General features: G+C 42.5%; 4 protein-coding genes and 1 non-coding gene across 6 annotated transcripts; 1 reads left to right on the top strand and 4 right to left on the bottom strand.

Annotated features, from left to right (window-relative positions):
- The first annotated feature begins 13,836 nt into the window (after positions 1-13,836).
- mtif3 (mitochondrial translational initiation factor 3) lies at positions 13,837-23,596 on the top strand. Its single transcript, XM_042334248.1, has 4 exons — positions 13,837-14,063; positions 20,208-20,716; positions 21,796-21,950; positions 23,330-23,596. Exons 2-4 carry the CDS (start codon positions 20,209-20,211, stop codon positions 23,561-23,563), a joined length of 897 nt encoding a protein of 298 aa, XP_042190182.1. The 5' UTR covers positions 13,837-14,063; position 20,208; the 3' UTR covers positions 23,564-23,596.
- LOC103183255 (transcription factor IIIA) lies at positions 23,553-64,637 on the bottom strand. Its single transcript, XM_042334423.1, has 10 exons — positions 64,576-64,637; positions 33,764-33,773; positions 30,737-30,837; positions 29,292-29,388; positions 27,578-27,666; positions 26,976-27,049; positions 26,123-26,206; positions 25,452-25,681; positions 24,843-24,896; positions 23,553-23,904 (listed from the first exon to the last, which is right to left on the bottom strand). Exons 1-10 carry the CDS (start codon positions 64,635-64,637, stop codon positions 23,731-23,733), a joined length of 975 nt encoding a protein of 324 aa, XP_042190357.1. The 3' UTR covers positions 23,553-23,730.
- Positions 64,638-86,725: 22,088 nt separating this feature from the next.
- On the bottom strand, positions 86,726-92,701 carry LOC103183257 (ras-like protein family member 11A). Its single transcript, XM_007900616.2, has 4 exons — positions 92,321-92,701; positions 89,629-89,685; positions 89,438-89,514; positions 86,726-88,435 (listed from the first exon to the last, which is right to left on the bottom strand). The coding sequence occupies exons 1-4, from the start codon at positions 92,439-92,441 to the stop codon at positions 87,968-87,970; spliced, it is 723 nt and encodes a 240-aa protein (XP_007898807.1). The 5' UTR covers positions 92,442-92,701; the 3' UTR covers positions 86,726-87,967.
- A 20,300-nt stretch (positions 92,702-113,001) lies between these two features.
- Positions 113,002-118,814, bottom strand: rpl21 (ribosomal protein L21). 2 transcript variants are annotated; one of them, NM_001292655.1, is made up of 6 exons: positions 118,786-118,814; positions 117,830-117,908; positions 116,513-116,574; positions 115,696-115,808; positions 113,624-113,774; positions 113,003-113,136 (listed from the first exon to the last, which is right to left on the bottom strand). In NM_001292655.1, the coding sequence occupies exons 2-6, from the start codon at positions 117,894-117,896 to the stop codon at positions 113,047-113,049; spliced, it is 483 nt and encodes a 160-aa protein (NP_001279584.1). In that variant the 5' UTR covers positions 117,897-117,908; positions 118,786-118,814; the 3' UTR covers positions 113,003-113,046. The 2 variants fall into 2 exon arrangements, with proteins under 2 accessions (XP_042189749.1, NP_001279584.1); XM_042333815.1 differs by lacking the exon at positions 118,786-118,814 and having other exon boundaries at positions 113,002-113,136; positions 117,830-117,957.
- Positions 115,525-115,659, bottom strand: LOC121848930. Its single transcript, XR_006085075.1, has one exon. It is a non-coding gene; the product is annotated as a small nucleolar RNA SNORA27 (small nucleolar RNA).
- Positions 118,815-121,896: the final 3,082 nt, after the last annotated feature.

The following is a 121,896-nucleotide window of genomic DNA, read 5'->3' as shown; positions in this document are numbered from 1 at the left end:
CTTTCTCAGTATATAATGAAATTCAATATGTAGCATTACAAGATTACAAGCTAGGGTTGTTTGAAAAAGGCCCTTTGCCCTGTTTCATCTAATCTTTCAATAATACCAATCCTATTGACTTTCCATTACAACATTAACCTTCTGTGTAAATAAATATGGTGTCTGCCTGATCTGCACAGCCCTGAACATGTGCCCTTGTGTCCTGCAACCTTCGATTATCTGAGAGTATTGTTTCAGCTTTGCTTTCTTTATCGCAGGAAGTATCTTAATCATACCTCAGAGTTTATCCCTTTAACAATAGCGACAGTTTCATTGCTTGAGATACGGCTTTCAGCATCAAATGTTAAAAAAGCAGAGGAACAATGCACTGAAGATTGACAAAGTAATGCACTAGAAATTGACATTGAAAAAGAGTCAAGTCTGCTGCCTCCGTATGAAAGAATCTTATACATCTAAACGATGACAGGCAATGTTTCACATATTATTTGCTACACATGTACACCACCATTATCCCTCTGCTTGCCAGGTATAATTAGCTAACCTTACCCACTCACCTCAGCTACTGACTCCCACAGAGTGAAATATTTACCCCGGCAATTGCAATCTTTTCCATTTTAGTTACTTCCATCAGGAAATGTGTTCACTTGTGGATGTGAGACATTTAATATAATCTTCCGTTAAGAATTATATGCTTGTATGGTGTACAGTTTTTTGCAATATTGAAATAAACATTTAAATATATGATACTCTATTTATGTAACCATTGCAATCTAGATGGAAACAGCAGTAAAGTTGTGACCCACAAAATAATAAAATGCAGATATTTGCCACCATCTACATTGTTTCCTATCACAAAAGCAACCAGTAATCCTCATTGTAGGATACTGGCTAGTACTCATACTATGTGTTCACAAGGTACAGAATGTTAATAGCTAGCTGTGGATGAATAGGCTTTGTGGTGTACTTGAAACATATAAAAATGGCCCCAACATTAAAAAAGATAAAAGGGAAAAGGGCAGTAATGAATTTTGCGGAAAATGAACATTAATGGTACTAGCATTACTCATGTTCCACATAACAAATTATTGGAAATTTGACAAGCACACCAAATTATCTACTCATCTGCTGCTGTAAGCCCTTTGGAGCCATCCAAAGCCAGCCGAAGCAAGACAATTTAAGCTAATTTTACTATTTATAACAATAGAGTAGACCATTAAGACACATTAATGTCATTATCAAGTTTCTATGAAAATGACAAATACCACCATTTCAAGCAGCTTTAGAGGCTGTTGACTATAATGAAATTGGCTGTACAGGTACTGAAAAGAAACACTCCAAGTAATTATTTTCTAGTAGCTTGTTTGTCTCCTATCCATTCATTTCCCTACTATACAATTAGTTCTATACACAATATGTGGACACTAACAGTCAACATTATGCAGCATTAGCCCTAATTGGGCAATTACAGTGCAGTTTTCCTCCTTTATAGCCACTGAAGAGAGATCCATGTAAACATTCTGAAGCCCGTGGATGGGGCTAGCTCTGGTAACTCTGAAACAATCAATTTCTGTCATGCTATTTTATTTATATGCACCCGTATATGTAAAAGAAAGCCTATTGTGACAATCTATATGCAGTAATTCATTCATGATTAATAATATTCAGGCTTGATTTTTTTTTCTAATTTTTGTGATATTTGTGTTATATATTGATTCTGCGAATATTCAACGAATATCAAATAGTGGATCACAATGTAAGACTCTGCAAATTTAATAGACTGGACCATCAGCGATTGCCTCTGAAATTGCTTCTTGAATAATAATAATAACAATAATAATAATCCTTGTATTTGATATCACACCTTATCACATATTGAGACGTCTCAAAGTGTTTCACAGAATATATTGTAAATTGAATTGACTGTGTATTGTGTGGGTAAAATGTGGCAGCTAATTGCGCACAGCAGTGTCCCACAAACAGTCCAGGATTGAATGAACAATTTTTTTTTTCCTTTTGTGGAGGGTGAGGGGTGGGGATTGTTACAACCGGGTTCCTACTTGCTGGAAGGTAAACAGAGGAGTGCGGAGTAAGCAAATTTGCCTAACGTTTCGCCCTGCCTAGGAAATGAACCCTAAATGTAATTTTGTTGTTTTTGTTGTGTTGGTCCTCTTGCTTGCGAGGCGACTGCTCTAACCTATTCTGACATTCAAACAAGGTCACCCAAAACCTCACCCAAACATTTGGTCCATATTTCCATATTTCAATGATTTCGTCCATAAAATATACAGTCAATTCACTTTACAGTATATTGTGTGAAGCGTTTGAGACATCTTGAAGGCGCAATAAAGCTCTATATCACATGCAAGGGTTTTAAATTTAAATAACTTATTTTACTAACCTACGTTTGTAAAAGCTTCTGAATCCCTATCAATGGCAGATATGTTTCTACCTCAGTTTACGTAAAGGCAAGTTACGGTGGTCTCTTGAGGGCGTCTGTCACTAAAAGAACATTGGAACAACTGAAGAATCCTTGTATTTGACATAGCACCTTATCACGTATTTGAAAAGTCATAGAAACATGACCACCATTACAAACCAACGAGTAAAGTTTACAAGACCTTTTTTATGCAGATTAAAATTGTATTAAGTGTGGAGATCAGCTTCCACTTTGAATATCTGAAGATAATAATAATACTAATCCTTGCACTTGATATACGTCTCCGAGATGTCCCAAAGCGCTTCACAGAATATACTGTAAAGTATAAAGTGGAGTCCTGCAGCTCAGTGGTTAGAGCACTCGCCTTGCAAGCGAGACACCTGAGTACAATTCCAGGCAGGGCGAAACCTTGGGCAAGTTTCCTTACTCCACACGCCTAATAATAATCCCTCCAAAACAAAAAACAATAATAAATTGGTCATTTTCAATCCACGACTGTTTGTGGGACACTGCTGTGCGCAATTGGCTGCCGAGTTTCGCCCACAAATATACGGTCAATTCACTTTATAGTCTCTTCTGTGAAGTGCTCTGAGATGTCGAGAAGACGTGAAAAGCGCTATATCAAATACAAGGATTAGTTATATTATAACTATTATATTATAAATTGACTGTTGTGGGCAAAACGTGGCAGCCAATTGTGCACAGCGGTGTCTCACAAACAGATGTGGATTGAGTTACCAATTCATTATTTTTTTTTTGAAGGGATTATTACTCCGGAAAAGCGATCCTCCAATCGACTAACAATCGGGTTGCTACTTACTGCTGGATAAACAGAGGTGTGTGGAGTAAGGAAACTTGCCTCATGTTTCGTCCTGCCCGAGAATCGAACCCAGGTTCTCTCGCTTGCAAGGCGAGTGCTCTAACCAATATGCTACAATTGCTAACATTTAGTGTAATATTGGTGAAGACAGGCTCTAAAGCTTCAATAAAGCTGATGCCGATTTATTTGCTTACAAAATACGTCACTACATATTACAATAAAATCCTGTGAAACACTATCAAGACATCTTCCCTATGTGTAAAGGTACTATATCAAATGCAAGGAATATTATTATTTACTTAATTAATAAGCAGCAGATTGCTGATTTAACTCGGATGTGTAACCACAGCCCAGAAATGGAGAAAGAATTAGCTTACTTGAAAACTAGCGTTACTTCTTAAAACAACTTAGCGAAAGCATTACATGAAGGAGCAAACCATTGAAAGTCACAGAGTAGGGGATAGAAAACTGCGATGCAGTGTTTGCAGCCCATCACTGTCAGCTTTATTTATTTTCAAGGAAAAAAACAGCATTAGCTAATCTCTGACAATTAGCATCATTGTGCATGGACTAATTAAACTCTCTTTCACAGCATTTATTTGATCAAGTGCCTCTGAGTGTATCAGGCATTAAGGTAAACCATGGTATCTGCATTTATGATAATGGACATACTTTTATTAAAGTGAAATTTGAGCCATTAATCACTGCTGTCAATAATCTTCCTGAACAGCCTTATTAGCACATAGAACAATCTGTAGGCAGCACTCCATGTCACTCTTGCCATATATTGCTTTAGCTGAATGGAAGCCTCATTACTTCAATGATATGGGTTTTTATACAGTGTATCATAATTATTTCAAGGCACAAAATTATATTCAAAATGACATTTTAAAAAAGATTATCATGCTTTTTTAGATGCAATTGTACACGTTCTGTAAAGTTGCAACGTATTATACAAGTATCATTCTGTCAGAAAAAAGAACAGTAAAAAAATCCCAAAGCACCTATTTTTGCAGCTGTGTATCCAACACGACATCATGAATCAAGAAGCTTGTTCGTTTGTTTGTTCTTACATTGAGCCGGAATAATAAAACTGTGCAAGTGAATTCAATTGTTCAACAATAGTGAGAGCAATTTTAAAAGAAGAAACTGAGAAATTTAAAAACATTATCATCTGCCTAATTGGCATTCGGTGTTTATTTTAAAAAAATCTCAATCTGAAGTGAATTAAATGGCGTTTAAAATTAGATTTCAATAATCAATACTTACTTGTGCAGAGGTTTAACTTTGAATTTGTTACAAGCCGGAGCATGAAGAGCTTACAATGTAAACCTTAACTAAATGTTGAAAATAATGGGCTCAATTTTGCTATAGTTCCTACAGTATTATCCCTTGCCCCCCACTTCCCCATCTTCAGGTCACGCCTCTTCAACCATGTCTCCTGTCGTGCTCCGCAACTGTAAAGGGCTCTGGGACGCTACCCTCCGTGAGGGGCGCTATATACATGCAAGTTGTTGTTGCTATTTCTTGGTTAAGAAATCTATTTGTACATGACACTGACTTTGAGAAACTGCTCCACATCAATCTATTTTAAGGGTGGGTTCCTTTGAGTTGGATTAACGTATTTGATGAAAATTCATTTCTGAATTAAAGAAAATCTGTTACAAAACAGAGCAAAATTGACCTCAAAAATCTGTGTTGATCATTGGCAGTAAGTATAGCAAAGGAAACAGTACTGTAGCTTCTTTTCAGGTAGCTGGTAAAAGTTGTCAGAGGAGTGATATTCTAACCACAAACTCAAGCAAAATGGAAGAGGAATGATTTTTTTTATATGCCTGAAACATTCATCAGGCTGCATCAGGCATTTAATGCAAGATAGACTGAGAGCATCAACGGCAGATTGACAGAAGCAACTGGCTAAGTATGAGGAAGCATTCTTTCCTACCATGAATGGTCTTTCTTTCTGTGCCACAGTTGAACTTTTTAAATCCACTGAACCATGCCTGTGGTTCCACCTGTTTGAGAGGAACTCACTGTCTTAATGAAAGCTGTCTTTTCTAATTGGTTGTCTAAACATTCAGTGAATTAACAGCAACTTCCATCTTTTGTCAGTTTCTCCCTTGTTCATTCCACAGCCCTTTTGAAGGCACCTGTTTGCTTTTCACTCACATGAATTGCTCTGGCTTGCTTTGTGGAAAGAGCTACAGTGGAACCAAAGCCTATTTGCCTAAGATTTAGTTACAAATCAAAAACACAGCACATTGCAAAAGTTGCAGAGCATCTTTACATTAACTTAATTTTCCTCACTCAATTGATTTTTTATCGCCCACAAAATGTACAGTCAATTTACTTTACTGTGTATTCTGTGAAACGCTTTGAGACGTCTCGAAGATGTAATAAGACGCTATATCAAATGCAAGGATTATTATTATCAATTTTTCTTCCCCACTGTTCCCTTCCTGCTATTGGTAATTATTATGAAAGGCCCAATATAAATGTAAATTGTTGTTGTGTTTTTGGAGTGGGCGGTGGAGGTTCAGTCATGAATAAGTCTGTGATATCAGTTTTGGGGATACTACACTGATAGAGAAAAGATAATTCTCAGAGTTAATTCGGAGGATTGCACCATAAGCTATCATGGTTTGTAGAGGAGCTCGCAGGAAGTTCCTGATACCTGCCATCCACCTAGTGATGCCTCAAACCCACGCTTGTCGGATGTCGAATGACCAACTAGTGGCTATCCTCCTTGGGTAGGGAGGTAAGCAGGGTCTCCTTGAAGCTGAACTGGCTCCAAGGTGACATGCTTGTCAACGGAATTACAGAATCGAACCAGTTCTCTGTGGTGGTCTTGGTAGTCCAGTTCATGAGCCAGGTGGGTCTGCAGTATTCCAGGGAACTGCTGATGACAGCACAGCCTGCCTAGCACATCAGCAGGACCTGGAAGGGCAAACCAGTCACTGGGGTCAGAAACTTTTCCAATTCAGCTCCCGTTAACCTGCAAGCCACAATCCGAATCCGTAGGGTAGCCCTAGCTGGATAAGCAGCAGGAAAGTTTGCCAGATAATACTTCCAATGGCAAGCTGTATGGCTTTAGTTGGTTAGCTTCCATCAGTACCCCCACACACAAGTCTTGGCACTTTCCAACCTATGCCTAATATTTCTTGGAATTAGTTTAAGAAGGATGAGCCCTCCAGAGAGAAAGCGTGTATTCCATTTCAATAAACATCTCTGTAATTTCCATGTTGAGATGGGATACATGGAACTCTCAGCTTCATTTAGATACTCTTAAGCAGGGAGATCGAAAGCAGTTGAAAAGAAAGGTCTTGAGATGGATCTTGAAGGAGGCAAGGGAGGGGGTGAGGTGGAGGGACTGCGGGATGGAGTTCCAGAGGGTTGGGGCAAAATGGCTAAAGGCCTGCTGGCCAATAGTGGGGCGAGTGAGGCGGGGGACGTGAAGCAGGCCGGAGCCCGCTGAGCGGAGGGAGTGGGCAGGTTGGTAGGGGGTTAGGAGGTCGCAGAGGTTGGGGGGAAACGAGACCATGGAGGGCTATGAAAGTGAGGACTAGGATCTTGAGCTGTATCCACTGTATGATGGGAAGCCAGTGGAGTTGGGCAAAGATGGGGGTCATAGGATCATTGAGCCTGGTGCGAGAGGACATGGGCTGCAGAGTTCTGGAAGATCTACAGCCTATGGAGGGAGGAGTTGGGGAGGCTGACAAGCAAGCAGTTTGCATAGTCAAGACTGGATGTTATGAATGTGTGTATGAGGGTCTCGGCGCCCTGCGGTGTGAGACAGTGGCAGAGCTGGGCAATGTTGCAGAGGTGGGGGAAGGCAGAGCAGGTCATGGTATGGATGTGGGGTAGAAAGGATAGTTGAGGGTCAAACAAGACGCCAAGGTTCCGGACTGACTTAGTAAGGTGGAGTGTGCATTCATGGATGGTGATGCTGTCAGTGCCTGAGGTGTGGAGGCGCTGATGGGAGCCAATCAGGAGGTTTCCATCTTGTTGAAGTTCAACTGTAGAAAGTTTGCTCTCATCTAGGACTTGATGTCTGACAGACAGTGGTCCTGGAGTCTAGCGTAGAGGCAGAGAGGTACAGTTGGGTGTCTTCCGCATACATGTGGAAGTTGACCCCATGTCTGTGGATAATGTCACCAAGAAGGAGCATATATATATTGAAGTGGAGAGGACCAAGGACAGAGCCTAGAGGAACGCCGCACGAAAAGCTGCGGGGGCTAGAAGAGAAACCATTTGTGGAGATGAAGTGGAGATGGTGTGAGAGGTAGGATCGGAACCATTCAAGGACAGAACCACAAAGCTTGAGGTGAAAGGAGAGGTGATGGAAGAGGATAGAATGGTCAACGGTATCAAAGGCAGCAGATAGGTCAAGGAGAACAAGGAGGTAGAGGAAACCCTGGTCGCAGATGGACAGAATGTCATTTGTCATTTATTTTTTACACAACCAAAGCTTATGTAATAATAGCTTGTACTCATGTTTTTACAATTAAGTGAAGAAACACCAACACAAAGAAAGTAGACCTTAACCAATGCTCTGAAGTGGTGATAAAACATGACAATCACTCCTGACCTGTACCCTTCATGTTACCGCTGGCATGCACCCCTCCTTTCACTCCTAGCCTGTACGTTGTCATGGCTCTGACTGTATCTCTCAGTGTTTCTCCTAATCTGTACATTGTTATTCCTTGTTATTCCTGGCCTGTACTATCCATTGGCTCTGCTGTCTACATCTCTGATTATTTAGCACTGGTTTGAATTCTCACAATTTTCTTAGTATTGGCAAACAGTAAATGTTAGACATTATCCACATGCCTGTTTACCTAGCAGTAAGTAGGAACGCGGTAGTTAGTCGATTGGCGGATCGCATTTCTGGCGATAATAATTCCTTCAAAATATTTTTTTTAAATTGGGACACTCAATCCATGACTGTTTGTGGGACACTGCTGTGCGCAATTAGCTGCCGCATTTTGCCCACAAAATATTCAGTCAATTCACTCGTTATTCTGTGAAGCGCTTTGAGACGTCTCGAAGATGTGATAAGGCATCAAATATAAGGTATCAAATGCAAAGATTATTATATTATTATCAAGTCCCCAATGAGTTAGGGAGTAACTAAACTGCAACTACACTATGGAGGCAATATTGCTTCATCAAAATGGCACTGAATCTGCTGAAACTGAGGATAACTGCTTACAATTGTGTTGAAATCAGCAGGACATTGACAGACTTTATTTATGAGCAGAATTAGCACAGTGATGTGCCAAACATGTGTCTTGCTGAAAGATCATGATATTAGTTACTTTTAGCATCAGTATGCATTGCCTTTACATTTGTCAGTGTGCAAATACTCTCCCATTCATCTGCTCTTTTGCCGAGCAAACAGTCAATACAGTTCACAATAATTATGGTATAGCAATGGCGTAGTTAAAAATGGAAATTTGAGTGGGCACCAACTTATTGTGGACCGGCAATTGCACACACAGTAATACATGCGCACAGTTACACACACAGTTACACACATTGTTACAAACACATACAGTACAGTATTACACACACCCAGTGATAAACACATACCTCGCACTCCGGCTCTCTCCACACTGCAGCGGGAAGGAAGCCAGAACAGGAAGTATGAGACAGTATGGAGAGGGACGGGTGGGCTTGGGTGCTGTTTGCGTAGGCCATGGCTCTTCCAGGCCCACCTGTGGCTATGTCCCTGCTTTGAGATTTTTCAACATGGAAGTGCTATAAAAACACAAGCTCTGTTTAAGATTTTGAAATCTCTTTAAACTGCCCTGTGCTCCTCAGAACATCTGCTTCACAATATTACTCTAGATCGTATGATTGTCATTCCTTATCCCAGATGTGAACCAGGCTCATTTACCCCCAACTCAGTTGCACATCCTGCACTGTGAAGCGCTTTGAAATGTAAGATTGAGGACGATGATGATCTTAGTCAAGTGAAAGCCCAGTGGGAAAGCCAATAGAAAACCACAGTTTTGAAATGTCTCATCATCAACAACTTGTATTTATATAGTGCCCCTCATGCAGGGTAGCATCCCAGAGCATCCGTCTGTGTTCACACAAATGTAAGTCAGAAACACTATTACAAATAATACTGAACCAGAGAATGTATGCTTAAAGTTAAAAGTATTTTTATTCTCCATTTCAAGAAAGTATAGGCGATGCTGTTAGAGAAAAATATGGCATAGCGTCATGTTCATTTATGATATAACAAGCTAAAATGTAAAGAAGTAATATGAAATGGTTCCAAATACTATAATGATGCATGATGTAAACATGAATTGAGGGAATAAGAGCTCTTTGTACAGTGTCACTCAAGGTGTAATGTATATAATAATAATAATGCTCGCATTCGATATAGGATCTTATCACTTCTTTGACACGTCTCAAAGCACTTCACAGAAAATATTGTAAAGTGAATTGACTGTATATTTTGTGGTCGAAATGCAGCAGCCAATTGTGCACAGCAGTGGTGGATTGAGTGACCTACTTACTGTTAGGTAAACAGAGGCTTGTGGAGTAAGGAAACTTTCCTAAGGTTTCACCCTGCCTGGGAATCGAATCCAGGTCCTCTCGATTGTGAGGAGAGTGCTCTAAACAATACACTACATGACTCTACGTAAATTGTATGATATCCAACTTACCATTCGTTCTGACTTTATTAATGTGCGTGGGAATGTGACAGTGTGTTGCATATAATACCTGTTTAGATAGATCCATCTGCTACCCATTATTGCTTTTACTTAAGCAGCTTTTGTGCACATAAAAGAGGGAGAGGGAGTGATATAACAATATGATGAAAATCCTGAACAATAGGTCAGACAATGAAAAGAAGCAATTTTACTGAGACACAACAGGAGTAGCAAGAATTTGTCATACACTGCAGATATATTTTTGTAAATCAGAACAGTAATAAACAGCATTCACCTGCCAATAAGGGGTCAGATTCTTGGCTTCATGGAATTGTTTTAACCACAGTTACCAAAATAGTAAAACACAACAGTTTTCCCAGGACATTGGAAAATAAAGAATCTTTGTGCCCAGCAAAGATCAGAAAGCCCTGCTGATGACAGCACTCCAAGCCTGGCTCATCTGCAGGACTCAGAAGGGCAGACCAAACATTGGGGCCAGGAAATCATCCCACTCACCTCCTGTTAACCCTGCAAGCCAAAGCCCTAACTGCTGGTAGCTTGATCCAAGCTGGACAAGCCGCAGGAAAGCTTGCCAGACAGCAATATCAACAGCAAGCTATGTGGTTTTAACTGGTTAGACTCCAGATGGACCCCAGTGCACACTCTGGGATCCCCAAGCCTGGCTCTTACCAACCTGTACCTAAATACTTTCCGGAATTAGGTAAGCAGGATGCATCCCTCCAGGGAGAATACACATTCCATTCCAACAATTTGTCTCAGGGATTTCCATGTGTAGGTGGGATGCATGGAATTCTCAGTTTGGTTTGGATCCTCGTAAGCATGGTGATGGGTTTTTGCATGTGTCAGACACCCGGCTGACCCCAAAAAAGCGAAGTTCAGAATTCATATTCTCCCCAAGCGAGGCCTGAGAATAGAGAATGATGATTCTATCATCAAGGCGGATGTGGATGCACTACAGCCTCGTCTAGTGGACAGAACTGCAGCACAGGTCAAAAAGAAGTGACAGCATTTCTCAAGAGTTCTGTAGCTGTGGCGCAATAATAGAAACATGTGTTGTTCAGAGACAGCAGCCTGAATAATAATTGCCTGCAAGCGTGAATAACACAGCATTAGCAGGGCTCTCTCTGAGAGTTGGAGGCCACCATGTCATAGAATTTACACCCCTTTAAACAACAGCCTGAACACACTAATTATAAAATGTTTGGCACAGCGCAATTTTCTCCTGCCAAACTATTTCTAACGAAATGTGTGCTGGATAATAATTACTGGAGTTGGGTGAGATTCCTGAAGATGATGATGATGGGGAAAAGCAGGACTTAACGTATGCTTTAAACGTTTGCACAAACTCCCAGGCTGTTATTAAAAAGAGAAAAGCAATGATGTTTCTTGGCCTATTGCTGGTAAAATGTGTGGTGATTTTGCATTGGAGTGATCAGAATTGTCAGGTGCTTTGGGAGGACATTAACTTCCTGTGGAACCTTGCCAGTGGAGAGAACGACATTTAAATATAAATATATAGAGAAATTAGCAGCAAATGACGAAGTATTTGATATAAGTCTGCCAAACAAGAGCTGAGCTGGTATAGAATTATACAATCATATACCCCTACAGCACAGAAGGAGGCCATTCAGCTCATCGTGCCTGTGCCAGCTCTTTGAAAGAGCTTTCCAGTTAGTCCCGCTCACCCGCTCTTCTCCATTACTTTGCATTTTTTTTCTTTTCTGGTATCTATCCAATTCCCTTTTGAACGTTATTATTGAATCTGCTTCTACCACCCTTTCAGACAGTGCATTCCAGACCGTAATATTTCTCCTCATCTCCACTCTGGTTCTTTTGCCAATCATCTTAAATCTGTGTCCTCTTTTTACCGATCCACCCACCAGTGGAAAGTTTCTCCTTATTTAGTCTTATCAAAACCTCTCATAATTTTGAACACCTCTACTAAATCTCCCTTTAACCTTCTCTGCTATAAGGAAAACAATCCCAGCTTCTCTAGTCTCACCACATAACTGAAGTCCCTCATCCCTGGTATAATTCTGGTAAATTTCCTTTTTACCCTCCCCATAGCTTTGGTATCCTTCCTATTATGTGGCGCCCAGAATTGGACACAATACTCCAGCTGAGGGCTAACCAGTGACTTATTTTTTCAAGAGTTAATTGGTATATTAAAAATAGACACCAATTCCACTATATCCTCAATGGTCCATTGGTGTACCCTGGCCAGTTGCTTTCTATGGACAAAAACTGTGATCCCATGAAGCAGTTGTCTGACTTTGTCATATAACCTTGATTCCTAACCAGACATATAATAGAATGCTCTACAAACCAAGTAACTCATTGAAAATGTCATATTTTATATCTCCTCCAGTTTTGTGCTCACAGTTAAAATTAACCTTGCCTTGCATTTATATTACCCATACCTCACTGCCAATCTTTTCTCCAATGAAGATATTTCCACTAAAACAAAAAGGTTAGGTCATGGAATCACCACATGCTTTTCTCTTAACTCTATCCAATGCATCAATTGCTATTTTGAAGGCAGGATGTCTAAAACTGCACAATGGGGTAACTTTTGTGATGATTATCACATTGAATGAGCTTGAGATGAAACACATTCCCCTCCCCTCCAGATCATTCTCAATCGTGAAGTTGGAGTAGGTAGGTCAGTGGAATCACATTTGAAACCTTAGACTTTTCAGGATGTTCTTTGGGCAAAATGTCTAGGATGACATCAAGCTGGAAAACCACTTTATGACACAATATTAACTTGGTCAAGACATGAAATTACACAAGATCATAAGATTAGTTTGGATGAAGAAGGCCCTTTGGCCCATCCAATCTCATCCCTCCGGAATATCCACCCTACAATCCTTTCATCACAGCATCAAGCTACCATTTAAATCAGTGCAGTATCCTGACAGCCTGGTGCTGTCTCTGGTGTTGGTGTCTCTGGTGGTGCTGTCTCACCGATGTTCGGTCGGCTTGTCTGGCAGACATCAGGGCCTGGATAAGCACAAATTTCTTGTGACTAAATGTTAACAAGACGGATGGCGTACTCTTTGGGTCTCGTCAAAGTCTTCTGTCCTGTGGCACGGACCTCCTCAACCTCCCCGGCCCATCCCTCAGACTCACCAAACCATCCTTCCTTCCCCACATCCCCTCCCTGACCGGTCCGCCTTCCTCCACCTTCGTTACATTGCCCAACTATTATGGCCATACATTATCCCAACGCAGCCGAAGCACTCGTCCATCCGTTCGCCACCTCCCACCTCGGCTATTCGAACGTCCTCTTTGCCAGTCTCTCCAGCTCCAATATCCACAAAATCCAACTAATCCCAAACTCCGCCGTTTGCCCACTCGCCCATTAAACTCCGCGCCCCCGGGACGGCAGTCCTCGCCGGGCTCCACCGCCCCCCCCTCCCCCCGTCACTGAATGGATCAATTTCAAAATTCTCGCACTCGTCTTCAAATCCTTTCAAATGCCCCGACACCCGACCTACATCTCCGACTTACCCCACAACCGGGAACCCCGCAACCCCGCAACCCGCTGCCGCTGCCCACCCGGCCCCGGCCCCGGCCCCGGCCTCCCGCTTGTCCCTCGCGCCCTCTGCTCCACCATCGGTGGCCGCGCTTTCGGCCACTCCGCCCCGAAACCCAGGAGCTCCTTCCCTCGGCCCCTCGGACTTGCCCCTTCCTTCCCCGGCGTCAGGTGGTGCCCGAAGACCGTCCCCCTTCGACCGGTCGCCTCCCGGCGTCGCGCTCCGCCACCGGACAGCGCTCCGAGGCGCTGCCCCCACCCCCCCGCGTTGTGAGGAGCGCCGCCGACGGCAACAACTTGCCTTTGTACAGCGAGCGCCCCCTCCTGGCGGGTGGGGGGGGGGAGAGAGGAGCGCCCCGGAGCGCTCCACAGGGGCAGAGGATAAGGGCAAGTTGTCGTCGCTGTGGTAGCGGCTGATGGTGCAGTGGGGGCCGTCCCCGCTGTTGGGAGTCTCGGCTGTTGGGAGTCTCGGCTGTTGGGAGTCTCGGCTGCGGGACCTGTCTGGCGGAGGGGCCGCGGGGCTGTCGGCGGGAGGTCCCCGCGCGGCGGCTCTTGCGGTATCGGCCTCTTTGTCAGGTAAGAGCCGCGCTCTGTCCCCGCCTCCTCTCCCGGGGCCCGGCACAGGCCTCTCCGCCGCCGCCTGGGCCCTGGGCCCCTGTGCTCGGCCAGTGAGCGGCGACCTGCGGCTCAGCCAGAACCCCCCCCCCCCCCGCACCTCCCCTCCCCCCGGGGGGAGGCTCCCTGCCGCCGGGCCGCACAGCCCAGCACAGCCCGAGGCCCGAGACCCAAACCCCGTGGGGGGGGATGGGGGGAGGGGTGGGGGGAGGGGATGGGGGGTGGGGGGAGGGGGGGAGGGGATGGGGGAGTGGGGGGAGGGGATGGGGGGTGGGGGGGGGGGGAGGGGATGGGGGGGACAAGAGCGACCCCGGAACCGCAGGTCCAAACAACAACAACAACAACTTGCACTTATCTCGGGCCCTTCGCGAGGGGCCGCGGCCCCGGGAGCGCGTGACGGTGGAGGGGTCTGACCGCCGCCGTGGGTGGGGGGGGGCCCGGGGGGAGGGGCGAGTGGGGGGGAGTTCCAGAGTTTGGGGGCGCAGCGGCGGCTGAGGGTGGAGCCGGAGGGGACGCGGTGCGGGCGGGAGGGAGGGAGGCCGGAGCCGGCCGAGCGGAGGCAGCGGGCGGTTGGGGCGGAGGGATGGCCCTGTACGGGTGACCGGGGATCACGCAGCGGTCAGGGAGTTGGGCTACTGCCGGTTGTTCGGGTGTTTTGATCAGTTCGGGGGGTGGGGGTGGGGGTGGGGGTGGGGGGGCGTCTGATCCCTGGAGGGACGCGGTTTGCTGACCTAATTCTGGAGAGTCTTAGGCACAGGTTGGTGAGGGCCGTCATTTTGGGGGCACTGTTGAACTTCAACCAGAATAGCCCCCACTGAGAGCAGCAACAACAACAACAACAAGATTGCATTTATGGAGCGCCTTTCAGGTCGGGAGGACGTCCCGAGGCGCTGGACAGTTGGACCGGGACCCGAGCATTGGGGGGAAATGGTCAGGGGGAGGGAAGGGAAGGGAGGGAGGGAGCGAGGGAGGGAGGAGGGGGTAGAGAGTCGAGAGGGGAGCTGAAGGCACGGTCGATGAGAAATTGAAGAGAGCACTATCCGGCAAACTTCCTACTTACTTCTTGTCCAGCTTGGACCATCGACCCCGCAGGGCTTGTGGAGTTAAGAGGAGGCGAATGGCAAAAATTGCCGCCTCTCCAAGGAGCCAGACTGGCTTGACAGCAGCGTCCTGGAGTACCGCACACCTGCCGGACCCCTGAGACTACCACAGAGGGTTGATTCGAATCTGACGGTCCTGTTGCCGAGCAGGTCACCTTGGAGCAAGCTCAGGTCTCACCTCCAAGGGCGGACTTGCCTTCTGCTTTCTTTCCCCCTTTCTTTTTCCCCCTTCTCTTCTCTTCCTTTGATCTCAGTTATTTACAAACAAGGGCAGTATGGTATATTTTATGTGGTGTGAATAAAATTCTGTGGAATTTTGCTCGTATCACTTTGTGGACTGAGCAACACTTCCCTGGATTACAAGACGGATGTTTTAGAAGGACTTTTGGGTTAAACAAATAAATGCGCATTCATATAGGGTAGAAAGGTAAGACTAAAAAGAATAACCTACTCTCCTGTTGGCCACAGTTCAAGAATTGTCTCCTCTTCTGCTTCGGCAGCAATGTCAGAGGGAAAATGACTTGTCAGGATGAACATTTGTTGTATCATTTGAAAGCATCTTTTTAACCTAGTATTAATTATTCATGCGCTGTCCAGGCAACAGGTCAAGTTACAGGGGTCTGGAAATGCATAATTATAGGTTCTGTATTCTGTACACACGGGAAATCTGCTTACCTTAGTCAGAGCTGTGTCAATGCAGTATATTGAACCAGAAAACTTTAAGGTTTCTTTTTTGAAACGTTCCTGTGATTCATTGTAACTTTTTTTGAACTCAAAAGACATGTCATTTTAGGCACTTAAGAACTGGAACACTATTATAAGATGCATAGGCGGTGATAAGGTGCTATACCAATTGCATTTGATGTAGTGCTTTTCACGTCTTCCAGACATCTCAAAGCGCTTCACAGAATAGACGGTAAAGTGAATTGACTGTATATTTGTGGGCGAAACTCGGCAGCCAATTGCGCAAAGCAGTGTCCCACAAACAGTCGTGGTTTGAAATGACCAATTTATTATTGTTTTATTTTCTTGAGGGATTATTACTAGGCGTGTGGAGTAAGGAAACTTGCCCAAGGTTTCACCCTGCTGGGAATCGAACCCAGGTCTCTCGCTTGCAAAGTGAGTGCTCTAACCACTGAGATACAGGACTCCACAGATGATTATTATTATTGTTCATTTGTATATTAGGTGCTTTGTAATCCTTACTAAAATTGGAACTTTTGAAGTCAATGTGCATTGATAATCCATATGATGCATTCTACAAACTGCAAAAAAATAAAATTGGTCACTTCAATCCACGACTGTTTGTGGGACACTGCTCTTTGCACAAATGGCTGCCGTGTTTGGCCAACAAATGTACAGTCAATTTACTTTACAGTATATTCTGTGAAGCGCTTTGAGACGTCTAGAAGATGTGAAAAGCATATCACATGCAAGGATTATTATTATTGACCACATCAACTCTTATTATGGTTTAATAATAATAATAATAGTTGCATTTATCACGTCGTTGAGACGTCTGAAAGCACATCACAGAATATACTGTAAAGTGAATTGACTGTATTTTAAATGATCTAATATCATCAGAGTGGTTCAATGACTGCTCATTTGAGGTATTATTGCTGTAAATCTGTTCCATGGTGTGTCTGAAGAGCTTCCTCCCTCCATATTCTGTTTTAATGGAAAGACAGCAAATTAAATTTTCAATGATGTGTTGGCATAAGAACTCATCGTATCTAATGAAGGGGTAGAAATTGAAGTAAGGTTTGAACAAATGAGTCTAACTAATTTCAAAATTATAATCGAGTGAAATTTAATTGGCTGATTATCTTGTCACCATGGATTCGCCTGGTATAATACTACAGGTAGTTTGTACATTTATTGTTTGAAATTCTCTTCCATAGACAGAAAGACTGCTGACTGGTGGATTTACTACTGTATTTCATTTATTAGCTGACAAATTCAAAAATAATTCTTGCATTTGATTTTATGCCTTATTGCATTGTCAAGATTGTCTCAAAGTGTTTTACAGGGTTTACATTAAAGTGAGTGGTTGCGTATTTGTAGGCGACACAACATGGTCAGACCGATAGGAAAGTAGTGAATAGACCAATTTGAGGGGATTATTGGCCAGGACATAGTAGAAACTCCCTCCCCTTTTTAAATAGACCATGGGATCTTTAATGTTCACCTGAACCTCTATTTAATGTGTGGATTGCCTGGAAACAGTCATTTAAACCAAGGTGATTTCACCCAGCTCCTGAACCATTTCCAATGCTGGGCTGCCTGCCCGCTCCCTTTTGCAGATAGTTGGTGTACAAATACATGGTGTTCTACAGCATACTTTTAGTCAGGAAAACTGAATTGAGACAAGACATATGGCACGGAAACAGGCCCAACTAGTACTTACCAGTGTTTATACTCCACATAAGTTTCCACACTCTCTCCCCAATATCCTCTGCAGTAATGCTTAAACTAACCTCCATCTCACAGAATTGAGAAGACACAAATTTGAAATATGGATAAGATCCCCTGGTGGGATATGAGCAGAACAAAGTACTCAACACTGTACAACATACTTTATAATCCATCTGTTTTATTCTCATTGAATTTTGTAGTGATATTTGTGAACTGGATTTTTATTCCATGATTATGGTGCTAAATCTTCTGTTAACATTGCTATATTGGGCTTTGCCAGATAAATGTATTAACCTGTGTAAAGTCGAGTATGTCCAGTTCCATTTTAGTTCCCCGGGTAGCCCTTTAGAGTAGTAATTTACATAATACCTGTAGAAAATTCCATTTGGAGACCACTCCAATCTCAAATCTCTAACAAAGTATAATCCATTTTCTGTATGTTTTATGCTGTAGGACATATTAATACATCTTTGAATAGTACTGTAATAATCTAATTTGTTAGTTACTCTGAAATATTTTCCCTGCTGTGGTCAAATAGCTTGGGAAAATACATGCCAAAGCTCACAGCTGAATGGCAGCTATTTGAGTGAGATGCCCAAAAGCATCAATTGATCGTGCCCCAATTGATGGTAAAAAGAGTCCAAACTGTTTGGGAAGAACAGTGTGGGATTGGAGAGGAACTCCTTTTCTGGCACAATTGTTCAAATCCTATTCGTCGCAGGTACTGAACCCTACAGGTGAATGTTGTTCATTTTAATGAACAGGCCTTTCTGTTTGTGTTGTGTTGGCCTTTCTGTTTGTGTTGGCAAGAAACAGAAAGCCAAAACATTGATTTGGTATCTTTAACCTGGATCCTATAGGGAAACTGTTATAGTGAAGGGTGTTATTTGCATGCCTCTTGTCATCTGGAATTAGGATAGTTTAGTCCTTCCAAAGCTTGCCTGTATTTCTAACTAATCCAAGTGTGTATATTTTATGTATTAAGTTTCATGACTGGCTTAGAGCAGTCACTCCTCAAGTGAGAGGACCTGGGTTCAATTCCCGGAATTGGGCAAGTTTCCTAACTCCACTTTCCTAACTCCACACACCTCTGTTTTCCGAGCAGTAAGTAGGAACCCAGTTGTTAGTTGATTGGCGGATCACTTTTCCAGGGGTAGTGATTCCCTTCAATAAAAAATAATAATAATTTGGTCACTCAACCCACGACAATTTGTGGGACACTGCTGTGCGCCATTGGCTGCCGCGGTTCACCCACAAAATATACCATCAATTCAGTTTACAGTATATTCTGTGAAGCTTTGAGATGTCTTGAAGACATGATAAGGCACTATATCAAATGCAAGGATTATTATTATTTGTGTTCACCTGTCAATACAATGACTAACCTCAATTACTGTGAGGCACTTTGAGATGTTTTTACATAAAGTGCTATATCAAGTTACATATAATTTGAGCAGTAAAACTTGATGGTTTTTTTGAACAGTTTATAATGGTAAACCCATTATCTTTTACACCTTAATCCTCCATTTTGCCCACAAATATACAGTCAATTCACTTTGCAGCATATTCTGTGAAGTGCTTTAAGACATCTAGAAGATGTGAAGAGCGCTATATCAAATGCAAGGATTATTATTATTGTTATTCCAACAATCTATCTCTGGAACTTCCATTTGCAGGTGGGATGCATGGAATTCTAAGTTTGGTTTGGATACTCTTAAGCATGGTGATAGATTTCCACTTGGGTCAGACACCTGGCTGAACCAAAACAAATTATCCCTTACAAGGGTCTTTAGGGCCTCTGTTGAAAAAGTATATGGGCATTTTACTAACTGGTTTGGGATCAAATTTCCATAAAATCTTGATGTTTGTTAAACTTGGGGAAATGTGGCACACTTAATGCTTTATGCCATGTTTTGCCCACAAAATATACAGTCAATTCACTTTACAGTATATTTTGTAAAGCGCCTTGAGACGTCTCGAAGACGAGGATTATCAAATGCGAGGATTATTATTGTATTCTGTGAAGTGCTTTGAGACTTTCGAAGACATGATAAGGCGCATATCAAATGCATGGATTATTATGTTTAAAACGCACAAACTCAATTCAAAGATTTAATTTTATAAACCTATGGGCACAGCGGATGTATAGCTTCAGCACTTGTATTCATTCCTTTTCTATAGACAAAACCTAAGAATTGCTTGATGAAAGAAGAGCAAGGTCCATCCAGTTCGCTTTCCACCATTCTGGCAGTCGCATGTACATGTCATATCCCAAACTAAATACTGTATCCTGAGATATTCATATTAAAAACAAAATCAGCATATACAGTACTGTGGCGGATATGCAGCATTACAGATTTAAGCTCTGGTCATGTCTCATCTGGTAACAAGGTGCTTACAGCGCCGTTGAAAGAGACCCTTTGCAAAACTGAAGCCTGCCACCTTTAGGTTGAACCATGAAGCAGCAAAGCCACAAAGAAACAAAAAGCCACACAAAGCCTCCCAGTTCAAAGATGCCATTAATTCACAAGCCAGTTGGTAGCATTTGGCCACAATAACTTTTTTTTTGTGTGTCCGTGTCTTTCAGAATGGCTGCACACTGGTTAAGGAACATTGCTTTCCAGGCCCTGCGAAACGAAGCTGGTTCCACGGGTTGGTACCTTTGTACTGCAGCTGCAAGGCGTTTTAGTACTCTGTCGGTACAAGCCATGCTGAAAATCACAATACCCCAATCCAGGTGCAATGTTCCCTGTTGGAAAGCAGCCCCCTGGGTCATGCCCCAAAAAACGTTTGGAACAGCTGGTGGGACTGAGACCGAGGTCCCGAAGGAGAAAAAGAACCCGCGAGCGAGAAAAACAATAGGGAACATTGGCAGAAAAATCCATCATCGCATCATTCAGGTGATAGACGAAACTGGGATAAACCTGGGAAATCTGCACAGAGCGGATGCCATTCGCCTCCTTGATGAACGTGGAGTCAGGATAGTAACAATCAATGAGAATGCAGACCCCCCGCTATATAAACTCATGACAGGAAAACAGATCCACGAGGCACAAATGAAACTCCGAGAAAAGCAAAAGGAGAATCCTAAAAGTAGTAAGTACAGTTGGAAGAACTTTACTGGGAAGTTTTGTAAATCTCAGTTTTCAACAAAACTTTAAAAATAATGGAGTAATTTTAACTTTGGGGACTGATTCTTTAAAATGCATATACAGGGTGACGTGATACCAATTCGTGATACCATTACAATGTCTAATAAGTCTTAAAGAAACTGATAAAGTTTTTAGATAACAGGGTAGATATCACAACTTTTTGGTGCACCTGTAGTTGTGTCTTGGTGCTAAATCCTTAACTTCAATGAAAGAATACTTTGGCAGGATATGTATGTGCATTCTATTGATGGACATAGTGATGAAGGCTGTCTTAATGTGGGCTGATAAATTAACTGCAACATTTTTTGAATTGCAGTCATGCTCTCAGACTTGCAGGGTGCTTGATGGACCTTTATTTTCTAGTGCTCAAATGCAGCCAGCTTATAGATGCCTCCAATCTCAGGACTAGGGATAGAGATAGCCTCTTGCCTTAAAATGATGGGAGAGTTGTGTGGAATAAAATGGAACACTACGTTCTCATTTGTTTTAAGGTGTTGTCCTTACTGAGGAAGTCATGGTTAAATTTGAAATGGAGGGGAAAAGTCTACATGTACCAAAATAATGCCAGGGATGAAGGACTTCTCCATGGTGAGAGAATAAAAGGCTGTGATTGTTCTCCTTGGAATAGAAAAGGTTAAGTGGAGATTTAATAGATAGAGTAAGTAGGAAGAAACTGTTTCCTCTGGTAGGTGGATCGGTAACCAGAGGCCATAGATTTAAGCTAATTGACAAAAGAACCAGAGGGAAGACGAGAATTGTTTTTTACCCAGTTCGTACAATCTGGAATGCACTGGGGTGGAAGCAGATTTGATAGTAACTTTCAAAAGGGAATTGGATAGGTACTTGAAAAGGAAAAATTTAGAGAGCTATGGGAGTCGGACTACTTGGATAACTCTCAAAGAGCCGGCACAGGTACAATGGGCCAAATGGCCTCCTGTGCTGTAAGATTCTATGATTTTATATTTGTAAAGGATGATAGATTTAAAACATACCAAACACTGTTTTTGCTCTTTTGTAACGCAGCTGCTACCCAAATGAAGGAGCAGACCTTCTCCGCAGACATTGCAAAGCACGATCTGCAAACAAAGGTGAAGCAGATCCAGCAGTGGATTGAGAAAAAGCACCATGTTCGGATCACCGTGAAGAAAGGAAATGCTCTGCACACGATAGAGAAAATGGTACCATTTTATCATCTTGTTTAATAAAGTCCAGCCCATGTAAACAAATTACAATTTTAGGCTCTTTATCAAAAGGTCAGATTAGCTTTACATTGCCTGACCTGAAGTAGAATAGAAATTTACATTTATGTAGGGCATTTCACGGCAGAAGAACATCCCAAAGCACTCAATAGTACTGGCTAAATAGCCAAGTTGGTGCAGAACTTAAATATTTAGTGCAGAATCAGTGTCAGATAAGAATGAGAAGCCATGCAATGTTAGCAAAGAGTGTACAGCAATACCAGTATCATAGCTATTGGGTTCCATTTTGGCATTCTTGGCACAGAAATTAGTTAATAGCAGACAAATTATCATGTTGTGATTTGTAAAAATCTTAAATCCTTTTCTCCATATCCTTTACCTCCTAAGTACATACAGGCCACCGTTTTAAACACCCCAATTGACTGCATTTGTATCTGAGGTACTACATTTCCACATTCTCACAACCCTTTGAATATTTTTTGGCACATTTCTAAGCTATTTTGCCATTTAGTTCCAGACGATAGTAATTCTTGTATTTACCGTCTCATCCGAAGTACAGTTCATTCAATGCAACACACATCAGCACTGCATTGGAATATCATCTTAGATTATGAATTCCAAGTCCTGACATGGGGCTTGAACCTGCAACCTTTTGGCTCAGAAGCAAGATTGCTACCAACTGAGCCAGACTTACACCTGGCAGCTAAAGGGTTCTCTCTTACGTGTGACAAGTACAATGTATGCAAACTTCATCCTGAAATGCATTCATTTAGCATTTGATAAGGTGTCCCAAAGCAAAAGATACATATTTTTTTAAAATCCAAATGTGTATTAGTACGTTGCTTGAAAGAAGTTTTCTGCAACCTTTAAACTGGTGTACAATATTCCTTCAATATCTTGGTGCAATGTTGGGATTAAAAGATCTACCAAGATCTAAAACTGGCTGAACAGGCATGATGACCTCCTCCTATTCATGTGTTCTTATGACAAGAACAAAACACTAGGCCAAGCTTCAGTTACTTGTCTTTTCTGGACATAGCATCAGTGTAGATCTCAATCCATCAGCAACTGAAGAGCTCAATCATCTTCTCACAAATCATTAGTGAATTTTAGTTTTAATTATACTAAATTGTACTAAATATTTTAATTGTACTAAATATTCAGGTACCAAAATATTACATTAAGTGGATTGTGTTTATGTTAATTATTGAAATGTGACTAATTTAGGATAGTTTCTGGTATATGCATTTACTTATAAAATTATGCCTAACCATCAAAGTATTCATGTTTGAAATATTGACTTAATGCTTGGACTAGATGGTCAAGCTTTTTTCAAATGTATTAATCTTTTGTTGAAGGAGGAGCTGTTGGATTACATTATTAAGTCTATGCCTGACAAAGCTACCTATGTGTCAAGACCAAAGGCTGTGAGAGAAGGGAAAGCAGTTATGAGTGTTCTACGGCATCTGTCTGAAAAAGAACTGAACGAGTACAAGCAACAACAAAAAGCACACAATGAAGCAGAAAAGCTGCCTAAAGGAGCATCCCCTGAAACTGTAACAGAAGAGCCACAAACAGTGGTTGTAAAGTAAATGTTTTATTTCAAAAATAAATTGTCAAAGCTTTGTCTTTTTGAAATAATTTAACAAATAACTTCTGAATACCACTAGCAATGTGAAGCCCAACTATTGTTTTCAACAACATCAAATTACATTTGTATAGCGCCTTTCCCATCAGGAAACGTCCCAAGGCGCTGGTTTTAATCGGTCAATATTGTCTCAGTCACTGCAGTTTTCATGTTTGCTTCCGATAATATTTTGGATTTCTCGAGCATTTCAATCAGAGCCCTGGACTCAGTGGCCAACTGCTTCTTGGGAGGAAGATATCCAGAAAGACGAGAGGCAAGGCTTCGTTTAGGACGAGATCGTTTTTCCTGTAGGAAACAAAGTCACATTACTCCAGCTAAAGCTGCTGTGTTACTAACAACCTTAGTAATAATTACTCTGGTATATTTTTGGTACCAACTAAATGATGGTCTTGCAAAAAGTGGCAAGTGTATATAACTAAATATTAAGACTAGAGAAGAATTTTAAGAGTTTTTAAGCACACATGTTAATTATAATAGGAAAAGTAAAGTCCAATTACACAAAGTGTGGCCAATTGAGCTAGGTGCAAGTTATTTCTGGATCAGATGTTGTGGGTTAAGTCGGTTTGGGTTGATGCTCCAGTGGGATACTGGGACACCACCTCATTACCAGAAGTGCCATCTTTCAGACAAAACCAAGGTCTCCTGCCTGGGCAGGTGAATGTTAAACACCTATTGCAACTACTGCAAAAGAATTTATAATAATAATAATCCTTGCATTTGATATAGCGCTTTTCACGCCTTCTTGATATCTCAAAGCGCTCCACAGAATAGACTGTAAAGTGAATTGACCATATATATTTTATGGCATTTCTCCTAGGGCCCTGACTAACAATCCTCCAGATACAGATATGCTGGGTCTACAAACACATTCTTTCATTCAAATTGTAACTTGTCGTAATTGATCCCATAAGACACTTTCTGTGTTACCTAGATAAAAGTGAAGTTAGTCTATTGATCACCATTAGCTCTTCCACAACCACTTTGTGGCGTCAATCTATCTCTGGCACAATGAAGATTTTTATAAAAATAGTATTCTCCCCAACCTATTTAAGGTGATTGTAGGGATCTGAGGATTATCACTGCATTCCCAATCATGCTACACTTGTAATTGTATACCGTCACTTAAGATGGTCACTATAATAATTAATCATGATTAATACTTGTTAGATACTTCCACTAACACATTTTTATATAAAACTTCAATCCTGGTTTAAAAGAGGTACCTTCAATTTCGGTTTTTCAGGATCGTGAGTAACAGTATGGCGTTCCAGGCTTTGCTGAAACACAAACACACATTTAAACATTCTATAGCTCCGGTACAACTGAAGCACCCTTGCTAAATGGGCAGCATTTATTCCACTTGATATAATCATATTCAAAAGGGCAGTTTGTCTATAACAGCCTTAACATGTGAATTTGGTCAGCGTGATAGGCTATAAATTTACACCAAATACATGTCAAAATCTGTTCTACGTTCTGCAGTGAACCATATCTCTTAAATGTACTTAAGAGTTTGATCTATGCTTTTAAAATGTTATCAGGTTAAATGTACAATATTCATATTTAATTTTTTAGCAGGTTGGTATAGATGATTATTTTTGTGCTTTTAATTGTTTTGTTAGCAGATTAAAGGGATAGTATTTATATTTAAAATGGACAGAACAGAAACACAAATATCTCTAAAATATGAAATATCCCTAAAAAATCACTTAAACATGGAATCTGTCAAGTCAGTGAGTGATCAGAGGCAGGTAGATGTTTCCAATGTGCTCCCAATAAAAAGGCTTAAACTGGATCTAATCTTGTCAACTAAATAGAAAATCAATAATTACTTTCATTGCAAAGCTCTTTGAACAGCCAGGATGTTGACATGCAAAGGGTTTTCGTCTCTCATGGTGGGAGAGGATGTGGCTTTGCAGATTGAACGAAGTTGTGTAAGTTCTTGTGCAGCTGTCTCTTGGACATCGGAAGACCGTCCTTTCCAGACTGTGAGTTTTTAGATGCTCCTTAAGAAAGCTTCTCCGCTTAAAATTCTTATTGCATTGGTTACAAACAATGTCTTCTAAAGTAAAAAAAAGCATAAAACAGTAAATATGCACCCTTTATCACTCTGCTGCAATAACAATAATGAATCTTACACTTTAACTCTTCACTTGCTTTCGCCAGTCCCCTATTTGTCTTATAGAAACAGCTCAATGAGTCACTGTCACTAGTTAGTTAAAAGAAATGTACTCAAGCAGACTTGAAAGGTGATAGCCAACTGAGCTTTGCCAATTCCCAATTATCAGGAAAAAAATCTTTAATTTCCAACTGAATTATTGGTACTGGTTAACATGCAGTCTTGGAAAACAAATGCTTGTATTTAAATGGCGCCCTTGATGCAGGAGAGTGTCTCGGAGCGATGAAGTCTATAGACTATTGATGGGACCAAGGAATGAAATTTTGTGTTCTGCATTTTTGCGCACGAGAACTGTAGAATCACAATGCACATTGCTGAGGTTACCTTGATGTTGCTCCTGTTTATGCTTTCGTATATCTGTCCAGGTTTTGCCAACAAATGGACAATCTTCCACTTTACATCCATAACCTGTGAGACAAGGTGGTATTTGAATCATATTTTCACATCTGACCCATAATCATTTTACTATTCGGAACTCTGAGGTCCGTGCCCTCTCCCGTTCCAGGCTTTGTAAAGCCCCTTCCTCGCTTGGCTCCATAAGCTCCCCATCCCCCAGCTGATCGAGGTCAAGATCCTTATCCTAACCAAGTCCCTTCATGGTTTCACCCCACCCTACCTCTGTGACCACCTCAAACCCTAACAACCCAGCCTCTCGCTTTGCTCAGTGAGCACCGACCGGACTGCTTCATGTCCCTGCCCTGACCACTTACCATCAACCTTTCTGCCCCCAATCCTTCCGATTCCCTCCCTCACTTTGCTCAAAGTCCATCTCAAGACCGTGCTTTCGGTCATATTTCCCCTCCCCTCACTCTTGGCTCTCACCTCCTGCTTGGGGGCCCAGTACTGGAAGTGGGTTTGAAGGTCATATGTTTCAGTTTTATGATAACGTGGTGTGGTATTTTATGGACCCAAACATTGTGTTAGAACAGTCTTCATTTTTTTTTAAAAAACACGACTAAACTAATTTCTTCAGTCAGTTCACCCAGTGAGGAGTGCACTACTAGAGACCAGATAGTACTGCTTGTTCTGATTAGCCCGAGTGACAAAAATGACAGTAATGGAGAAAACATTTTATAATGATAGGTACAGAAACAAGCCATTTGGCCCAACCAGCAATTCTAACCGCTGATGCAGTTATCTTGGGAAGAAAGGTTGAAACAAACACGAGGACACTCACCCACATGAACCTTCTCGTGACGTTTCAGTTTGCTTGGGAGACAGAAGCGTTTATCGCAGCCCTCATAACTGCACCTGTGAGCAGGATAAAGAAGAACTTGAACTCTTTAACTCACTTGATCTCGTCCTCCCACAATACCTGCCCTATCTTCTTACACCATCAGTACTAAAAAGCTCAGTGTCCTGGGCCTCAAACATCCTTCCTTGTAACTCATTTTAGTTGTTAACCATCTTTCTGTGTAAATAAATACTTTTTGGTGTCAGCTCTAGTATGCCCTCTTGTCTTGCAGTCTTGATGTATCCGCAAGTATTATTCTTTTTCCATTTAGTATCTTATAGCTTTGAAGACTGAAGAGTTGCAGCTTTTTAGGCTTTTTTGGCATTTCTATTAAACAACACCTCCACCTACAAAATACAGTCACTACACTTTACAGTATATTTGGTGAAGCACTTTGAGATATCCTCCCAATGCGCTATATCAAATACAAACATTATTATTATTACAACTACCAAAAAACAAAAATAGAAGTCGCTGGGAACACTCAATAGGTCAGTTTGTACTTTATTGTAAAATAAATGTAGTTAAAAAAACTGGATACGTACTGGAATGGAGGAACATTTGTGTGCTCGTACTGATGTACCTTGAGGTGTTGATGTTTCTTAAATGATCTGCCACATTCTTCAAACTCACACTATAATGGCCAAACAAAAAGTCGTTAATCACTAATGACTCAAATCCAACACTGATGAGAGAAAATGCATGATTCAACTCGTGGAGTCACAACTCTTAATTACATTTAATACACTGAAACAGCTCAAGTTTGAGTTTGCATTCACACTAGCAGCAACTCCCCATAATTAGCATATTGTTCATATACCTAGATACATCCATCAAAATGCAGGAATATCGAATTTCAGAAGCATGGAAACTAACAGCATAAAAGGTCATTCAGCAATCAATCCTAAACTAATACCAGCCCATTCACTGGATCTCACTAGTAACAATAATTTAGCTTGCATTTATACAATACGATTTAAACAGCGCCTTTCACTTCAGAAGGATGTCCCAACGCAGTTTATTACAGCACTTTCACATCCTTTCACATAAAATTGCTCACTCATCCACGACTGTTTGTGGCACACTGCTGTGCAGAATTGGCTGCTGCGATTCACCCACAAAATATACAGTCAATTCACTTTATAGTGTAAAGTGATAAAGCACTATATCAAATGCAAGCATTATTATATTAATATAAAATAATATGAGCGTTTGAGATTGCATCTTATCGCAAGTTTCCTTACTCCACACTCCTAATAATAATCCCTCCAAAAAACCAAAAACAATAATTAAATTGGTCATTTTCAATCTACGACTGTTTGTGGGACATTGCTGTGCGCAATTGGCTGCCGCGTTCGCCCACAAATATACAGTCAATTCACTTTACAGTGTGTTCTGTGAAGCGCTTTGGGACGTCCTCCCGACGTGAAAAGCGCTATATCAAATGCAAGGATTATTATTATTATTGCTGTGCGCAATTGGCTGCCGCGTTCGCCCAAATATACAGTCAATTCACTTTACAGTGTGTTCTGTGAAGCGCTTTGGGACGTCCTCCCGACATGAAAAACGCTATATCAAATGCAAGGATTATTATTATGATTATTATTATTATTATTGGTAACAGGTCTCAAAGCATTTTATAGAATTTTTACTGGAAAGTGTAGTAACTGTCTATTTTATAGGCAAACACAATGGCCAATTTGCGCATAGCAATGTCCCAGGACACCAGGAGAAGCTACTCTTTTCAAATAGTGTCATGGGATTTTTATCATCAACCTGAACAGATTTTCAACATCCACCTGAACCTCAATTTAACATCTCATCCAAAACTGTTTCAACGTCTCTAAAACTATTTTAAAAATATTAAGTTAGAAACAAGAGAAAATAGTCAGATTTTTTTCTCCCCAAAATAGTCTAGTAATATACACTATTGATGCAGATAGCATAACTGGTAGAGAAAGTTTCTGAAGAGAAAACAGATTGAACAATACGATAAGAGGGAAGCTAAGTGACGACAATCAATAATAAAGGCACAGGCTTGCTAATGCACAGACCTAAAGTTCTTGTTCCTAAACTAACATTTTCTTATTCCCATTCCAAATACTAGTGATCAACAATTGATAATTGTCCCCTATGAAGCACAGAATATTCTCATTTGTATTTTGAGACAATAGAATATTTGTACCAAATACTAGACCCATTTGGGATTTTTGACCGAAACACACACGTTACTTCAACATAGAAAAGAGGATCACTTGCCAAGTAAATCCTTCCTCCATTTTCATGCTTTCGTCCAATATGTTTGTTCAAATTGACCTTTGAAACAAAAGTTTCAGTGCACCCTTCTTTTGTGCATCTGCATGAAATGATGAAAAATTAAAAGTGTAACCGACCCCATTTGCAGTGTTCCAACAATATCACAGCAAGCATAAGCAAATACCTCACAATTTAAAAACGCCCCACAATTATATATTTATATTTATTTTGGTGATATTCAGATTTAAGAGAATGGGATATTTCTCATTGAATACAAGAATCATCCCATCCTAGATACAGCACAGGATGAATCAAACTACAATTCCTTCTGTACTAAGCTAAAAGCGTTCTGTATTCAAACAACAAACACAAATTAATGCACGAACAAAAGCACACAAAAACACATGCAAATGTCCACAAAAAAGTTTATCACTCGCCACTACTGAACCCCTTACTTACTTTATGACTTACTTTAAAGGCTTCCCAAAAATGTATGGGATCCAAAATAAAAGCTCATATTTTTTATTTTTAAAAAAAGCATCTTTCAGGATAGATGAATTAAAAAATTTGATTGGGAAAAGAAGGGTGTTTACAAGAACAATAGCTGGCACGTATATAGCACCCTTCACTGTGTAGCATCCCGGAGCGTTTAACAGTGGTGGCGCTCAACACTGAGCCAGAAGAGCATGGAGGTGATTGTTATTACAATCAGAGGAAGATCTTCACATGTGATCTGAAAACAGAACAGGAAGGGGCAAGACAGAGGGATTGAGGCAGAGGAGGGCGGGGGGGGGGAGAAATGGGGAGATAGAAAGCACGGTCGAAGAGGAGGGTCTTGAGGTGAAGCTTGAAGGTGGCGAGGGAGGGGGCGAGACGGAGGGACTGCAGGATGGAGTTCCAGAGGGTGGGTGCAGAGTGTCGGAAGGCCCGCCCGCCGATAGTGGGGTGAGAAAGTGGGGGATGTGAAGTAGGCCGGAGCCCGCTGAGTGGAGGGAGCGAACAGGATGGTAGGGGGTTAGGAGGTCAAAGAGGTGGGGGGAGCAAGACCATGGAGGGCTTTAAAGGTGAGGATCATCTTGAACTGTATCCTCTGTGTGATGGGAAGCCAGTAGAGTTGCTGGGCAAGGATGGGGGTGATAGGGTCGCGGAGCCTTGTGCGGGAGAGGACATGGGCTGCAGAGTTCTGGATGACCTGCAGCCTGTGGAGGGAGGAGTTGGGGAGGCCGACAAGCAGTGTGTTTGCATAGTCGAGCCTCGATGTAATGAAAGCATGTATGATGGTTTCAGCGGCCTGCAGGTGTGAGACAGTATCAGAGCCGGCGTCGTTGTGGAGGTGGGGGAAGGCAGAACGGGTCATGGCGCAGATGTGGGGTAGAAAGAATAGTTGAGTGAAAAAATTTACAAGATGCTGTGAAAAATGACTAAGTGCTGCACTATAATGTACTTGCTTGAATCTTTTTTCTCCACTATGGCTTTGAAGATGTCTTGTAAGGTGATCTTTTCTGGAAAAGCCTTTACTGCAACCCTCATATTCACAAACAAATGGTTTCTGAAAAGAAGCAATATGTGATGTTAAAGTCAAACTTCCACTTAAATCCATCATCTCCAGCTCGTTTCATTTCCTGATAAAAACTTAAAAGTATTTTTTAAATTAGTCCATTCTGCATTGTAATGCTTCCCTACCACTCCCTGTATTAACCTCTCCAATCTTGTTTCCATATAGTCCATAGAACAGAGGCAGCCTTAGTCAAAGTTGCATTCTGTCCACTGACAGGAGCCAAGCAGGAAAGCCTTGGTCTTGTCGACATTCAACTGGAGAAAGTTGGCTCTCATCCAGGACTTGATGTCTGACAAGACAATCTGTCAGGACACCAGTGGTCCTGGAGTCAAAGGTAGAGGCAAAGATAGAGATGGGTGGCATCCTCATAAATGTGGAAGTTAACAATCACGACATTACTTTAAACAAAAACAATAGCAACTTGAATTTAGCTCACAGGCTTGCGTATCAGGCCTACAGTTGATATCACCGAGTGGGAACATGCAAATATTAAAGAGGAGAGAACCCAGGACAGAGCTCTGAGGATCACTGAAAAAATAATAATGCTTGCATTTGGTTTTGCACCCCTCATGTCAGAAGGATATCTCAAAGTGCTTCACAGGATATAGCATAGTGTAGTGACTGCGAATTTTTATAGGCAGACATGGGCAGTCAACTTGTCAATAGCAATGTCCGACAAGCAGTCATGAAGTGAATGACCAATTTTATCTGGGGGGTTGTGGGCTAGAGAACCCAGGACAGAGCTCTTGAGGATCACTGGAAAAATAATAATAATGCTTGCATTTGGTTTTGCAGCCCTGAGCTGGACACTTGCGAGGGCCACAGCTAGAGCAAAGCTGGGCAACACGCTTAGAGCGGTCAGACATAGCACCTCATCACGTTGTCAAGATGTCTCAAAGTGCGCATCATAGAATTTTACTGTTTGCTGCGGTGACTGTGCATTTGCTTCAAGGCATTTCACTGTGAAGCATAGTTACTGTGAATTTGCTTCACACGATTTTATTGTATGAAGCAAATACACGATTTTCAGCGCTCCAGGATCCTACCCTGCATGAAGGGCAGCACAGTATGTAAATACAAGTTGTTGTTTGTGTTTAGTGTAGTGACTGTGTATTTGCTCCGCCTATGGATCTCCATCCCACAGTCAGCTCGCCTCGCTCCCTCCCTCCCTTCTTTCAAGGCACGTCCTCTTCGCTTGTGCGCTCGGTCACCCTCCTACCCCCACGCTCCACTACTCGTGATCCCAACTCGAGTCCAAATCCGTGACTGTCCAGCGCCTCGGGATGTCCTCCGGACGTGAAAGACGCCATACGAATGTAATTCGCTGCTGTTGCGGTTACAGCACTCGCCTCGCGAACGAGAGACCCGGGTTCGATTCCCGGCAGAGTGAGTTTCCTCACTCCGCACTCCTGCGTTCTCCCAGCAGTAACTAGGAACACGGTTGTTTTTCCGGGGGGAGGGGAGGTGGGGGGGGAGAATAATCCCTTCAAAAATAAATTGGGTCGTTTCAATCCACGGCTGTTTGTGGGGACCTGCTGTGTGCAACCAACCGGCTGCCGCCTTCCGCCCACAAAATATACAGTCGCTGTACTTTACGGCGTAGTCTGTGAAGCGCTTTTGAGAGGTCTCGAAGACGGGATAAGGCGCTGTATCAAATGCGGGGATTATTATTGTTAATAATAATTATTATTAATAATAATTGTTATTAATTACTGTGATTATTGTGAGCGGTGCTGCCCCGGTGTGGGGGCCCTGTGGTGTGGGGCCCTGTGGTGTGGTGTGGGCCTGTGGTGTGTGGGGGGGGGGGCCCTGTGTGGGGGGGGGGGGGCTGTGGTGTGTGGGGGGGGCTGTGGTGTGGGGGGGCCCTGTGTGGGGGGGTGGGGGGCTGTGTGAGGAGGGGCCTACCTGGCCTGTGTGTGTGTGTGTGGGGGGAGGGGCCTACCTGGCCTGTGTGTGTGTGGGGGGGGGGGGGGGCCTACCTGGCCTGTGTGTGTGTGTGTGTGGGGGGGCCTACCTGGCCTGTGTGTGTGTGGGGGGGGGGGCTACCTGGCCTGTGTGTGTGTGTGTGGGGGGGGGCTACCTGGCCTGTGTGTGTGTGTGGGGGGGGGGCTACCTGGCCTGTGTGTGTGTGGGGGGGGGGGGCTACCTGGCCTGTGTGTGTGTGGGGGGGGGGGGCCTACCTGGCCTGTGTGTGTGTGGGGGGGGGGCCTACCTGGCCTGTGTGTGTGTGGGGGGGGGGCCTACCTGGCCTGTGTGTGTGTGTGTGTGGGGGGGGGCCTACCTGGCCTGTGTGTGTGTGTGGGGGGGGGGGCCTACCTGGCCTGTGTGTGTGTGGGGGGGGGGGCTACCTGGCCTGTGTGTGTGTGGGGGGGGGGGGCCTGCCTGGCCTGTGTGTGTGTGTGTGGGGCGGGGGGGGCCTACCTGGCCTGTGTGTGTGTGTGGGGGGGGGGGCTACCTGGCCTGTGTGTGTGTGGGGGCGGGGGGGCCTGCCTGGCCTGTGTGTGTGTGTGTGGGGGGGGGGGGGGGGGCTACCTGGCCTGTGTGTGTGTGGGGGGGGGGGGGCCTGCCTGGCCTGTGTGTGTGTGTGTGGGGGGGGGGGGGCCTACCTGGCCTGTGTGTGTGTGTGGGGGGGGGGCTACCTGGCCTGTGTGTGTGTGGGGCGGGGGGGGCTGCCTGGCCTGTGTGTGTGTGTGGGGGGGGGGCCTACCTGGCCTGTGTGTGTGTGGGGGGGGGGGGCTACCTGGCCTGTGTGTGTGTGTGGGGGGGGGGGGGGCCTACCTGGCCTGTGTGTGTGGGGGGGGGCCTACCTGGCCTGTGTGTGGTGTGTGTGGGGGGGGGGGGGCCTACCTGGCCTGTGTGTGTGGGTGGGGGGGGGGGGCTACCTGGCCTGTGTGTGTGTGTGTGGGGGGGGGGCTACCTGGCCTGTGTGTGGGGGGGGGGCTACCTGCCTGACCCCCTCCCCCCTCCCCCACCCCTCCCCCTCCCCCCCCCCCCCTCTCCCCCCCTCCCACCCCCACACCCCCTCTACTCTACACCCCCTCCCCCTCCCCTACACCCTCCCCCCACCCCTCCCCCTACACCCCCCTCCCTTCCCCCACACCCTCCTCTAACACCCCCTCCCTCTACACCTTCCCCACACCCCTCCTCTACACCCCTCTCCTCTACACCCTCTCCACAACCCCTCCCTCCTCTACACCCTCCCTCTTACACCCCCCCTCCCACACCCCCTCCTCTACACCCCCTCCCTCTCCCCTACACCCCCTTCCCACACCCCCTCCTCACACCCCTCCCTCTCCTCTACACCCCCTCCTCCACAACCCCTCCCCCTCTACACCCCCTCCCCCTCCTCTACACCCCCTCCCCCTCCTCTACACCCCCTCCCCCTCTACACCCCCTCCCCCTCACCCCCACACCCTCTCGCGCACACCCCCTCCCCACACTCCCTCCCTACACCTCCTCCCCCTCCCCCACACCCCTCCCCCTCCTCTACACCCCTTCCCCCTCCTCACCTCTCCCCCTCCTCTACACCCCCTCCCCCTCCTCTACACCCCCTCCCCCTCCTCTACACCCCCTCCCCCACACCCCTCCCCCTCCTCTACACCCCTTCCCCCTCCTCACCTCTCCCCCTCCTCTACACCCCCTCCCCCTCCTCTACACCCCCTCCCCCTCCTCTACAACCCTCCCCATCCTCTACACCCCCTCCCCCTCCTGTACACCCCCTTCCCTTCCTCTACACCCCCTCCCCCACTGCAACCTTCCCCCACTGCTCCCCCCTCCCCTCCCTCTACCCCCTCTACAGGATTTATTGTAAAGCGTTACGACTATATTTTGTGGGACGAGTGGGTTCTCCCAGATATCACGTGTCAGCTCCTCTCTGTGATCAGCTTAATAATTAATACTTTAGGATGTGCATCAAGACAGTAGAACGAGAGGACATAGTTTTAGGGTTGGCACACGGCCAACTTCAGGAAAGACACCAGGAAGTTTTTCTGTACATAACGCCAGGCAACATCAGCTAAGGACCGAGATGTGGAGAGACACGAGACATGCTGAACAGAACAACTTGCGATTTATATTGCGCTCCTCACGTGGGTCGCTTCTCAAAGCGCTTAGAAGAGAAACCTCTGCAGCAAACGGAAAGAATAACAGAAAAAATGCAAACTAAATGCTATTACTAAGCCGGTTTTCTTACTCTGCGTGCACTTGTTTACCTCGCAGTAAGTAAGTAAGAACCCGGTTGTTATTCAACTGGCGCATTGGTTTCCGGGGGTAATAATCTCTCACCCCAAAACAATTGGTCACTCACTCCACGAGTGTTTGTGGGACACTGCTGTGCACAATTGGCTGCCACGTTTCTGCCCCCAAATACACAGTCAGTCCATTTTACCATATATTCTGTGAAGCGCTTTGAGATGTCTGAACGACATGGTAAGGCAGTGTATCAAATGCAAGGATTATTATCATTCGAGATGTCTCAAAAGCGCTTCACAGGATATTCTGTAAAGTGAATTGACTGTATATTTTGTGGACGAAATCTACACATAACTTAATTCTTTGCCCTCTGATGTCTTCTCACACTCCGTCCCTGCACACGCTGGTGCCCTTGCCAGGCAGCTGCCCCACGCTTGGCTCCCACCCTCGAGCTGGCACAACTGAGATCAGGAACTTGCCATTTGGGAGCTTTGGTTGTCAGCCCACATTCTGCCACTCAGCAATTCAGTGCCTTGGTGTTCTGATGTGCTAAGTACATGCCATCTGTGTAACTAGCACTGTCACTGCCAGGCTCTGCATTGCTCTCTCAAGTTCTTTCCTCCTAATAGTTGGCAGGCGTCTTGAGAGCAAGCGATTCCCGCATACTAATGTTGGTAGCAGTGAGATCCTAAAGGGCAGAGTAACATAATGAAGGTGGTGTGAGTAGGAGAGGGTGGGGGAAGATACCAATAGAATTTTTTNGGTGAGCAAGTTTGCCCCTACTCACCCCTGTCCCCTTCCAGGTAATTTACAAATTAGCCCAATTATGTTCAATGTGAGTTGCCCACCAGGAAGCCCATACTCTTGTACACCCAAATCTGGGCCTCAAACTCACAAGCTCACGAGGAAATCAACGAGCCAGACTGACTTCTCCATTCGGGGACCTGTGTAAACCTAATCTTAGCCAAAAGGCAGCAAAATAACTGAATAAAACAGATACTACACTTGAGCCAAAAGACTGAGAAGCGATTAAATTATTGGTCTGTTTCGTCACCTTCTACTTTGAAAAGGCCAAGAGAGATGAGGCTTCAAAATCCCTTCAAAATAAATTTGGTCACTCAATCTACGACTGTTTGTGGGACACTGGATTTCGACCACAAACATATACAGTCAATTCACTTTACAGTATATTCTGTGAATCACTTTGAGACGTCTCGAAGACGTACTCAGGCGCTATACCAATTGCAAGGATTATTATTTTTAGCATTAAGATGGCTGGAAGCTGGTTTAATCACCACACTACCTTGTTGTTGTGAGTTAGTTTTTGGGAAAGCTTTGAACAGCGGAACTCAGCTCTGTGTTTAAATCTCATTGTGGGCAGTGCACTAAAGCCACCATATTAGCCCAGTGCCCCCCTTTTTTTGCTCCAGAGAGGACTTTCCTACCCCACTACTTTTCACTAGCAGTGGTTAATGACAGTGGTTGCCAAAAAATTGGCCACTGCATTACATGACCATTGGAAAAGAGGCATTTACAGATCTGGTTCCCCAAATACTGCCATCAGAGGAAATGATAGAAACTAACTGGGTAACTTGGATGATAGTATCCAGAGCAAATAGACTATTTGGCTTGAGAATTTTTTTGTTTGCCTCAGTTTGTGTTTCAACACTGTCATCTAGTGACCGTGATCTGCAACTTCTTTCAAAGTTTTTGGGAATGGTGCCTGAGGACAGCTGGTTCTTGGAGTGTAATAATAATCCTTGCATTTGATATAGAGCCTTATCATGTCCTCAAGATGTCTCAAAGAGCTTCGTACACACTAGTGATCGGATGTTTGAAAAGATATGGAGAAATATTGACTTGTATTTCTCTTTTCTAAATCATACCATCTGCAAATATTCTGCTATTGTATAATAGCTTTAAACTCACTCTTTATCTCTCCTGTTTCAGTTTATTCACTGGAATTTGATCCCCGTCCCAAACTATCCGCCACTAGGGCTTGGTTCATGGTTTTATAACACATGACGGGAAAAGGGAGTGACATGATTCTGTTTGTAAATCATGTTGTAAAAATGCCACCTTACAGGAAAAATATTTTACCTAGAAAATAGCAGAGTTTATTTTACCTGGTTAAAATACCCTGGTGTACCTTCTGAATGAATTATTGCCCACCACACATTGGGCAGGCAATTACCATATATTTGCCCGTTTTTTAGGAGGACATTAAAGATCACATCTAAATCAGATTTCCTACCTAACGAGAGCAGAGGGTTTCTCCTGACATCCTGGCCAACAGTCCTCAGGAATAGATTAGTCATTCATCTCATAACTGTGTGTAGGACCTGGCTGTAGTTAGAATGTCTGCCACTATTCTCTACAGAAACAGTCACTGCACTTGACAGTAATTTCTTGGAGACGTGATAAAGCTCTTTAAAATTACAAACTTCAGATCACTGGCATCCAGAGGGCAGTGTCTGAACGTCTTGAGGAGGGGCAAATTTCTAAGTTGGAATAGCAGATTGTCCCTTGGAATGACACCTGACTGACTAAACAGGAAAGCTCGATGGGCTGAATGACCTCTTCCACTTTCTGTTTTTCTGTATTTCCTAAGATTACAGTGCAGGAATTTTGATCACACTATCTGTTGGTGTATCTAACACGCTTATGAAGTCAAATTAGCTGCCACGTTTCGTCCACAAAATATACAGTCAATTCACTTTGCAATATATTCTGTGAAGCCCTTTGAGACTTCTCAACAACGTGATAAGCCGCTATATCAAATGCAAGGATTATTATTATTATCCTTTCAATTCTTCCTTTGGGATCTTGTAACCAGTAAAAACTGAATAAACAGTGCCACCTGCTGGTGAATTCTGATAATGTATCAATGTGGGTTCAGTTGGTCTGGAATGATTTATAGCATTATTAACAAGCTATTTATAATTGTGAGTTGATAATATCAATTAACGTAACAGCAGCAATCGTGCAATGGATTCTTTTTTCAGGCACGGAGCTGTCAGTTAAACCCATATGGCAAGGCAACATGAAAGTGGTCATCAAGTGTTTATAGCTATTATCAACACTTGTTTTATTAGTAGATTTACTGGAGGTAATTAACTTAACTACCTGATAAACCTGGCTTTGATTGAAGCAGTGGTTAATTCTGATACTGATCTGGGTTGGCTGATTTCACTTTTTATGTTAAAAATAATGGAGAGGTACAGTTTAACAATGGAGCCGTGATCCCACAATAAATCAACTTTGTGTTTAATGGCAGGCTGCTCGCTGAGACACAGAATAAGTAGGAGCTGACGGGCGATGTACAGAGTGTGTGGGTGTGATGCCAACTCCTACGGGACGAGGAAGTGAATGCAACCAGTGGTAACTTATTAAGTAGCCGAGAACAGTAGAAACTTTCACAATGTGCAGTCAGTATCACACTGCAGAGCAAAGTGTAACTTTTCCAATGCATGGTAACCTGGCACGGGTTCAATTTACTGTGCCTCACACATTAAACTTTGGATTCTCGCTGTGTAGCGAAAATATCAGCCCAGTTAACCCCTTCAGTGCTGCACCAGATACAAGGTGTTTTGGCTGGCACTGCTGTGTAGTGCTGTGGAGATGCTGGCCTTCTGATGAGCTGTTTAAACCAAGGTGCCACCTGCCTGTTCAAATGGATATCAAAGATCCCTTGAAATTCCAATATTTGAAAAGAGAAGGATGTTTCTCCCAGAATCCTGGCCCCAAAGCCTAAATAAGTTATTTACTTTGTGCCTGTGGCTGAGACATATTTGCCTTCAAATGCACAGTACAAATACACTATTCTACACTTGACAGAAATTACCTGCAAAGTGCTTTGAGACATTTCAGCACTAAATGAACTATTTGATTGTTATTTTCTGTGGGACAATGAGAGACCACAGCAGAAGTCCATCCCTGCCCAATAAACTGGGGAAACTGAAGGGAAAAGTGCTGAGAAACAATTGAGAAATTAGTTATTAGTTACTGTTCCTGATTAATAACTCAAAACCATTGAGTCGTTTGGAGCTCACTCAACAGAACATTAGAGATTGGCCTTTCTTTTGGCTACTTATCTACAATATATAAGCGGAAGGCTAGCAATGTAGAAGCTGCCTTAATGTGTAGCCAAGTATGAAAAATCCACACTTTGAGCTGGGAAACATTGCTTGTCCTGCAGACGTGTTTACTGTGGGAGATGAGGTGTGTGGAAAGTGACAGCTTTAACAGACGGCCACTCCTGAGCTCCACTGTTCTGCTGTTGAATCGATCAACAGCCTTTGAGCCAAGCGTGCGAAACTTGGTAAGAGAAAGGTCGAGGTCGAACTGGCAATAAATTCCTCCCCATAAGCTGCTCCCTGAAGTGGCTGTATACTGATTAAGGTAATCCCCTAAGGATTAAAGGTGTATGCTTTTTAGTGCAGTATCAAAAATACAATAAAGTTGAAATGATAGCGACACGATCCAATGTACAAGGCTTGCACACCTCCTGGTTCCTCAGGGTTTGCATCAGCCCCTAAGGCGCCTCATGGAATCTTGTTATAGTCGCTGATCTTTTTTTATTTGCCGAATGAATGGCGTTGCGTGACAGGACACTAGCTGACGTCCTGCGTTATGCTGTTTGCCAGCATTGTGGCAGGACACCGTATAGAGTATGTTAAAGGGGTTCCTCTGCAGAAGGCAGTAAATCTTGCCAAAGTGTGGCTTTATGAGTGACAGATAGTACCTCACCCATTCTCTACAGGTGTGAGCACAGAGTGTCTGCAGGCCAATTCTGAGATCGGAGCAAAGCCCAATCCTTTGCCTGATTCAATATATGTAATAATAATCCTTGCATTTGACATAGCGCCTTATCGCATCTTTGAGGCGTCTCAAAGTGCTTCACAGGATATACTGTAAAGTGAATTGTCTGTATATTTTGTGGATGAAACGCGGCAGCCAATTGTGCACAGCAGTGTCCCACAAACAGTCATGGATTGAAGTGACCAATTTATTATTACCCCCAGAAAAGCAATCGTCCAATCAACTAACAAACAGGTTCCTACTTACTGCTAGGTAAACAGAGGCGTGGAGTAAGGAAACTTGCACAACGTTTCGCCCTACTGGGAATTGAACTCAGGTGTCTCACTTGTGAGGCGAGTTCTCTAACCACTGAGTACACGTGAACTTTCTAGCACAAATCGCTGGTTAGTAAGCATTAGCAGAAACTCTAGTGTATTTATCCCTCCATCATCCAGGGCCGTTGAAACCAATTATAGAATTCCTAATACCATCCCAGCCGAGTTCAGAAAACTGAGCACAGACTAAGTTGAGCCTGGATCACTTCTGGTGTATATAGCTTCTATATTGGCAATGACTTTACCAATTGTAATACAGGGGATTTTCTATCTGGTTGCTGTTTTTGACAACAAATGCTGCACCTTTATTGCTCTTTTGCTAACTATTGTGAATTGCCAGCACAGTGTGTTTTGCATGTTTTCTTAAGGTTATATTATTTAGAGTGTCAGCCTGGTTCAGTGGTAGCACTCTTGTCTCAGAGTCAAAAGGTTGTGGGTTCAAACTTCATATTAGGAACCACACAGTCTAAGGTGGCACTCCAATGCAGTCATGGTCGCGAGTTGTATTGTCGGAGGTGCTGTCCTTCCGATGATACGTTAAACCGAGTTCCCACCTGCCTGTTCGGGTGGAGGTTAAAGATTCCCATGGCATGATTCAAAAAGAGAAGGAAGTTTCTCCTGGTGTCCTGGCCAACAATCCCCCAAATAAAATTAGTCATTCGATCCGTGGCTGTTTGTGGGACATTGCTGTGCCCAAATTGGGTGCCATGTTTTGCCCACAAAATAGACAGTCAATTCACTTTACAGTACATCTTATGAAGCACTTTGTGACATCTCAATGACATGATAAAGCGATATATCAAATGCAAGGATTTTTTTTATCCTGCTGCTGGATCAGTATTTTCACCTTACCTGATAATAAGGCAGTATATTAAATTGAACCGAGTTTAGGTAATCCCCCAATCCATCAATGTCATCTCTGCAGCCAACTCCCATTTGGTATATGGCAATAACCCAAGGATACACCAATCTACATGAATCCATAATAACACAGGATAGAAAAAAGCCTGGAAGGCAATGTGCCAACACAGTGTATTTTGCATGTTTTGTTAATGGTTATATTATTTAGAGTGTCAGCCTGGTTCAATGGTAGCACTCTTGTCTCAGAGTCAGAAGGTTGTTGGTGCATTGCTACTGCTATGTGCCACAGTGGTTGGTACTGAGCTGTTCTCACACCATGCAGAATTACAGTCAGTCCATATTAATTAATTGTGGCAGTCTGACTGTCTCTGCCTTTTTACAAAGTAATTTCCCACCCCCCAGCTCGGGTGCCCATCCAGACTGGGAATGCGCTTTGGGATGTCTTCCTGACATGAAAGGCGCTAAATCAATGTAAATTGTATTGCATCACTAAAGGTAACACTACACCTGCTATAGTTTTTTTTACTGTTTTACTTTGACATCCTAATAGTTTTACTTCGACATCAACAGTGCTAATATTACTTATAAGATCTCACTGTACAGGGAGATCCTTAAAGGGATAAAGTTTGAGGTGTTTCTTAATGCATTTCTTCCAACTACATTTTAAAAAATTGAAAGTCTGTGTTAATTAACACAAGAAACTCTGCAACTACAGACGTGTTTCCCCATTCACTATGATAATCTTCTTCATTCACCTTTGAACTATTTCTCCTCCCTCCTCTGGCCACTTGTGAGTAGGTGATTTACTCCCAGCTTTCTTCCTGCACTGCTGTGTAGCTGAGCCCTGGGAAAATCCCCCTGGGTCTAGCTTCACCTATTTAAGTAATGTTTCTGTCTGTCGAGGGCCTTGGGACGTTCTCCCAATGTGAAAGGCACTATACAAATGTAATTTTGTTGTCGTCGTTGTTGTTTCAGAGGGTCCAGAATTTTTCAATTACTAAAAACAGCCTTAATTTTGAAGCTATTTTTTCTGTAAGCTATTTAAAGAAAACTGACTTCAAAGTTAATAGTATATTCAACAATTTGCTAAGTTCTAGATGCTTTAAAATGCAGAATAGATTAAATCCAGACCCAAATGGAATTTCTCCCCAATGTGTGAGTTAGGCCCTGGTGACCCTCCTTTCAGGTAAAGAAGTAAAAGGGGAGATAAGGAGAATTGTTTTGCACACAGGGTTGTTAGAATGTGGAATGTCTTGCTGGGTGAGGTTGTTGAGGGAGAATTCATATTAACTTTCAAAAGTGAACTAGATAAATATCTTCAAGTTGAGCAATTTACAGGGCTATCAGTAACCCTGTGCATTCCTTATTCCATTACATGCTTTCTTTTCCACTCTGCTTTGCTATGTTCCATGAGCTCATACAGTAACTGGTGTGACAGCGCAGGTGCAGTGCTGGCTTAGTCCAGCAGACACCGGTCAGAAACCATAAACCATGGTCAGGCACGCACAGCAATAAACCCCCTCCAGTGTGCACTGAGGGATGTACACATCTGTCTTCTGTCTGGGTTTTCCTGAATGTCTGGCTGTAGCCACTTTTATAGAGGATTGTAAACATCCCCTTTCTGTTTGAGTCCTTCACTAACAATACCCCATCCAGCCATAAACACAAGATGTTGGTTTCAGGAAAGAGCACTTTAGGCCTCAAAGATCTTAAGGACACTGCTTTGTTTAACTGGACCACAGCAAGTGAAGTGATACAATTGGAATGAGGGACAGCAGTAAGAAACCGTGAAGAGTGAAGTACGGTACACAAGCTTCTACAGCGAACACGGGCCCTAAACAATGGGGAGATATAGTGACAGACTTGTCTCTGCTGCCCTCTTCACCCAGTCAAACTTGCTGATTCCTTCTTCCTTTGTCTATTATGTGGAGTTTTGTGGTGTTTCTCTCTTACTCATACCCAACAACCTGAACTCCCCTTGCTAAATATTACACCTCAATCACTCTTGTCTTCACTCCAATATCTATTCTCACCCACCCATTCCTCCTTGCCCAATATTTCCGTTTCCCTTACAAACTCTTCCACACCCCATGCCCTGCTCCTTTCATCTGATTAGTCCTCTTCTCCTCCCTCCCTCCGCATCTGGTGCTGTGACTCTCTCTGCTTCTGCTACTGACCCAGGTAAGCCCTAGACGTGTCACATTGGTGTCGGTTTGGCATAGATTTTAGCTCTCTTCAGTCTGTGTCAGTATATGGTGGAGATCATTATCTAGGCTGACACCCGGGTTCAGTGCTGGAGTGGGGCGAGGCAGGAGCTCAGTATTGATGGAGACTCCATCTCTCGCATCAGATGTTTAAACTGAGATCCTGTTTGCCTGTCCTCAGATGAACATTAAAGATCTCACAACACCTTACAAAAAAGAGAATTTCTCCTGGTGCCCGGCCTCCCCACATTAATTCTCAAGGTCAATTGGGTATTCGTCTGATGGCTGTGTGCGGGAACCTGCTCTGAGAAATGCCATTGTCCTACAAAAGCAGTCACTAGAATTTCAGCCCGTGCTCCTGAGTTGGGAAACATGCATTCACTTAATAGAGAAATAACCTGGACTGGTGCTGGGGGAGCTGTAAGGTGGAGTGCACATTATAATCAGTGTTTTCCTGTAGTGTCTGGACCCTGAGGCTCAAGCTTGCGACCATCTGGTTGAGAATCAGCTGTCTGCCTCCCACTTTGTTACATTTTGTGTCTGATCCACTTTCTTCACTTAATCTTTCCACAAGGCTGATTTTTAAATCTATTTCTCCTAACCAAAATCAGTTTATCGGTGGATCGATCAATTATTGGATTCTTCAAGGCAAATCTTTCCTTTTGAATGCACATACAGCACTGATTTTTATCAAATCAAGATTTGGTTCAAAATCTATTGCTTAAAGACACGAATCGTTGAGCGTTGTGCTGGTTTATATTGAAATTGCTGAGCACTAAAAATACATTATCTCCATATGCATCAGAAGCCAACAACACTAGTGGTGGCTTTTGAATATGAAACAACTGGAAAAATCCAGAGTTTTGATATGAAAGTGCCAGGAGAAGGAGCAACATTGAAAAAGTTCAGATATGTACATAAAAATGCTGCAACATAATACAGGATGTGGCTCCTGGTAATGGGAGTCATTGCCAATCAGAGTCCCGAGCAAACGCCTCACAAGTAAGAGGACCTGGGTTCGATTTTGGGGCAGGGTGAAACCTTAGGCAAGTTTCCTTACTCCACACGCATCTGTTTACCTTGCAGTAAGCAGGGACCCGATTGCTGGTCAATTGGCAGATTGCTTTCCAGGGGTGATAATCCCTTCAAAAAAAATTGTTCATTCAAACCATGATTGTTTGTGGGACACTGCTGTGCATAATTGGCTGCCGCGCTTCACCCACAAAATCCACAGTCAATTCGCTGTCCAGTATATTCTGTGAAGCGCTTTGAGACATGTCAAAGACTTGTGGAGTCCTGTAGCTCAGTGGTTAGAGCACTCGCTTTGCAAGCGAGAGACCTGAGTTCAATTCCAGGCAGAGGGCGAAACCTTGGGCAAGTTTCCTTACTCCACACACCTAATAATAATCCCTTCAAAACCAAAAACAATAATAAATTGGTCATTTTCAATCTACGACTGTTTGTGGGACATTGCTGTGCGTAATTGGCTGCCGCGTTCGCCCACAAATATACAGTCAATTCACTTTACAGTGTGTTCTGTGAAGCGCTTTGGGACGTCCTCCCGACGTGAAAAGCGCTATATCAAATGCAAGGATTATTATTATTATTATTGATAAGGCACTATATCAAATGCAAGGATTATTATTATAATAATGGGGAACCCAGCTCCCAGTATAGGTCCCAGAAAAGTACCCACCAGTAATGGTTTGCCAGAACCTAGCCATCAGTATTTGGGGCCCATAAAACAACAAAGATACACACAGTGTGTTTGACATGTCAGTCAAACAGGTGGTCAGTTATTAGCTGTGGAGGAGAGAGTTTTTATTCAGCAGCTCGGGCTAGAGCCAACAGCTGATCTGACAAATAGCCAAGTCTGGGTTGTTCCGGAGCTTGGAAATGCTTTGCTTTTATGTTCCACTTTGCCTCTGGAGAAAGACTTAACTCTGGAGCCAAAGTGGTCATATAAAAGAAGCATAGAGACCACCTGCTTCGGAAAAGAACTTCTGCCTTCAGCAAGCCTCTGCTGGCTGCCCCACTGATACAATCCAACCTGTCCTTGCAGATTACCTGAAATCACAAGGTCTCTTCAGATCAAACAAACCAACTTGGGAATTCTAATCAGGACTTCCTGTTAAAATAAACGTAATGTGTGTACAGATTATCATTTATCTAAATCTGAATTCATGAAAGTACAATATTTAACATTGGAAAATAGATACAGTAATATAATAATAATCCGTCCATTTGATATAGCGCCTTAATACGTCTTGAGACGTCTCAAAGCACTTCACAAAATATACTGTAAAGTGAATTGACTGTATATTTTGTGGTTGAAACAAAATATTGTTTCATTATTGTGTCTATAATCAGTTTAACACATCAAACAAATACTCTCACTTGTATTTGAACTCAACCCCATGTTATAACCTGGATTCCTGTGTCTTTAAATTAAGTAATCTTTCACGTGGAACTTTTGTCAAAAGCTTTCTGAAAAGCTGAGATAGTCAGAACCACCAATTGTACTGAGACACTTGAAGACCCGGATGAAGAATACCTTTCTCCAATTCACCCTCGACAAAACTGAAGCCGTTTCATGTTACAAATAGATGTCAATACTTTAACCTGGTAATATTGTTTTGCTCATTTGAATCTACAGAGAATAAAGGTAGAAACAACGCAGTTCCATTCAATTTGCCTTTCCAGTTCAAACACTGTTCTGACCTATGCAAAGCTATAATATGTTCATGGGAATATAAATCTACTGTAAGTTTGCAAATATAGTAGCTGATGAGCATCTGAGAAATTAACTGGATCAGCCTGTGCATATGTTTAGCATGTGTTTCTGTGTGCATGTGTAAACTATAACATTGGTAGTCTACCAGTGAAAGTTGTATCCAGAGGGGGTGAGTGAGAACGTGAAAGGCGCTATATATAACTCTTGTGAAGCGCTTTGAGATAATTGATGATGTGATAAGGTGCTATATCAAATGCAAGAAATATTATCATAGAATAGAATGCTCAAGGGAATTAATCCAAGGGCCGATTGGCTCAAAAAGGAGTTGCACATCAAGTTGTTATGCAGCTGTCAACCCGTGGACACAGGGTAGTGTAGCAGTTGGGATTAAACCACAGTGCAGTGTACACAGCGCAACACTTCTTGGACTAATGGCTCTACAAAGATATCAGAAAGTCAAGCTTTCATATCACTTTACACTGCAACGTTTAATGATGAGAAACTACAATGCTTACTATTAGCCTGTGAATAGAAAGTATGAGTTCTGTTTGATATTCAGATGAACCTGCAAATGGCCAAAAGCCTGCACAAAGACCTATATAGACAGATCGATTAATGCAAACACTCTGCAAAGGAGACATACAAGCTGATTACCATATTATTGCCTCTTTGGTGATTCCCCCTTATCTGATGTGATTCGCTTTGATCTGCTTGCTTGTTTTAGAGAACTAGGAATAAGAAAAGACTACAAGGAATGGGCAGGCTAATTATAAAGGGACCTGAGGGGCACAAGAATACATCAAGGTTTCTCGGAGGCTTCAAGCAATTGAGCTGACCTCAGGCTACTTTATTTCACGCTGTGACACCCAGACCACCTTTGTCACCTCTGTTAGATATGGGCACAGCGTAGAATCACTTGTTCCATTGTTCGGAGCAGGTGAGAGTAGTGAGTAGTGAACCTGTGGAACAGGCTCCCCAGGGAGACAGTTGCAGCAGGAAGTATTGATTCTTTCAAACACAGATTAGATAGTTTTTCAAGGAAATAACAATATGGGATATAGCACATGGGTAGCTTGGGACATATATGCATGTGACCACCGGGAAGGTGGAAGGCGAACTAGATGGACCTTGGTCTTTTTTCGTCCAGCATTTCTTATGTTCTTATGAGAGAAGGCCAGCATGTCATTGATCAGTGCTCTCGCCAGCGACCATTCAGAACGAATTCAAGGTGCTTTTATTTGTGGGTTACAGACTCAAGGTAGCACCTCAGTGACCAAAGTGTGACCTCGGCTAATCAGCAGCAGGGGGGGACTTGTAGTTTGGGTGCTGGATAACACAGTGGCAGGAATACAATGAATACTGTACTGCAATAGGAAGGCAAGTGACAGAGACAGAGATCATCAAATAAGAACAATTACAGACACAGCAAGAGTGTCAAAGGTCATCGTGAGGTCGCAAAGCTTTAAGATAAAGATGTGCTTCCCCAAACTAACATGCAAAACCCTGTAGGAAACGGATGTCTAAAATTCCACATAGTTTTAGCCTGGAAAAACATTTTACCTTAAAATTTCAGGTGCCACAGAATTCTAAAACATTCTTAAATTCAGTCTTAATTTGAAAGGCCATTCCCCACAGTCTACAAAATACACAGTCCCTACACTTTACAAGACTTTACAGTAAATAATAATTAATAATAATCCTTGTATTTGATATGGCGCCTTTCACATTGGGAGATGTCTCAAAGTGTTTCACAGGATTTACTGTAAAGTGTTGTCACTGTGTAGTTAGTGAATAAATCCTGTGAAGCATTTGAAGATGTCCTTAGGATGAGACGTTAAACCGAGGACCCAGCTGCCTGTTTGGTGGTTGTTAAAGATCCCATGGCTCTATTTGAAAAGAGAAAGAAGTTTCTCCCGGTTTCCTGGCCAACAATCTCCAAAAATAAAATTGGTTACTCACTCCATGGCTATTTGTGGGACATTGCTGTGTGAAAATGGCTACCACCTTTCACCAACAAAATACACAGTCACGGCACTATATCAAATGGAAGGATTATTATTTTATTATTCCACGCATGCCATTAAACAGAACAGCACTATTGCTAAATTCCAGACTAACACCTTGTCTTATTCATCATTTTTCAATGGTGAGTAGAGTTCGGTATCTTGGACCATTTGATGAAAGCCAATTGCTCTTAGGTGGTCAGTTTTTATATTTGAGTATAACTGAGCCTTGTGTGGGTGGGGGAGGGGGTTAACCATGGGGGGCATAACACACAGACCTGATCCTTCCATCACTCCATGTCCACACGCCTGCTGCATAATTAAGTGATCAGGAGTGGACTGCCATGTTGATTTTTCTCCTTCTTAATCCAGGAAAGCTTTTAAAACATGCTGGCAATTTCCACAACTGCTAGCCCAGCTGAGATCAGCTCATTGACCACAGACCAACATTCGAAACCTGAACCTTTGAGAAAAAATTCCTCTTAGGTCTATATTCATTCTATTCACGAAACGTTTTAGAGTGTCCAGAATTTGATATGTTGATGAATTTGGTCTTTTCATTTTTTCTGCAGCTCTTGACAACTGAGACTATGACACTTGTCAAGACCCACCTTCAAGACCCATCTCAAGAACCTCCTCTTCGACCGTGCTTTCGATCTCCCTGCTTCCCCCTTTACCTCTACCCTCCCCGAACCCCAGCTTGGGTCCGTAACTCTCTCTGTCCAGTGCCTTGGGACATCCTCCCAATATGATAGGTGCTTTACAAATGTAATTTTGTTGTTGTTGTGTAGCTGTTTCGAAGTCGTGAATTGTGTCTTGGTTCTGTTTGTGGACCTTCTCCACTGTGGGTGGCAGAGAAAAGGGAGGAGGATCCATACACCACCCAATATGAAAAGTCCATCACTAGCCACAAGCAACTGAGCAAGAGGCAGCTGGAGGCAACTTTGATCTCAATGGTTTTGGTCTTGGGCATAAAAGTCACTTCTGGTGGCCAATGTCTTGACGACCAGATCAGATTCTCAATTACTGTACAGCACTGGAGCTGAAAGCAGCTCTGCCATCAGGGAACGGCACTGCAGTAGGTGTTCGATTGGCTCATTTAGTCAACTTTCCCACTGGGTCAGAAGGTTATGAGTTCAAGGCCCAGGTCAGGACTTGCGCTCATAGTCTATGCTGACATTGCAGTGCAGTGCTGGGGGAGTGCTGTATTATCGGAGGTGCCATCCTTTGGATAAGACAGTTGAACTATCTGCTTCTTCTTCAATTGGGTACCAAAGATCCCATGACACGATTTTAAAAGAGAAGGGAGTTTCTCTCGGCGACAACAATCTGCCGTATAAATTTGTTATTCCCCTCGTTGTTTGTGGGATTGAATACGTGCAAAATCTTTGCTGCATTCGCCTAAAAAAGCAGTCACTACACTTACACTTATGTGAAGTTACCGTAAAACCGTTTGATATATTTTAACATTAAGTTCTATACAAATGCTTGTTCTTCTATAAGAAGATCTATTTTTCTATCACATTTTCTGACGGTGTCATAATAGTAATCCTTGCATTTGACATAGTGCCCTATTACGTCGTCGAGATGTCTCAAAGCACTTCACAGAATATATTGTAAAGTGAATTGACTATATTTTGTGGGTGAAATGCGACAGCCAATTGTGCACAGCAGTGTCCCACAAACAGTCGTGGATTGAGGGACCATATTTTTTTTGGAGGGATTATTAACCCCGGAAAAGTGATCCGCCAATCAACTAATAACTGGGTTCCTACTGACTGCTAGATAAACAGAGGCGTACGGAGTAAGGAAACTTAGTAAGAATGCCCTGCCCAGGAAATGAGCCCAGGTCCTCTTGCTTGCGAGGCAAGTGCTCTAACTACTAAGCTGTAAAACTCCACAACGTTATTTACATTTCAAACCGAAGCCTTGAAATACCAGTAAGAGCTTAATATTGCGGCACATGGGGTAACAATAGATGTGAAAATCATTTGATGCAGGCTATGAATCTTATCCCATTTGACTAATTGGAAAAGTGCCAAAGATTTGCAGTAGTGGGTACCTAACCTTTCCTTGACCTTCTGCAGGAAATGACAGGTGTTTGAAATGCAAACGTCTGCCTGTCGGTAGCCACGTTTAGCACCAGGGAGGAGAAGAGAGCTCTTTTGTTACAATCATATGCTTTCAGCCTCCAGAAATTAACTGATAAGAGGAAGCACTATTTCACAATCTGACATCACAATAGTTTTTGTAGGCCTCTCCTGTTCCCTGCTTGAAACCTGCTCAGAAGTTCAGCCAAGCTATTCCCGATACCAGCTCCTCAATCTGAGTCCTTGTTCATTATGTGGTTGTGGTTGCCCCACCAATGTAGGAATCAGTGAGCAAAATGCCTGCTCTTTTCTGGTTTAGACAGTTATGGATATAAGCCCTAAGTCAGGACTTTGAGCTCACGGTCAGGCCTAATTGTAGTGTTCCAGTGCAGGAACGCTACAATGTCGGAGTTCTGTCTGTTAGATTAGACATTAAACCTGTTCAGGTGGACAGCAATGATCTCATCACGTTCTTCACAATCCTCCAGGTGATAAAACTGGTCATACACTTCAAGGCTGTTTGTCGAATGTTGCTGTGCAAAAGTGGCTGCTGCACACACCTACAAAGAACACAGTCACTACACTTTTCAGTAAATCCTATGAAACAAGTCCTCCTAACATGAAAAGCGCTATATCAAATACAATGATTATTGTTGTTTTATATTATAAATGAAACCGTTTGTAACGCACTGCCTGGTGTGACACTGAACTGCAAAGACTGTCAGTCCAGATGATTAGACATAACACAGCCATGAAGGGTGGATCTGTACCACACGAGAGTCACCAACTTCAAAGAGAGGAGGCATAAGGGGCAAATATTAGTGGGAAAGAAAAAGATGATGAAAAAAATGTGGCAATTTTTTTATTGTCGCATTGAGTTATTCCAGTGCTTTCACAGTAGCCTTAATTAATTTAAATTTAATTCCTCATCAAAGAACACTGGAGCCACAATTAATAGATGTGGTCATAATGGCTGGCAGTGACGGTTATTGTAATGAGAAAACGATGGCATGTTTGCCAGGGATCAAGCAGTCCTGAAAAGCAGCAATGAGTGGGCTGGTACCGGACGCACTATTTACTGATGAAAGGTCTGTGCAAACAGTAGGCTTCTCAAAATATAACCATAACAGCTGCTCTGTGCCTTCAGCCCACCTTAACAACACAAAACCAGTTTGCACAGCGCACTGAGCTTAATTTGGATAAATATTATTCAAAGTACCCGGTACTGATAAAAGAATATTTTCCTGCATTTCATATGACAACAACTTAGGCTGGGAAAACCAGAGGCTATGTATATATTGTCAGAGGCAGTGTTTAGTCCTGATAAGACTACTTTGCTGAAACGTTTTAACCTTGGAGCAAGATTTCTACAAAGTGGCACAAAAAATAGGCAGTTTGCAAATATTCTTATCTCAACGTTTTTATTAAATTAATTTTCTTCCCTACATTCCAGAAGTGACTCATGCTGGGGTGTGACAATTTGCCCAAGAGACCACATTTTTTTCCTCTGGGGTCTGCAGGCTGTTTGACCATGGGGTGTGTGGGATCACAACCAACCCAAGTTCTCTTACCCGTCCCTTCCATCTTTGCTCTCCTCCCTCTTCCTCCCCCTTCTGGCCACTATGGTCACTCTCCCTCTCACTTCCCCCTTTTTCCATTCCCCACTCACAGTTGTCAGGCTGGCTCAGTAGAAGGCTGTGAGTTGAAACCCAATGTTAGGACTTTGAGCTCAGCGTCTAGGCCAGGGGTCTACAACCGGTCGATTACGCTAGGTGACAGGGTCAAGTATGACAATAGGAAGGAGCAATAGAACTGTTTTGTTATTGAGTCAAATTGAAAACAAAGCCAGATAATAATAATAATCCTTGCATTTGATATAGCGCCTTATTATGTCATTGAGACGTCTCAAAGCGCTTCACAGAATATCCTGTGAAGTGAATTGACTGCATATTTTGTGGGCGAAACAGAGTGAAGGGTTTGCTGTACTGGGGATCCAGAGATTGTTCAGAACCCCATTCAGAGTATTACACTGTCAGTCCTGGCATCAAGACAACCTGAAATATTCACAGAAAGTTTCTTGAAAAAAATCACAGAAAGTTTCCATATTCTGGGTTGAACTAATCTACATTATGGATAATTTACAAATATCGCATTTTAGCCCTAGTATTTATGTCTCAGACAGAGTCTACCCAAACGTTTGAAGCATAGAGTAGGTCTCCCTTTATCTCCCTTTACTTAAGAAATATAGGGCAATTGATTACAATAAGCTTCCCTCCAATTGAATTGTTCAGACTGAGGGCCCCAAATTTCTCACGGTCTTAGCCCTAGTCTTAAAATGTAAGATTGTGCTTAATTTTGGAGCCAATGTTCTACAATTTTGAAATTATTTTTGAACAATTTGAAAAACTTTTTTGCTGATCAATTATTTTGAAAACTGCATAAGTCATCCTCCAAATTATGATCAGATGTTAAGAGTGCATCTAATTCCAGGGTTCGGGGGTCTTTAAACTGAGGAGCACCCGGGTATGTACAGAGAGCAGACTCTGGATATTGTCCTCTGTCCGTGACAAGAGTTTGCTCGTTTCAACCACTTCAGGACAGACTGGAGTTCGAACCACCTGCCGGGGGCCTCAACAGCTTTATGAGAAAGGAGGGAGCAATGAACAGAGATTCCAATAACACGAGCAGTGTTCTCGTAACAAAGTTCAACTCAAGCTCCGTTATCTATCAGGTGTATGAGGCCAAAATGCCCCCCTTTTACTGCGTTCGACAAGCATTTACCCAACGCTTTCAGGGAAGGGAACTTCAAATGCCAGAATTTGGGGCTTCACTGCTGGCCAATGCTGAACTGAATGCTGAACTTTGTTGCCATGGTAACTGGTGGGAAAATATTGAGTAAGCACACTGCCAGAAATTTAATAATTCACAGTTTACAGCTTTGAATTCAAGGTGAAGCAGGAACTGAGATCATGTTGCTGTGCAAATAGCCATCTTGCCTTATCAAGGCAAGAATACTTTCCTAAACTTTGATAAAATGCTAGCAATGCTGTGCAGTATATATAAGACATACGGTGCCCTGGGAGACGTTAGCTTTTACTATGCAAAGGATTGTAATAGCACATTTCAAATTAGAATCAATTATTTTGAGTAGCAAATACCTTTCCAGTGTCAACACAACAACAACAAATTAGATTTGTATAGCGACAGTCGAAATAGCTCAGTGGCACTTCTCACCCTGTTATTGAGTCATTGGTAAGCAACAGGAAAAATAATAACAATAATAATCCTTATCTATGATGTGGAGTAGGAGTCTCCAACCGGTTCCTCTCCGCCAGGTGGCGCTGTGCAGCATGATCAAAAACACAAGAGGAATATAAGAGCAATGGAACTGCATAAATATTTAGACCAATTGAAAGCAAAGCCAGACACACAAAGTATTTTGCGCATCTGGAAATAAAAATATAAACTTTTTTGTTTAAACTGTGGTAAATATTGCTCCTTGTTTTTATTGAGTACGCTCAAGACACCACCTAGTGCCAATCGACCGGTTGGAAACTCTTGATCTAGAGCCTTTCAGGTCAGGAGGTCATCCCACAGTGCTTCCCAGGAAAAAAAACAGTGGTATTGGAGGGTGATCAGAAATGGAACCTAGTCGGTTGCTTCAGGAAAGGAAGGGAGGAAGACGAATGATACCGGATGATAGGAATGCAAGAAAAAAAATCATTCCATTTTCAATGTAGAGAGAAAGAACTTGCAGTTTTTGTTCAAAGAGCTTTACAGTTATTATTATTATTATTATTATTATTATTATGTGTAGGTAAATGTGTCAGCCATTTTGCACACAGCAAATGGGCCCATACACAGCTAGGAGGTGACTCATTGATTCATCTGTGGGATTGTTGACCAGAACGCTGGGAGCAACTTCTTTCTATTTTTGAATTGTACAACGGGATCTTTATTGTCCACCTGAAGAATAGGCATATGGGACATGGGATGAGATTTTAAGATGATGTCCCATATGCCTGTTCTCTCTCAGCATTGGTTTAATCGATGACTTCCTCCTCAATCTTCAACTCTTTCTTTGGACATAAAATGGTGCAATGACACTCATTGGTTAGCAGAGGGAGCTATTGAACAATAAAGTTCCAGCTCACTGCTCACCCAAAATAACAGCAAGTGAACTCGATACCGTAAAATAGTTTTAATCAATGTACAAAGTAAAATTGTGAAAGCTGCTGATTATTTAAAAAATCACAAAAAAATATTATTACTAAATAATAATAATAAAATAATCCTTGCATTTGGTATAGAGCTTCACAGGATTTTACTGTGAAGTGTAGATATTTGTAGGCAAACCTGGCAGCCGATTTGCGCATAGCTATATCTCACAAACAACCATGAAGTGAATGGGCAATTAAAATTTGCAACGTGCATCAAAGCATGATAGTATTCTGTGTGATCATCCAACAGAACTGGGTTCTGCTGTGAAGCCCTAGATATTTCGATACTTATCTGACACCCACTATTTCAAGCATCCACATGCTGAACTAATCTTAAATGAGACAAAACATAATTGTTGTCCATTGAATGCTCCCCTAGCACGAGTTATGATGTTTAGGAGATGAGGGTTGGGGGAAGAATATCACAGAAACTGGAGGAAGGTGAAAACAAGAATTATTATCATGAAATATTAAAAGGGCAATATTCTGGGTTTTTAACTGCTCCAAGATCTTTTTCCATAATTTTTAAGTCTGGATGTATTTTTATGGATATCTCTGTTCTGCCTATCCTGATACTGCACAACTCTCTGTACTTTAAAATGCAATAAATTCATGATTCGCTCTCCTTCATTATCAATGTATTAAATATTTATTTTACTCAAACAAAAATTACAACAAAAATAGAGAAGAAGAAGGGGTTGGGGGTGTTATTTCACATGCTGCTAAGTATTGCAACTGTGAGGTGCGCTTATAATGGTATTTTTATACAAAATAGCATAGCCTCTTTGAAGGCTTGGATAAAGTACCTTTTTAGAATTATAAAACTCACCAGTCTTTGACCACCAGGTGGGGAAATTTATATCCATGTTTGACCCGCTCAGCTTTCCCCCACCTTCTTAACATTGCCTGCCTCTGCCACTACTTCTCCCTTTGTGCCCCCAAGACCCTAATTCATGCTTCCATCCCTTCCAGGTTAGATTACTCCAACTCTCTGCTCACTGGTCCACCATTCACAAGCTACAGACTGCCCAGAACTCGCAGTTGTGTGCTCTCTCGCACTAAGATCTGTGAGCCGATCACCCCTCTCCTCGCCCAGCTCCATCGGCTCCCCGTTCCACAGTAGAGCACATTCAAGATCCTTGCCGTAACCTTTAAATCCCTCCATGGTTTTGCCCCACTGAATATCCACAACCTCCTCAAAACCAACCTACCCATGGCAGTATTCGAAAAACAGAAGGGATTTTTCCTGCTGTTCTAGCCAGATATATTGATTATCTACTTCATGGCTGTTTGTGGAACTTTGCTGTACGTAAATTGGCTGACACATTTGCCTACAATACACAAAGCACGCACTTTGTGGGACACTGCTGTACATAATTGGCTGCCGCTTTCACTCACAAAATACAGTCACTACACTTTACAGTATATCCTGTGAAGCGCTTTGAGTCATCTCAACAAGGTGGTAAGTTGCTACAGCAAATGCAAGAATTATTATTATTAATCATTACACTTGACCATAATTAACTGGCAAGCACTCTGAGATGTTTTGATGTTATAGGCACTATATAAATCCAAACTTTTTTATTATTATTAAGTTCTGAAAAGATTCATTCTAAACACATGGCACAAGGTGCAAAAGTATAATAGTGATCAATTAAAATATTCCTTCAGTAAAATTCACAGTAACTACCTTTACAGTAAAATTCCTGTGAAGTACTTTGAGATGTCTCGACAACAACAAAATTACATTTATGGAGCGCCTTTCATGTCGGGAGGATGTCCCAAGGCACTAGACAGTCAGAGGTCGGGACCCGGGTATGGGGAGGGGTGGTGTAGGGGTGAGGGAAGGCAGAGAGGTGGGAGGACGACCGAAGGCACGATTGAAGAGGAGGGTCTTGAGACCGGCCTTGAAGGAGGCAAGGGAGGAAGCGAGGCGAAGGGACTGTGGGATGGAGTTCCAGAATGTGGGGGCAGAGAGGCTGAAAGCTCGGTCACCGATGGCAAGGCGGGTCAGGCAGGAGACATGGAGCAGACCGGAGCCCGCTGAATGGAGGAAGCGGGCAGGTTGGTAGGGAGTCAACCGGTAAGAGAGGTAGGAGGGGGCAAGGCCATGGATGGCCTTAAAGATGAGGTTGAGTATCTTGAGCTCGATCCTCTGGGGGATGGGGAGCCAGTGGAGTCGGGCGAGGGTGGGATTGATGGGGTCATGGAGCCTGGTGCGCGAGAGTACACGAGCTGCAGAGTTTTGGATGATTTGCAGCTTGTGAAGGGAAGAGTTGGGAAGGCCGATGAGGAGGGAGTTTCCATAATCGAGCCTTGATGTGACGAATGCGTGGGTGAGGGTTTCGGCAGCCTGAGGGCTGAGGCTGTGGTAGAATCTGGCAATGTTGCAGAGGTGGTGGTAGTCAGTGCTGGTCATGGCGCAGATGTGGGGGAGAAAGGACAGTTCAGGATCAAACAAAATACCCAGGTTCCTGACTGGCTTCATGAGGTTGAGTGTGCAGCCGTGGAGGCTGATGCTGCCAGCGCCCGAGGTGCGGAGGCGCTGGTGCGAGCCAATCAGGAGGGCCTCGGTCTTGCTGACGTTCAGTTGGAGAATGTTATCCCTTGTCCAGGACCTGATGGCGGACAGGCATGATAAGGCACTATGTCAATGCAAGAATTATTATTATAATTAAGTCAGGTTCTAATTTAGCTTATGTTACACTGCAGGCATATTTGAAGACTTTAGACAGAAAGCAGCACATTGGCAGCTGTTCCATAGTGGTGTCCACCCAAAGAGAACAGCAGGATGCACAGAGGATACCAGAAAGCTGGCATCCAAAGCCAAACAGATCCATTCAAAATCATCCAGAGAGGACACTCCTTTTGAGAATAGATGAGTTGTGAAATCCATTCCTCCTCTACGCCTATCAACACAGGGCAGCGTTAATAGTCCAAACTGCCTGATCTTCTTTGACAAAGGAATGTGTTTGTTGTGCTGCCAGATGGACAACGTGGGCTTTGGTGACATTTTGCTGTCTGTTGATTTTAATGAAAATGCGCTAAAAGGTTACTGACGGGTTTTCATGTCAAAGGTCACTGGGTTTCTTGACTCAGCAGAGTGGGAAAAATGGTTAGTGAAACATGCCAGCAGCTACTGGGGATGTCATATTGTACTATTGTTATCTTGGCAATTCAGTCTGTTCATTAAATAATCACTGGAGCAGAACATGTCTCAGATGGTGGGAGTGAATTCTCTCCAGTGTATAGCAGAAGGTTGCGAAACTCTTTCTTTGACCAAACAGACTTTAAACCTCTGCATGAAGCTCAGAATTCACTTCCTTTAATGGAATAGCTCCCAACATTGCAGTTGAAAATACTGTGTTTTCCTTATTTGGATTATTTGTTTCTTTCCTCCTTTATTTAAACAATGGTTAATTAATACAAGATTTTTCCTGGCTTAAAATACTCAAGGACTTATTCAGATACTCTGGGTTCAATCCATTTTTAACTTGGAAAGGAAACACCAGCACAGGCAACTCACAACATACAGTTCATCACCTTTTTTATATATTCCAGTAACTCAGATTAGGATCATAGGAACACAGGAACAGGAGGCCATTCAACCCACTGAGCCTGCTTTACAAGTATTTTAGATCTTGGTAAATATTTTAATCCCAATGCCCCTTGACATCTCCACCACCCAAGTTCCTGTCTGTGTCTATTTTAAAAATCCCTGTTGATTTCTTTTCTACCGTTTTCTGAGGCAGAGCATTCCACATTCTCACAACCCTCAGTGTGAGGGTTCAACCCTCAATTATTGAAGGAATGCCTTCTGACCTCAGGGCTAACTATTTTACTTCTCATTTTAAGGCTGCCCCCCCACCCCCGCCTCCCACCCCACCCACACCCCCCATGTAATGGATCTCTCTACCAAATAATAATAATAATAATAATAATCCTTGCATTTGATATAGCGCTTTTCACGTCGGGAGGACGTCCCAAAGCGCTTCACAGAACACACTGTAAAGTGAATTGACTGTATATTTGTGGGCGAAATGGCATTCAATAGAATAAAAATGATTCTCACAAAATGTGGACAATGGTAGGTGTCTTGGGATTCCTGACTCTCGCAGTCCTCAAGCCTTGGCTCTCGCCAACCTACACCTCATACTTTCCAGAATCAAGTAAACAAGATACATCCCTCCAGGGAGAGAGTGCACATTTCATTCCAACAATCTACCTCTGGAATTTCCATGTGTAGGTGGGATGTCTGAAATTCTCAGTTTGGTTTGGATACTCTTAAGCATAGTGATGGGTTTCCGCTCGTGTGAGACACCCGGCTGACAAAACAAAAAGTCAGTTGGTAGCACTCTTGCTCCTGAATCAGAAAATTGTGGTTTCAAGGCCCGCGCTGAGATTTTAAACTTACATGGTATGCTCTGACACTTCGGTGCTGACCTGGATTGTTGGAGGTTTTGTTCTTGAAATATTAAACCAAGATATTGTCTGCCTGTTCAAGTCGACGTTAAAGATCCCACGGCACTTGAAAAGCGATGGGAGTTTCTCCTGGTGTCCCGGGCAACAGTCCAACAGTCTCATTCTATGGCTGTTGCTGCGTCCATTGTTCAGTGCTGTTTGTAAATTAGCTTCTGTGCTTAACCTAAAAAATACACAGTGACTGCACTTTACAGTACGTCCTATGAAGTGCTTTTAGACACCCTCCCGACTTGAAAGGCACTACATCAAATGCAAGGATTATTATTGATTACTATTGACTTTTCTCGTTTAAAAAGAAATGGTGCAGAGGCTGTACAGAGAACCTCAGACGGAAATAACACAATACATTTAGTGAGGACAAGATCAGACCTGGCTGTGATGCTTATCTGCAGTCAGATATTCTGCCAATAGTCACTGTCTTGGCTCCCATATAAAAGATCAATACACTAGCACGAGTCAGTGCCTTCAGGAGAGAAGCTGAGAAACTGAACTACCACACAGAACAAGTAAAAAACATCTCCCGTAAAGCTAACTCCTCACTGATAACCTATACGCCTCCGCCACCGAAATGTGGTTTCATTTTAATAATAATAATCCTTGCATTTGCTCTAGCGCTTATCACATTGCTTATCACATCGTTGAGACGTCTCAAAGCACTTCACAGAATATATTCGAAAAAGTGAATTGACTGTATATTCTGTGCTGAAAAGTTTTACGTTTCTGTTAGGAGATTCCAAGTCATTGAGGCTCCCTCTTCTCAGTGGATCCATCAATTTTCAAAAAAGCAGTTTTATTATTGTATTCAGCAATAGCCACTAAACTATTTATTGCTAATTTCTGTCTGCTAACTATATTATCCTTTTTCAAATGACAGTAAAAATGTTACCAGATGGCGCAGTTAGCACTCTCCTGCTGATATGTGACACAGATAAGCAGTAAAATGAGAATGAAGGAGATACCAATCTGAGGTTAAAATACTCAGTAAACCTTACTTATTTCCTATTTGTTTACCAGCCCTGACATAAATCATAACAATAAAATAATAATAATCCTTAAAATGACACAGGGTCTTTTACACCCACAGGATGTCCCATGGCGCTTCACAACATTTACTCTGAAGTGTAGTGACTTTAGTGTGCGTTTTGTAAGCAAATCAATTTTAAAGCCCTCTCTATATCTGTGACCTACTAAAACATTACCAACCTGCTTAATCCTCTATTCTGTAGCCTGCTCCATATACCCCTCCCTGCCCGCTCCACTTTCAGCGGTTGGGCCTTCAGCCTTTCAGCCCCCACCCTCTGGAACTTCATCCCAGAGCCCCTCCACCTCACCCCCTACCTTACCTCCTTCAAGGCCCATCTCAAGATCATGCCTTCGGTCACCCTGCCACCTCCACCCCTGTGCCCTCCACCCCTATTGACTCCAATCCCAAGCTCGGCTGCAAACCCTTCACTTCCATCGTCCTCCCGACATGAAAGACACTATATAAATGTAATTTATTATTTGCTGTTGTTCAAATGTTCAAATGATGCACAGCACTGGAGCTAAGGTTACTGTATTTATAAACTGGGAGCTGGTGATTTTCTCTTGGTCTATTTCACAGCTGAAAAAAGTCCCCAAGCTGCAACAAAAGATTGGAAAGAAAGATATCAGCCACAAAGCAGGACTTTGAAATTACCCTTTGGCTAAAAAACATCACTCTACTTTACAATAAATCCTGTGAAAGTGTTTTGAGTTTACAATAAATCCTATGAAAGTGTCCTACCTCCATTAAAGGTACTATATCAAATGCAAGGATAATTATTATCAAAACAGTTGTTGCAAACCTTTTTTTAAGTGCACTTAATATTAAATTTGTAAGCATTACATGCTTTCAGTTGTAATTAGCAGAGCAAATGTTGCATTTTCCACCCTATTGTCCCCTCTAAACAAGGATGTGGATTGAGCAATCAGGATTAATATCTTTGACTGGAAGACTGAGGGACGACACTAAAATTGAGATTATGATAATAATAATCCTTACGTTTGATATAGAGTCTTACCATGTTGTCGAAATGTCTCAAAGTGTTTCACAGGATTTTTACTGTAGTGACTATATTTTTTAGGCAAACGTGGCAGCAATTGTGTGCCATACAAGGTCCCATAAACAGCCATGAAGTATCACCAATTATATCTGGAGGATTGTTGACCAGAACACCGTAATAAGCTTTTTCGATAGTGCTATAGGATCTTTAACCCGCACCTAAATAAACAGACAGGAACTCAGTTTGACGTCTCATCTGAATGAGAGGTAATAATAATAATAATAATAATCCTTGCATTTGATATAGCGCTTTTCACATCGGAAGGATGTCCCAAAGCGCTTCACAGAACACACTGTAAAGTGAATTGACTGTATATTTGTGGGCGAACGCGGCAGCCAATTGCGCACAGCAATGTCCCACAAACAGTCGTAGATTAAAAATGACCAATTTATTATTGTTTTTTGTTTTGGAGGGATTATTATTAGGCGTGTGGAGTAAGGAAACTTGCCCAAGGTTTCACCCTGCCTGGAATTGAACTCAGGTCTCTCACTTGCAAAGCGAGTGCTCTAACCACTGAGCTACAGGACTCCGACAGGTAGACGGTTACTTCTATTTCTGCTTCCTTTCAGACCAACTCACCACAGAGCCCTGCAATGGAGTGCCAGCCTCAAAAATTGCACAGTGAGGGTTTAAAAAATAGGGATTGGGCATTTCAGCTTGTGTCCAGCAAATACAATGGAATCAATTTAAACGAAGTCTAGATTTCAGGTTTGGCATCACAAGAATGTGGCACAGCATGCTCCTTGGCACGAATGTATGTCACAAATCCACACAACATATGGTTGAGAAGCTCACAGATCTTGAGGTGAAGCTGCATTGTAGGAATATGTACTTTGTAAATGACAATAAAATTCTTGGTTGAAAAATGAAATGTAACATTTGAAAAATTAGATTGGCCAGCATGCAAACATAATGCTGAAGAATACATTTGGAAATTTTGGATTCAATTCTTGCTCAATCGAATGTTTACTGTTTTGTTGAAATTTGTCGGGAAAAGTGATTGTAAATAGCAATCCAATGCCTCTGTTGGAATAATAATATTAATAATGATAATAATAATAATTCTTGCATTTGGTACAGCACCTTCCAGGTCAGGAAGAGAACCCAAAGCACTTCACAGGATATACTGTGAAGTGGAGTGATTGTGTATTTATGGGAGAAGACAGCAGCCAATTTGCACACAGCTAATATCCCACAAATAGCCATTAAATGAATGACCAATTTTATTTTGGGGGATTGTTGGTCAAGACACTGGGAGAAACTCCCCTCTCTTTCGAATAGTGCCATGGGATCTTTAATGTCCACCTGAACAGGCAGGCGGGATCTCGGTTCTAACATCCCCCAGCACAGCAAAAAAAAATTGGTCACTCAATCCACGACTATTTGTGGAACACTGCTGTGCACTATTGGCTGCCATGTTTTGCCCACAAAACATACAGTCAATTCACTTTACAGTATATTCTGTGAAGCGCTTTGCGACATCTCAAAGACGTGATAAGGCACTGTATCAAAATGCAAGGTTTATTATTATTGGAGTATCATCTTAGACTATGTGAGTTCAAGTCCTCATGTTTTCATACCAACTTTCTGACTCAGAGGTGAGAAGTGTTATCACTGAGCCTGGCTGTGATAAAGACACTGAAACAAGTATAGAAATCATGAAGACATCTTTTTATGTGACCGCCAGGAAGGTGGTAGGCGAATTAGATGGACCTTGGTCTTTTATTCGTCTCGTGTTTCTTATGTTCTTATAGTTTGATCCCCAGAATGTCTTAGGATAGCTGTCCTCCAATGTCACATAGCTTATTCACTACCCACGTGTGAAGAATGGCAACCTAAAGTGACTGTTCTGATGAAAACTTGGCAAACGTAGAAGAGGATGAGGAGAGTAGGGATAAAAATGGGTCCTTACTTTTCCTCGTTTTTCTTCAACTATTCTATTTTGTAACCTGTTGGAGTATGATTCCACAGGCAAACCAAGTGGTGATATGTCACCAGAGGGGTGATTCTTAATAAGCAAATGTATCAGGTCCTCACCCAACAACAACAGCAACTTGCATTTTCAAACACTACGTAAATGCAAGTGAGGAGCGCTATATTTATATATATATATATATATATATATATATAGTTGTTTTCCAGCAGAAAATGGTCACTGGATCACATGGGTTTTGTCTGCTGTAGCCCAAGGTGTTGAATCCTATGCCCGAGATCAACTAACTCAGGACTATTCAAGAATCAACACTGGGAATTGTTGGAATTCCATACTCCTGTACTATTGGAGCTGCCCAACATTGTCAGTTTTTGATTTGCTTTCAATGAACTTGAACAAAACATTCTCCAACAGTTCTGTAACATCTTCAGGCATGTCATAGTTTCGTAACCGCAGTTTAGGAGAGATCAGTTGGTATGATATATAGTTCAATGGATTGAATCATTGCCCTTTTAAGGAATCAGTCAAATAATTTATTTTCCAAGAATTTCTGGGAAGCCTCCAGATTTCTAATAAATATTCCTATAAATTCTAATATGGGAGACATCAACGAGTGAGTAACCTTCTGTAAACTTAGGGAAACCATTCCCTTCCCTTCCATCTCCGGAAAGTTCGGTTTCCTAATTTATTGCATCTCATCCTCTTTTGATAAGTGATATTCGTGAAGCTCAGTCATGGGATGTTTAGTCTTTTATAAGCTGTAAGCATTTGGTGTTGGATCAGGATACAACATTACTTGTGTTGGTAGCAACCATTGTTCTTGGCAGCAGTTGTAGAAATACACTCCAGAGCTCATCTGATAACACTGGCTGGGATTTCATTGAAAGGTCCTTGCCCAGATATTCCCAGCCGCTGCTCAAAAGACCTCTCTTCAAATGCTCCGAGATCCTACCATGTGAAAGGCACTAAATAAACTCAAGTTGTTGTTGTTGGCCTTCAACCACAATGTCCTGCTCTCTAGATTTTTCAAAAGGGAATTGGATATATACTTGAAAAGGAAAAAGTTGCCAGGCTATTGGGAAAGAGTGAGGGAATGGGACTAGTTGGTAGCTCTTTCAAAGAGCTGGCACAGGCACGATGGGCTGAATGGCTTCCTTCTGTGCTGTAGAATTCTATGATTCTATGATCTCTCTCCATAGATTCCTTCGTTTTGCTCCTTCTCTGACTGTCTGCAAAATCTTTTTAAAAAAAAACTCTCCTTAACCCTCCTTTCGGTCAAAATTCTTCCTGCTCTCTATTGTTTCTGTGAAGTGTTTCTGGATGATAATAATCCTTGCATTTGATATAACTCCTTATCACATTGCTGAGACGTCTCAAAGCACTTCACAGGATATAATTTAAAGTCATGTGACTGTGTGTATTTTTGTTCGTCTTTGGGCTGGTCTGTCATCAGCAGTACTGTAAACCCACATGGCTCAGGAACTGGATGCCTGAGATTGCCACAAGGGGTAGGCTCGATTCCAACATACCATTGCCAAGACATACCATTGTCACCTTGGACATACTATATAAATGTAGGTTGTTGTTGTTTAATGGGGTAGTTTTCAAGTAGAGCACTGTTAAACATGGAATCCTTTGTCACAAGTGGCTATCCAGGTTGAAACCATAACAATATTTTAAAAATAACTGCATAAACATATGAAGAAGATTATAAAAAGTAATGTGGGGAAAACTTGAAATTGGAATCAGAATATTGTAAATAGCTCTTGTGGATGAGCTAACATCATCTTACCTGTCATACAGTATCTTCACTTCTCCTTCAATGCTCTCTCCTCCAATGCCCTCTCCTCCCATCCTGCATAGTCACATGTGAAATACCTTAGACTCTATCCTAGGTCCTCTCTTCTTCACCACCCTTATGAGCACCCCCTCTTCCCCCCACCCCACGTGAGATCTAAATCAAGATTCTCATCCTTATATTAAAGCATCTCCATGACCTTGCCCACATACACACACACACACACACACACACTGTCAGCGAGTGAGCCTTCAGCTCGTCTGGAACTCCATCCTGGAGTCCCTCCACCTTGCTCCCTCCCTTTCCCTCTCCAAAATCTCTTCAACTATGCTTTCATTACCTTTTGCTTCAGTTTTCTTAACTAAATGCACAGCTTCCCCAGTTTGGACATCTAATCAGCTATGTGAAACATTTTGAGGTATCCTTCCGACATGAAATCAGCTATTTACAGTAAGTGTAAATTGCAGTTATTGTTGTTGCTAAATAGGCTCCTATGTTATACATTCTATGTGGATCCATCAGTAAGTCTGAATAGAGGAAATATTTAATGAAAGTGTTTGTGAACAGCAGAGAAAAACATCTCATTGGAATCAACTGTGCACTGATGCTGCATAGCAAGAAGACTGACAGAAACTGACAAACATTTACTTGTTGTAGAAATTAGCTGTGCATTTAATTAAGAAAACTATACAAATTGTGCTTGGCATGCACGCTTGTTCAAAGCGTGTTTTACTAAATGTTGAAGAGTGTCTGAAGCATCATGCAGCTGCTGTGATCAAGGTTATATAGTCACATTTTGCAAGGTTGAGTGATTAAATAGATCAAACAGGCATACAGTATTTTGTTCAACGGACATCCTGTAACTTATTCCATGTTTATGCTGAATCTAGACTCGCAGCAATAGAGTGATGTGGAGCAGGACTCCTCATTTATAGTGACTGCTCCTCATCCCATGTGTTGGACACAAAAATACCTTAAAAACCCAGTCATATAATCTTACAGCACAGAAGGAGGCCATTTGGCCCATCGTGCCTGTTTGAAAAAGCTATCCAATTAATCTCACACCCCTGTTCTTTCCTTATAGGCCTGTAATTTTTTCTTTTCAATTATATATCCAATTCCCTTTTGAAAGTTATTATTGAATCTGCTTTCACCACCCTTTCAGGCAGTGCACCTCAGCTTGTAACAAATCACTGGGTAACATATTTTTCTCCTCGTCTCCTCCCTGTTTTTTTGCCAATTATCTTAAATCAATGTCCCCTCGTTACCGACCCACACGCCAGTGGAAACAGTTTCTCCTTATTTAATCTATCAAAACCCTTCATAATTCTGAACACCTCAATTAAAGCTCCCCTTAACGTTCTCTGCTCTAAGGAGAACATGTGCAACAAAGTGAAGGGCAGAGCTTAGAAATTGGTTTTTAATGTTATTAAAAAAAGACTCCTCAATAACCAGAGAGAAATTCACTTCTCTTATTAAAGGGGCATCCAGGCAGATGGGACATCAGATTAACATCTCGTCCCATATACAGCACCTCTTACAATGCATCCCCCAGCACAATAATTTGTGGAGGGGAGGATGTAGGATCCTATGATAGAAGATCAGCTCTTGACATGAGGCTCAAACACATGACCTTCGGAGTCAGAGCTGAGAGTGCTACCAACTAAACCAGGCTGAAACCTAATTTATATTACACACCTACATAATTAAATCAATAGAGGAGTAAAGTTAGAAAATATTACTAAAGTATTCTTGAGGTGGAAAAATTTAATTGTGGCTGAAATTAACATTGACATTTTTTTAAACAATGTACAGTATTTAACTGAGTCAATTCGACTGATCTCTCCCCCAGTGAGGATGTCAGATGCTTTCTCTCCTGCTGTATTGCAGCATGAATAATATGATCTGATTGATGCTGGCACATCCCCAATTTAATCTGCACGTTGCTACAAAATTGGATATTGTACTCTGATGCAATTTCTTAATTACACTTAATCGTGGGAAAGATATTATTGCCCTAGAAAGGATGTAGAAAACCACAGCCATAAATTATTTTTAAAAGAATTAGATGCTTCAAAAGGAATACTGAAGGATTTCAGTCACAGGAAACCAACTTTATAGAAATGCACTATAACATTCGGAAGAAATGTCACTTGGATCTAGATTGCCTCTAATTATGTAGAATTTCAGAATTCTGTCAAATTCTTAAACACATCCTTATTTTTTAAGTATTTCATTTTCTGTGAGTTCCACATTCTAAAGTACTACAGGAAATATACTTCAATGTTAAGACTGAATTCATCTTGTTGCCAAATTCCAGCTGCTCTGAAGTCCCACATAAAATGAGTAAATCAGGACCCAGGTGAAATTTCTCCCTATCTTCTATGTTTCTCAGTTGCAATCGCCCCCACAATAATAATCCTGCATTTGATATAGGGCCTTATCACATCATTGAGATGTCTCAAAGTGCTTCATAGAATGTACTGTAAAGTGAACTGACTATATATTTTGTGGGCAAAAATTAATAAAGCTCTTGGATTTTGATATTTGACACTTAGTCTTTATATAAAAAATTGAGCTTTTTGACAGAAAAGCAACTGCATTCTATACTGTACTATCAGCTGTTTTATTTGTGCTCCAACAACAAAGGTGTTCTATTGCCGAAAGTTCAATCATCATTGGCAAAGGCAAAAGGAGGAACAAAATTGATATAGTGTCTTACAATAGAGCAAATTTGATTGGTTCGATTTCACCAATAATGGTTTTCTGCAAGATCTGCAAAAGGATAAAATCCTGGACAAGGAAGAAATCTTTGGAGAAAGACATATGTAATCTGTTTTTAAAGCTCACATTCCTCTTAAAATGCTGTGACACACAGTTTAGAGGCATCAGTCACGTTAAAGTAAATGACCGTTTCCTCATTTGACCCCATCAATAAAAGCTTACCAATACACATCAAGGGCACACTGGTTTGTATAGTATATCACAATGTCAGAGCAGATGCTTTAGAAAGTTTTGTATTGTTTAGTCTTCATAAGCAGCACCTGACAAAACATTGAATGGGAGGAGACATGATCTCGAGCCCAGTCTAGGCTAACCAAGATGACTAACAGAGGAGCTGCAACGGACAAGAATTGGTTATCCTTGAATGTAAAGTAATAATAATAATCCTTACATTTTATATAGCGCCTTATCACATCATCGACACGTCTCAAAACCCTTCACAGAATGTACTGTAAAGTGAATTGACTGTATATGTTATGGGTGAAACACCGCAGCCAATTGCACACAATTGTGTCACAAACAGTTGTAGATTGAATGAGCACATTTTTTTAAAAAAGGATTACAACCCCCGGAAATGCGATCCGCCAAACGACTAACAACCAGGTTCCTACTTACTGCTAGATGAACAGAGGCGTGTGGAGTAAGGAAACTTGTCCAACATTTCGCCCTGCCGGGGAATACGAACCCAGGTTCTCTCGCTTGCGAGGCGAGTTCTCTAACCACAAACCTATAGGACCCCAAGAGATTCCAGAGAAGTAGTGAGATTCCACTGTATTGCTCCCCTTCTAGAAAGCATTTTTTAATGTTTGATCTTTGTGTGAAACATGAAGTTGTTTGAGAGGGAAGTAACATTAGAAATGACCTTCAGCTGCCACCAATCTAGAATAATTGGTCATTCACGTCATGACTATCTGTGAGACTTTAATGTGCATGAATGGTTCCTGCATTTGCCAATAAAAAAACAATGACTACATTTTATAGTAATTACTGTAAAGCACTTTGAGATCTTCAATGTTTTATGCATTATAAAAAAGGAAATTCTTTCATGTTCTCTCTATAATAGATCAATCACTTGTTCATGTTCTTCTAAAACAACATGACATCAGAATAATAATAATTCTTTATAATCTTTGCATTTTACATTCCACGTTTCATGTAAGGAGGAGGTTTTAAAGTGCTTCACAGGATTTACTGTAAAATGTAGTGACTGCACCAGACAAATAGGTGAATGCAGCAGCCAATTTGTATACGGCTATATCCTGTAAACAGTCATGTAGTGGATGACCAATTTTTATCTAGGTGATTGATGACCAGGATACCAGGAAAAACTCTTTTGTTTCTTTGTAGTGCCATAGTATCTTTAACCCCCCCCCCCCCTCACCTGCACCATTGCTTAAGGTTATCAACCTAGATTTTCAGCTAAAAATCTTGACGTGGAACATGAACCCACAATCTTTTTTGATAGAACTTGGTATCTGACACATCCAGAAACCCATCACCATGCTTAAGAGTATCCAAATCAAACTGAGAATTCCATGAATGCCACCACCTACACATAGAAATGACCACATTTGGAACTCTCTCCCCAGAGTGACACATCCTGCTTATCTAATTCCACAAATAATTTAGCGCAGCTTGAAAAGAGCCAAGGGTTGAGGACCCCAGAGAGTGTATTGCGGTACTCTGGAGTCTAAGCAGCTAAAACCACATAGCTTGCTATGAAACCACTGTTTGGCAAAGCTCCTACTGCTTGACCAGCTAGGGCCACCTTACCCTTTAGGGCTTTGGCTTGCATGGTTAACACAACCTTCTATCTTAGAGGCAAGTGCAGGACAAACTGAACCAGGCTGATACCTGATACCCTTATTCCCCTTTGTTATTTATTTACCAGTAACAATTTTTCAATATTTATCTTCTCAAATCTTCCACAATTTTAAAAACCTAATTTACAACCCTTATAATCTTTTCTATTCCAGCGTAAACAAATCCAAACATTGGAGCTTATCTTCGTACCTAAAATCCTTTATCTCATTTATTATGCACATGTACCTATCTTGTTGCCACTTTCATTTAGATACGAGTTTGCACATCTAGTTCCACAGCAGGAGTTCATTTGGTCAGTAAATATTCCCAACCTCAGACTCATTCTAGAACAGAAGTGGTAAGAAACCCACGTCACTGAGACTGTTTCCAACAGTGGTCTAAGGCAGAACTATTACACATGAATAAATTAATGTCATCTTAATCCAGAGAAGTTGAGGGAGGGGAGAGCTCCTTAAAGTAGATGATACTTTATCTATGTTAGAAGGTTTACCATATATGGCATTCAAGTGACTTTGGTCCATCTAAGGAATTCTATCATAAATGTCTGTGGTAACACAAGTCAGAGAAATCTGATAGTTTAATTGTTTGACAACCCGAAAGTTTCTATAAAAATGCAATAAAACTTATTCCTATGATTGTAACAGCAATTAAAAAAAAGTCTGACCAAAACATCAATGTTTTCAAGACAGTATTCCAGTGTTAATCTTGATTGCCTTCAGCTGTATTGTTCCACCTTTAATATTTGTATTACATATCAATGGATATAACTTTTCTTCATATATTTGAACTTTCTAAAATAACTAATTTTTGCAGGATGTTGATATTTTGCTCACCAAATATTTTGTCAAGCCATTTTTGAATAGTTGTATTAACAGTCCCAGTTGCTCCGATGATTATAGGAATAATGTTTGTTTTATACTGCCACATATGTTCACATTCAATCTGTAGATGGATATATTTCCTGATTTCCTCTAGTTCTTTATTTCTTACTTTGTAAACACTTGCAATGGGCTCATCAATGATACTACAAGTAGAACCTAGTTGATTTTTTATGATGACATCTAGTTTATTACAGATTACCGTTCTCTCTGTAGGCATTTATGAGTCCCAGATTATTGTGGTATTACAACAACAACAACAACTTGAATTTATATAGCGCACTCCACGCCGGATGGCGTCTCAGAACGCTTTACAGTAATGGATCCCGGGACCGAGCCAGGGGGATGGGGAGGAAGATGACCAAAGGCGCGGTCGAAGAGAAAGGTCTTCAGCAGAGACCTGAAAATAGGAAGAGCGGGAGAGAGGCAAAGGGAGTGAGGAAGGGAATTCCAGAGCCTCGGGGCATAATGGTTGAAGGCACAGCCGCCAAGGGTGGAGCGGAGGACTCGGGGGATGAGGAGGAGGCCAGACCCGGAGGAACGAAGGCAACAGATACTGTTTTGAGGGGAGAGGTCAGAGAAGTAGGGGGGTGCAGAGGAGTGGAGGGATTTGAATACAAGAGTGAGGATCATTACCATTTTTACCATTTTTACCATAATTGCCAATTACTATTTGATATCACTTTTACTAGTTGATGTTCATACCAGTTGGTCTTTATGCTGCCTTGTCTGAGATTTCTAATTAGGAAATAAAACTATAATTTTCTGATCTGTCAGAGACATCTGATCTGTCATCTGGGGTGTCAGACTGGCTCAGCTGGCATAGCAGTCTCACTTCTGAGTCAGCAGGTTGTGGTTTCAAGCTGAATGTCTGGACATTCAACTCAAATTGTCAAGGCTTAATGCAGAGCTGGGGGTTTGTTGCATTTTCAGAGATGCCGTTATTTGGATGACTTGTGAAATAGAGGTCCCGGATGCCAGGTGGACTTAAAATGTTCCATGGTCTGACTTGACAAGAGAAAGAAATTTTTTAGCCAACAAATAAATAGCCTCAAATAAAATTGGTCATTTGTTTCATGGCTGACTGTGACACATTGCCGTGCCCAAATGGCCTGTTGCATACGCCTACAAATACACAATCACCAGACTTCCCAGTACATCCTATGAATTACTTTGAGACGGCCTCCGCACGTCAAATGCAAGGATTATTATTATGTTCTGTAGTTTAGTCTTATGCCTTTACTCACTTGACCATTGGAGAAATCTAGGCAGTGCAAAGAATAGTACTCTCAGTTCTTTAGTTGACAGAATGTGCTGATAGCTGCTGAGCATTTCAACTCAGTTACATTTCTATCACTGTATATTTTTACAGTAGGAAGTGGAAAGTGTATAAATTCTTCAGGAAATTACCACAGTTTTAAAAAACCACAACGTTGTTTAATTTAGCAAAGCACTCGGAAATATTTATAGCTATACAGGAATAAACTAGGACAGCCTGTGGGCTTCATCAGTCCATGTCAACTTTAAAAGAACACTTTGTGTTTGTTCAGCAGAATTTATAATCAGCTGTTTTCCTGGCAAATGAAACTTAGAATGGTCTTCAGCAAAGTCCTGACTTATCAAATATTGAATTTTCAATCTGCCTTCAAAGTAGTGTGAGCAGTGCATTGAGATGTCCTCCTGACGTGAATAGCGCGATACAAATGTTTGTTGTTGTGGAGGGGATGGAGGGAAGCAAGTTAATGTTTTGGAGGGTACTTTTGCAATTCTGAAGCTTTTCGGTAGAATTATTTTCCCCAGTTGTAAGAAATAAATTTTATTTTAGAGATAAAATGCAAGTCAGGTGAAGCATAAGTCAGGTGAAGTCAGGCCTTAGGAAGTTAAGGAAGGAGAAAAACAAATCAGCCAGGGTTCCTTCTCCTACTCAATGTCCAGTGACTGCTCCTTGATATGGTGTGAGAACATTTTGTTCTAACAAGGTGAAAACAGAATCCAGTGTGACGTCCTTCACTATTTTATAGCTCATCAAGACACATTGCCAACTCAAAAAAGAATAGTCTTATGGTGAGCTAAAAGCAACGATTAAACAAGATAGGGCTCTTCAATCTTGAGAGACAATGACTCGAAGGGGACATTATAGAGGTGTACAAAAATTTAAATGGAATTGAAAAACTAAACCCAAAGCAATACTTTAGGTTTCAACAAGACAATAAAACAAGAGGGCAATAGGCTCAGAATTGCAAAGGCCAATTTCAGGATAGATACCAGAAAATGTTTATTTTACTCAGAGTGTAATCAACAACTGGAACAGGTTACCAGGAGAGGCGGTAGAGGCCAGAACACTGGACTCATTTAAAAAGCAGCTTGATGCTGTGAAGGAAGGAGGGTATAGTGGGCATAAGAACATAAGAATTGCATCCTGGTAGTTGCATATCCATATGATGTCCCAAATTATATACTGTATCCCGCGATATTATTTCCTAAAATAAATCTAATTTGCTTTTAAAAAAATCAACACTTTCTGCTTTCACCGACTCCCTAGGGAGCCTGTTCTGTACATTTACTACTCGCTCACTGAAATAGTGAGATCAGATGGGTTGAAGGGCCTTATTCATCAAAAACAATCTTGTGATGCAGAAAAGGGAACAACTTGACACAATAAAGTTTCTGGAATGTTAAAATAAACTTTATATGGCTATCTATGTAAATACAGTCGTTAGAAGGTTGAGGTGAGATACGATTGCGGTCTTTAAGATTCTGAAGGTAATAGATAATGTAGACCTTGATAAGCTGCTTTATTTTGTACTGAACATTAGAACCAGAGGACATGGCCTGCAATTGAAGGGGGGGAAATTCAGAACAAATCTGCAGAAACACTATAACCCCTCTCTTCCCTTTTTGAAGTCCCGCCTGAAAATCTTCCTTTTCGACCATGCTTACTGTCACCTCCCCCCCAGCTCGGAGTCAGACTCCGCCACTGAGACTCTACCCTGCATGGAGGGTGCTATATAAGTGCAAGTTGTGTTGTACTTCAGTGAGAGAGTAGTAAACGTATGGAACAGGCTCCCTAGGAAACAGTGGAATCAGAAAATGTCAGTTGTTTCAACAACGAATTAGATAGATTTCTGCTAGAGGATAGTATCTCAGGATACAGTGTATAGTTTGGGACACAACAAGATGTCCCTAGCTAATGCCAGAATGGTGGAACTTGGTCTTCCTTCACCTAGCAAATTCTTATGTTCTTAAAAATATATCTTTGTATCAAATATTTTGTGTTATGAGTGAAAATATTTTAAAAGACGGCATATTCCAATGCAAGACAATCAGTCTCATTTCAACCTGCATTGCCTCATCTGTCTAAGTACTATTTAAACCACCATCTGTATTCAATCCGTGGACTTAAAGTAGTTGATCTTCATTGCAAATGCTCATGATATCCTCCCAACAGCCTTAAATAATTGGGTGAAATTGAAAGCAAAGATAGATTTGCATGTGCTTCCTCTCTGAACGTTCAATAGTTAAGGATCATTAAAGTTGTTTTTTTATCCATGACATAAAAACACAGGTATTTTGTGTGTACAATGTGACGTGCACATGTGTCTGATGTCCCAAAGCCAGTGTACTGGCCCATGCAATATAATGTGTTTGAATTCTGGAACCAGCAATGCAGTAAAGCAAATTTAAAAGATTGAATATAGAAGATATTTAGAAGATAACAGTCCAAAACCCTGGCCAAAAGCCATCCTCCACAGACAGGGTGAGCACAGCAGCTCAATGAGTGCAATCTTCTAACAGAAACTTACAGCACAGAAGAAAAGTCCTGTAGCTTAGTGGTTAGAGCACTCAACTTACAAGCGAGAGGACCTGGGTTCTATTCCCGGACAGGGCAAAACCTGAGGCAAGTTTTCTTATTACACACGCCTAGCAGTAAGTAGGAAGCCGGTTGTTAATCAATTGGCAGATCGCTTTCCAGTGTAATAATCCCTCCAAAATAAATATTGTATGCAATTGGCAGTTAATCCACTTTATAATTTATTCTGTGAAGTGCTTTTAGATGTCTCAACGACATGGTAATGGTCATGATCAAATGCAAGGATTATTATTAATGTCAGGGTACACACGAACCAATGCTGAATAAAAATTGGCAAATTTGTTTTTTGTTTTCAAGTGAACTTCAAGTGATTTTTTTTTAAATCACCCAAAAAAGCAGGCATTTATCAGTGAAAAATTGGTAAAAACTATCACTGGCTCAGGTGCCGTGTGATGTTCTTTCAGGACAGCCTCCCCACATGAAAGGCGCTATAAAATGAAATTATATTGTAATGGTTTTTAATGGTCCTTATCGAATATCCAATTGATTCCTCCACCCACCCCATATACATTTGTTTTAAACCTCAGTTTTAGGTCTCCTTTATCTTGCTCTGAAAGCATATTACTTAATGTGGTGCTTTACAGACTGTACTGTTCACAGAACTAAATCTTATTTAATAATAAATCTTATTTATTATTAAATATTATTGAAATGCTGCACTCTGTCCAGTGCTTTGGGACGTCCTCCTGATGTGAGAGGTGCTAAACAAATGTAATCTTGTTGTTGTTGTTGCATTTGTGTGAAATAAAAATGGTTTCTACACCACACATAGTTGTTTCTTAAAAACGAAAACCACAACTTCACGGCCCTCCCCGGCCTTGCTCCTCCCTACCTCTGTTACCTGCTAAATCTGTATAGACCTGTCTGCTCTCTCCGGTCAGCGGGTTCTGCTCCATATCCCCCTCCATCGGCGGTCGGGCCTTCAGCCTTTCTGCCCAACCCTTTGGAACGCAATCCCTTCACCTCGCCGCCTCCCTTGCCACCTTCAAGACCAGTCTCAAGATCTTCTTCTTCAATTGCACCTTCAGTCATCCTGCTACCCCCCATCCTCCCAGCCCTCCACCCCTCCCACCCCCGGATGCAGCACCCCCCCAACTTGAGTCCAAATCCTTAACTGTCCAGCGCCTTGGGACATCCTCCCGGTGTGAACGGTGCTATACAAATATAATTTGTTGTTGTTGTTATCCAGGTTCATTTGTACTTTGAATTTTCTGTAAGAAACTTACACAACACAATTTATGTGCATTGGTGCATTTCATGTCAGGAGGACGTCCCAAAATGCTGGATTGGCATTCAAGTTAGGAGTGGGAGTTCGGGAGGGGGGGATCGGGAGGACAGGAAAGATGACCTAGTGCAGTCAAAGAGATAGGTTTTGAGACGTGCCCTAAAAGAGAGGAGAGAGGGAGTGCTCAGAGGGATTCCGGAATGGAAACTTGGTGTGTGATCACACAAAGAAATACTAAACACAAACCAATGACATGTAGCACAAAGCTCTTTGAAAGACAGGAATGTAAAAAGCAAGTATTGAATGGGAATGTTAAAATCATTTCTCCTTTGGTTTGCAAAATATTTTTAAAAACTCAACTGAGTCATTTAAATCCTTCTGTTTGGAAACCTCAATTTTCACTATGGCATTATCGGATTCATATCCCAGCAAATGTCAAACCCATAACGCTTTCAGGAAATGAGGAGGTGAGAGAAGTTGGAACTTAAGATAGTGTAAAAATTTAACTGATTGAAACAATTTCAGGATGAATTCAGCATAGTAGATGTTGCTTTTAATTCTACAGCGTCTATTGTTTGACTCTGCGTTTACAACCCTATGAATTGATTTAGTCTGTATTCTGCACGTGTGGTAGGATGTATGTTTCTTTACACTCTTACATTCAATAGGTGAGTCATGTATTGTCAGCTGAATGCATGGTTAAGCTTGTGAAAGTGCGCAAGGCTATAAGGAAATGAAAGGGCAGGCGGCATCATAGCAATGTCTGCCTTGCTCTTTAACAAGTGGGTCTTTGTCTCCACACAGTGCATATTGGCCTTGGATGAATGTTTGGCAGAGCAGCAAACCACACCATCATCCTGCTGGCTGCTTTAGGTGCTTGAATCATACGATCACAGAATTAAAGAATCATAGAATTTTAGAGCATAGAATCTCAGTCATCCCATCGTGGTTGTGCTGTCTCTCTAAAACAGCTATTCATTTGAACCCACTCTTCTGCCCTTTCCCCATACTCTTTTATATCATCCTTCTTTTCCATTATTTACGTAATTCCCTTCTACTGGGATTCCTCTTCAACCAATGTTTTTCATAGCACAAAATATACACTTTACGGTATACTTTGTAAAGCACTTTGAAACATCTCCATGATGTGATAAGGCGCTATATCAAATGCAAAGATTATTATTATTGTTATTATTATTATTATTATTATAGGGCATTGTTATATCCTAATTAACCATTGTGTAATACAAATTATCCTAGCCGTGCCCTTTGTTTTATTTTGCTAATGATCTTAAATTAATGCTTTCCAATCACTGACACCAGACAGATTGAATAGTTTCTCCGTTTGCAGAATCTGCAGAATCTCTCATACCGTCCCCATGACAACGGTCTCCTTCACGTATCCGTGCAGCACTTTTCTCCCTAATGCATGGCTTCTGGGGACCCATTAAATGTGCTTGGATATCGTTGTAAGATTGTAAAATAAAATTATAAGATGCAGCTGCAGCCAGCTCTAAGGTTTTGTGACTGATTAATATTGATTTGCACTCGAGCAAGAATCAAGCTAGTATTTATGCTAACAGTGATACTTCAAAGTACTCAAGAACTAAAGAAAACTGCCTACCATGTTAAGCCTGAAATTAAGAAATTTTAAAAATAACGCTCTTATGGCTAAGGCCATGAGAAATTTTAAGCTTTAGATATCTAGAACATCAGTATTGGTAAAAACAACACAGTATGATGTCCTATTTTATGCAAAGAGCAAGATTCAGTGATTCTTCTGCACCAAGGGTGCGTGAGAGAAGAGTTGCCAAATGGGCTGGAGTGGATGATAATCTGTCCCATTGCGCCTGGGCCCGGAATGTGGAATGTCATTCAGCACAGGACGTATTTAATCTTGTACCTCAGAGCCGAGAGCTGGTTAGTAATCTCCAGGGTCTGCATTCAGTGAGAGACAGAATTCTCCCTCCCCCTCACTGATGGACAGTGAACATTGAAGCTGGTTCATTCCATAGTGGGCAGCCCCAGATGTGAGTTTATTTTTCGCTTTGCCTCTCGTGTGGGATGCTGCTCTGCACTAAATAAATGCAAAGTGTTGTTGTCGACCAAGCAGGGTACATGGTAAAGACAATAACAACAACAAAATTACATTTGTGTTGAGCCTTTCACTTCGGGAAGACGTCACAGATGTAGCTAAAATTGAGGCAAGACTATTCACAATGGAAAGACATAGAAATCTAAAAGTGAGCTATGCGAGTAAGATTGTTGCATAAAAGTATAGATTTTATGTGGAAAGTCTTGCTCAGAAAATACACAATCAATTCACTTTGCAATATATTCTATTAGATATCTCTTTTTTCCCCTTTAGATATCTCAACAAAGTAACAAGGCGCTATATCAAATGCAAGGATTATTATTAGACACCATTATCACCAACTACATTATTTGTTAGAGAAATGTTTCATTGTATAAGTACAGAGGGTATTATTCTGCAACCTATCATCTAAATTCAATTAATTTGTTGATTTGCCTCTGGGCTATTCTATCTTATTCACTGCGCTTAGCAAATTTGTTGCTTTATGCTTGCAAGCAATTAAAATGTGATTTGAAACATAATTGCTTTATAAATATAAAATTAATTTGTTTTTAAAAACAGCATGGTTGGTACTTATAAGAGTACAGCAACAAATTTACTAAACATATCAAAAGCTGAACAGAAGAACCCAGAACAACATCAAAGAATAATAATAATCCTTGCATTGATACAATGTCTTATCACGTCTTTGAAATGTCTTAAAGTGCTTCACAGAATATATTGTAAAGTGAATTAACTGTATATTTTGTGGGCGAAATTGAAAGTGAGTGAAAAGACCAGAATAACCTTCAATTGATCATTATATCTTTACAAATGTGCATGGGGAGAATTTTACAGTATTTAGAGTATGTGTAATCCTACAAAAGTATCTTTTTCAATCTCAAATGCTCTTAACAGCTAAATTACCAAGAAAGTACTAGATTTTAGGCATAAGTATAAATGTTGCAGTCAGACATCTTGTAACTGATAACATCTGAAGCTGTTCCTTTCTAAATATCATTAAGAATTAAATCTGAACTCAAATTTTACCAAAGATCAAAAGCTCATCTGAACTGGATCTGCTAAGCTCCAAGTTTAAGATAAGCAAGATGCATTTAACTGAAATAGCTGTCTTACATTTTAATTTTCTGGATTGGGAAAGTTCACTTCTTTTTTNACCCTGAAAGGTATAAAATGAGTTCAAAAGCACAATCCTAGTTCTATTCAGGGCAATGCAGTGCATTCCTAACATTCCTTAAACGCCGGCAATGCTAACCCAGAATGTCTCAGATAGTCTTTGATAAGCAGAGCTGCTGGTGTTCAGCACATCTCATTACTTAGACAACTTTACTCCCACAGTTGTGTGAGTATTTTGAGTTGTCCTCCCGACATGAAAGGTACTACATAAATGGAAATTATGGCTGTTATTGTTTGTTTGCAGTCTGAAATGAACTTGTCATTTGGCACAGCCAGAGCACATGTTTGCATTTGGTTTAATCTCAATACAAAAGCATGTTAATTAACATCCAGAGTCATGCGATTAGTTTCATCTTGTAGACCTGAAGTTAGCCATATGTCCATGCTATATAGCACAAATAACTGCATTGCTGAGTATAGTCACAGTAGATTAACGTTGGTCGACATGGAGTTAAAGTGCTTCCCAATCAGAGGTGTAAAGTAGCCTCTGTGGATGGCTATGTTTCTGGGAAGCATTCTCTGCATATTTGCTGGGATCAATGTGCTGAATAATAAGAGCTTCCATGAGTGCACCAATCACAGGTGAACATAAATTATAGCAACCAAACAATTAAGTCTCTTCAGTTTTCCAAACTGGCTTTAAAAGTATATTGAGAACACTGATCGTCTGTGTATTACAGTAAAACCACTGTCTCTATAAAGACAGGTTATTTAAGGCCCCTTGCTTCACCCGACTTGTTTTTTATCTGCAAACTAAATAAAGCTGATCTAAATAGGAAGGATTAAGAGATTCCTGTTTGATCTGGGATAAAGATTTTTCGGCAACACTCAAACAAATAAGGACAAGAACACGCAAGAAAGTCAACAAATCAAGACTTGTGAGGAACCTGCAAATATTGGATGAGTCCTGTTTCGTATCAAAGACTTTTTTTTACATACTCCACAGTAAAATAGGAAAGTAGGAATGAGAGTAGGCTGTTCATCAGACCACCCCTTCTCTTTTATTAGATAATGTCAGCTCTTTACAATAATAATAATAATAATCCTTGCCTTTGATATAGCGCTTCATCACGTCTTCAAGATGCCTTTGAGATGCCTCAAAGACGTGATTTCGTGGGCGAAACGCATATAATATATAATACATATAATCCAGTAAACCTCAAGTAAATTGTAACAGTTGGGACCATACATTTAATTTATGCAAAGGATGAGTTACGTCAAGCTTGCATAGAATGTAAACTCTTGAACGGGACTTGGGCAAATGTACAATTTAGGCGATTATACGATTTATACAGATCAGACCTATGTGAGTTTTACTGTATATAATAATAATTCTTGCATTTCATATAGCGCCTTACTCACATCATTGAGATGTCTTAAAGTCTGCAAAGTGACATGACTGTATATTTTGGAGGTGAATGTGACAGCCAATTTGCTCACAGCAATAAACCACAAACAAGTTTTGAAGTAAATTGTCAATTTTATTTGGGATATTGTTGGCCAGGACACTGGGAGAAACTCCTGACAGAGCCAGGATTAAAGTTATTGGGAAGTAAGGATATTAACAAGAGTAAGAAAATTGTATTAATTGTAAAAGATGTAGAAATGCGTCAGAAGGTTATGGGCTCAAGACTGTTGTTAGGAATTGGAACCCTTATAGTCTATACTGGCACTCCAGTGTAGTCCTGGAGTTGTGCTGGGTTGTCGGACGTGCCATCCTTCGGAGTCTGCCTGTCCAGGAACTATCCAAAAAGAAAATTACATAATGTAATGCTACATAATTACATAAAATTAGAAAGATGTTTCTCTCAGTGTATTGGCCAACAAATCCCCAAATTTAAAAAATGTCATTCTCTATGGCTGTTATTAATAATAATAATCCTTGCATTTGATATAGCGCTTTTCACATCTTCAAGACGTCTCAAAGCGCTTCACAGAATATACTGTAAAGTGAATTCACTGTATATTTTGTGGGCGAAACATGGCAGCCAATTGCACACAGCAGTGTCCCACAAACAGTCGTGGATTGAGTGACCAAATTATTATTGTTTTTTTAAGGATTATTATCCCAGAAAAGCGATCCACCAATTGACTAACAACCGGGTTCCTACTTACTGCTAGGTAAACAGAGGCGTGTGGAGTAAAGCAACTTTTCACCCCGTCGTGAATAGAACCTTCACTTGCTGTGCACAAATTGGCTGTCATCAGTCCTAAGGTGCTAAATCAAATGCAAGGATTATTATTCTTCTTATTACAAAAAACTCCTGATAACAAGTCCCTTGCTTAACTAGTCACTACCATTTAGGTCACCATGCTATCAATATCCCAGCCACTTCTCATGCAAAATGTTAATAAGGGTTTCTGCTTTACTTGTCACTCCGTTTAACATGTAACTGGTCGCATTCTAGAAATTATTTTCAGTACATACAATGTAAAATTGATTGGATAACTCATCCAATAAGATGGTGTCTTGCAATCCAGAGGCCTCCCACCTAATCTTGTGACTGATGCGGGCAATCAGCAGAGGTTGGGCGTCCAAGCTCAGATGCATTGGAGGGCTGTGCAGTGGCCTCTCGAGCTGTCTCCCGATCTATTCTGTGACAGTAGAGGGTGGGAGACCACAGTGCCGGGGCCCTCTAATAGACCAGGGACCCCTATGCTGCATTGAGCATGGATGCCTGCACCAGTCACAGCGCCCCCTTGTGATCCAGAATGCCTAACTTGCCGCTCCGGATTATTAGTCGCTGACCCCTTTTCCTTTGGGGTGACGAGTTATCAGGAGTTTACTGTACATTACATAATGCTGAAAGGACACTGTCCTCTAAGGTGCTGTTGAAAATACCAGATGCACTCTGCCTGCAATAGCAACTGCACTGCATGATTCTTATTGAGAGTTTGCCAGTGTTGGCACCAGCAGCAATCTCCAAAAATAAATGGAGTGTGAGATAGACATGAACACAGTTGTCATTTGAGAACCAGATTCAAACACAAATCTTTTGTTTCAGATTCCAAAGCTCCAGGCTATAGCTGTGCTTCTCGTGACTAGGTTTCTGATGCAAATCATTGCAGTCACAAGAGATTTCGGAAGGCAAGGCCCCAGTCCTGAATCTAGCGATAATTGTGCATGGCACTGCTAATCAAATAGGATAGAATGAAAATGCATGATGAATTATTGAGTGTTTATAAATAGAATGAAGTCTGTGATATTCCTGCAAAGAGATACAGTAGATTCATCTTGTTCCAGCTTCACACACTTTGTATGCTCACTCTAACATTAGAATAACAAAATCAGCAGTTTTAGTGGGAAGGCTATCGTGTGGTACAACCTGGCAATGTCAATAGATCCCTATTAAAAATTACATATTTTTTCTTGTATGATTTACTCCATATATATCCTCCAAGTAGGCCTCTCCCTCTGCTCAGCTTCACAGCCTCCGTCCAATTAGCCCACCCAATAGTGAGGAAGCTTTCATTCTGTTCCTGTTCTCTGGAATTCTATCCTGGAATCCCTCCACTTTGACTCTTCCTTCCTCACCTTTAAAACCCGCCTAAAGACCTTTGTGGCTGACCGCACATTCGTTCCCTTTTTCCCGCATTTCATCTCCACCACTGCTCCCAGTCAGTTGTGCAAAACACTTTTGAGATGTCTTCTCAACATGGTTATGCTTGAAGGCTTAGTTGAGGAAGGGCAGGAGGAGGCTCATGGGGAGCATAAACACTGGCATAGACCAGTTGGGCCGAATGGCTTGTTTCTGTGCTGTATATTCTATTGTATTTTAATGTATTTTAACATGAAAGGCTACAGTATACTTTTTGAATTACGAAACCTTCCCTGATTTCTTTCCAATGAGACACTTTCTATTAAGGATGAGCTTTATATTTTTTAAGTGGATTGTTAGATGCAAACACACTTTTGCCATAAGGTTAGCGGTCTTAGACAGTCTCAGGAACTGAGCTTAAAACTGAGTGACATTCCTGTGAAGTGCTGGGATTGTCTGGATTATCAGAGGTGCCGTCCTTCAGGAGAGAGGTCTAACCAAGGACCACATGTACTTCAAATGGATGTTAAAAATTCCACGTCACTGTTTGAAAACAGTTCAATGTTCTGGCACACAATCCTCAAGATAAATTGGTCATTCACCTTATGGTTGTTTAGGGGACTTGTGCTGCGCATTTGCCTACAAAAAGTATCACTATACTTTAGGGTAATTAAACGTGACATGATAATGTGCTTTAAAAATGCAAGTTCTTTCTAAAGATTATAGTTGAAGATTAATATGCTGAGACTTTGGAAAGGCTAATCTGGTATTGTTGGTCTAAGCTGTTGATTATTCACTAGTTCTACACTCTATCTCTCTCTGGGGAAATGTTCCACTTCTCATTTTCAACCTACAAAATCATTTTATTCTAAATATCAATGTAATTTTCCTAATTTTTTTTACCCTAAAGCCATCACTATGCTTAAGAGTATCCAAACCAGACTTCCAGAATGGAAATTTCCTAATGTCTGGAATGGAATAGAATGCTCTCTCTCCCTATCACCCCCATCCTCAACCGGTTCCACTGGCTGCCCATCCCTCAGGGTAAACAGTTCAAGATCCTAGACCTCACCTTCAAAGTTCTCCATGGCCTTGCTCCTCCCTACCTCTGTGACTTCCTAGGCCTCTACCAATCTGCTCCTAGTGACTGGTCTGCCCCTACAAGGCTTGCTGATGAGCCACTTACATACTTATGGGTATAACAGTGTTATATTTGCTACAGATAGACTTTGAGTGTGTTCAGCAAAAGAAATAATGATACCCATATAAAAAATATCACATTAAAGTATAGATGACAAATATTTAGATCCAAGTGTAGATTATTTCATGGCTCATTCACGATCAATGATTTATGCTCCTCTTGAACTCACAGGAGCTACTTTAAAATGTTTACATGCCACTTGTGGGAACCGTTGTTGAAGTTATTTAGTCAATCGATCATGTAACAGTCAACAAGAGCATTACAGTGCTGGATTATGCCACAGCAGGGAGTGATCTACAAACTGTGGTGTAATAAGCAAAGGTTTCATCTTGTATGCGTAAAAAAAACACAAATGCAATTAGAGTGGAATTATTCCCTACAGCCATTTCCTATATACTGTACTTTTGTTTAATTCACTCCATGGCTGTTTGTAGGACATAGGTATGCACAAATTGGTTGTTGCATTAGACCACAAAATGCACAGTCGCACCACTTTGCAGTGTATTGCTTTAAGCGCTCTGGGATGCTACCCTGTGTGGAGGGCGCTATATAAGTGTAAGTTGTCATTGAATTCCTGTAAAGTGTTTTTTTCAGATGTCTCGACAACATGAAAAGGCGCTGCTTCAAATGCAAGGATTATTAATATTAGCTGTTGCCTTTTCGTCTCTGTTGTAGGTTTGTGATGTACATTGACAGCCAAACATATTGCAGCCTGATTTTCATATACTGGTATCAAGCTCTTTTGTGCTATCAAGGCAATAGGTTTTGGTGCAAAATAATTTCACCAGATCATGAGAGGTGTGGATGAAGAAAGCCCTTTGGCACATTTGATCTCATCCTTCCAGAATACATATACTACTGACCTTCCATTCCAGAGTCAAACAGGATTTTAAATGAGCCCAGGAAAATTAGATGTAAATTCAATATCTCGTATGTTACAACAACAACAACAACAACAAAATTACATTTCTAAAACGACTTTCACGTCGGGAGGACATCCCAAGGCGCTGGACAGGTCGAGTTATGGACTTGAGCTGGGGGTAGGGGTGGGGGAGGATGGAGGGCAGTGGGGGAAGCAGGGAGATCAAAGGCGCGGTTGAAGAGGAGGGTCTTGAGATGGGTCTTGAAGGTGGCGAGGGAGGGGGCGAGACGGAGGGACTGTGGGATGGAGTTCCTGAGAGTGGGGGCGGAGTGGCGGAAGGCCCGCTCGCTAACAGTGGAGCGAGCAAGGCAGGGGATGTGAAGCAGGCCGGAGCCCGCTGAGTGGAGGGAATGAACAGGATGGTAAGGGGTTAGGAGGTTGGAGAGGTAGGGAGGAGCAAGACCGTGAAGGGCTTTGAAGGTGAGGACCAGGATCTTGAACTGTATCCTCTGTGTGATGGGAAGCCAGTGGAGTTGGGCAAGGTTGGGGGTGATAGGGCCGCGGCCTAGTGCGGGAGAGGACATGGTTTGCAAAGTTCTGGATGATCTGCAGCCTGTGGAGGGAGGAGTTGGTGAGGCCGACAAGCAATGAGATTGCATAGTCGAGCCTCGATGTAATGAAAGCATGTGTGAGGGTTTCGGTGGCCTGCAGTGCGAGACAGTGGAGGAGCCGGGCAATGTTACGGAGGTGGGGGAAGGCAGAGCAAGTCATGGCGCAGATGTGGGGTAGAAATTTTAGTTGAAGGTCAAACAAGACCCCAAGGTTCCGACTGGCTTAGCAGGTGGAGTGTGCAACCATGGATAGTGATGCTATCAGCGCCTGAGGTGAGGAACCACTGACGGGAGCCAATCAGGAGGACCTCGGTCTTGTTGACGTTCAACTGAAGAAAGTTAGCTCTCATCCAGGACTTGATGTCTGACAGACATTCTGTCAGGACAGCAGTAGTCCTGGAGTCAAGGGTGGAGGCAGAGAGGAAGAGTTGGGTGTCATCCGCATACATGTGGAAGTTGACCTCATGTCTGCGGATGATGTCACCAGGAGGGAGCATGTAGATATTGAAGAGGAGGGGACCAAGGACAGAGCCCTGAGGAACTCCACATAAGGCGGTCCGGAGGCCAGAATAGAAGCCGTTTGAGGAGATGAAGTCCATGCGGTGTGAGAGATACGATCTGAACCAGTCAAGGACAGGTTGAGGTGAGAGGGGAGGCAGTGGATGAGAATAGAGTGGTCGACGTTGTCGAAAGCAGCAGTGAGGTCGAGTAGGACGAGGAGGCAGAGGGAGCCCTGGTTACAGATGGAGAGAATGTCTTTGTCACTTTGACCAGTTACAAAATGTAATTGTAGTTGATTCATGCTTTGTGCCTGTTTTCACTCTGTAGCTCAGGAACACCTATATAAGATCCTCAACGTAATTGAATAGTTAATAATTTGAGCTGTTCTTTGATTCAAGCCTCAACACATCAGAGGCTTAATCCGAAACCAGAATAAAATGCTCAATGAATCAGTAGTAACCTGACTAATCATTTCACAAGATATTGAGTTTTAAGAAAGCATTTGCACCTTTACAACATCTTATTCTGTTTCAATTGAATAAGAGCTGTCAAAGTGACTTTCCTCCCTCTCCCACCTTTCTCTCTGATTCCCTCTCTTTCTTGGGAAACATCTGCATTGGTGTTTAACTGGTCCACATATGTGGGCATTAGATAAGGATCGTGTTTTGCCATGTCCTAGCAGGGTTATCTGGAAATCTCCCCCCAAAATGGTGGAATAGCCTGGCAGCACTTTCTGTTGAGGTTCCCATGTGATTGCTAGCCACCTAGTCAAGATATCTGGGGAGGAGAGAAAAGGGGTGCCCATCATCAGTGGATCTGTACCCCACCAGAATATGAAGGGAAATCAAATGCCTTCAGCAGAGGAGGAGGAGAGGCAGGAAGAAACATTAGTGGGAAAAAACTCTACTGGAGAAAAAATACTTTGGTGTCAGCCTGACTCAGGTGATTGCACTCTTGCTTAGGAGTCAGGAGGTTTTGGGTTCAAGCCCCGCATTGAGACTTTTAGAAATAGTACAGGCTGAACTTCCAATGCAGTGCTGGGGGCAAGCTATATTATTCAAGGTGCTATCATTCAGATGAGATGTTAAATCTGGGTCCTATCTGACTATTCAGATACATGTTAAAGATTCCATGGCACAATTCAAAAATAGAAGGGAGTTGCTCTCAGTGTCTTGGCCAGCATCCCCTAGATAGAATTGGTCATTCATTTTTATGGCTGTTTATATAAAGGTTATTGCTGTCCGCAAATTGGCTGCTGCATTCACTTCAAAAATCAATACATTTTACAGTGAATCTTGTGAAGCACGTTGAGATGGCCTCTTGACATGAAAGGCACTTATCAAATGCAAGGCTTATTATTAAAAGAGGAAACCCTAGTGTGATCAATATCAATGCAGAATCATCCTCAAGTAATTTTTGGGGGGAATTGTTGCTGGAGCACACGTCACTAAAAAGCAATGATTTTCAAGTTTAGGCTGACAATACTAACAAATAATCCAAGTGCATAACTCTTGTGGTTTATTATCCTAAAGATGTACCTGTTAATTCATTCATTAATTCAAGAATAATTCAGAGAATTTAATATAAAATCATATTTTACTGATGTAGAAAACAGTACATTTTCTATTCTTCAATATAAAACAGTAAAAAGCATCAGTTCAGTATTTACAAATTCATTATACAAACACATTAGAATCATTTCACTATTTTTCGGTCACAAATCTTTCAAGTTACAGTTTACAGTATTACATTCTCCACACCAAAATCCATAATTATAAAATTCTTGCCTGATCGCAAATTAATTAAGACTTGTCCATCTGCTCTCTGATCCCTGCAGGTTCTGGTTTATTTACTCCACGATAGTCCTTGGATGCTTATAATCTTCTTCCGAACCTCAACCACATCTTAATTCTCGCTGCATTCAACCAGATCATTTGGTCATTCGTTTCATGGTTGTTTGAGGGACATTGCTGTGTGCAAATAGGCAGCCATGTTTGCTACACATACAGTGACTACAGTTACTGTACGGCGCGTTGAGATGCTTTGACGCAACAAATAGCTACATCAAATGGAAATATTATTGCTAGCGGTTCCAATAATTTCCTTCTACAATCTGCAGATTCACTCAAATACCAATACTGCACAGTAATATAAATGAGCCCCGATACTCGGGTGTCATCAGTGGCAATGCCCATGAGCCCTGATATACCAGCAGATATGGTACTCTTGCCTTCAGTAGTGCCTTGGGACATCCTCCTGACATGAAAAGCGCTATACAAATGTAATTTGTTGTTGTTGTTCAGTAGTAACTCACGTAGACTGTTACATTGAGAGCAACATATGATCAGTTTCTTTCTAGTCTTAGTCTTAAAGATAATCATTGTCAGATTTAAGATCTTGCAGAATTTGGGAACACTCTTATGATTTCAATGTTAAGGCAGTTTTCACAAACTTAAGTATAAGACCATGGGAAATTCAAGCTATGATTGTAAGAATTCACAGGAGAGGTTTGGAGCATGAAGACCCTTCAACCCATTTGATCTCACCCTCCCTGAACACCAACTTTCCACTACAGCTTCAAGCAGTTTATTAAACAAGTTGAGTGTCCTAGTCTCAACAAACCTCAATACAGTACTTAAATAATCTGAGTTATTCACCACTTCATAATCAGCTACTACTATTATAGCTGCTTAATTCATTGCCCTTCAGATGATCTTGTTGTAAATCGTATGAAAGGCACCATTTACATAAGGACAGAAAATAAGAGTGCAATTCTGTTTATATATACAGGGATTTTTACAATCTAAATATTATCAGTTTCATAGATTGGCGCCGGATTTTGCTTTCGAAGATAGAGCCTGTTTGAAACGTCGTTTCAGGTCTTGCATGTTTGGTGACTTGGGTCGAGGAATAATTGATCCTCTTCGCTTTTCTCCATTGTTATTCATGTGGACTTTGCTCACCTCTCTGCAAAGATGTTGGAAAACATCATACACATCATCATAGTTTTCTCTGGTGGAGATCTCTAAGAATATTGAACCAAGTTCGTTTGCTAACTGGATTCCATCATTAGTCTGGACTTGTCTGGCGTGAAGAAGATCACTTTTGTTCGCGACGATGATCACAGGGATCTTCGAGTCGGGGTGCACTCTGCGAATGTGCTGGTAGAGTGGGCGGATTAGTTTGTAACTATTGTAGTCTGTTATTGAATAGACCAGGACAAAGCCTTCAGCCCAATGAATTGACCTGGACACGAGATCAGGAAAGTGTGCACATTCTCCTTGAACCTTAAAAGGAAAAGAGGAATTCTTAAGAAATAAAGCAAACATTTTAAGGTATTTCCTTCAATTAAGCTACAGTGTCATTTTCACATCAATCAACATGGATCCAAGTGTTAAACAATGCAGAAGGTATATTTTGTCCAGGCTGCATAATGCAAAACTTAGTAGATTCCAGATTAATACTTTTCAAAACAGGTACTACAAAATCAAATAGATTACATTTTAGTAGCAACTCACAGCTTGGATTCATCCCAAACAGGGCAAGGAGCAAATGTGTCACAGTGCCATTGATGCTGGTTGTCCACATGCTGTTTTACCGTTCGGTTTACTAGTGCATTTATATAGGATATTGTGGAGTGGTTAGACTACAAATTGAAGCCGAGAGAAAAAGGCTTCTATTAATCATGCAGTTAGAATTTAAAAGGCCAGGGTATTAGGCTTATTAATCTTTGCATTATATTGCAACTAGTTATATCATCAAAACATATCAGCATTGCAAAGGATTATTGTAAAATATAGTGACTGTGTACTTGTAGACAAACTGAGCAGCCAATTTGCACGCAGCAATGTCTCACTTGATGGCTGTTTGAGGGACATTTTCTATGATTAACAATAAAAATGTAATTAACACTTCGATATCACAATAACCTATTCTCTACTGTCAGTTTACAGATTACAACAGGTAAAAAGTATAGGACCAGAAATAAATTCCCTGCTGTTTTAAAGTTAGCCAATCACATTCAGGGTAGAGTTGAGGGTGCTATAATTGTCATCAGAGATTACAATCTAATCACTTCACCCTGTTCATTATTCAATATAAATGCTTTATGATCCCAAATAGAAAGAATGGCGTTGGAGAATATTAATTGTTTATTACAATGAATAAGATTAATGGGAGTTTTTTCCCCACATTATCTTTTGAAACAATTTGTCAAATTCCCTTCCCTCCCCAAACACACATCCGCACCCAGACAGACCACACAATACACACAACACCCAAAGCTGTACCTGGATACATGGTGTGTCCTGTACTTGCAGAGAGAGTGGTTCTCCTTCAATGTGAACTAGTCGTGAATAAAGATTTCCTGGGAGGTAAAAAATAAAGGCTGATTACATAGGGAGATTTACTCATCAACTTTGAAGAATAAACATTTGGTTTAATTTTTTTCAGCACATATAACTCTTTTAAGATCACACACCTGTATTTGATTCATAGTCTCCAATAAACCGCTTTGTTAAGAACCGAACAATCAAAGCTGAAAGGAAACAGAATGAAACGTTAATATTCTACCCAAATTGCCACTGCAGTAATTCTCGTATTTATTTCAGCAATTATAATAATTGCGGAAAGATCAGACACGCACAGCTCCATTTCCCTTGATTCAAGTGGATTAAAACGCCATGTTACTGCACACGATCGGTATTCTCTCTTTAAAAAGGTAAGACTGGAGGGAATTTAAAGAACAAACACGTAAAAGGAACACTGGTCTTATTTATTAGTCATTTTTGATTCTCTTTGGGGAGTGAAACTGCAATTCACCATGTTCACCACCAGACCTGAATATCACATTGTGACTCACTTCCTTCACCTCCACTCTGTTATAATGGCAATGGCTATGGTTGCCTTTACTGTCCCACAATGGATGCCAATTTGTCTTAACTCTTTAAACGTTTAATATTTTTAATATTGAGGTATCCTACCACAATCCAGACTGTAAATCCACAGATCAGGGGCTGCTTTTTAATATACAAACTGAGTCAAACAAATTAATGATATCAAAAATGATTTGCAAGATTTACTCTACAAACGCAATGCACAGATTATGCCAAAATAAATAATTTTCCCCTTTTGACAAATGTTCCGATGCTGGCATTTAAGGTTTGTAATTTTATTGACAGTGTTGACACATGCACAAAGGTTCCTAGAAAGGAATAGACTTGACATATACAATGAAAAAAGTTCTGAAATTTGCTACCATTTATATTCATTAATTTATGTTCCCCTCCCTCCACCCTTCCAAGTTTCTGGTTCAAAAAATGGATTTTATGTTTGCATTTAGTTGAGAACAAGAACTTGCATTTATATAGCGCGCCTCACGCAGGGTAGCGTCCCAGAGAACCGGCTAAGTGGAATCAAAGTGAATTATGTGTGCTGCAGAAAGGAACACATTGCCACTTGATTTGTGTCCACTGATAGCTTGAATCACTGACAGCTCCAGGAAAGCACTCAAGGTGAATTGTGGTACATAAAAAAGCCTCCACATTACCCTGGCGGTGTGCCTCAATCGCAACCTCAGCAGAACATCTACTCCACAGGCGTTTCCATTTTCCAGATGGTTAATAACTTTCAGAGCAATGCTGCCAATTGACAATTACATAAGTGGCGGTTTGCACTGTCAGCTCCTTTTCATTAGGCATGGGATAAAGTGATTGCCGGAAACCATTTTTGAGTGACATAGGAAGGCACAGAAACAGTTGTGGTCCAACTGACCAATCCCATAGTACAAAAATATCCTACACAAAACTCTCACTCAATTGAATTTTTAATTTCTCTCTTAAATTTGCTAAAGCAAACTGGCTCCATTTTCCAGGCTAGTCTGTTGCACATGTTCATCGTTCTGTATGATGTAAAATAATTAAATCTGAACTGCCTGTTCACCTACCTTCCCTCTTCTGAGTTTGATTCCATGTCCCTTTATTCTAAACATTTTGATCATGATAAAAACAAGAATTATTAGGGTTCAGATTCATATCAAATCGGGATCCAGCTGTTAAGACATTTGGTTTAACCTGGCAAAAAGATAACATTTTCATTCCATTTCTGACAAGTGCAACAACCAATTAAAACAGCAAAAAAACTTAATAACTTTGTTTTCCCCCCTTTTCATTAAATTTTCTGAGTTCTGAAACTCAAGTTGTATAGACCAGAATCTATTCAATGCTTGTAATACTGTACATTCCTTCACAAGTGCCTAAGAAAAATGCTACAAGTTCCCACACTGGTTCTCTAATCCCAGCAACTTGGTCCTACCTACTGATTAATTTTGGTTTCATTGGCGCAGACAGAAAAATATTTATAATTTTTTTAAAAAAAATACATTTGTACAGTGCTCTGGGACTCTACCTTGAGTGAAGGATGCTATATAAATGCAAGTTGTTGTTGTACATGGATTCATCCCCTCTCCATTTTTTTAAATGATGCTAATCTGCAATTATTGGCCAAGCTGAAGAGGCAAGCTGATTTTGAAGCCAGAAATCAGGCTGCAGAAGGGTGTTTGCAGTCAGGCTAGTTCTATGCACAAATCAAACACAGCCAGCAGGAAACTTCAATATATTTCAATTTCGGACACACTGTGTACACACTGACTGGGGCTGGAGATGGTGGGGGGAGGAGAGAACATTTCACCCTACCTATTGGGCTGGATCTGTTCCTAAATTGCAGAGGCGACTGGACTGTGGTTCCCAGTCGCTAAGTTGAAAACAATTGTCCTAAGTACCCTTACACCAATCAATTAGCATTACCACATATACAACCAAATAACGCATAAACGGTGCACAACATGCTTCACTGACAAAATATACAGTCACTGCACTTTACAGTATATTCTGTGAAGCACTTTGAGACGTCTCGAAGATGTGATAAGCCGCTACATCAAATGCAAGGATTATTATGATGATTACTATTGCAAATGCGAGATGCCTCCTTCTTTGTAACAATGCAACACAAGTCGTTTAAAAAGTAAAAGACCATAAGCAAACCCATCGTTACCCTTTGATAAACCACAATACAACAAACAAAATGCAACTGGCACAAAAGAAATTTAGAAAAAAAATTAGGCTTTTGGAAAGGCTTTTTGGAATAGTCTAGTGTATTTTAAACGTGAGACTCACCTGTTTTCCCAACAGTACTGGATCCCAAAACAGCGATCTTAATGTCCCTGTTGATTATATGATCAAACGCCTCGGGGATAGGAACTAACAGTAAGTTAGTCGACATAGTGTGAAACCGCATCGGTTCTCTTCCCACTAGGGCTGTGAGGATGAAAGAGTCTGGGTGTAATGTCACTGTAATTCTCTGTCAGTCTTGTCTTGTCTGGGATATTAGACAGATGCACAAAGTCGGGACATTGAAGGAGAAATGTCTGCACGAGTCCAAGTACTACAGTTACTTTTACTTTCTCTGATCTGCAACATACCAGATTGTTCAGTGTGTGTGTGTGTGTGTTTGTTTCCTCTGAGCTCCCTTCCCACTGCTCAGCTTCCCCTGATGATGGTGTCGGAGCTGATTGTGGAGCCGCCTCATTTATTGAGCTCTGTGAACGCCACAATCCTCCCACTTGCTCAAGGAAACCAATAGAAATGTTCTGACGAACAGAGGGACGGACGCAAGCTGGCTGTTTAACGTTGGATGTCATAGCCTCTTAATAGCTCACCAGCACCAAGAGAAACAAAGATCTCTTAATCTCCTAACCTCCCACTCCCCAGCACTTTTGGATGGGGGGGGATTCTAAATATTCTACAATAACCACCTTTTTTTAGTGCTTTTTTATTTACATTTATAGCTTTACTTTTTTTTGCATATATTAATAATCCTTGCATTTGATGTGGTTGAGATGTCTCAAAGCGCTTCACTGAATATATTGTAAAGTGGATTGACTGTATTTTCTGGGCGAAATACAGGAACCATTTGTGCAAAGCAGTGTTCCACAAACAGTGGTTGATTGAGTGACCAATTTTTTTTTGGTGGGGGGATTATTACCCCGGAAAGCAATCCGCTAATCGACTAACAACTGGGTTCCTATTTACTGCTGGGTAAATAGAGGCACATGGAGTAAGGAACCTTGCCTAAAGTTTTGCCCCATCTGGGAATCAAACCCATGTCCTCTCACTTGCGAGGAGAGAGCGCTAAACACTACGCTACAGGATTCTGAAAAGGGCTCTAGGCATCCAAATTGAGATAGGTAAGGTCAATCCTGGGGAGCAGAACACCTGGTATGCAGTCACACAATAAAATGTTCCCATATTTAATAACTTTTAATTTTCTTCATCATAAGATTCAGGGGAGGGAAGATTTTCTTTTGATTTTCTTTTCTTTCAGCTTGTGGGTGTCATTATGACCTTCCAGTTCAGAAGTGAGTGTGCTAACGACTGTCACCTCAGAATCCTCCAGATAATATTTATACAGATTCACTGAATTCTATTGTAACCTTCACACTGCGTCATGCTCACCTACAAAATATACAGTGAAGTGCTTTGAGATGTGCTACCAATGAGAAAGAGGGTTGTTGTTGATTTTGCATTGTAGAATATGAGTCTGGGCAAAAGAATGACTGTTCGTCTAACATGTGACTTTGTTCTGAGCCTGAATAGAAATAACAGGATTTCCCTTTAATCTGATTGTTTGCCTGAGAACAACATTCAGGATGATCTGTTCTAACAATAAAATCACTACAAATTCAGCCAGTTGCTTTGTGAAGTGATGACTTGTATTGAGAGTTTGATCGCATTATTCACTCAGCAAGAACAGGGAATGCGTGATTGTGTGAGCTATGTGACAAGAAAATGATGACTAGTTAGCTATTGATCTATCTATGTAGTGCATGAAATATGAGAAGAAAAAAGGGTATTGCCAACATGGTCAATAGAATCTTTTTCTGTTTTGTCACCCAGTTTTCCTTCCCATCTGTTTGGACGTCATTGACTCAAGTTGGGCTAGGGTTCCACATCTACCCTCCAAACCTCACCCTGCGTAACTTGGAGAGTGCATGTCAGCAGCCTATACAGCTAAGCAACAACAAAAAAAAAACAGATCCTAATAATAATCCCTCCAAAACCAAAAACAATAATAAATTGGTCATTTTCAATCTACGACTGTTTGTGGGACATTGCTGTGCGCAATTGGCTGCCGCGTTCGCCCACAAATATACAGTCAATTCACTTTACAGTGTCTTCTGTGAAGCGCTTTGGGACGTCCTCCTGACGTGAAAAGCGCTATATCAAATGCAAGGATTATTATTATTACATAGCACTCTTCACATAAGATAATGTCTGAGTGCTTTACCTGGTTGGATGTGAAGTGAGGGAGGAGTGGGGGAGATGGTTGTAAGCGCAGTCGAAGAGGTAGGATTTTAGGCAGGATTTAAAGATAGAAAGAAGCCTCTCCCTCCTAACATGCCCCAGTGCTGATGAAGGGTCGTGGACCCGAAACGTTGACTCACTTTCCTTTCTCCATAGATGCTGCCTGACCTGCTGAGTGTTCCCAGCAGCTTCTGTTTTTGTTTCATTCTATCTCCTAACACTGCTTGTGTAAAAAAGTGCTATTAATTTCCCCCTTGACAGTACAATACAAAATTTGTATGACGCCTTTCATGTCGGGAGGATATCCCAAGGTGCTGGACAGTCAGAGATTTGGACCTGAGCTGGGGGAATGGGATCAGCGAGGTTAGGAAGGTGGCCGAAAGCGCAGTTGAAAAGGAGGGTTTTGAGACGTGCCTTGAGGAGGAGCGAGGCAAAGGGACTGCTCTGGGATGGAGATCCAAAGGGTTGGGGCAGAGAGGCTGAAGGCCCGACCGCCAATGGTGGGGCGGGGTCAGGTGAGGTACGTGGAGCACACCACAGCCTGAGTGGAGGGAGCGGATAGATTGATATGGGGTTAGCAGGACACAGAAGTAGGAAAGAACAACATCGTGGAAGGCCTTGAAGATGAGTCATCTTAATTTAGTAGTCTTAAATTAATGCCTTCTAGTCACTGCTGATGTTTAACCATAATAAAATGAGGATAATCAAAGCCACAAAGAATAAGGATAACTTTTCAGGTCGACATTAAAAGCATTCATTTTAATTAATTATCTCATAAGCAACAGCAAAACAACAATAACAACAACAAATTACATTTGTATAGCACCTTTCATATCAGGAGGACATCCCAAAGTCCTGGACAGTCAGAGATTTAGACCTGAGCTGGGGGTAGCGATCAGGAGGGGTTCAAGGCAGAGAGAGTAGGGGTAGGAGATGAGCAAAGGTGACCACGAGCCCCTCTCACTCCACCTTCAAAACCCATCTTAATATCTATGTCTCTAACGATGCTTTCAGCCGCCTTTCCCCTCTCCTTCTCAACTTCTCTTCCCTGCCAACCCCCAACCAACACCTCCCCCCCCACCCCCATAGAAGCTATATAAATGTAGATTGTTGCGCTTATAATTTAGTAATGCATCAAAGCATGTCAAATGTAGTGACTGTGTATTTGTAAGCCAGGATGGCCGTCAATTTGTGCAATGTTTTAGAAATAATGCTCTATGTAGTGATATATTTAGCACACAGGAGCATCTAAAATCAATGCACTAGCTGCTTGCCCCCCAGCAAAAAACATCTGTGACGTAAAACAGGTTTTCTCCAGGGAATAGTTCAAAGCCAAGAGTGCCAATGGGCCTGTACCCTGGTAATGTGTCATTGCAGAGAGAGAAGCAAATTGCAGGGGAATCTTGATGGAAAGATATTGTATTTTAATGATGTGAAAAAAGACAAAAGTATTTGCAAACTTTTGTGTGAAACCACTCAGCGCAAATGTTATTCAGCAACTCTGAAATTATGGAAAATATTTCTGCACATATTGAGCCTCACCAGGGTGATGAGAGCACTTATGCATACTGTGAGCTGCATTGTTCAGCTTATGAGATACCGCCTACGAGGTTCCACTTTCAGTGGCCTATTTCCTCTCTAACATTGCTAATCTGCGACGTTGTGACATCACTAAATGTCTCATTACCTCCATTGTTGGCAAGTCAGTCATGTCCTATTATCAATTTTCTAACACTTCAAGCATGTTTATTTTTATTCCATTTACAGCATTTGTAGCTCTGACACCCATGAGCCCTACATAATGCTCCTTTGCTAAAATGTCTATCGCTCTTGAATAGGCCATTTGGATGTTTCTTTATCCTTATTCTACAGATAGGATAGTGGCTCATTTGTAACATAATCCTTCTGCTATCTCATATATCTTTTTAATTCTTTAATTTTCTTCTTGTCCATTCCTTTATAATGATGGTTGCAAAGGTCAGGGGCTATGAGACTCATATGTGACTCTGTCAATTCATCACAGTTACTCATTCTCTACTCATTTAAGGCCAATCATTGATTACATTTCTTACAAATCTTTAATGGGTTTGTTATATATATTTTCTGAATTTAAAGTATGAGCACTCCTAAACATAAAGAGTCACAAATCCAGTAATAATAAATACTGTAATAATCTTTGCATTGGATATGGTGCCTTATAATAATAATAATCCTTGCATTTGATATGGCGCTTTATCACGTCTTTAAGATGTCTCAAAGCGCTTCACATCATACACTGTAAAGTGAATTAACTGTATATTTTGTGGATGAAACGCAGCAGCCAATTGCGCACAGCAATTTTCCACAAACAGCCTGGATTGAGTGACCAAATTATTATTATTATTACATTTTTGGAAGGGATTATTACCCCAAGAAAGGGACTATTAATTAACAACCGGGTTCCGACTTACTTACAATTTAGTGCTAAAATGGAAGACAATTGTGCTGTAAATCCAAACCCATCACAAACTGGAAAAAAGTGCCCCCAAAATATTTCAAACAGGATCCTTACAATCTGGTCTGACATTCACATCCTGTTGAGAAATCACACCTGGGTCTCCTCTATTTTCTTATTATTTAAAATGATACCGAATTTGGCACATTCTTAAATGCAGTTCTTTATGTTGAGATCTTAAAGTAACCTAGAGAAAACCAGACTCATTTAGACTGAATTTAAGAATTCGCCAAATTCACCACAATTTGAAATGCTAAAATAGTGTACGGGTAGACTCACATGGAATTTCTCTCTGTTCTCATTGATGAAAAGGATGATACTGATGGACTTCATCATCAAATCTTTCTTCCAATTATTGCCAATGCATTGAGATAATGAACAAAAGAAGTTACGATATCTAAAGAGTAGAAACCTTTTCATTTTGCCAAATCTGATTAATACTGTAAAAAAACAATTCCTCCCAAGCAACTCATGTATCAAACATGTGACTGTAGAGCTGAAATTCCACCTGCTCTTAGCCTATCATATTATATCCTGGCCAACAATCCCCCAAATAAATTTGGACACTCACTCTATGGCTGTGCACAAATTGGCTGCCACATTTCACCAATAAATACGCAGAGTGACATCACTTTACAGTATATTCTGTGAAATGCTTTGAGAGGTGCTATATCGATTGCACGGATTATTGCTTGCTTTCAAAACTCTCCACAATTTTGCTCCTTCCTACCTCTGTGACCTGCTAATATCAAATTGATCTGTCTGCTACCTCTGCTCAGGAGGCTTCATCTGGCTTGCTCCATGTCCCTCACCCAGGCCACCCCACCATCAGCGGTTGGGCCATCAGAGTCTCTGCCTTCACCCTTTGGAACTCCATCCCACAGTTCCTTCGCCTTGCTGCCTCCTTTGCCTCCTTCAAGGCATGTTCCAAGATCCTCCTCTTCGACCGCACCTTCAGTCACCCTCCTACCCCTACATTCCCTGCCCCCATCCCCGCACGCCCATCCGAACCCCCTGCTCGGGTCAAAATCCCTGACTCTCCAGAACCTTGGAACATCCTCCCGATGCGAAAAGTGCTATACAGATGTAATTTGTTTGTTATTATTATTACATTGTATAACATTTAAGATATGCAGAACTGTGGAAAATTCTTAAATTCAATCTTAATTTTGAAACTGGTTATTTTTAAGAACTAAAGAAAAACAACTTCTAAATTAAGACTGAATTTAAGAATTTTCTACAATTCTGGTCGACCTTAAAGTAAATAGTTTTACACGCTAAGGTCAGGTGGAATTTTAGGCTTTGTGCCTCCTGACTAATTCTACATAATAAGATATCATTTTGTATTGTATAGGAAGGGAAATACACTAGTTAAAACAAATTGTTAGCAGTGCACCAGGTATATCTTTTTTGTTCCTTTTGTCAAAGTGGTTTTGGTGTTTTACTACAACTCCATGGTTGCACGCTACAACTCACCTTAAGGTCACGAATCTAGGTGTCTTGTTCGACCCTCAATTGCCTTTTCTCCCCAACATTTAAGCCATGACCCGCTCTGCTTTCCCTCACCTCCGTAACATCGCCCGACTCCACCACTACCTCAACCCTCAGGCCGCTGAAACTCTTGTTCATGACTTCACCATCTCCAGGCTCGACTATGCAAACACCCTGCTTGTCGGCCTTCCCAATTCCTCCCTCCACAGGCTGCAGATAATCAAGAACTCTGCAGCCCGTGTCCTCTCCCGCACCAAACTCTGTGACCCCATCTCCCCCACTCTCGCCCGACTCCACTGGCTCTCTATCCTTCAGAGGATCCAGTTCAAGATCCTGGTCCTCACCTACAAAGCCCTCCATGGCCTCACCCCACCCTACCTCTGTGACCTCCTAACCCCCTAACAACCCGCCCGCTCCCTCCGCTCAGCCGGCTCTGGCCTGCTCCACGTCCCACGACCCACCCGCCCCACGATTGGCGGGAGAGCTTTCAGCCACTCTGCCCCCAACCTCTGGAATTCTATTCCCCAGTCACTGCACCTCACCCCTCCTTAGCCTCCTTCAAGTCCCACCTCAAGACCCTCCTCTTCACCCATGCCATCGGCCATCCGCCTTCCCCTCCCCTCCCTTCTCCCTTCTTGACCCCAGCTCGGGTCTGAAATGCTGTACACTGTCCAGCACCTTGGGAGGTCATCCTGACGTGAAAGGCGCTATACAAATGTAATCATGTTGTTGTTGTTGTTTTAGTTATTTTAATGAAATTATAAGTCTTTGCAGCTGAAGTACAGAACTGAAAATTTATGTTATTGAATGTCAAGAGGACCGAGGCCCTTCTGCTTGGCTCCCGTCTGTGCCTCCATAACTTGGGCGCTGACAGCATCGTCCTTCATAGATGCATTCTATACCTCACGGAGCCAATACACAACTTTGGCGTCCTATTCAACCCTTAACTGTCCTTCGTACCCCACATCCAAGCCATGACCCTCTCCGCCTTTCCCCACCTCCGCAACATTGCATGACTCTGCCACTGTCTCTCATTGCAGGCCGGCGCGACCCTCATCCACACATTCATCACATCCAGGCTCGGCTATGCAAACTCCCTGCTTGTCGGGCTCTCCAACTCCTCCCTGCACAGGCTGGAGATCATCCAGAACTCTGCAGTCCGTGTCCTTTCCCGCACCAGGCTCCGCAATCCTATCACCCCCATCCTTGCCCGACTTCACTGGTTCCCTATCACGCAGAGGATATAGTTCAATAATAATAATAATAATAATAATCCTTGCATTTGATATAGCGCTTTTCACGTCAGGAGGACGTCCCAAAGCGCTTCACAGAACACACTGTAAAGTGAATTGACTGTATATATATTTGTGGGCGAACGCGGCAGCCAATTGCGCACAGCAATGTCCCACAAACAGTCGTAGATTGAAAATGACCAATTTAATTATTGTTTTGGGTTTTTTGGAGGGATTATTATTAGGCGTGTGGAGTAAGGAAACTTGCCCAAGGTTTCGCCCTGCCTGGAATTGAACTCAGGTCTCTCACTTGCAAAGCGAGTGCTCTAACCACTGAGCTACAGGACTCCACAAAGATCCTTCAAGATCCTGGTCCTCACCTTCAATGCCCTCCACGTTCTTGCTCCTCCCAACCTCTGTGACCTCCTAACCCCCTGTCCACTCCCTACGCTCAGCGAGCTCCGGCTTGCTTCAAGTCCCCCGCCTTGCCCGCGCCACAATTGGCAGGCGGGCCTTCAACTACTCTGCCACCACCCTCTGGAACTCCATCCCAAAGTCCCTCCGCCTCACCCCTCCCTTGCCTCCTTTAAGACCCACCTCTTCAACCATGCCTTCGGCCACCCTCCCACCCCTACCCTCCCCGCCCTCAACCCCTCCTGATCCCAACAACCAGCTCGGGTGCAGATCCCTGACTGTCCAGCATCTTGGGATGACCTCCTGACGTAATAATAATAATAATAATCCTTGCATTTGATATAGCGCTTTTCACGTCTTCTAGACATCTCAAAGCGTTTCATAGAATATGCTGTAAAGTGAATTGAAATTTGTGGGCAAAACGCGGCAGCCAATTGCGCACAGCAGTGTCCCAAACAGTCGTGGATTGAAAATGACCAATTTATTATTGTTTTTTTTTGGAGGGATTACTATTAGGCGTGTGGAGTAAGGAAACTTGCCCAAGGTTTTGCCCTGCCTGGAATTGAACCCAGGTGTCTCGCTTGCAAGGCGAGTGCTCTAACCACTGAGCTACAGGACTCCACAATGAAAGGCACAATACAAATATAATTTGTTGTTGTTGTTATTTGTTGTTGTATTGTAATACCTAATTAAATGCCTGTGATGCAAACCTTGGATGTGTTTTTATATTGTTTGGGACTAAGGGATGTTTTTGTTTGAATATATTATGAATGTCACTATGTAGACGCTGTGTGGGGAAAGATATGTTTGCCAGAACTCAGCAATTGCCTCACATAGTAACAAATAGATCATTAGTGATATGATCATTTGCTGTGGAGCAAGCTGAGTAAACTAATTCAGGATTCAGGAAATTATATAATGTGTACCTTCCAGAGATATCATCGACTACGTATCTCTTGGGTGCAGTTCAGTCATAGCAAAACTTTACGAGAACATTGATCAGTGTGTGTAGATATGATCTGTAAGGCTTTAATTGGACTGATTGTGACAAAAATATAACCGATAATATTTAGATTTATCAGATTGAGTAGAAATTATTCTAAACCGCAAAATGTATTCAACTTTTACTTTTTCAATCCACGACTGTTTGTGGGTCACTGTGTTCCACCCACAAATACACAGTCAATACACTGAACAATAAGTTGTGAAGCGCTTTATATAATAATAATAATCCTTGCATTTGATATAGTGCTTTTCACATCTTCTAGACGTCTCAAAGCGCTTCACAGAATATACTGTATAAAATGAATTGACCGCATATTTGTGGGCGAAACAGGGCAGCCAATTGCGCACAGCAGTGTCCCACAAACAGTCGTGGATTGAAAACGACCAATTTTATTATTGTTTCTTTGTTTTTTGGAGGGATTATTATCAGATGTGTGGAGTAAGGAAACTTGCCCAAGGTTTCGCCCTGCCTGGAATTGAACCCGGGTGTCTCGCTTGCAAGGTGAGTGCTCTAACCACTGAGCTACAGGATTCCGCTTTGAAATGCTTCAACGACGTGTTAAGTTCTAAATCAAATGCATGGATTATTATTACTATTATTTTATCTCTAAATTGGAGGGCAGGGAAGCACTTTGTCAGGGAGGAGAAACACAAAAGCATGCTTGGATTTGCAATGATATAACAATTTATGGAGTGCAGTAAACAGGCTGATAGGCTGTGCCTGATAATGTTCAGGGAGAATGACATTTAGCAGACACCTCAGGAAAAAATCGTTCATTGCTGCTAAGTACACATTGCTCTCTTGCACAAAATGTACACTTCAGATTCCAGAGTTAACTTTAAAAAGATTTATGTACTTAGATGGTATGAAGACAATCCAGTTTCCATTGTTATATCCCTAGCTCTTATGTTTGTTAGTATCTAATACATAGTTACATAGTTATCAGATTGTGGTATTGATTCAAAATGCTGGAATAAAGCCTAACCAGATCTAACAGAAAATAATGAATACAAACAACCATTTCCTAATTATCAGGAGAACAACCATAAGCAATGCACCTCAGTATTGATTTTGGCATTTTGTTCCACTCTCCTTCAACACACAGAGTATTTAACTAAAGTATGTAATTCACCATCCAAAAGATAAATGACAGTATATTTTTCATCTGGCTACACCACACTCCAACAGGATAGACTACAGAGTCAGTGGGTCATGTGATAAAAGGAAACGAGTTCTCTCCTGAAATATGTAAAATGGTTCAAGTACACTGATCGCTGGAACAGATTCCTTATTTCATTGATGTCTTGTTTCACCAACAACAACAAGATTTCATTTATAGAGCGCCTTTCACGTCGGGAGGACGTCCCAAGGCGCTTTACAGTTGGGTCGGGACCCGAGCAGGGGGGAAATGGTCAGCGTGAGGGGAGGGAAGGGAGGGAGCGAGGAGGGGGTAGAGAGTCGAGAGGAGAGCTGAAGGCACGGTCGAAGAGAAAGGTCTTGAGACCGGCCTTGAAGGAGGAAATGGAGGAGGCGGCGAAGGCACTGGGGGATGGAGTTCCAGAGCCTGGGGGCTGAGAGGCTGAAGGCCCGGCCACCGATGGTAGGGCGGTTGGGGCGGGGGATGTGGAGCAGACCGGAGCCAGAGGAACGGAGGGTACGGGCAGGTAAGTAGGGGGATCGTAGGTCGGAGAACTAGGAGGGAGCAAGGCCGTGAATGGCCTTGTAGGTGAGGATGAGGATCTTGAATTCGATCCTCTGGGGGATGGGGAGCCAGTGGAGGCGAGCGAGGGTGGGAGTGATGTGGTCGCGAAGTCTGGTGCGAGACAGTACACGAGCTGCAGAGTTCTGAATGACCTGCAGCTTGTGGAGGGAGGTGGCGGGAAGGCCGACGAGGAGAGAGTTCCCATAGGCCAGCCTTGAGGTGATAAAGGCGTGGACCAGAGTTTCAGCAGCGTGAGGGGTGAGGTAGTGCCGTAGTCTGGCGATATTCCGGAGTTGATGGAAGGCGGTGCCAGTTGTGCCGCATATATGAGGGAGAAAGGACAGCTCAGAGTTGAACAGAACGCCGAGGTTCCTGACTGGCTTTGAGAGGTGGAGAGTGCAGCCTTGGATGCTGATGCTGTCATCCACAAAATATACAATCAATTCACTTTACAGTATATTCTGTGAATTACTTTGTGACGTTTCAACGACGAGATAAGGCGCTATATCAAATGCAAGGATTATTATTATTTACATCCTTTGTCTTGAATTCAGATACAATGAGCTGCTCTGAAAAATCTATAGTGTGATTGCTGAGAAGAGTCCAGATTATATCAGAGGCACATTCAATATATTGGTCTGCTTCAAACCATCAGCCTTTAGTCATACTATTTAATATTCTACTGATGATGTCAGTAGTTACATTTCCAAGAACTCAATAATTACCTCTGGAACTGTTGTCGGGAAGACAGTGCCCATTCAAGCACATTTATGACTCCAACTGCATCATTGTTTCTGGAGCTTTTGAAAGAACTGACATATCTATGGATGCTGAAATGAAGCCAATACAAGCAGACTGAGTGACTGCTTGTCAAGAATTGTGTGTTTGTTGTGTAGTGGACGGAAATTGCACCAGACCTTAGTTGGTTGTGGATCAAAATTATGGCATTGGCCACCCAAAACAAATAAGAAATTAGTCTTTTTAAACAAAAATCATGATTTCTGTGCAGGCTTCCCCAAAGACTAAGGATTAAGTACTTTCTTCAGTGGTACGGATCAGGAATTTGCCAAATTCAGTTCTTGGTGTTTGTTAATTTCAGCTGGGAATTACAGTTGTCTTCAACACCTGGTATGGGAAAGTAAAATCAGCCAGAGCCGCTGCTCATGATTGCTCTAGTGACCCCTGTTGGTACTATATGACTGTGGACGAAGGCAGGAATGGCCTCGGCTGCTAAGTCACGATAAGATCATAAGAATTTGCTACGTGAAAGAAGACCCAGGTCCATTCAGTTTGTTTTCCACCATCCCGGCAGTCGCTTGACATGTTGTGTCCCAAACTATATATTGTATCCTGAGATATTATTTTCTAACTGATTAGCCACTGATCTGATTTGTTCTCGAAACAAACATCACTTTCTGCTTCCACTGTCTCCCGTGGGAGCCTGTTCCATACATTTACCAATCGCTCACTGAAGTAGTGTTTCTGCAGATTTGTTCTAAATAACTAAAAAACAGTTCCCCCATCGAATAACTAATTGCAAAGTCCTCACCCTCATGATGCTCGCCTTTGCTCAGCTTCACATCCCCAGCCTTGCCCACCCCACTATTGGGGGGCAGGCCTTCAGCCTCACTGACCCCATCCTCTGGAACACCATCCCACAGCCCCTCCGCTTCGCCCCCTCTCTTGCCTCCTTCAAGAACTGTCTCAAGACTCTCCTCTTTGACCGTGCCTTTGGTCACCCTCCTACCCCTCCCCTCCTCGCCCTCCACACTTCCTGCTCCCAACCACCACCTCGGGTGCGGATCCCTGACTGTCCAGCTCCTTGAGACATCCTCCTGACATGAAAGGCACTATACAAATGTAATTTGTTGTTATTGTTCAAACCCCTCTATGCCCTAGCACCTCCATATCTCTCTAATCTTTCTGTTCCCCAATTCTCTGCTCACCCGTTCCATTAAGCTAACATGGGATGAGTGTGCATTCCCCCTACCACACCACTATTGGTGACTGACCATTCAGTCATTACACCCCTAACCTCTGGAACTCTCTGCCTCAATCCGTCTGCCTCACCCTCTCTCTGGCTTTAAATCCCACCTTAAAACCTACCTCTTCAACCGTGCTTCTGGTCATTTCCCCCTTCTCCCTTGCTTGGCATCCAACTCAACCACTGTGAAGTGCTCTGAGATGATTTTGATGAAAGGTGCTATATAAATGCAAGTTTTTGTAAAGGCTCATAATATCAACAAATTAATGGGTACTTGGCAAAGGTAACAGATGGTATCCAGAGAGCATACAATAGTACATGGAAAAAGGGAGTCAAGTAAATACCTTCAAGAGAAAGGAGAAAATTGCTGAGAAAAAATAAAAATGTACACTTAGCAAGTATATCTTTCATCCACAAAATATAGCCATTTCCCTTTACAGTATCAACAAAATGCAAAATTCAGCAGATGCTGGAAATCTGAAACAAAAACAGAGGTCGATGGGAACATTCAACAGGTCAGGCAGCATCTATGGAGAAAGGAAAGGGAGTTAACCTATGACCCTTCATTAGAACTGGGGCATGTTGGGAGAGAGAGGCTTTTAAGGGCTAACAGAGAGAGGGGAGGCAGAAGGCACTGCCGCTGAGGGTGCAGCGAAGGACTCGGGCAAGGAGGAGGAGGCCAGACCCAGAGGAACGAAGGCAACGGGTACTGTTTTGAGGAGAGAGGAGGTCAGAGATGTAGGGGGGTGCAGGAGTGGAGGGATTTGAATACAACGGTGAGGATCTTTAAATCGATCCTCTCTGGGATAGGCAGCCAGTGCAGTCTGGCAAGGACTGGGGTGATCGGGGAGTGGAGTTTGGTGCGGGTGAGAATGCGGGCGGCAGAGCTTTGAATGATCTGGATTTTGTGGGTGGAAGTGGATGGGAGATCGGCGAGGAGGGCGTTAGAATAGTCCAGCCGAGAGGTGACAAAGGCATGGACTAGGTTTCAGCGGCTTTCGGAGAGAGGTATTGGCGGAGACAGATGATGCGTCGGAGGTGGTGCTGGGGAGGGACCAGATGTGGGGGAGGAGGGATAATTGGGGGTCGAACCTAGGTTGCGTATGGGTTCGGAGAGTTTTAGGGGGAGGTCAGGTAGGTGGAGGAGGTGAGAGCCATGAGATTTTAGACGTTGACGAGAGCCAAAGAGTATGGCTTCCGTCTTGTCAACGTTCAGCTGAAGGAAGTTTGCACTCATCCAGCTCCTGAGATCTGAGAACATCAGGGGACTGGGGTTCGCAAAGAGGTGGAAAAATAGAGTGTCGTCCAGGTACATGTGGAAATGTACCCCATGTCTGCAGATGACATCCCCAAGAGGGAGCACATAGATCAGAAAGAGGAGGGGGCCAAGGATGGATCCTTGGGGTACCCCGCAGGTGAGAGCGGGAGGAGAAGCTGTTTGTGCAGATGTACTGCTGGCGGTTTGTAAGGTAGGACTCAAACCAGGTGAGTGCCACTGAGGTGGATGTCGGAGGAAAGGCGGTGGAGGAGGATGGCGTGATCCACTGTACTGAACGCCGTGGAGAGGTCCAGGAGAACAAGGAGGCAGAGGGAGCCCTGGTCACAGATAGAAAGGATGTCATTTGTGACTTTCACAAGCGCAGTCTTTCTACTGTGGGCAGGGCGGAAACCGGATTGGAGGCATTCGAGGAGGGAGTGGGAGGAGAGGTGTGTGCGGAGTTTATTGGCAACAACGCGTTCTAGGACTTTTGCGAGGAAGGGCAGGTTAGAAATAGGTAGTGTCTGGAGTTTGAGGGATCTAGGGAAGGTTTTTTGAGGAGGGGAGTGATGTCAGCAGTTTTGAGTGGGGCAGGGACTGATCTGGAGGAGAGGGACTGGTTGATGATGTCAGCCAGTAGTGGGCAGAGGAGGGGGAGCTGGGTGACCAGCAAGTTGGTGGGGAGGGGATCGAGGCAGCAGGTGGTGGGTTTCATGGAGGTGATGGTGGATGAGAGGGAGGAGGGAGAGATGGGGATGAAGGAATGTAGGATGGGGGTGGTGGTAGGAGCAGATGATGGGAAGGGTGAGGGGGACGTGGTGGTGGGTGACAACAGGCAGGTGGATGAGGCTGCCTGGCAGATGTTGTGAATTTTAGATGAAAAGAAGTCCATAACCTCACACTTGGCATTTGATATGAAGATTGAGGAGGTAGTGGGTGGTGGAAGAAAGGATTTTAGGGTTGTGTTTAGCCTCCAAGATGACTTCCTCCACTTCCTCCAAGTAAAAGGTATCGCTATCGGAACCCGCATGTGTCCCAGCTACACCTCCCTGTTTGTTTGCCACCTGGAACACTCTTTGTTGTGGGCCTACTCAGGTCCCTGACCTGTTCCTCAGATGCCACTTCAACTTTCCCTCCCACTCACACTCTGACCTCTCCATCCACGGTCTCCTATGCTGTTCCAATGTGCCACAGCGCAAGCTCGAGGAACAGCACCTCATCTCTCTGCTAGGGACCTTACAGTCCTCTGGCCTCAATATTGATTTCAACAATTTCAGACCATAACATCTCACCTTCCCCCTCCCCCTCTTCTGTGACCTTTACCACATCATCTGCGTCCAGACACACTTTTTCTCCCGACGTGAAAGGCGCTCTTAAATGCAATCTTGTTGTTGTTGTTGTTGTGGTTCTCTCTCTGGTCTGCCTATTTTGTTGCAATTTCCCCCCCCCTTTGTTTTGCATCATTGACACCTCTTTAACCTATCATCCCCTGTCCTCAACCCCATTTTCTCGTTTGTCTTCCTTGCCCTGCCTCCGAACCCTGATAGCCCTTAAAAGCCTCTCCCTCCCAACATGTCCCAGATCTGACGAAGGATCGTGGACCCGAAACGTTGACTCACTTTCCTTTCTGTGTAGACTGCCTAACACTGAGTGTTCCCAGCACTTCTGTTTTTGTTTCACTTTCCAGTATATTCAGTGAATTGCTTTGAGACCTCTCAAAGACATGATAAGGCGCTATATCAAATGCAAGGATTATTATTATAGATACAATCATACTACTTTGTTTATATTACAACTGAAATGATTTGGTGACTCACTGTAATAACGTCCTCAAAGTCCCACAGTATGCATGGTTGTTTGATTTCAAACTGTTCTCAAGGATAATTAGTTTAATAAATGGCTTCAAGATCAATAAGGCAGTCACATAAAACAGAACATTTCCTATTTTCCAATGTGATGTCAGTTTCAAATCTGTATGCTGTGCCAAGATTAATTTTAATGAATTCCAGGAAGTGGAGCAAGCAATTTAGGTTGATTTTCTTTGATGCTGAAGGTCTTCAACCTCCACTTCACTCCCTCCTGCTCCATCTCCTCAGACTTCTCCTCTCCCTTCTCCTCTCTCAACCTCTTCCTCCACATCCACTCTGCTATCCACACCCATGGTCATCCGCTCGACCTGGTGATCACCCGGGACCTCAGCGTCTCGGATGTCAACATCACCGACAAGGACATCTCTGACCACCATTTCATCTCCCTCAACTCCCATATCCCTCTCCCCACTGCCTCCAAACCTACCACCATCTTCTACCGCCCGTGGAAGAAGATCTCCCTGAATTCCCTCTCCGCTGCCCTGGAGTCCTCTGAACTCCGCCCCCTCTGGCCCACCTCCCGCACCAACCCATCCTCTGCGTTTACTCTCCTCCACAGCACCCTCTCCACCACACTCAACGCCCTTGCTCCCCTCACCTCCCGAACTGCCTCCTATTCCCGATCCTCACCCTGGTTCACCAGCCACCTCCGCTTGCTTAAGGGCCAGGTGCGGGCCGCTGAACGCACTTGGCTCAAATCTGGCCTAACGGTCCACCGGCACATCTGGCTGGACCACATCAAAACCTACCGCTCCGCTCTCGCCTCAGCCAAATCATCCTTCTATTCCAGGTTAATCCTGGAGGCGAAGGGCAACCCCAGGCTCCTGTTCTCCACCACCAACCGACTCCTCTGCCCTCCCCGACATGCCTCACAAATACTTTCCTTTGCCTTTCACTGCGAGAAAATGCTGGACTTACTTGAGTCCAAAATCGAGGGAATCTGCTCAGCTGCCACTGCCCTCCCAACTTCCACCCCCTCCCTACCCCCAACCCACACAATTACCCATCTGACAATTACCCATCCCTCCTTCCACAACTTTGAACCTGTCACCCCCTCCTCTGCCTTCAATACGGTAACCTCCATGAAGTCCACCGCCTGCTCACTCGACCCCATCCCTACCCCTCTCCTTAAATCCCAGCTCCACCTCCTTTCCCCACTACTCGCTGACATCATTAACCTCTCCCTGTTATCTGGCACTGTTCCTTCCCTCCTCAAAACAGCCACTATCACCCCCACCTTGAAGAAACCTTCCCTCGACCCATCACAGCTATCCAGCTACCGGCTCATCTCAAATCTCCCCTTCCTATCCAAGGTCGTTGAGAGAGCCGTTGCCTCCCAGCTTCGCTCTTTCCTCTCCTCTCACTCCCTCCATGAACCCCTCCAATCGGGTTTCCGTGCTGCCCACAGCACAGAAACTGCTCTGGTCAAGGTCACAAACGACATCCTGACCATGTACGACCAGGGCTCTCTCTGCCTCCTCGTCCTCCTCGACCTCTCTGCCGCCTTTGACACCGTGGACCACTCAATCCTCCTCAACCACCTCTCCTCCCACCTGAACCTTCAAGGTTCTGTCCTTGACTGGTTCAGGTCCTACCTTTCACACCGCCTCCATTTCGTGGCGGCAAACGGCTTCTGCTCCAGCCCCCACACTCTCGTGCAATGTTGTGGAGTCCTGTAGCTCAGTGGTTAGAGCACTCGCTTTGCAAGTGAGAGACCTGAGTTCAATTCCAGGCACAGGGCGAAACCGTGGGCAAGTTTCCTTACTCCACGCGCCAAATAATAATCCCTTCAAAAAATAAAAAAAATAAAAATTGGTCATTTTCAATCCATATGACTGTTTGTGGGACATTGCTGTGCGCAATTGGCTGCCGCGTTCGCCCACAAATATACAGTCAATTCACTTTACAGTGTGTTCTGTGAAGCGCTTTGGGACGTCCTCCTGACGTGAAAAGCGCTATATCAAATGCAAGGATGATTTATTATTATTTATTCCTCAGGGCTCTGTCCTCGGACCCCTCCTCTTCACCCTTTACATGCTCCCCCTTGGTGACATCATCTGCAGACATGGGGTAAATTTCCACATGTATGTGCATGACTTCCAACTCCATCTATCTGCCTCCACCCTGAACTCCAGGACTACTGGCGTCCTGACCGACTGCCTGTCCGACACCAAGTCCTGGACAAGGGTCAGCTTTCTCCAACTCTCTCCACCTCGGGCTTGGCAGCATCGTCCTCCACGGCTGCACACTCAACCTCACTCAGCCAGTCAGGAACCTGGGTGTCTTGTTTGACCCTGAACTGTTTTTTCTACCCTACATTCACGCCATGATCGGCACTGCCTACCACCACCTCTGCAACATTGCCAGACTCCACCACTGCCTCACCCCTCAGGCTGCCGAAACCCTCACCCACGCATTCGTCACATCACATCAAGGCTCGATTATGGAAACTCCTCCTCATCGGCCTTTCCAACTCTTCCCTTCACAAGCTGCAGATCATCCAAAACTCTGCAGCTCGTGTACTTTCACGCACCAGGCTCCGTGACCCTATCACTCCCACCCTCGCCCGACTCCACTGGCTCCCCAGCCTCCAGAGGATCAAGTTGAAGATCCTCGCTCTCACCTTTAAGGCCATCCATGGTCTTGCCCCCTCCTACCTGCTGACTCCCTACCAACCTTCCCGCTCCCTCTGTTCATCAGGCTCCATGTCTCCCACCCAATCCGCCCTACCATTGGTTGCCGGGCTTTCAGCCTCTCTGCTCCCACACTCTGGAACTCCATCCCACGGTCCCTTCGCCTCGCTTCCTCCCTTGCCTCCTTCAAGGCCGGTCTCAAGACCCTTCTCTTCGACCGTGCCTTTGGTCTCCCTCCCACCTCTCTGCCTTCCCTATACCACCCCTCCCCCATGCTCGGGCCCTGATAGGTGACTGTTCAATGCTTTGGGACGTCCTCCCGACGTGAAAGGCGCTCTGTAAATGTAATTTTGTTGTTGTTGTTGTCTGATTAGCAGTGCTTCCAGAAACTAAGTGAAGACTATTATGGCCTTTAATGACTAACCTGCAGAAAAGTGGCATATCACCTGACTTTTAAAGGATCCATTTTTGTTGCCGTTTTGTAAAGATGTAATACACATGGCCTCCTGCAGTTTCAATGATCCTTGCATTTTATATACAGTAGTACCTTTCACATCAGGACATTGTAAAAGAACTTTACAGGATATATGTAAAGTATGTATATATATATATTTTATATATACTTTGTATATTTTGTAGACAAGTACGGTAACCAATTTGCACACACATGTGCCACAAACAGCCATGAAGTGAATGACCAATTTTATTTGGAGATTGGTGGTCAGGACTGCAGGAGAAACTCCCTTCTTTTTTCGAGTTATGCCAAGTTTATCATCCACCTGAACAGGTGAATAAAATCCATTTAACGTTTTAACTCGTCTCCCAACAATTCAGCACACACAGAGCACTGGTTGACTGGAGTTCAAAGTCCTGCCGTGGACTTGATACAACTTGCATTTTTAGTGCCTTCTACGCAGGATACCGTTTCAAAGCATCAAGTGGCAGAGCCTGACTCGGAGCCAGGGGTTGGGGGGTTGTGACAGTAAGCACAGTTGAAGTTTTCAGGCAGGAATTGAAAAAGGGAGGGGGCAAGGCAGTGATTGAGTAGTGTTCCAGAGCTTCAGAGCGATGGCTGAAAGTGCGACCTCCAATGGGAGAGCAGAGGGTGCGAGGATGCTGGTGCCAGTCGATGGATTGGGGAGTGAGTAAGTCCAAGAGGTAGGGATGTGCCATATGGAGTGAATGGATTTGATGAGGATCTTGAAGTCGATCGGTTTGGTGATTGGGAGCCAATGGAGCCTGGCCAGAACTGGTGATATGCGGGCAGCAGAATTCTGAATGAGCTGGATTATTTTTAATCATGATGCTGGGGAGACAGGCCAAGAGTATGTTTCAGTAATATACTAGAGGATAATCCTCCTTTGCAGCCCCACAAATGCCTATTGTTAAGTTACCGACTTCCAGCTGCCAATCATTAGAATCTTCTAACCACATATCAATAACTTCACACCAGAGTGCTCATCTCCTTCCCTCATTCAAGGCCCTCTCAAACTGTGCCCTTTTGCCAGTTTCTTTTATCTTCTCCTCCCCCTCACCTCAGCTTCCACTCAAGCTTGGCTACGTAACCAGTAATGTTAAAACGCTTGGAGACATCCTCCTGATATGAAACACCAACTTAATGTAAATCATAGTGTAAGAGGTACATTGAAGGCATCAATGATGGGTTTCCCCATGTATCAGGGGAGATTGAGGATTTTTTTTAAAAAAAGGTGAGTTATATGGAACACCCTGCCAGCAGCAGTAGTTGTGTACAAATCTGTTAGCTTTCAAGCGGGAACTACAACAACTTGCATTTATATAGCGCCCTTCGCGTGGGGTAGCGTCCCAGAGCGCTTAAACTAACTAGACATCTAAAAAAGCATTAATTTGCAGAAATATGGGGAAAAGACACCCAAATGGAACTGAACGCATTGCTTTTTCAGAGACAGTACGATGGCCAGAAGAATCAGTCTGGTCTCCAACATGGGGATTCTGCCTCAGAGACAAAAGTCTCTAATCTCTTGACTTCAGAGACAAGAAACCTACCAACTAACCAGGCTGACATTCTGAGAATGGGATTTCAAATGCAGTATTCGCAAACCAGAAGTCACTGTAGTTACTTCCAATCACATCACACTGAAATAACAAAGTAAATTTCTGTGGTGTATCACATGCTCAATGTAGATTGGCTGGAAATGTCAACTGTGCTAGCTAAATGATAGTGTCATATACTATCCCGGGATCCGAAACTGTAAAGCGCTCTGAGACGCCGTCTGGTGTGGAGGACGCTATATAAATCCAAGTTGTTGTTGTTTTCAAGGATTCTTGTTAGGCATTATCTTGGCATAGGTGCAAAACTTCTAAAATGTAAACAATGTTGTATTAAGAACAGCCAGCTAATTTAGGTTAAAAAAATTCACACAACACAAAAAGTACAAGTACTGCAGAATACTTTTAATTTGATGTTGTACACAAAAATTATGCCATGAATTCGTATGGAATTGGTTCCAGCAATTGTGGTTTGTTTGCCTTGGTTCGTACGAAGTGTGCTTTTCTAGGCTCCTCAGGCTGTAAAGAGAAAGAGAATGATGAATAATCTTAAATTTTGTGTTCAAGCCACATCGATTCCTTGATATTAAAAAAATGTATGTTTCTCTGTCCCAAAAATGTGTCTTCAGCCTAAATTAAGTCAATTAGGCACATTTGAGCCTAGATACCAAAACTATCTAATCGTCCTTTCTTGAAACAAGCTTTAATCACAGGGAAAACAAAAGGGACAATCCTAACAAAAGCAATACTTCGGTACTTTTGTCTTCTTATCCAATGTGAAACCTCAGTCTGTAGTGGGTGTTAACAACGAACTACAAATGAGATTTTGCATTTCCCTTGACAAAAGTTTGATTGTATTTAACTTAGCTGTTGACTGAAGAAAGCAGACAAGAATGTGTTTGCCAGATGTCAAACTTGACAGTCCCAGACTGTTTCCAACATAACTACAAATCTGGTGGGCTCACTCAGGGATCCTACCAACTGCTGCTTAATCAAATGCCCTTACCTTACGCTTCAGTTCAAACCAGGTCCCCTTCTCCTTGGCCTCAATCTTTTTCTGCTCATTTGCTTTGACACGCTGCAAGAAGCTGTCTCTGCTCTTTGAATGCTTGATATGCTCAATGCGCACGTTGATTCTCTTGGCAAGGATCTTGCCCCTTAATGTGCAATTGAAAATATTTCCAAAATTAAGATACTTCCAACAATGAACCATAATTAAATTCCCAGTTATGTATGATACAGTACTTCAATCCATGAATGGAAATTAATACATTTGTTTTACTCATTAGAAGTGCAGTTCAAAGGGTAAATAGTCAGAAATAATTGTAATCTCCCTAAAAAGAAATAGAAAAGTTGAGCAACACATTTTAATATACAATTTACATTTAGTCTTTCATATCAGGAAAACATTTCAAACACGTCACACAACTGACTAGGAAAGCAAGCTGGGAAGTGGTGGGGGAAAGAGATTAGCAGGAAGGAAACGTCAGTTGTAAGCATGGTCAAAGAGGAAGGTTTTAAGGCAAGTTTTGAAGGCAGACAAGGAATGGGCAAGGTATAGGGACTCTAGGATGGATTTACAGAGAGCAAGCACAGAATGGCTGAACTCTTGCCCATCAATGGTGGGGAGGAGTGGGTAGGGGAAGTGAAGCAGGCTGGCCTTAGCTGAGCAGAGGGAATGGCTGGATATGTAGCTTGGCGGGGAGGGTAGGGGGAGAAGGAAGAGCCAGTGGAGCTAAGCAAGGATGGGGGCGATAGCCTTCTAGTAAGGTGCAGGAAATGACAAGGACCACAGAGCTCTCGATGGTTTGCAGCTTGTGTAGGGAGATGAAGAAGCAGTGAGTTAACGAGTGGTCCTGCATGAAGATGTGGAGAAGAGTTAATGTGAAGTGAGGTAATTCAAAGCACAGCACCTAGCAGAACCTAACAAACCAGTCTTCTCTAATGGCTCGGTCACTGAGAGGCTTGCTAAATTAGCCTGAGGCAGACACCTTGTTATGATACAGAACCCTTCTATTTAACACTGAACATTCCTCAGGTTGGGCAGCTAAGAATATGCTATCAAACAAAACTTCTTAACTCAATTAAGCCATTTAGCAACATGGTTGGATTCATCCATATAGCACATCACCAGTCTACACAGCAAAGAAATATTTAATGAAAAATGTATCTTTTTCTATAATCAGGGTGATTGGAACAGTGAGTGCTTAACTTATGCTTCAAATCATTCATGCTTCGGCTCTATATGCACCTCAAAAAAGGGGATTGGCCCAAAACTTGAAAAAATGTAATCTTCAGGATTCATTCAATGATAAAAATGAAGCATAAATCAACTGTTTAACACCATTTCAGTTAACAGTCACTTCATGAATCAACCATTCCACTCAATCCCTTTACCCCTGGATTAACAAATTGCTTCACCCATATAATTCAGCACTATTGATCATCAAGGCAATCTATTAAAATCACAGGATGTTGACCGTAACAGAATACTGGCTTCCATTTATTTTCCATGAAATAAAATTCAACGTTTCAAGTTATAACTCGTACCCAATTTTGAACATTTACCCATCTATTCCGTAAATGACTTCCCTAAAAGGGTGTAGATGGCTGGCTGCTATTAAGCACTTTGAGACACCCTCCCAACAAGAAAGATGCCAATATAAATATAAGTTGTATTGGAAATGATTACTCTGGACATGACACAGACTCAGAAAGAGCAGACACCTCCCAGAGATAATTTGCTAATAACAGCTGCCTTAGAGCTGGCTAAAGGGAACCGTTCTGAAACACGCACCCAATGCTAAACTTTTTTTTACAGTGAGACATACAAACAACATTTTGTATCAAGGAATCTACAAACATGATCCTAACAAGGAACAATTTTACACCTTTTTGTGACAATTTTACTATTTCCTCTGACAGGAACCAAGTCAAATACAATCATTTGTCTGGGTTTTTAAAAGGAGTATACTTTACCCCACTTGAATGACCAATAAAAAGACACCAAATTTGTCTTATTGGTAAAGTGAAACGGGGAACATGATTTTATTACCAAACGAACAGTTCTATACTCACTTGACTTGCTTGTTGATAATAATGCCTACAGCATGCTGTGTAACATTATATACCCTTCCAGTCTTGCCATGGTAACATTTATGGGGCATGCCCTTTTGAATGGTACCTGTACCCTAAGAATAAGAAAGAGGTTATTCCTGATTTTATAGATACAAAAGACATCTTAAAATATGATAATTAGGATAATTTTTTAAAAATTCTGGCAGACAAAATTCAAGGGTGATTACTGACCTTGCAACTGATACATCATCTTGTCATAACGTTTAAATATCACAAAGCACACCACACAATATTTATTGCAACATGTAGTGCCTATGAATATACATGTGAACACAGCAGCCACTTTGCATGCAGCAATATAATAATAATAATAATCCTTGCATTTGATATAGCGCTTTTCACGTCGGAAGGACGTCCCAAAGCGCTTCACAGAACACACTGTAAAGTGAATTGACTGTAAATTTGTGGGCGAACGCGGCAGCCAATTGCGCACAGCAATGTCCCACAAACAGTCGTAGATTGAAAATGACCAATTTATTATTGTTTTTGTTTTTGGAGGGATTATTATTAGGCTCTGTGTGGAGTAAGGAAACTTGCCCAAGGTTTCACCCTGTGCCTGGAATTGAACTCAGGTCTCTCGCTTGCAAAGCGAGTGCTCTAACCACTGAGCTACAGGACTCCACACAAACAGCCCACAAACAGCCACAATGTGAACAATGTTTTTGTTAATTGATGCAGAAAAAATGTAATATCAAAACGGATTAATCTATACCAAGAGATTTAATACCCATTTGGAAGTAATAATAAGTTAAAATACCTTGATGTCAACAATATCCCCTTTCTTGTAGATGCGGAAGTAGGTAGAGAGGGGAACAGGACCTAAAAAATTGTACCATAATGTTAATTATACATATAAATATACATTGAACAGAGCATAAAATATATTGGGACCAGAGTCTGCCTGGCAGAGCTCAAGTATAGATGTGGGCCTTGAACCTACAACCTTCTGACCCAAGCACACTCTGGAGATTAAGCTAACAACTAAGCTAAACTGATATCACCTAAACACAGCAAGCCCCTTCCCACCATCATGGAGTTCTGGTGAGTAGGATCCAATTCACAATATTAACAAAGTGGATTTGTGCAAACCACATGGCGTTAGGAGTACAGGTTGGAACAAATTTGCTTGCAATTATTTTAACGCACTATTACAAGTGGCAATTCAAAGTCAATACTATAATGTTTAAGAGGATTGGAGACATTTTAAGAGAAATAATATCAAATGAAAAATCAGGGAAATGGATCTGAAGTTCCAATGAAGATCAACATTAACAATTTACATTTATATAGCGTTCTTACAAGCAGGGTAGCGTCTTGGAGCACTGAAGATCACAGCCAGCATGACAGAACAAATGGCCTTCTGTGCTATGATTTGTGTAACTCGATGCCAAGACAATTAAATTAGCCATTGAAAAGATTTTGCTATGAGAAAATTTGTGATTATCAAGACAAATTGCACCATGTGCTAAGAGTGCACAAAAATGACACTTCAGTCACAATATGGTTGGTGTGCTTCCTATTGTGCTGAAAAATTAATGCCCATTTTGCCTCATCCCAAGGTGAAAGGTGCTTTGTGATTTTGTATTGTATCTAAGATCAATCCTCATACAATGGTGCACAAGGCGCATCTTGTAATCCATACAATTTTTTCAGGTCAGCTGGGTACCTGACATACAGAAACCAATCACCATGCTTAAGAGTATGCAAGTTCCACATGTGCATGTCACCGAGGTATGGAAATATACTAGTTATACAAGATAGCAGCCAAAATGAATATCCCAATATGGGCCCAGATTCAATCCCTGGCTTCTGGAGTTAGTTAACTGCCTCCAACCCAAATTGCAGGAGAGTGACAATTCCTCTCCACCCGCGAAAAACAATTTCTATGTAGAGTTCACAATCGCCATGCGGTAAATCCAACTGAAAAATTGCATTTCGGTGAAACGGCAACGATATCCGCAAATAAGTGAGATTACAATCTGTGTTGCGGCTAAGAAATTGCATTCCGACACAAAATGCGCTTTTAAAGTTGCATTTAACCCAACCGTTCGTTAGTTAGCTAAGGGTAACTCACCATGTTTGCGGAAGGGCCTTGCGAACATGTACCTCGTCCCCCTCCTCTTACCCCTGGTGTTAGTCATCTTGAATCCTTACTGCAGGTGAAGGGGGTAAAGGGAATATTACGGACAAGAAAGCATCCAGTTTTGAAAAAAAATGCATACATTGATTTCCTCCCGTTCATTTCTCAAAGCGCAATCGCCCAGCGTCGGGGCAACCCGAGGGGCCGGCGCCCCTCACACCTTCAACACGTTGGGTTATTCCAGCCGAACACGATGCATCGGCCCTCCGTAAACTCCGACACCCCCCCCCCCCCCGCGTCCCCACACAAACCACCCCCCAAACTGGTACCTTTCAACCGCACTTTTCTCTTTTCCTTCACTCCCTTATTCCAGACCCTCCTCCCCCCCCCACAATTTTCTATGTGGAATTCACAATCACCATCTTGTAAATCAAACGGAGACGTTGCATTTCGATGAAATAACACGACCCCCCAACACACACACGACTCTGCCTTTCCAACCCACTTCATCCTTCGCTTCTCCACATTATTCCAGAAACCCTCTCCCACCCCCCATTTATTTTCCAGTAGCGCCTCGGGACGTCCTCCTGACGTGAACGGCGCTGCACAAATTGAATTTGCTGTCGTCTTTGTAGTACGAGTGTAACCGTTCATATTCCCCCTATAATCCGAGCGGTTATTCCCGCATTACAAAAAAAAATTTAAATCTGCAAATTAACTGCCGGCGCCTTTCCTCCCCGGCGCCACATGTCAGGCTGCGGCCTCCAAGCCGCAGTGAATGGGAACCGGAACAGCGGAGAAACCGCCTTATTCTCCCTTTTCCGCTCCAAATCCGCCACCCATCACACCCCACCACAACACCCGGTGCACGGGTGCTCGCTGGTGCGCCGGGGCCGGGTTTATGGCCGGGTTTTGCCGACCGCCGTGCGAGAGCGGCGCCTCACGCTCACCTCCTGCAAGATGGCGGCTCCGCGGAAAGGGCGAGCGCCGGGGCCTCGCACTCCCTACATGGCAACCGGAGGGCTGACCGCGCAACCGCCTGCCTGGCCGCCAGAGACAGAGAGAGAGAGAGAAGGGGGAAAAAAAAGAACCTCCGAAGCATCAATTCAACTCGCTCATCTGCAGCTCACGTCTGTCAATGAAATGCAAACTTTTGCACAGCTATAGAATGCGGTAATTTGTTTATGTATATTAAAAAAAGGACGGGCTGTCCGGTTATGTTTTTGAGGACCCCTCTCCCCCAATGAAAGGATCACGTGACTGTTCGGGCGCTGCTGCCCTTTGAGCTGTCGCTGTCGCTGCTCTTGTGTTCGTTCTGTGTAATGTCGGGGTCTAATCTGCAGTAATTCTATCAGGAGCGCTGTTGGAATCTTTCTGAACCCTCCGAAGCTATAAATAAGACTAATTTAGTCACGTCGACCCGTGATTGCTTGTGGGGCACCGTTGTGCGCCATTGGCTGCTCGGTTCGGCCCCACAAAATACACAGTCACCTCAGCCTATTATAATAATAATCATAATCCTTGCATTTGATATCGCGCTTTTCGCGTCTTCTCGACGTCTCAAAGCGCTTCACGGAATAGACTATAAAGTGAATTGACTGTATTTGTGGGCGAAACGCGGCAGCCAATTGCGCACAGCAGTGTCCCACAAACAGTCGTGGATTGAAAACGACCAATTTTATTATTGTTTTGTTTTTTTGGAGGGATTATTATTAGGCTCTGTGTGGAGTAAGGCAACTTGCCCAAGGTTTTGCCCTGTCTGGAATTGAACCCAGGTGTCTCGCTTGCTCTTAACCACTGAGCTACAGGATTCTGAAGCACTTTGAGACGTCAAGAAGACGTGGTAAGGCGCGATATAAAAAATGCAAGGATTATAACTGCTTGGGGAGGGACATTGTCGTATGTAAATTGGTTGCCGTGTCAAGCCAACAAAATACACAGTCACTACAGCTTACAGTAAAATCCTGTGAATCACTTTGAGACATCTCGCCAACGTGATAAGGTGCTATATCAAATAATAATAATATTCCTTGCATTTGATATAGCGCTTTTCACGTCGGGAGGACGTCCCAAAGCGCTACACAGAACACACTGTAAAGTGAATTGACTATATTTGTGGGCGAATGCGGCAGCCAATTGTGCACAGCAATGTCCCACAAACAGTCATAGATTGAAAATGACCAATTTATTATTGTTTTTAGTTTTGGAGGGATTATTATTAGGCGTGTGGAGTAAGGAAACTCGCCCAAGGTTTCGCCCGGTCTGGAATTGAACTCAGGTCTCGCTTGCAAAGCGAGTGCTCTAACTACTGAGCTACAGGACTCCACATGTAAGGATTGTTATTGGATACAACTGCACTTTTGCATTTATTTTAGCGCCTCTCACGTCAAAGGAGGCCTCAAAGCTTCTCACAGAGCCAAAGCAAACTTGGCACTTTATTGATTTTTAAAGGGAATTAATTGAAATAAAGCACCTAGTTTTGCCTTTTTTAAACAAAAATGTCATTCACTATTGTTTTTAATTCAGTTTATTTAATCCAGTTTACAAAATTATATGTGAAGCCTGAAACCATTCAGTTATGGACCCGTCGAGCCTCAAACCTTTAATTTTCTTCATTATTCCAACCCAACAAGATTCAATCTGAACATTCACCCATGTGATGTGATTTACTCATTTAATCACGTATTCTCAAAATTGAGAATACTAGGCAGTGAAACAAAAACAGAAGTCACTGGGAACACTCAGCAGGGCAGGCAGCATCTATGGAGAAAGGAAAGTGAGTCAAGGTTTCGGGTGCACAACCCTTCATCAGTTCTGACGAAGAGTCGTGGACCTGAAGCGTTGACTCACTTTCTCCATAGATGCTGCCTGCCCTGCTGAGTGTTCCCAGTGACTTCTGTTTTTGTTTCAGATTTCCAGCATCTGCTGTATTTTGCGTTTTGTTAATACTAGGCAGTGAGGCAGGTCAGATTGCAAACCTGTTTATGTAGCTGCTTTGTTTTTTTTCTCTCCCGTGGGGAGGGGCCTCCTCTGGTACGGTACAGATCCTTGTGGGAAGGGGGATGCAGAAACTCCCAACATTTTCCAAAGTTGTCCAGCACTCCAAGACTCTATCCTGCATGGCAGGCACAATATAAATGCAAGTTGTCATTTTTAAAGCATGATCCCAGATGGTAATGGCAGGCAACTTATTCATCCAGAGCTGTTAAGAATCTCAGATTCATTGGCTCCCCAACACTCAGAGGATTCAGTTCAAGATCTTGGTCCTCACCTCCAAAGCCCTCCACAGCCTTGCTCCTCGCTACCTTTGTGACCTCCTAACCCCGTACCAACCTGTCCGTTTCTTCCACTCAGCAGGCTCCAGCCTGCTTCACTTCCCCTGTCTTGCCCAGCCCACCTCACCCTCTGGAACTCCATTCCACAGTGCCGCCCCTCGCCCCCACCCCTCCCTTGCCTCCTTCAAGATCCATCTCAAGACCTTCCTCTTTGACTGTGCCTTCGGTTACCCTCCTACCCTACCCTCTCTGCATTCCACTCCTCTTGATCCCAACCATTAGCTTGGGTGTGGATCCCTGACTGATGTGAAAGGACCTATACAAATGTAATTTTTTGTTGTTTGTTGTATTTATTCTTTTGTGGAGTCCTGTAGCTCAGTGGTTAGAGTACCTGCTTTGCAAGTGAGAGACCTGAGTTCAATTCCAGGCAGAGGGCGAAACCTTGGGCAAGTTTCCTTACTCCACACGCCTAATAATAATCCCTCCAAAAAACCAAAAACAATAATTAAATTGGTCATTTTCAATCTACGACTGTTTGTGGGACATTGCTGTGCGCAATTGGCTGCCGCGTTTGCCCACAAATATACAGTCAATTCACTTTACAGTGTGTTCTGTGAAGCGCTTTGGGACGTCCTCCTGACGTGAAAAGCGCTATATCAAATGCAAGGATTATTATTATTATTATTATTATTCTGTCCTCCGCGATAAGTATCAAGTCACTCTGTGGCTAGAGAGTAAAGTGCAGCAATAAGTCTTATAAACTTGAAGGTTGCAGTTTTTAAATCC

The sequence above is a fragment of the Callorhinchus milii genome, unplaced genomic scaffold (assembly GCF_018977255.1).
Source record: "Callorhinchus milii isolate IMCB2004 unplaced genomic scaffold, IMCB_Cmil_1.0 Scaffold4, whole genome shotgun sequence".
Lineage (NCBI taxonomy): Eukaryota > Metazoa > Chordata > Chondrichthyes > Chimaeriformes > Callorhinchidae > Callorhinchus > Callorhinchus milii.
This window is presented reverse-complemented; position numbering and strand designations above follow the sequence as displayed.

Bases quoted from the DNA above. Each gene is read 5' to 3' on its own strand.
- mtif3 (XM_042334248.1), top strand. From the start codon at position 20,209: ATGGCTGCACACTGGTTAAGGAACATTGCTTTCCAGGCCCTGCGAAAC. The intron at 20,717-21,795 runs GTAAGTACAGTT...TTTGTAACGCAG, and splicing joins AAAGGAGAATCCTAAAAGTA to CTGCTACCCAAATGAAGGAG. The intron at 21,951-23,329 runs GTACCATTTTAT...CTTTTGTTGAAG, and splicing joins TGCACACGATAGAGAAAATG to GAGGAGCTGTTGGATTACAT.
- LOC103183255 (XM_042334423.1), bottom strand. From the start codon at position 64,637: ATGGGAGGAGAGGGCATTGGAGGAGAGAGCATTGAAGGAGAAGTGAAG. The intron at 27,667-29,291 runs GCAAGTGATCCT...TGGCCATTATAG, and splicing joins ATGGAGGAAGGATTTACTTG to TGTGAGTTTGAAGAATGTGG. The intron at 24,897-25,451 runs GTAATTATTGAT...TTTGTGTTTCAG, and splicing joins CAAAGAGCTTTGCAATGAAA to CAAAGCCTGGAACGCCATAC.
- LOC103183257 (XM_007900616.2), bottom strand. From the start codon at position 92,441: ATGCGGTTTCACACTATGTCGACTAACTTACTGTTAGTTCCTATCCCC. The intron at 89,686-92,320 runs GTGAGTCTCACG...GTTTCCTTTCAG, and splicing joins CAGTACTGTTGGGAAAACAG to CTTTGATTGTTCGGTTCTTA. The intron at 88,436-89,437 runs GTACAGCTTTGG...TTTCCTTTTAAG, and splicing joins AGGACACACCATGTATCCAG to GTTCAAGGAGAATGTGCACA.
- rpl21 (NM_001292655.1), bottom strand. From the start codon at position 117,896: ATGACTAACACCAGGGGTAAGAGGAGGGGGACGAGGTACATGTTCGCA. The intron at 113,775-115,695 runs GTGAGTATAGAA...TTGCACATTAAG, and splicing joins ATTATCAACAAGCAAGTCAA to GGGCAAGATCCTTGCCAAGA. The intron at 113,137-113,623 runs GTAAGGGCATTT...TTCTCTTTACAG, and splicing joins GGTTTGAACTGAAGCGTAAG to CCTGAGGAGCCTAGAAAAGC.